This window comes from Osmia lignaria, chromosome 14, assembly GCF_051020975.1.
Source record: "Osmia lignaria lignaria isolate PbOS001 chromosome 14, iyOsmLign1, whole genome shotgun sequence".
In the NCBI taxonomy this organism is placed as follows: domain Eukaryota; kingdom Metazoa; phylum Arthropoda; class Insecta; order Hymenoptera; family Megachilidae; genus Osmia; species Osmia lignaria.
The window spans coordinates 4,390,904-4,498,124 of NC_135045.1; the positions used below are offsets into that span (position 1 = coordinate 4,390,904).

At 37.0% G+C, this 107,221-nt stretch overlaps 11 protein-coding genes and 3 long non-coding RNA genes across 22 annotated transcripts; 8 read left to right on the plus strand and 6 right to left on the minus strand.

Moving 5' to 3' along the window:
* Positions 1-767: 767 nt before the first annotated feature.
* Positions 768-2,209, plus strand: mRpL47 (mitochondrial ribosomal protein L47). Its single transcript, XM_034330975.2, has 5 exons — positions 768-983; positions 1,130-1,297; positions 1,366-1,580; positions 1,668-1,827; positions 1,925-2,209. Exons 1-5 carry the CDS (start codon positions 778-780, stop codon positions 2,064-2,066), a joined length of 891 nt encoding a protein of 296 aa, XP_034186866.2. The 5' UTR covers positions 768-777; the 3' UTR covers positions 2,067-2,209.
* Positions 2,210-3,224: 1,015 nt separating this feature from the next.
* prd1 (pleckstrin homology domain-containing protein pruning defect 1) lies at positions 3,225-9,200 on the minus strand. The gene is given in 10 exon segments (XM_034330965.2): positions 3,225-4,087; positions 4,166-4,285; positions 4,360-4,941; positions 5,023-5,247; positions 5,307-7,010; positions 7,088-7,270; positions 7,779-7,966; positions 8,027-8,222; positions 8,965-9,147; positions 9,150-9,200. Coding segments are annotated over 10 exon segments (3,534 nt in total). The 5' UTR covers positions 9,186-9,200; the 3' UTR covers positions 3,225-3,970.
* Positions 9,023-10,758, minus strand: LOC143306039 (uncharacterized). The gene is made up of 3 exons (XR_013063357.1): positions 10,627-10,758; positions 10,181-10,207; positions 9,023-10,100 (listed from the first exon to the last, which is right to left on the minus strand). It is a non-coding gene; the product is annotated as an uncharacterized LOC143306039 (long non-coding RNA).
* A 435-nt stretch (positions 10,759-11,193) lies between these two features.
* LOC117607358 (poly(ADP-ribose) glycohydrolase) lies at positions 11,194-14,343 on the plus strand. The gene is made up of 10 exons (XM_034330967.2): positions 11,194-11,300; positions 11,425-11,585; positions 11,657-11,773; positions 11,853-12,011; positions 12,091-12,344; positions 12,417-12,517; positions 12,583-12,742; positions 12,819-13,137; positions 13,208-13,442; positions 13,515-14,343. The coding sequence occupies exons 1-10, from the start codon at positions 11,198-11,200 to the stop codon at positions 14,240-14,242; spliced, it is 2,337 nt and encodes a 778-aa protein (XP_034186858.1). The 5' UTR covers positions 11,194-11,197; the 3' UTR covers positions 14,243-14,343.
* Positions 14,344-14,584: 241 nt separating this feature from the next.
* On the plus strand, positions 14,585-29,834 carry bchs (WD repeat and FYVE domain containing 3 bchs). Of its 3 annotated transcripts, none has more exons than XM_034330963.2 (45): positions 14,585-14,721; positions 15,670-15,906; positions 15,970-16,215; positions 16,280-16,438; positions 16,521-16,713; positions 16,803-16,989; positions 17,059-17,240; positions 17,327-17,678; positions 17,752-17,873; positions 17,948-18,231; positions 18,301-18,567; positions 18,649-18,939; positions 19,024-19,397; positions 19,463-19,752; positions 19,842-20,057; positions 20,105-20,524; positions 20,604-20,740; positions 20,810-20,993; positions 21,081-21,352; positions 21,430-21,659; positions 21,728-21,895; positions 21,965-22,173; positions 22,245-22,432; positions 22,531-22,679; positions 22,748-22,946; positions 23,021-23,381; positions 23,455-23,659; positions 23,752-24,172; positions 24,244-24,453; positions 24,529-24,717; positions 24,786-25,079; positions 25,151-25,386; positions 25,461-25,716; positions 25,790-26,001; positions 26,070-26,202; positions 26,273-26,426; positions 26,487-26,721; positions 26,801-27,024; positions 27,096-27,349; positions 27,415-27,642; positions 27,711-27,902; positions 27,982-28,400; positions 28,470-28,724; positions 28,808-29,005; positions 29,081-29,834. In XM_034330963.2, exons 2-45 carry the CDS (start codon positions 15,682-15,684, stop codon positions 29,193-29,195), a joined length of 10,335 nt encoding a protein of 3,444 aa, XP_034186854.1. In that variant the 5' UTR covers positions 14,585-14,721; positions 15,670-15,681; the 3' UTR covers positions 29,196-29,834. The 3 variants fall into 3 exon arrangements, with proteins under 3 accessions (XP_034186854.1, XP_034186851.1, XP_034186852.1); XM_034330960.2 differs by lacking the exon at positions 14,585-14,721 and adding an exon at positions 15,431-15,588; XM_034330961.2 differs by lacking the exon at positions 14,585-14,721 and adding an exon at positions 15,431-15,588 and having other exon boundaries at positions 20,123-20,524.
* A 50-nt stretch (positions 29,835-29,884) lies between these two features.
* Positions 29,885-66,451, minus strand: LOC117607360 (uncharacterized). Of its 4 annotated transcripts, none has more exons than XM_076692207.1 (7): positions 66,311-66,451; positions 57,039-57,310; positions 33,956-34,325; positions 33,278-33,878; positions 33,093-33,205; positions 32,866-33,013; positions 29,885-32,788 (listed from the first exon to the last, which is right to left on the minus strand). In XM_076692207.1, exons 3-7 carry the CDS (start codon positions 34,280-34,282, stop codon positions 32,658-32,660), a joined length of 1,320 nt encoding a protein of 439 aa, XP_076548322.1. In that variant the 5' UTR covers positions 34,283-34,325; positions 57,039-57,310; positions 66,311-66,451; the 3' UTR covers positions 29,885-32,657. The 4 variants fall into 4 exon arrangements, with proteins under 4 accessions (XP_076548322.1, XP_034186863.2, XP_034186864.2 ...); XM_034330972.2 differs by lacking the exons at positions 57,039-57,310; positions 66,311-66,451 and adding exons at positions 34,605-34,728; positions 34,807-35,177; XM_034330973.2 differs by lacking the exons at positions 57,039-57,310; positions 66,311-66,451 and adding exons at positions 34,605-34,719; positions 34,807-34,831.
* Positions 35,315-38,420, plus strand: LOC117607359 (uncharacterized). The gene has a single exon (XM_034330969.2). It carries the CDS (start codon positions 35,675-35,677, stop codon positions 37,385-37,387), a length of 1,713 nt encoding a protein of 570 aa, XP_034186860.1. The 5' UTR covers positions 35,315-35,674; the 3' UTR covers positions 37,388-38,420.
* On the plus strand, positions 40,552-42,690 carry LOC117607363 (uncharacterized). The gene is made up of 2 exons (XM_034330976.2): positions 40,552-40,946; positions 42,419-42,690. The coding sequence occupies exons 1-2, from the start codon at positions 40,806-40,808 to the stop codon at positions 42,620-42,622; spliced, it is 345 nt and encodes a 114-aa protein (XP_034186867.1). The 5' UTR covers positions 40,552-40,805; the 3' UTR covers positions 42,623-42,690.
* Root (ciliary rootlet coiled-coil, rootletin) lies at positions 42,844-56,944 on the plus strand. 3 transcript variants are annotated; one of them, XM_076692206.1, is made up of 25 exons: positions 42,844-43,922; positions 47,912-48,004; positions 48,075-48,434; positions 48,512-48,736; positions 48,799-49,001; positions 49,074-49,455; positions 49,525-49,677; positions 49,752-50,054; positions 50,165-50,401; positions 50,484-50,620; positions 50,689-50,849; positions 50,927-51,057; positions 51,126-51,488; positions 51,551-51,910; positions 51,977-52,169; positions 52,235-52,594; positions 52,665-52,850; positions 52,922-53,584; positions 53,646-53,758; positions 53,829-54,005; positions 54,070-54,177; positions 54,233-54,625; positions 54,690-54,995; positions 55,053-55,433; positions 55,513-56,944. In XM_076692206.1, exons 4-25 carry the CDS (start codon positions 48,536-48,538, stop codon positions 55,792-55,794), a joined length of 5,793 nt encoding a protein of 1,930 aa, XP_076548321.1. In that variant the 5' UTR covers positions 42,844-43,922; positions 47,912-48,004; positions 48,075-48,434; positions 48,512-48,535; the 3' UTR covers positions 55,795-56,944. The 3 variants fall into 3 exon arrangements, with proteins under 3 accessions (XP_076548321.1, XP_076548320.1, XP_034186980.2); XM_076692205.1 differs by lacking the exon at positions 48,075-48,434 and having other exon boundaries at positions 42,844-47,785; XM_034331089.2 differs by lacking the exon at positions 48,075-48,434.
* On the plus strand, positions 57,411-66,913 carry LOC143306071 (uncharacterized). 2 transcript variants are annotated; one of them, XM_076692204.1, is made up of 7 exons: positions 57,411-57,740; positions 57,818-58,052; positions 58,128-58,362; positions 58,425-63,279; positions 63,382-66,125; positions 66,187-66,357; positions 66,773-66,913. In XM_076692204.1, the coding sequence occupies exons 1-7, from the start codon at positions 57,587-57,589 to the stop codon at positions 66,890-66,892; spliced, it is 8,514 nt and encodes a 2,837-aa protein (XP_076548319.1). In that variant the 5' UTR covers positions 57,411-57,586; the 3' UTR covers positions 66,893-66,913. The 2 variants fall into 2 exon arrangements, with proteins under 2 accessions (XP_076548319.1, XP_076548318.1); XM_076692203.1 differs by having other exon boundaries at positions 58,425-66,125.
* Positions 66,914-67,178: 265 nt separating this feature from the next.
* On the minus strand, positions 67,179-69,173 carry ppan (Brix domain-containing protein peter pan). Its single transcript, XM_034330974.2, has 6 exons — positions 69,021-69,173; positions 68,499-68,779; positions 68,214-68,424; positions 67,806-68,132; positions 67,397-67,727; positions 67,179-67,319 (listed from the first exon to the last, which is right to left on the minus strand). Exons 1-6 carry the CDS (start codon positions 69,036-69,038, stop codon positions 67,231-67,233), a joined length of 1,257 nt encoding a protein of 418 aa, XP_034186865.2. The 5' UTR covers positions 69,039-69,173; the 3' UTR covers positions 67,179-67,230.
* A 1,590-nt stretch (positions 69,174-70,763) lies between these two features.
* Positions 70,764-72,365, minus strand: LOC117607297 (uncharacterized). Its single transcript, XM_034330841.1, has 2 exons — positions 72,001-72,365; positions 70,764-71,869 (listed from the first exon to the last, which is right to left on the minus strand). Exons 1-2 carry the CDS (start codon positions 72,256-72,258, stop codon positions 70,958-70,960), a joined length of 1,170 nt encoding a protein of 389 aa, XP_034186732.1. The 5' UTR covers positions 72,259-72,365; the 3' UTR covers positions 70,764-70,957.
* A 794-nt stretch (positions 72,366-73,159) lies between these two features.
* On the plus strand, positions 73,160-100,616 carry LOC117607153 (uncharacterized). The gene is made up of 5 exons (XR_004582138.2): positions 73,160-73,316; positions 73,393-73,513; positions 95,907-96,012; positions 96,101-96,227; positions 100,464-100,616. It is a non-coding gene; the product is annotated as an uncharacterized LOC117607153 (long non-coding RNA).
* On the minus strand, positions 96,262-98,848 carry LOC117607154 (uncharacterized). Its single transcript, XR_004582139.2, has 3 exons — positions 98,734-98,848; positions 98,218-98,600; positions 96,262-98,087 (listed from the first exon to the last, which is right to left on the minus strand). It is a non-coding gene; the product is annotated as an uncharacterized LOC117607154 (long non-coding RNA).
* Positions 100,617-107,221: the final 6,605 nt, after the last annotated feature.

The window sequence follows — 107,221 nt, forward strand, 5'->3', positions numbered from 1 at the left end:
AAGGAATGCAGGGATGTAAGGGATACTGAGATGGCCTTGGCCTATAATGAGGAGTAAAATTATATAAATAACTGGAAAAAGTAAAATAAATGAAGCAAATTAAATAAACTCTGGAAAATAATTATACTGGTTGTGCCCTCTTCATACGGACCTGATATTATCCTGGGGTGTTAGGGACCCCGCTGCGTCAATGTCGCCCTCTGCGTACCGACCTGATATCATACTGGGGTATTAAGGACCCCTGAATGCCGGCGACTACCTTTGCATACCAATAATATTGTATCGGGGTGCTAGGAACCCCGAAGCACCATTGACTATCTCTGCATACCGACATGATATCATCTTGGGGTGTCAGGAACCCCAAAGCACCGCCGACACTCTTTGCTTACCGACACCGGCTTTCGGGGTATCTGAGACCCCGAGGTACATACTGGTGACGCTGCATACCGATATAATGCCACTGGGGTGTCAGGGAACCCGAAGCAAATAGCGAAATATAAGAACGGAAAACGAACAAATCGTGAAACTCACTTGTTCGAGGTAGTGATGGGTACGACCGGATCTGTAGCGCATGCGCACTACAATTATTTATTATTAAACAAACTTGTAAATAATTAAAAAATTATTCACTCACGAATAATGAAAATGATATATCTGTAAAGTACAAAAGATTTCCAATCAATTACAGTTATCAGTTATCACAAAATCTGTTTATTATAAAAAATTACTAAAAAGTTTCGGCTCACATCATGATTGAAATAAAATTGCTAATTACAAATGAGCCAATTGGATTTAAACAGTGTTTTTATATCTGTAGTCACTGGCCGGCAACCGGTGTTTCGTTTTTGGTTCATTAACAAAATGGCAGCCCTCACCAAAGCTGTACAAGTTTCAAAAACAGTAAATAATGTAACCAAATTATTTACAACTTTGTCCTTATCTCCAATTGTTAGTCCAATTTCTAGTCCTGTATACATCAGAAGGTTTGTATAACTTATAAAAGTTGTATAATGTATCAAATTTATATTCGACTATGATATTCAGTGTTTAGTATTTCAGGTTATTATTTAATTTTAAATTGTAAGACTTCATTGTATGCAGCTACATAAAAATGTTCTTAAACATTTAGGGTGCCAACTTTTCGCTGTGCTCTCTTTCACTCTACGTCTAAACGAAATGATTTAATGGAATTTTTTGATGACAAGAAGAATTGGGGAGAGGATAAAGTACAAGTAGGACGTTCCTGGGAAATGGATGAATTAAGATTAAAAAGCAATGAAGATCTTCATAAGTTGTGGTAAAGTATAATTTATTTTTCAAACTATAATAACATTTAAATAACACTAATAGAATATATATATTAAGGTTTGTATTATTAAAAGAACGTAATATGCTTCTAACAATGGAAGAAGCATACAAGCAAGAATGGAAATATTTTCCAAATCCAGAAAGAATTGATAAAGTTGAAGATAGCATGGTTAACTTGGAGACAGTTGTTCGTGAAAGAAACAAAGCATATCATATGCTTGAAACTGGAAGAAGTGGAGAACGTCCCACAAAATTACGATATAACCCGCTTGGTAAAACATCATACCTTTAATAATTGTGTTAAGGTACAAAAGTTACATGATGAAATTCGTATTTTGATTTTACTTTTCTTTCTCAAGGCCTTCGTCACTTGTACAAAATGCGTCAATATCCTATACCAAAATTTGTAAATACGAAGTGGCATAAAACCCATAAGTTTGGTTATGGTGGAATCGCAGTACAAAAATTTTTACGGCTATACAGAGAGAAGCTATGGAACCAGAAACGTAAAATGCGGAAGTTCGTCTCATTTTTACTTTATTCAAACATATTTACAGAAAGTTTTTTATTCCAGTTATTTAATATAAAATGTTTTTTAATTCTTTTTATATTTCAGTCATCAAGATAATCAGGTAGCCGTTTTGATGCGAATTTTCCCAAACCTTGACATTGACGCTGTGAAAGAAAAGTATCCACTCGCAAATATTGAGAGATTAAAACGATCGAGAAAGTCTGATGGACATTTTGTTAAGGATTAAAATAATTCCTTTTATTACTCATGTCCAAAATTATGGAAGTTCTTTAATACAAAAAGTAAATATCCCTCAAATTGCATGTTAAACGTAAATTCATATTATACTGCTAGAAGAAATAGAAATTAAAATTCTAAAAATTTTAAGCTTTACCTAATAATTAAATAATATAGTACAATTTATTTTTGTTTAAATTATAATTATCAAAATTCGTTAAATATTCCTTCAAATTCAATGTATATAAGAAATAGATTATGAAGCAGTTGACAAAATACAGGAAATATTATATAGCATTTAATAACTGTATGTAATTATTATAGCTAAATATTTGTGCAAATAAATACTTATACGTATATACAATGTTATCAGCATATGTACTCTGTATGCTTGTACAGAACTTACAATAATAAAAAGAGTTGAATTGCGAACTATCACTGTGTTTTATTTAAGGTATAATAAAAACTTAAATGTATTAACACATATATGTTTTTTTTAGGAGAAAAAAACAACACATATTTTTACTTTTATTCTCCTGACTAGTTACAATTTTATTTATATTTCTTTCTCTCTTCCCGTTAAGTTTGATGGTCATGTACGGCGCTGTTGATATTGTGCAAAAATTCCATGACTGTAACATTTAAGAAACATGCTTATACAAAGCATGTAAAAAAGTGTAACATTTTGACTCTAAATGCGCTAAAAGCTAACATACGAAACCGATTACATTATCAATTTTTATCGTGTGACACAAATTTCATATTACAATTGCATAAATTAATAAGTCTCGTTAATGTAATTCTTAATCATTAAAATGTTTTATCACAATTATTCGTACCTATATAAAACGATGCATATATTGATTTCATTTTATTCACATTTATAAAATGCATTCGTTTTATGTAGTTTTGGTAACGTAAAGATATACGGCTTTAAATACGAAAACATAAAATTGGAAGTTCAAAAATAACAGATCAATGTGTTTGTGAAAAATAGTGCCTTTTTGGTAAACTGAATTTTTCTTCTAGTTTGAAATACGTAGTTAATTTAAAAAAAAAATAACATTTTAAATAACAGAATTCATCGCGTTATAATGTTTCTTAATAAAGAAATAAAAGATTAATTCGTCGATTAAAAATATCGTCATTAAACAAAAGCACCTTGAGATCAACGTTATATTACATTTAATGATTAACATTGATACCTGTACAATTAAAAACAATAATTAAGACCCTAAATGAGATTGACTACTTTAAAACAATAAACCTCGCGATTCCGTATATGTATATATCCATGAAAAAAAAGTTATTAAAAATAAAATTAGAAAGCTGTATCGTTATTATTACTACTATTATTATCAATGTTACTATTAGGAATGTTAATTATACGTCATACACTTATTTTAAAAGCAATTTGTAGAGTATTCCTTTATCATCGAAGCTGCGCTAAGCTTAACTGCCAATTTATCGGCATCGCTTTTAAAACTAACTAATTTAATATCAATAGTGCATTTTCAAACGTAGATAAATTCTCACAAGTGTGAATATATAGACGTCCATATAACTGATATAGTGTTTTTTTTCACACTTATCGTTATATTACAATTTTTGCGTATTATTATCAATGTCAATTTTTTTTCCTTTAAGATTTATAATATTAAAAAGATATTGCACCATTTTATTGAATTAGCACATCGATATAACATATCACTAAATTATGATTTTTCGCATTCACCAATCCCTCCAGGAACATAACGTATTGATTTTCAGGATGGTTAACTTTCTGTAATGTATTCAGTGTCACCGGATTGCATATTATGTATATTGTTTCGCCGAATATTTGTTTTATGTATTTATAGTAGCGATTATGATGATGATTAACCATATCTATTGGTTATTGGTACACCTTACTATTTAGTCAATTACCGAAGGTAATAAATATCGCCATGCAAGCTCAAGCTCTTTACTGGCATCTGAACAACGTCGATGAAGCTTATCGTCTGGTGGAAGTGTTACCATTGGAAATTCCCCCTGAAAGAATAAAGATTATTGAAAATGGCTTGACAGTAAATAACGTATATAGAATCGTTCTTTAAATAAGCTTCGTACCAAATTTGCATCAGCCCACAACGTTTCCAAGATTTCTCTGAAGGTACACAGTTCGGTATAATTAGTAAAATATATAACCCAATCGCCACTACTTTCGTGTACTTCTCGACATGCAAACTCCTACAAACGAGAAGATGATAAAAGAGACTGATATCATAGAAATATGGCATGTCGTAGTTTGTACGTCTACTTACTAGTATACACCAAGACTGCTGAGTTAAAGGTACTCTAAAGGCTGTGAGATCTTTTACAGAGGCACAAGAAAGTGTTTGTCCCCGTTGTTTACCCGGGAATACTTCTTTCATGGCAACTAAGTGTTGAGTGGTTGTAATAAGGCTACACGGTAAGGGTTCCTTCTTCTTTGAAGCGTCGAACAACCCAGAAGCACTTTGAACGAAACTTTGTAACCATTCGGAAGCAACATATTCGTCCGGAGCAGCGAATTGAAAAGCTTTATTTGGTTTTAAAAGTATTTCAAAAGTATGCGGACGATGAGAATTTGGAATTCTTCGGCATCCCTGACAGAGACCGCCTTTTAATGGAATGGCTCGTTTCGGCAACCGTTGATTTGCATCGGTGAACATATAAACAACACCGCCTTTAAGGACAAAGTATCCAGCTTCCCATGGATTAGTCGGAGCATTGGGATGAAGCTGTTGATAAGTATGCGGTCTGTACATAAGATCACCCTCTTTTGTCGGACCACACGGTGTACTAGGAGGTGACATATATTCGTCTTCCATATAAATAAGATTATAATGTTCAATCTTTTCGTCCTAAAATGTTGAATTCGTTGAAACGAAAGTATTATTAGAAATAAAGGATTTAAAACCACTTTATTCAAAATGTTTACGTACAGGATGTACTGCGGTATCGCAAAGAATTGAATGCCTCAGAATATGCATATCCTCGTAATTCAATTCTTTAACTGCTGGAAGTTTTGGTTTCGTCGGAGATCGTCTCATGGCTATTTCCAGATGGGAAATTAATTCTGAAGTAGTCTGGGAACATCCCGTAGAAAATAGATATTGCATCTCGTAATCAGCATTAGATAACAATATTGTTTGTGCATTTGGTCCAACCTACAAAGAGTAATTCTATTTAATAATTAAATTCAATTAAGATTTCAAATACAACTTACCATAATAACATCTAACTCGTTATAAGGAATAACGAATTGATTACTGTAAGTGTGGTTTATCTTCGAACCAGTTAAATACAACGTTTTGTCTGTTAACAAAGCAATCATTGGTTTGCTTTCTCCATTTGTCATATACGAACTCCTTACTTTGTAGACTTTATATAATTCTTCAGTTTTGTCCCTGTAAATGTGTTTCTTAAAAAGTTCACGTAACTTTAAACTGATTTTCTCACCGCTGAATTCCAACTTCTCTGCGGCTACGTTCTCTTGTATTTCTCTATCAAGATTATCATTGAAATCTTTGAACGAATCGTAGCTTGCTTTTACACCTTTGATGTACAAAGGATTTGCCTTTTGAGGTTTTTTAGCTTGCTTAACTTCGAATTTTCTCTCTGTAATGGATTTCAAGAATCTACTCAACAGGGAAGTTTTAGATGGCGCCTGTCTTAGAGGCGGTGCCAATAATTTGTTACTACTTTCTCCGGTTAATATCGATGTCATGTTACGCTTTTTCGACGGTGAAGCTAAATGCCTACTATTTTTACGTTCGTCCGCCTCTGACGTAGTGGTACTATCTACGTCTGACCAGTCGCTAGAGCTAGTATACTTCTTTGAATTCGATGGACAAGGCATCTCAACTTTAGATGGAGGATCTTCAACGATATTCCCGTACTGTTTCTCAACGATATAAGCTTCTTGCGCTTCGTTTTCTTCCAATTCAATTTCCATTTTTGGTCTCAATGCTTTGCCAGGATCCTCTTGACCCTCGGGCACACCGCGTTCTGAAAGTGATAATCCGCAAGCGCATTTACAATTGCTCTGACATGGTAACTGCTCGCACGTTTTTAATGACCCTTTTTTGTCACAGTCGCTATCAAATACACTCGACGACGAGGAATACGAATAATAATCCGAGTGCGCGTTCCTTGCGTTAACACTTTTCTGAACGTAAGGGGAATCTCCGTGGGCGCACCAGCTGTATCTACCCTTTTGCGCGTCTTTCTTTTGAACCGAATTCGGCGTTAAAAAACTCATGGAAAAATCGGCAAAACTTTCGTCATCGTCCAGTTTCATAGTCTTTAAAATATCTTCGTGAAAGCTGACACGCTTTTTACTTTCTCCACGTTTCTTCTTACGTTGTCTACGTTGCACTATTGCCTCCGAACTGGAAGACGACAAAATACTAGCATCGGTCATATTGATAGTGTTCAAAATACCGTACGGCGGTTCTATGTTCTCGCAATCGGAAATAGTCATGCTAAGTTCTAAGAGATTCGTATCATTGTTGATCACGTACGAATTTCGAGGATCAATGTTTCTTTTAAAACTGTAACTACCGTCGCTGTAATAAGTACTTCTTTTGTTTAATTCTTTAACCACGTTATCGTTTTTGTTATTTATCTTATCTAATTTTGACTCATCCAGACTTTTGCTGTAAAAATCGTAATCTTTTAAAGTATCCAAACTGGAACAGTTAAGCTCATTGTCGTCAAGTTTTCTGGTTAAGTTTTGGTTCGCTATGTCGCTTTTAGTCACCATTACGGTTTGAAATTTAGTTGTTACACCAGGCGATTGTGTCGGGGTTTTGCCATCTTCGCTGGAATCGCTAGAACTGAAATTCTTATTGTCCTCCATACAATTATTTATCATTGTTTTGTACCTATTATTTCGATATCTACGGGTATCTTCGAGATGAAAATCTTCCTAAAAGTAGAAATAGATTTCTTGCTTGAACAAGATGAATATTATTTTATATTATAATTTCCGTCATAAAAATATACCTCTTTATAACTGCTAGCATCTGTTTCATTTGCAACATCCATATCACTATCAAAGGCAACTCCACTGTCGCCGGGAGAAGCTAAACTTGAGGAGACGCTTGATGATCTGAGATTTAATGATAATATGGTTCCACTCATAGGCCTTTGAGGCATGTAATTGCAAGTGTCCAGATATGTCACATCCTAAGTAATAAATGCATTGAAAATAGCTTGTAACTGTTTGGTGAATAAACAACGAAAAATTGTTTTTATAGGATTTTCCATGAACATATTAAAGAAGCTGATACACGATGAATGAAAAATAGATGTACACAAATGATAACTTTTTGCCCTTTAAATTCATAAAAACAGATTCATCTAGACATACAACTCTTACTAAATGATAGACATAATTTATTACTCAGATAATTGTAACCAGGGGGTGATATTAATATCAACATAGGGGGGAAATAAAATAAAAGATACAAAACATATATAAACGCCGACGACCACACATCGATACTATCAGTGACTTTTACCGTGACTACGAAAAACAAAAAAAAGAGAACTGGCTTCTGATTACATGATATGAATATTGATATTTTGTAAAACACTTCATTACAATATGCATATAAGTATACTATAAGTATTTATGAAAATTTGCAAAATATATATAACATTTAATATCATGAAATAATGTAGTTCCACATACCAGCTGCAATGTAAAGGAGACATTTTCTAGTCCAGCGAGCAGATTAACTAGCTGATTAGTTTTATCCACATCCCGAACAAGTGCATGAGGAAAGTACTGTTTTTTTAATGTTTTTGTATCTCTTAATAAGCAGGCCAAGTAGCTTTCGAAGCTACCCTCGCTGAGAGTATGGTACAGCCATGCTCTACCTGAAAAACAAAAGTATATATTAGAATTATCTTCTTTAGATATTAATTTAAACAGTATACCTTTTCCAATGGAAGTTAAAACACTTTGAAGGGCATGAATCACAACAACAGTGTCTTGATGACTAAGTTCACGAGCAGTACCCCAATATCCATGCCTCTCTACACGTAGTCCATGACGCAGAGCTCGATCTAACCAGTAGACCAACCATGAATCCCCGTCTAAGACTACTGTACCATATAAACTTTGAGCATAAACCTAACAAAAATAGTTAAAAACATTTCGTTTAATAATTAAAACCAATAAAATTTTAGAGAAATATTATTGATTAAAAGAAAAAAAAAAACTAATAAAAACCAACAATGAAATAGAAAAAAAAATGTATCAATACCTAATTTCTTGGACGATTTTACAGAGATGCAAAGCAATTTGTAAGGTGACAAACTTAAGATTTATTAATTAGTAGGAATTTCAAAAAAACAGAAGATGGAGTGATAAATTCAGTGAGGGGTATAAGGACAAAGGGATAATGACAAACACGTCGAACAAGGGATCACAACGCAGAGGAAATTGTTGTAAATGTAAAAGAAGAAATCTTGATGACGGCAGAGAAGCACATGTACCTTTTGAACACGAGTTAACGTTAAAGAACAAGAAAGAAGATAAACTCATCTAACCATTTGACGGCTAACGCGCAACTGAATGCATTTGCGTGTTCGATTTACCGCTTCGATTTCAACTGTTCCGTCATGGTTAAGGATTTCAAGTCAATAGTTGTTCCTCGCGAAACAAAAGAGAAGGATAAACTGTTCAAGTCGAAAGACTCGCGATCATGGAACACTGCCGAATAATCCACAGAGTTGGAAGAAAGGATCACTAGATCGATGTGCATATTGAAATTTGCTTTAGAAGAATGCATATGTTGTATATACATAGATATGTAGATGACGTATGGCCTTGATATACGTCGGTCCCTATGCTCATGCAGACAGCCACTCACCAGTTTGACAGCTTTAGTCAATTCTTGAAGTATTCTTCCTTTGGACAGTACCTTGTCGGTACAAAGGTCCATATCTTCCTGGCTTGGCATTTCGATTTCTAATCTTACATGATTTTTATCGAGCGATAACACAACTTTCGTGCAAAATGAAGGGAAAAATCGAAGACACCCAAGAGAGAACACAGCTCCGATGCGTCGTTGGTGGAACCGCACTGACACATTTGCCGGTGTCTCTCATTGATTTTAGTTACGCGCAGGCCGAGCGGCAATATCAAACTCCCCTTTAATCAATCTCCCCTTTATTTTTTATTATTTCTTACGCACTTGTTGCCTTCTTCACTATCGAAACCAACACACAAGCAAAATTGGACTCACGTTCGTTTCCGATAACGATTATCGAATAATAGTAGTAAACAGATTGTTATAGGTTCGAACGAAAAAGAAGCAGGAGATATGTTAGTTTCAAAATAGTAACTTGTATTCTAAATACAAATGCATGCAAGTAAATAGTTAACGGGTCTGATGCTTTTATAAACTTTTCAAATATATTTTATATAAAGCATTCTTTCATCTGTACTTTTATCTGGTATTAAGTAACAAACATTATAATCTGTTTAAATGTGTTACATGAGCGAGGATATGTCATCGATAGGCCACTTTTAAAGTCACACAGAAGTAACAAGAGTATCGACAGATAACATCGTTTAATTATTTATCCGAATTATGAATAAGACAAATTATTATACTTAAATAAATAATTCGTAACGACCTGAGCCTATTTGAGACTATTTTTATTTCACCTACTTGAAACAAGGCTTCTGAAACTGTTCCTATCTAATTTAGCGATTACCGTTCAAAAATAAATTTTATTATTTCATAAAATTAACTCTGTATATTTTAATATTGTTAATGTAATAAATTGCATAACACCTGTTTTTGTTGACAGAAGATAGTTAATTTTGTCTGTATCACTTACGGACCGTATTATGCTGTACAGTGCTGTGGTAGATAAGCTACTGATTTAAGCGAATGAAACATTGTTGAATATAATGATAAACTGCATGATTTTAATGGATCATTTTAATGCAATCCATTGTGGAAGGTGAAAGGTCCAGCGCAGTTATCTTTTTATCATGCTATAAAATAAACTTCTTAAATATATTATATATCTTATATTGGCTTTCTGGTGTTACATTATGCTATTTTTAAAACTTACATTCGCGATAAATTTTGCATGGAAAACCTGTAATATAAAGAAAGTATAAGAGATGCAACAAAAATTATGAAACAGAGAGGATTCTGTACGAAAAAAGCTATCTTATCATAGTATTAATTTTGCATAATGTTTAAACATTTTTAAAAATTAATGGTCGGTAACCTAATTTTAAAAAATCGATCATTGCGCCATCTATACAAAAACTGCGGAAACTACTCAACAACTTACCGACCGATTTACCGACAGTAAAGTAACTGGTAGCGACATCTGTTCAAAAACAGTGAAAACTATTTGTCAACTTATCGACTGTCGGAGGATCGACAGTAGTTTCCGCCGTTTTTTAATAGAGGGCGCAGCAGTAAATTTTGGACTACTTTTTACGAATGATTGTAAAAAACATTTTAATTTGTAAACTAAGTATAAAATGTAAAAATAAACACTCTCACCTCTTCCACGTCCAAAGACAGACTGACTTGCTTTAGCGCAAAGCGGATAATTATATTCTTCGCACTTATCCTAGTGATTTTATTGAGGATGTAGTGTCGGTCGCAATAAGCTGCTCGTATACTCATATGTTTCCTCGTATTTTTGCATTGTTTGCATTGTTTATTGATTGTTTAGAACGCTGTAAAATTAATCATACTTTAATTTAAGATTATATTAGTGACATGAAAATATTATTTGCTAAAAATGATTGTTTTTGTATATTGTTATACCTAACTTTCCCACAATATGTTTGCGTCGTAAGGAATTATGGCGCCAAATAAGTGTATACCAGTGTATACGTAATTATATTTTCAATGATGATAAATGTCTGAAATAAAATTATGATGAATTAATGAGGGAAGTTATCAGTATTGTAATAACTTATTGGCACTAATAATTAACTTACTTGTGAGATATGTTATGCAATTAACATTATTTTATTTTTTTGCGTAAGAATTTTATTATTTTATTATTTATCGTTATTTTTCATCATTACTATAATTTATTTATAATTCTCTTAGTTAAAGAAGTATGTCAGATCCTGGATTGTCATTTGATGAAGAAGCACTTTCACCAGACATCTTCAGCGATGTAATAGATAACTTGACAAATAACCCCGTAAATTCTGATGATTGTAAGATACGTTACATTTACTTCTGATAATTAAGAAGTCGGAAAAATTAATATTGTGTATATACTGCATATATAATCTTTTCTTAATTTTTTTTCTAAATTTATTTTTAATTGATTTTGAAAAGCAAATTCAATGTCTGTTGATGTTAATGAACCTGAACCTGCGGATGATGTACCTGAATGGAAAGGAATGAGTATGGATGAGATTCGTAAGGGTTTAGGTGTCTATGACTGTCAAGAATTGCCACCTATATGCCCATCTTCAACTCATACAGTATTAGTATCGGTAAGAATTAGATTAAACTATTCTTTTCAATATGTACACGTGAATTTTTATTGGAAAATTTTTTTAACTAGTTACCATTACCTGCAAGAGGAACACCTAAACCATATCCTATGCATCAGGTAGACAAATGGAGTCAAGATTATGTAAGGATGCCACATTCAAAACATAGTGTATATCCAATAGATGAGGTGTGTAATAATCTATATGGTTTGATCTTATTTGTTGTATGAAATTCTACATACAATATCATTGTATTTCATATTTTAGAACGGAACTCGTCGTTATCGTAATAGGTGGGAAATAATACAGGAAGCATTGCTTCAAAATTTTGTTTCAACTCAACAATTAGAAAGTGCAATACTTTCTTATAATCACATGTATGCACAGCGTTGGGATTTCACTGCATTGCATCATTTCTTTTCTGAGGTAGTATTTTAAAGTCTGCATGCTTTTCTTCATATACATTTCAGGAATATTTCGATTATATACGGATTTCAAATTAAAGGTTGTGGACGAAGAAGAAGCAAATATTTTCTTTGAAGTATTATTTCCAAAAATGGTTCAGCTTGCTTTGCAACTCCCTGTTTTAATAACTGGTCCAGTGCCTCTTTTGAAACGTCACACTAATGGAACAATCAGCTTAAGCCAGTTACAAATAGCCTCTTTACTAGCTAATGCATTTTTCTGTACATTTCCGAGACGTAACTCGACCAATCCACAATCTGAATATGGAAGATACCCGTACATCAATTTCAATAGGTATTTTATCATGCAGTTAAAGCTTAAAATGAACGACAAATATTTAATATATTAATGTTTTCATTTACATAGATTATTTTCAGCATATAAGCAGGAAAAATGGAATAAATGTGAATCCGTTACGGAAAAAATGAAATGTATATTTCATTATTTTAGAAGAGTAACATCCAAAGGTGGGTATGTTAAAATTTCAGGAGAAATGGAATTTGAATTCTATTATAATTTTTCCATAGAGCAGCCCCAGAAGGTATGGTAACAATTCAGCGGCGTTATATTCCAAAATCAGACTGTCCAAAATGGGACGATCAAGTACAAAAACTATTACCATTACATATTACAAGCAGAGGGACTATTGAAGCAGAAGGGACTGGACTTCTTCAAGTAGATTTTGCAAATAAGTAATTTACATTTTTGAAATCGGTACTGAAATAGATTGATTTTACTTGTAATTCTGATCATTTCAAATGATTTTAGATATGTTGGCGGCGGTGTGCTTGGTTTAGGATGTGTACAAGAAGAGATAAGATTTGTAATATGTCCTGAATTAATGGTGACAATGCTGGTTACTGAAGAATTAGATGATACCGAAGCATTGATTGTGTGTGGTGTCGAAAGATACAGTAAATATAAGGGCTACAGTAGTAGCTTTAAATGGATAGGAGATTTCGTTGATGAAACTCCTAGAGATAGTAGCGGCAGGCGGCTAACATCTATTGTCGCTATCGATGCACTTTATTTTACCCACCCACAATCGCAGTTCAATATAAGTAACATAACAAGAGAACTTAATAAGGTTGAAAATCTATTGTTAAATGTGAATACGGATTTAATTACTTAGAATCTGACAATTTTGTTTTTTATAGGCATATGTTGGATTTGTTGGTTGTGAAGGTAATAAAAATAATCTTCCCCCTGTGGGTACCGGAAACTGGGGATGCGGAGCCTTCCGGGGAAATCCGAAATTAAAAGTTTTATTGCAGTTAATGGCTACAGCAGTAACAGGTCGATCTATGGTTTATTTTACTTTTGGAGATACAGCTTTACGGGATGAAATTGCCGAGATGTATATGCATTTTGTAAAACATGAGATAACTATAGGTATTGATTTTTAATTAAATATTTTTAAAACATTTAAAATTTATGGAAATGTTGATTAAATTGATTTTGTAGGTCTCATTTTTTCATTATTGAGGCAGTATCAAGAATTTGCTCCGACCGGAAATCTGGATTTTTATCGTTTTTTATATAATCGAAGTAAAATCAAACCACTGTCTCAAAATTTAAATAAAAATGTTCATACAATGTTTTCTACAACGAAGGAAGTTGTTTTAAAAAAAAATAAAAGCATTACCAATGGTGAAAAACGACCTGTTCATTTGGATATTAAGAAGTATCAAAATACAGAAGAAGAAAATATACAGACATGGTTGAGTAATATTGACGAAGAGGCCACAAATAAAAAGAAAACGGATATCCCAGTGGAAGAATATTTAGAAGTTAAAAATATCGCGGAAAAAGAACCAGTTCAGAATAAAGATAGCACAAGCAAAAAGGAACAAATCCAAGACGACGATAATACAGAGAAAAAAAGGAAACAATCATTGTGGAAAATTTTAGGTGATACAGTACAGAAAACAAATCAGGAACGTCGATTGTCTGGTCTTGAATTATTTGATGCAGAACAAGAACTTGTTTCTTGTCAGGCTGGTAATAGTTGTAGTGAATCAACGGAAAATAAAAATTGGCCGTCAGTAGTAACATTTACAGATTCGCATAGTTCACACGAATCAATTAAAATATCAGGCGAAAATCCTACGTCTTCGTGTAACCGAAACGATTCGCCGACGAAAAAAGCTGGGCAGCGAAAAATTTCAGATTTTTTTCAACGAACCAGCTGAAGATTTAAAGTTGAAGACTTCTGTTAATCAGACATACTATAATACAAGATTTTGTAATAATACATACTTTGTACATAATGTAATAATGAAAACAAATAAAGAAGTAATTTTGAGAATATCGAAGTACATATATTTTTATTATTGATGCGGCGTTATAAGATTGACCTTTCCAGAATGTTTTAAATGGCATTTTCATAGAGTTTAATATTTCATTTTATTTAAATCGATATTGAAATTATGATGTTTAAATGAACAATTTCAACACAGATTTAATCAATGTTAATACAGATTTGAAAGATGAATAGATCCACAAACTAATAGTAGTCACGTGATACTTATCGACGTATCGCGTTGCCCGTGGACCGAAGAAATCGTCGAATATGAAGATGGCTGCTGCCACTGAAATATTAAATACTCTTACTGATAAAGCAATTTTCCGAAAGAAAATGTAGGATTTCCCGGTTTGCGACGCGTTTCAGGTAATAATTGATTAACATTTAGTGGGTATAGTGCATGTCCGCGTGGCAATGTCCGGTCTTGCTCGTAATAATCGTGGGCGGTTACAAAGAGTTATCGTAACTTCACTCTAACTTGACATTTTGACAGGAAGCAGACGTAAATATTGAACTGAGCGTTCGATGAAGAATAGTGTCACTGATTGAAAGTGTAAAAATTATCATGACGTATGCCCGAAAAATTGATTGTCGTGTTTAACGAATCGAGAAACGATGTCCCGACTTGTCTTACACAACAATGTGCCATTTTCACATGTTATACGTTCTCCGATATGTTAATATTTCAAATAACAGTACGATAAACATTTAAACCGATCATACAACTGCTTTTTTACATTTATATTTTGCAGTATTTCTTTTTTTAAGTTTCTATCAGCATATTTATCATTTATTGTAATAGTAACATCAGATTGATTATTTGATAATTTTTAATATTGTTGTTGTATCACAAGTTCATTTTTAGTTTTATACGTTTATTAACAATTTTTTCTTTTTTTTTTCTTTATTGAAAATTTGTTAGAACGCGATTATAATTATGATACGATATGATAAATTTTAATTTTATTTGTTTGTAATATCACAATTGATTTTAAATGGTTATACATTAAGTTATTATGAATTTGACAAGTTGTATTATATTTTTGTCATTTTACGAATGTTTTATGTATAATACAGAGAAGAATTCTCTAAATATACTTTTATAATGTTTTTTACATTTTTTTTGTTCTATTTTATTTATATCATTAAAGTATCATAAATGTAGATTTAATTTTATGAAATATAAAATGTAAAGATACTCATTTGTGTAATACCCATCATAACATGAATGAAGTAAGTTAAAATATACATTTCATTTAATAGAATTTTAGATTCTCTATGATAGTATTAATACATGTATTCATATGTTTCCAGCAAATATTAAGTATGAACATAATGCGTAAGTTAAGAGGGGGTACTAGTGTCGGAGGCATGGGTTCCAGCAGTACTGGCAGTTTAGATGACTGTACAGGAGGTACAAATCCTCAACATACCGCTTTGGGTCTTATGCACCTTAAAAAGCTTTTCTCTGAATACACCCATCCTCCACATCCCCTCTCAGATGCTGAACGGGACGATAAACTATACAATATGTTGCCATTATTTTGCAAAGTAAGTTTTTATTTTAAAGGAGCAGTGTTTAAACATTTGTTAAATACATGAATGAATTTTTAGGTATTTGGATCTAGTCCAGCAGGAGACATGAGTGAAAAATTCTGGGATATCTTGGCATTTACACAACAAGTATCTAGATTAATGGTCTTTGAAATTAGAAAAAGGGCAAGCAATAGGAGCACCGAAACTGCAAGTTGTGCTATTGTAAAATTTTTAGAAATTGAAAACAGTGAAGAATCAAGTAACGGTTGGATGTTATTATCTGCCCTAAATTTGCTCGCAGCAGGTGACACTTCTCTGATACAGGTATGTATTTCAATGAAATTTTATTATTTTAATTAGTATCGATATAACATTTGTATCCTTGTAGGCGATGACTACTGCTTCTGTTCCATCAACATTAGTTAAATGTTTGTATCTGTTTTTTGATTTACCCGAAATGATTGACGAGGAAGCCGATATTACAGACGCGAATAGCGATTTCACACCGAAACAGCGTAGAATACTTTTACAAAAAATATTCGTTCAGGTTGATAAAAATTCTCAATTATTTTAAATCTATTCTAAAGTTCTAATGAATCTATTATTTTGAAGTATATTTTAATTTACAGTTATTGGTGAGATTATGTAGTCATCCTTATCCAGCGGAAGAACTCGCCCGTAAAGATGATCTTACCTTACTGTTCTCAGCAATAACTTGTTGGTGTCCTCATTACAATGTAATATGGCGTAAAAGCGCAGCCGAAGTATTAATGACTTTATCACGACATGGACTTACTCAAAATGTAGTAAGCTATATTCATAGTAAGCATCATTCAAAATTTTTGTATATAATTAAAATATACACAAGATTCAGTGTGATATGATTTAATGTCATCTTCTTTTAATTATAGATAAAGGATGTATAGCATTATGTGTTGATAATATGCAACGTGTACCTGAACTGGCACCATTGGAAGTTGTAGAAATGTTTGTAACAGTATTCTGTTTTTTAAAAGACTCTAGCGAGGTGTCTCAAACACTCTTGGATGATTTTCGCGCTTGTCAAGGATATATCTTTCTATCAGAATTTTTACTAAAGTAATAATTCGGTTTTGAATGTCTACATTATCGTTTATTATTAGTTTTATAAATGTTTGTGTTTTATAGACATGCTCCATCACGATTAGAACAAGATAGCAGGGCAGAGGCGCAAGATGCCATTCGGAATTTAGTGCTCATGTTAGCGTCTTTAACAATGTGTGGTCATACTGAATTAAAGCCAAGCCAAGCTAGTATGGGATCCTTATTTCAAATGCTTGGTTTTACTTTACCTCAACCAAGTAACAGAGGTACTAACGTACAAGGATTGACGTATAATTTTATTTTATCCATAACCATTAATTATTTTAAATTTAAAATATTATAATTTTTCTAGGAGGAAGCGTTCGAAATATTCAAGCATTCCAAGTATTACAATCTGTTTTTGTAAAGTCGAATTCACCTCTTTTATGTTGTACAATTCTTGATGCAATATCTAGCGTATATCACAGTGACAATGCTAATTATTTTATACTCGAAGGACAAAACACGCTATCCCAATTTGCAGAAAAAATTCACCTGAAAAATCGAGAAATACAAGAGAAATTCTTTCAGCTATTGGAATTTATAGTATTTCAACTTAATTTCGTGCCTTGTAAGGAACTTATATCTTTATCTATATTACTCAAAACAAATAATTCCACTAGCTGCAGTATCTTATGCATGGAAACACTACTTAATATCCTCAGGTACTACACAGAATTTCTTACTAATCAATTGTTTACTAACACATCTCTTACTCGTTTTAATGAATCTTTTCAGGCATAATAATATCTTTAAGGATGTATACAGAGAAGTGGGTTTGTTAGAAGTCTTTGTTACATGTCTTCATCGTTATGCAACTTTGCTTAAAGATAAACAAGGTGCACATGATCAAGGATTAGGTATTATTATTTTTATATACAATATCTTTCATCAATAAATAGATTTATCATCAATAAATACATGATTCTTTTAGAGTATAAAATCTGCCCAGAAGATGAACGATTGGGTGCCTTAATAATGGAAGCCTTGACGACGTTATTAGCAGGCAATGTTCAAAATGCTAATGTTTTTAGAGAATGTGGTGGCGCACGGTGCGCGCATAATCTAGTACCCTACATGGATTGTCGATATCAAGCACTTGGTATTGTTAGAGAATTAATACTTAGCGCAGGGGGAGATGATGACATGGCTACACTACTAGGTGTCATGCATTCAGCACCTTCTAGTGCTTTGGTTTTAAAAACGCATATATTAAAAGTTTGTTTCTGACTGTTAATATTGTCTATTAAATTTCTGAGCATTGTTGAAAAAAAATATTCTTTTTAGTCTTTACTGGCTTGCCTGCGAGAATCTCACCGAACAAGAACTGTATTTCGAAAAGTCGGAGGGTTCGTGTACGTGATGTCGGTGTTAGTGTCTTTGGAGGGTCAATTAGGCATGCAGAGATCAGAAAATACTGAACCTTGTAACGATGTAATAAAGAGAACACCACAGGAAGAAGCCCAATTGTTAGTCCTTTTACATGTGGTGTTTCACACGATAAGTACAGCTATGAGATTTGAACCAGCAAATGCAAAATTCTTCCATCACGAGGTAAACATTTGAACATTATTATAAGTAATTATAAAATACCTTTTTAACTATGTAACTTTTTTTATAATAATTGTTATATAGATATGTCAATCAAGTTTGTGCGATACATTACGGTTACTCGGATGTTTCTCGACACAAACGAAACTTACTGAAATAGATCTAATACCAAATATAAATTATCACAATGTTCTGTCATCGCTATTTACTGGAAGTGTACTAGAACCTACATTTCCAGAAGTCATGCCAAAGACATTAGCGTATGCATGTTTATTACTAAGACTTCTATACGATGTTGCACTTGACTCCTTTGATAAGCCAAATTTGGCAGGATTAGGAATGAGATCACCAAGTCACAAACAAAACAGCGTTGAGGTGATTTTCAATTTACAACTTGTAATACGCAATTACTTTAACTATTAAACATATTAAATTAAACATATTCTAATCGTCTTTTAGCAACAAAAATCATTCGATTCTCCGGGTAGCGGAAAGAGAAGCATTATAAATTCTTTAAATTTAAGTCCTCCTACCCCTGAACCAATTGTTGTTCATCCCGGCATAGTCGTTGGAATGTTACACCTGCTTCCGTCAATCTCAGAACCATCAAATCGACAGATAGCTTTAGCTTTACAATTATACGTCGCTGAAATCATTAAAAGTCTGGTGCGTTCTGAGAGAAATCAGCAGATAATGTGTGATGCCGGAATGGCAGGTGAATTGTTATCTGTAGGCAGGATTGCCTTGCAAGATGAAACGCATCCCCTGCATCAACCGTTACAGTATATCATAGAAAGACTTGCAGCACAGTCTCTGGAACCGCGTGATTTAAGGTAAGTTGTAAAATGAATTTCCAAAAACGTTAACTATATACAATACGTACATATTTTTATTTTAGAGAATTTTTACGTTTGGGTGATCCATTGTGTTGCATTTCACTCGATGATATTGAACCAAATAAACATCGAGGAGGACCTGTACCGTTAACGCGTATTAAGACTTTAGTATCAATGACAACACCGAAAGATTTTCGTGCTCACGGCTCCTGTACTTTACCACCTTTCGTAGAACTCGATATGAGCGCAGAAGGATTTGCGTGTCTATATTTACCTAGCGTTGCACCGCAAAGTACAACTCCACCTACCGTTGTAGCCGCTGATAGTAGCGTACTTGGTGGAATTGGATCAGGTAAATTTTTAATTCTTGTTAATACAAAGATACTATTAACTTTATACTAATTGTACATTGTAAGAATAAAAAAATTTGAAATTTTTTAGGCGATAGATTATTTCCTCCGCAAACTGGTTTAACTTATAGTACGTGGATATGTGTTGATAAATTTAGCGATCCTAGAACCGACCCTCACTGTGTACGATTATTGACGTTAGTACGTACTCCACAATCACCGAAAGATTTAATTTGTTTGACCGCAGTCCTTAGCGCAAGGGACAAAGCTATTATCGTATCTACACTGGAAACACCAATGCCACAAAGTAAGTGTTAAATAAAATACAGAGCATTTGAAATTTCTATTTATAAGATGTGTTATGTTATTTAGACGTTGGTGAATGGGAACCAGAAGGATCCGGTGAATGTGGTGCAAGGGTCTGGTGTCCTGATTTACTTCACGAGGGACAATGGCATCATATAGCCATCGTACTAAATCGTGCTGTCTTGAAGAATTCAAGTTTCTCATTATATTTGGATGGCCAACATATTCATAGCCAAAAGCTTCATTATATTACGCAAGTTCCTGGAGGAGGCGCAGCAAATTTGACAGTGGCATCTCCAGTGTACGGGTATATAGGTACACCACCTTGTTGGCGGCGATATTCAAGGCTTACTTGGAAACAAGGGCCATGCCATTTAGTGGAAGAAGTGTTTAACTCGCAAAGCATAGCGACGTTATTTAAATTAGGTCCACATTATATGGGTAGTCTACAAGCTCCACAACTATCAGGTACTCGCACATTATATAAAATCTATTTGATTGTCATCGCGAATGTCATTTATATGTAACCTTATTATTTTTCTTACAGTACAAGAACCTTTAATGTCACTTGTTGCAGAAGAAAAAGTTGTGTTTGGATTAAATGCCAAAGCAATGTCTCAATTAACATTAGCTAAAATTAGGAAAGTTTATAGTCGGGCTGATAATAAATCGATTGCTAAACAAGTACACATCATTTTCTCTACATTTTATGTAAAACTTTTCGTACGTTGTTAATTGATTTGTATTCAACAGCTTGGTATGTCATCACATGAAAATGCCACGCCTATCAGAGTTCTTCACAATTCAGCAGGACACCTTAGTGGACCAGCAAGAGCATTAGGAGGTGTAGTTGTTGGCTATCTTGGTGTTCGAGTCTTTAGTCCTCGACCTGTAGCTACGATGATTGATAACGTAGGAGGATGTTCAGTGTTATTAGGTAAATCTTCGAAAACAGTTCACTTCTAAATACTATATTAATCTTCATAAGTGTGACTCTTAAGACACGGTCTACTTTGCTTTGTAGGTTTGATAGCTATGGCCCAAGATGTAGAATCCTTATATGCCGCTGTTAAGGCGTTAGTTTGTGTTGTCAGATCCAATCAAACGGCCCAACAAGAAATGGATCGACGAAGAGGATATCAGACATTAGCTATGTTATTAAGAAGGAAATGTCCTCTTCTAAATAGTCATATTTTACACCTCACGTTTAGTCTTGTTGGTACAGTTGATAGTGGTAGGGAAACTAGTGCAATACCTAATGTTATGGCATTTCAAGATCTCTTATGTGATTTGCAAGTACGATTCCTCTTCATTATTGATAAGTGATATTTCACTTTGGGGATAAATATCACCAAGTATTTATTCGTTTTTAGGTTTGGCACGAAGCACCGGGAGAACTTCTAAGATCACTTTTAGAGCACTTGTACGAATTGATAGCAGAGTCAAGTGAAAAACGAACAAACTTACGTTTAATGAGAGATCTGCAATTAGTTCATAAATTGCTGCATATCTTGAGTGATGTAAAACAAAGTACTACGCGACAAATTTTGCTTGCGTTGCTTAGCATTCTATTGAGTCAACCTAGACAGGCTGACTTACTTTGGTAATTTGTTGTACTTGTACGCATTATTTTGCAGTTATTTAGCAATGCTAATATGTTATTCTTCACAGGTTTGGACAATTTATTGTAGCTACGTTACCTCAGAGTTCAGAGAAACATTTAATTCTTCGCGAAAGCGAAGGGAATAAAGAAGGTGAAGGAGAACATATACTTTTAAGAAATCGTTGCTTGCAACTTCTGCATTCTTTATTATTCAATGGCTCCAAAGTGAATGTAAAGTAAGTGAATTATATTAACTTGAGGGGAAATTTTAATTCGTTGTCATTTAAATTTAATTACGTTTTCAGTATGTGTGAAGAATTAGCTAAAGTGTTAGGTTTAGATTGGATATTATTGTTTCTTCAATCTGGCCTGCATAGTACTACAGTAATATGGGGACTACGAATTTTGGTGGCTGTTTCTTCTGTACAACCGATATTACAGAAATTTAAAGAGGGGACTAGTAACGGCGGATGGTTACGCCATACAGATCACAATAAAATGGCATTAGCGCTTGGTACATGCATAAAACATTAAATCTTAATAAATAAACCGGAGATTAAGTATATTTTACAATTTTTTTTTTAGGTTGCCATCAACAAATGTCAGGTGGTGAAAGTAAACCATCCGGACTTCATGTACCAGGATTTCAACATTTGGGGTGGTTGTTACCACAACATGTAGATCTGGTACCAGAATTGTATTTTCTCTTTATTGCACTAATGATGGGACAACCTGTCAAATTATTGCCTACCGATTCGAAGGTCATTTTAAAAGTTCAGTATATTATATAAATACTTTCATGTTGTATTTGATTCAACAAATATTTGAATTAAACATAAATGTAACGTGATTTTATGTTTTATTGTAACAGCTTGATTTAGATAACGTGTGGAACTTCTTGTTCGGCGTTCCAGCAAATCATACGCTATCATCTTTCGCGAGTAGAATTAATCTTTGCCCCGAGGCCGTGGTTACTCTGTTAGCGATGGTACGAACGATGCTGAATAATTATTCGATCAAGTAAGTTTTACTGTTTAGTGCAAAAAATACTTTAAGAAAGATTTTTGTATGTAACCATTATTTAACAGCCCTGAATCTCTACCTGAATGGTTAACTGATTATCCAGTGACAATAATACAGTTCCTGTTCTTCCTTTATCATAATTTCACCGACTTCATGCAAGTGTTCATGTCTGCAGAAGTATTGGGTGCACTAGCTGGTGCTTTATTTCCAAAACCCGCAAATTCTAGCCAAGATAGTAGCGGAGCTAGTACTCCAGCAGATGAGGTGAAACTCATGAGAAATATTTTTTCAACAGAGCATTTATACAATTTGTTATCAATGAAATTTTATTGTTTTAGCAAGAACCAGTGTTAGTAAGATCTCCATCAAAGGATGTTGGTTTAACAACTCATCCAGCAAAAAAATTTGTTATGGACTTTTTACGAGTTATTGTCGTGGATTCTCTTTCTTTACCAGTCACCGCGAAATCTCCACCAGCTATTGATTTGGTTCTGGAAGCATGGCCAGAATATGCTTCTACAGGGCAGCAGACACGTTATCAAACAGAAGTTTTATCGATTCTAATGGAACATTTATTAGCCGCGGATGTTCTAATCGGAGAACAAGCAGCTTTACCTGTTGTCCCTGGTGGATCAGTGAATAATATAACCAATAACGTATGTTACGTTGCGGCAAGAATAATAGATAAATTGTGGCAAGGTAAATTTTGAAATGTTATTAATTTTTCGCCTTTTTATAGCCAATTTAATATTTAATGTAATATAACACGTAGGTGCTCTAACAAAAGATCCGCACGAAGTGTTTGACTTTATCGTGAAATTGATTGGACAAGCGAAAAGACGACCTGGTGTCGTTAGCATGGAAGGTCTTCATCATTGTTTGAATAGAACAATTTTATTTTTGCTCTCACGACCCACAGATTCAATAGCCGATCAAATGGCGGTATTAGAAGCATTGCATAAGCTTACCACTCATAGGTGACATTAATGTTCATTAAATCTTGAAAAATTATCAAAGAATTTATCGAGATATTCTGTATTATATGTTGTGAATAACTTTATCTTTATAGATTATTAATTTTTGGCGCTGGCAATCATGAATTGGAATTTATTGGCTGCTTAACGTACTGTCTGTTACAATTAACAGCTGATATAAAAGTTATGCTGGATACTAATACGAAAACCACGTGGCACGTTAATCCACAAGTCGAGGCAAGCGATGATAGACTGACGTCTCATCAAGGTCATAATTTAATGGCTGTAGCTGCAACCAGAGTTTGGGAAGAATTATACGTATGCAAAAAGCCCGCAATAGAAGAAGTTTTTAAAATTACCCTTCCAGCACCTATAGGTAATGAGCGAGCCCCTGAATTATGCGTAGCGAGAGATCAAGTACACGAAGCTGCAACCAGGCTTTGGTTGAATTATGTCGTCATGGAAAGAAAAGCTTCGTACAGAGTTCCTTGGGAACTTCATAATCAAATACAGTCGGTGAGCATTCAATTAAAATTCTCCGCATGAATTTAGAACAGAAGCTGTGAAGACGTGTATTTATGTTGCAGAAAATTCAAAAGGTAACAGGTGGTTTAACAAGACTAGCGAGTCGAACAAAAGTTCGGAAAGAAGAATCTGTACGCGTTAGATTAAGATTACATCAGAATACTGTAGCACAGTGGACGGAACAACATATTGCATTGGTTCGTGAACTTGCTGCAGCGAAACGATTACAATATATACAAACTAATCAACATACTCAACGATATGTATATCAAGTAAGAATTACATTTAGGAAAAATGATAGAAGTAACGCGTACCAACAACTATGTTACTAATAAAATATGATGTAGGAATGGTTACAAACTGAAACTGAATTAACAAGAGAACGCGGTCTTTGGGGACCACCAACACCCACTAGGCTTGATAAATGGATGTTAGACATGACTGAAGGTCCATGTAGAATGAGGAAAAAGATGATGAAAAACGAACTCTTCTACATACATTATCCGTATCGACCCGAGTTAGAGCATCCTGATAATGTAAGTTGCTTTCTTTATTGAACAATTAGATTAATAAACAAAATGTTATTCATTTCAATTTGCTGTAGAAACAATTGAAGTACAAAGTTGCAACAAGCACTGACAGTAAGGAGTATTATTTAAAACAACTCGGTAACTCGTCTGGCATGTTCGAAAGAGAGCGTGATCCTGTTATCGATGATACCCCGTTGAATGTCAATGAAACATCTACGGAAAGTGAACCTCCTATGGTTCCATGTACATTAGAACGTCACGCCAGTGAACCGGACGAGGCACCAGAGGATATCGAGCAAGAAGAAGAAAATAATCAGACTGTTCCAGACAATCAAACTTTGATACGACTGTTGGAGGAGCACGAGAAGGTTGATATTCTTTGATACGACTATTAAAAGAGTGCTATAATAGGACTCTTTTATTTTCTCTATATTTTCAGATAAGTCACATGTTCAGGTGTGCCAGAATTCAAGGTTTAGACACAACTGAGGGTTTACTGTTATTTGGAAAAGAACATTTCTACGTAGTCGACGGATTTACATTGTTGAAATCCAGAGAAATAAGAGACATCGAAAGTTTACCCGATGCTTATGAACCAATTTTACCATCACCGGGTTCTCCTAGAAGATCCAGAGCTATGAGACAGTGCTCTAAATTCAATTATGAAGATATCAGGTTATAAATCTTTGTGCAGGGTATAATAACATTACTGAAATTTCAGTAGAATTAAATGTATTTTTTCGTTATAGAGAAGTGCATAAAAGAAGATACCTGTTACAACCAATGGCGTTAGAAGTATTTAGCGGAGATGGTAGAAATTATTTGTTAGCATTTCCACGTAAAGTAAGAAATAAAGTGTATCAAAGATTTATGACATTTGCAACGGCAATCGCTGACAGTGCACAGCAATCTGTTGCTGGCCAGAAAAGAACAGCAAACGTGGAGCAAGCTACTGGCCTGCTTTCGAATCTAATCGGTGAAACCTCAGTCACTCAACGATGGGTGGTCAGTATTTTAAATGATTTTAATTTTACATGTTCACATTGGAATTATTATCGAGGACGCTGTTTTGTTTCAGAGGGGCGAGATTTCAAACTTTCAGTATTTAATGCATCTTAATACTTTAGCCGGTCGCAGCTATAACGATTTAATGCAATATCCGATATTCCCGTGGATCTTGGCTGACTATGATAGTGAAGAACTGGATCTCACTGATCCAGATACGTTCAGAGATTTCAGTAAACCTATGGGTGCACAGAGTCCAGAACGATTATTACAGTTCAAGAAAAGGTATGTGAAATTCACTGTGCTACAGTGAAAATGATAAAAGAAATATTTTAAATATTAATTGAATTTAGATACAAAGAATGGGATGACCCACATGGAGAAACGCCTCCTTATCATTATGGAACTCATTATTCCTCTGCAATGATAGTATGTTCCTATTTGGTGAGGATGGAACCGTTTACGCAACATTTTCTTCGGTTACAGGTTCGTAAAAACGGATCACGCAATAATTGAAGATATCGATTATAATGTTAATTCCTAAATTATTGTTTAGGGTGGACATTTTGATCTGGCCGATAGGATGTTTAATAGTATAAAGGAAGCGTGGCTTTCTGCATCTAAACACAATATGGCTGATGTTAAAGAACTTATACCAGAATTTTTTTATCTTCCAGAGTTTCTTGTAAATTCAAATCACTTTGATTTAGGTAAATATTATTTAATTTATTAAGTACTTACATATATTTAATTCTATATTGTATTTTTAGGCTCTAAACAAAGCGGTGTACAATTGGGAGATATTGTACTTCCACCCTGGGCAAAGCAGGATCCTCGAGAATTTATACGCGTACATCGCCTTGCTTTAGAATGCGATTATGTGTCGCAACATCTTCATCAATGGATTGACTTAATATTTGGTTGCAAACAGAACGGACCTGCTGCAGTTGAAGCAGTCAATGTATTTCATCATTTATTCTACGAGGGCAATGTGGATATTTATAAGTAAGCTTAGTTACAGATGACTATTTTATAATAACACTTCAGTGGTTTAATTTTTATGATTTTAACTATGATCTCTTAGTATTGATGACCCTTTGAAAAAGAATGCTACTATTGGGTTCATTAATAATTTCGGTCAGATACCAAAACAATTATTTAAGAAACCACATCCAGCTAAAAAAATGACTCAAAGAACCAGTGTTATCGACCCGGGGCCCATCACTCCTGGTTTAAGTATCACTACATCCGACAAATTGTTCTTCCATAATCTTGATAACTTGAAACCCTCGCTTCAACCTATTAAAGGTTTGCTGTGTTTTTATGCATTTATTCAATCCTTATATTTTAATACAACTGACTAATTTATTTTACTTTAGAACTGAAAGGTCCTGTTGGACAAATACTTCATATTGACAAAGCAGTATTAGCTGTCGAACAAAACAAAACGCTTATTCCTCCGGCATACAACAAGTATGTTGCATGGGGTTTTGCAGATCATTCGCTCAGAATAGGAAACTATGACAGCGATAAAGCAATATTTGTCTGTGAAGCTATGATACAAAGTAGCGGAGAAATAGTAGCTTGCGTTTGTCCGTCTTCCAAATCAATAGTAACTGCTGGAACAAGCTCGGTAAGTTATTTCATTAATTTCATTTTTATTGACTGCTTTCTTTAAGACACAATTAATTTTTCCAGGTTGTCACCGTTTGGGAATACACAAAGAGGCAACTTTCCATTAAACAATGTTTGTACGGTCATACCGATGCTGTGACATGTTTATCATCGAGTCCTGCGTACAATGTGATTGTATCAGGATCTCGAGATGGCACAGCAATCATATGGGATTTGTCTCGATGCTTGTTTGTCCGTCAGCTTCGAGGGCATGCAGGACCAGTGGCAGCAGTAGCCATAAACGAATTAACAGTACGTTTGATTAAATAGAAGAAAAATGTAAGTTCGTAGAATATTTAAATTTGATGTAATTTCATCAGGGAGACATAGCAACGTGTGCAGCTACATGGCTACACGTATGGAGCATCAATGGCGAAGAATTGGCAAGTGTCAATACGTGTGTCGGTCGTGCAGATAGAATGCAGCAAATTTTATGCGTTGCTTTTAGTCAAACCCACGAATGGGATTCGCAGAATGTTATTATGACAGGATCCACGGACGGTGTAGCTCGTGTAAGAACAATATTGTTCATTTAACGAATATGTAAAACTTAAGGAAACAAGCGTGAAATAATTGTAAAATATTTTATAGATGTGGTCGATGGATTATGTACAAGTGCCTGCAGAAGAAGAGAAACCAGAGGAAGTTTCTGTTACCAAAGAGAAAAATACCAAGATAAATACAAACGAAGATCAAAGTGAAGATACAAAGAAACGAGTGCATGAATTAGTTAAACAAATGAGTATTTCTGCCGAAGGTTCAAGTATGCTCGCGAAAAGCGGCTCTGAAAGTAGTCTTTCGGAAGCGGAAAATTCGAAGGAAGCGTCAAGATTGCACGAAGAGAAAGAAGAATGCTCGGATAACGAATCGAGCAACGGTTCCAGTAACAAACCCTCGCCACAGAATAATAACACGCCTACGGTTGTACTTCGAAGGAAAAGTCGTGGAAACCCAATGTTTCGAAAAAGCGAAGGTGGTGGACGTGCGGATAGCGAGGGTACACAAACAAGGTACCATAACTGATTATATAAAGTCTTCTCCACTTTCCCTTTGCTAACAATAATGAAATTATTTTATAGTGAGATATCCAGCAATGCTGGAGATTCCGAAGGAGCTCTGCGAGCTAGTAAAAGTGATACTAGTTTAACCGACAGCTTCGTTATGGTTACTGAAGCTGATACGAAACCTAAAAAAATTAATCCACAGAATATTTTAAGGGATGGTTTTAAGTGGCAACGGCAATTAGTGTTTAGAAGCAAATTAACAATGCACACTGCATATGATCGCAAAGATAATGCAGAACCAGCATCTATAACGGCCCTCGCGGTGTCAAGGTAGAATTTTTTGTGACTGTACCAAGTGGGTATGACGTTTCAAAATCTGAACACGAAATAATATAAAATTAATCAAATTGCAGGGATCATAGGACAGTATATGTGGGAGACACAAGAGGAAGAGTTTTTTCGTGGAGCGTATGCGAACAACCAGGGCGCACAGTGGCTGACCACTGGTTGAAAGATGAAGGAGCAGATTGTTGTGTTGGTTGCGGTGTTAGATTTAATCTTTATGAAAGGAGACACCACTGTCGCAATTGTGGACAAGTGTTCTGTTCAAAGTAAGCGATACCATAATGATCACATTAAATTTCATACTGCTTTGTCATTTATATTTTTTATACTTTCATGTACAGATGCAGCCGATTCGAATCGAAAATATCGAGGCTTGGAATTTTCAAACCTGTTAGAGTTTGTCAAGGTTGTTATTCGTCATTGCGCTCTCAGCATTCTGTCGAGAGTAGCACTTAAATGTAGCAGTTTGTCGTACGGTTTCATGTAAGTTATCGGTTCTAGAAGAGGTACAGCGAGAATGTACATAATCACGAGTACCTCTTTATGTCTCTGTTTCGAATCTTTGTGCAAGAGAAACGAAATCGTGCCCTACAATTTTATTTGTTCGTATCTTGTGTTGCGCGATACTCTTGCATTTCTATGAGAAAGGCAGGAAAACTGATCGCTGCATTTCAATTTTTCCATAGAGTTGAAATCAACTAAAATTCTTTCAGTCTTTTTTTCTTTTAAATTGAATATAAACGTTTACCCTTACAATACATTCCTGTCGAACTTAACGTTGCATATGTATACTTTTTACTATTCTAATAATCTAGGATGTTTCCTAGCGAGAGTCGGCCTGGTTTAATTCATCGACAGATTTGTATTGGAAGGATGTTAAAAATCAGTATCTAAAAATTGACGTGACAATGAAAGTCTACGAAGCACACATTGCAAAACACAAACATGTTCTTAGTTTTGGATTTCAATCATTTCTGATACTTTTCTATATCGTGTGTGTTTGTACTTTATACTTGTCGATGAACAACGTGTACAGTCACAATTTTATGTTATACATATATTTAATTTATATGCTGCGATTACTTTTTTTTTTTTTTAAATGAAATCATGTATAATATGGATATTTATGTGCATGATCTGTGATCTTCTTTTTTCCTATTTTTATTTAATGAATTTATGATGAATAAATTTCGAACGTTATTATTAATAGTTACATAAAATACTATATACTATTTATGCGATTGATTTCCCTGTCACAAAGCTTACATCGTTTCTTGTACTTGGCTGTATTAAATAATTATTTAAAATTATTAGTAGAAAAATGATACCAGATGTCAATATTGTTAATGGAAAAATATAAGATTTAATATCCCTCAAATTTACCAAAAATTATAGCTACACCGAGTATTATTCATACTGCTTTCTTCTGTTCTATATTTTGTCTGTAATTACTAATTACTATTTAATGAAATATTAATTTATTTGTTTCTTTATAATGCGGTAATAATACCCGGTGTAATCTATTATAAGAATTGTCAATGATATATAATTTATTATTGTACCCATGAAAAGCAGGTCTTTTATTTTTCCATTGCATAGAATTGAAATATTTATAGTCTTGAAATCCAAGAATATATGTGTTATGATCTAAAGAAAAAGAAAAAAAGAGATATGCAATTGCAATGCACCCTTTGTGACCGCTGCCTCTACAGGTATATACATATATATATAAATATATATAATAACTCATAACTTTATAATAGACAATACCATAATTATGTAAAAGTGTTATTAACTGTAAGATGGTTAAATGAAACCATAGACTCTAAAACCAGCAGTAATGTTATAAGCAATGTCATAAATGTGGAATACGCTCGTTTGTTCACAAATTATATATCGTGATCGTATCTGTAAAATTGATAGTAACACAACCGAGGTAAATTAAAAACGTGTTCTTGGATAAGCGTTTTATAGAATTTTGAAATGGTATAGAATTGTGAAAACAACATATTTCCGGAGAAAAAAAATTAAGTTTATCTAAAGGCTAGCAAGAGAATCCATGAACAGGCGGGGTATACAAGAATTTGTATAAATAAGACAACCGCAATATTTAAAAAAGAAAAGTGTTGTCTTCTTGTATGAATAACGAATTCTACCATTTGTATTCTATCGACGATACACTTCCATTTTTCTAAAGGCACAAATTTTATAAGGAACAAGAATAAGAGATAGCGCGACGATTAAATATTGAGAATGAAGGAGGACACAACTTAAATATGTCAAATATTGTTTCAACATGATACGATAGAGTACTATCATGACTAGTCAAATATAATACAAGCACAATGTTAATGAGCATTCTTTGAAAAAGGATGCATTTGGTACGAGGGTCAGAAATAGATGCTGGAAACAATGTGCATGAGCTTTAACACTTGAAACTCTTAATTATGCAATCACATAAAAAGAGTTATCACGTATCTTATGCAAATAATATCTGTGTGTCATTATTAAATGCCAGTTCTAATAAAACATTGCCATTTATCTTTACTTTTGTACTCCTACTTATATATACACGAAACAAAACTTATACTTATTTCTTCAATGGAATTGGAAAGGCTTGCAATTAATTCTAATCAACACTGTAGATGCTACTTTCGAAAAGTATTTTTCATTGTTACTTATTTTTCCAAGACAAAGTGATATGCAAACATGTTTTCAAAAACTTTAGGATGAATCTAACTGTAAAAGAATATATTATTTTGTTAAGAAGAAGTTACACGGCAGATAATTACGTATAAATAGAAGAAAGTGATCATTTTATTGTATAGAGTAATAAGTATGATTTCTAGTCGTGTTCATATTGGATATTTTTTGTTTTCATTGATTCTGAACAATTTTATTTTATAATTTCAAGCAGTATTATTTGTAATCGTATTACGATGCGTTGGTGTCTGTATACCACATGTATTATAAAATAGATCTTTACATACAATGCATTGTGTATTTTATTACAAAATATTTAAGCGATAGTTTATTTTAAAATGTATATTAAATTGTGTCGTTATCACGGTATACAAGATCTAAAGAAAAAGATGGACTACATTTATATAATGTGTGTTTATATACTATGATTCATACTATATAAAAACAAAACTAACTTCATTCTTGGCACTACTGTCATTTTTCTCATGTGTGTATGTACAATAATTTTATTTTTTACGGCTGCAACTGTGCTCGGTTTTTTTCGATACCATCAGCATTTTATGGAAGAACATGCTACTTCAATGGATAACTAATTATAATAATTATGTAACTTCCCAAGAGACTGTCAGAAGACATCATTTCGTTACGATACACCAGATTATATTTTCTTAAGCATTAGAAGAAAAAATCAGCAGTTTTTAATTTTGCGACATCACAATATCAGTATATGTGTAACTCCAATAGATCCGTAAAATATGTATACATTTATATAATTTGTCCCCAAATTGTACATACATAGAAGTGTAAAAAAAAATATTAAAGAATGTTAGTTATATAGAGATGTATAATAAGTAAGACTTAGAAAACAATACACGAAATATTCTAATAATCAGTGTTGAATACGGGTACGTATGCGTTTTGAACGTGTGTGGTTCTGTGTACATGTGCGTTATCTTTTCGATTCGCACATAAGAATTACATACATGTATAAATACCAATCATTATATACGTATATACTGTATGTAGGTAGTTCTATTGTACTGTTAGCTAGTATTTGAGAAATATTGTATAGTAGATTCTGATGATATAATTATATTGAATGGGCCAAAGTTGTAACTAATTTATTTTATTATTAATCCCGTCTAATTAGCCATCAATTTAGTAAAAATTGTTATTCATCATCAATGATATTGAAAACGATCGAAACACTCGATATTAGTGACTCCGACCTTTACAACAGAATTCGTGCTTTTTAATTCTAAGTGGATGGAATTTTCTTTTGCACTTTGCACACGGTACGAGCTGGGACTGATATTCCTCCCAATCTACTTGAGGTTGGCTGAATTCTGGTGTAACAAAACTCACATCGATTATTTTCTTAACAAATTAAACTATTAAAGATTATGAACACACTGTGATTTACCTTCAGGAAGCTGGCGATTTTCATCTATTACGGTACCACACAACGACATTGATATATCAGAATTATCACGAGACACTGATGATCCGTGAATGGGTGTTCTAGATAATTCATGTTTAGGTTTCATCGGATTAACATCATCATTAATGTTCTAAATGTAAAAAATAACAAAACTTGTCAGTACATATTCAAGTAAATTATTCGAAATTTGATTTAAATGAATTTAGAACCTCGTTTCTAATAGGGGTCGGATTTACATCTAAAGTTCCTTTTTGTTGAAACGATTTAGAACTGTTATTAATTCCACCTTGTGGGACTTCTTTCTCGGAAATAGAATTATCATCTATAATTTTTTTAAATTGAATGATTATTAGTACGATTATTTAAATTTTAAATCTTTAATTTAATTTCTCACCGTTTGAATCTGAATCGCTAATAATATTGTTTCCTTTTGGTTTATTGACCGAGACTTGCTTTGATCCTTTCTGAGCATGCCTTAATGATACCATACCATTGGCTATGTTCTTCATATAATTATTTGTTCGTTTATCTATTTCTTTAATTTTCTTATTTATTTTAGTATCTGTTTCATTATATCTCTCCATTACTTGTTTTTCCGTTTTCTTACTATTCTGTCTTTCCTCTTTTTTACTAGAAGTACTTTCGATGTTTTCCACTTGTTTGGTACTATGTGATTTAGGGCTGATTTTTTTGGATTTGCTTCTTGTTGCAAGTATATTTTTCTGGTCTTTTTTATCATGTTCTTTTGATTCCTTACTATTTTTACTACTTTTACTGATTACTATTTTTGCTTCCTTCTTTTCTTTCTCTTCTTCTTTATCTGATGCAAAAGTTAACTGTTTAGGACTCCCAAAATATAAAGATGAAGTTCTTAATTGTTCCACATTAAGATTTATATCATCTTTTATAACATCTGGACTAAATATACTCTTGGATACTGTTGCATACTCTTGCATTTCCAAATTTTCTTTGTTTTGTTCCATATTTTTTTGTACCTATTAAGTTGATTTCCAATTTACATATTATATAATTTGTGTACCGATTTAAGTATTAAAACAGAGGAACTACTTACCTGATTTTTACAGGCATCATTATTACATTTACATAATTGTCCACATAAAATGTGCTTTTTTACGCACCCACATATTTTAGAGATACATGTACCTTTACAGGTACAACCTCGCATTGGTATTTTATTCTTCTCATTTGTAGTTGAAGTATCTAACTTCTTTCGTAATGATCTTGGATGTTTTGGAGTTTGATCAACTCCATCAGTTGGAGTTGTAGGTGTTGTAGGTTTCAAACTATTTCGTGGTTCCTCAATAATATATTTCCTCAAATGCTCATTTTCAATCGTCAGTAGCTTGACTTGTTCCTGCAAGGAAGCTATTTCTAACATATTATTCGTATCACTTGTTTGTGTTCCTGCATTTTTCTTTTGCCTGAAAGAAATAGATAATCCTATTAATTGTAAGTTCCTGTTTAAATTTTGTTTAAGGTAGAGACAAAAGAAATATTAAATTTTATAGGTTCAAACTTGAATTTAACCCCTACATGATAAAAGAGCAAAAAATATATTCATACTCTCATACTGAAATCACATTTAGAAATGTAAAATGTAATCATGAATGAAAATGGAATACACAAAATAGATGATATCTGGAGAGAATTTATATTTTGAATATTCATTAAAGAATTGTTGAGCTGAATATCTTACGTACGTTCTAGTTTTGGACATTTTATGCGGCGTATAAACTCTGCCTGACACGATACTTTGATGGCGGTTGACAGTTGCTTTAAGTTTGAATTTCGATCATGGACGAAGTGGAGCGCTACCTATCTTACCTTTGTTATTATAGATTTGTTTCGTATAATTTATGAAATGTGAAACAACAAAAAAAAAGATTCAAATCAGACCTTTACCTTATGACATTATCCGGTAAACAAGATTCTATATATCTATAATACGACAGTAACTAATATAAATATAGAAAACAAAATACAAAATAATAATAATAATAAAAATATCGTAAAAAAGTATGATGTCTTCAATTTGAATAAATTCATAAAATCAGAAACACCGGTCAATTAAGGTTTCTCGTAAAATAGCAAAAAAGAAAAAAAAATAATTATTAGACACACGTATGATGCATCTGCATTTAATGTTCCTCATTCAAAATTACGTTCGAGAATTCTCTGTGTCACGACATTCGACAATGCGTGATTCTATTTACTTAATTAATCCGACGAGTTTTCTAGCAGAATAAAAGAAAAAAAGAGAGAAGAAAAAATACGACGAGACGTTGATCACAACGAGGACCCGATTCCTTCTTTCTTTCAATCACGGTGTCTGAGGCTGCACGATTAGATAAGAGGCCGGTTCATAGTGCGTCCGAGATGCAGAACGCATAAGAGACCAAGAGACCGGAGGACCGGCCTCAGTTAAAGCTGCGTGTGCATACCGGCAAATTCGTTGGTAAATCGCGAGCAAAAGGTTTCCTTTCTAGCTGCTGTAGCAGCGTGTCTTCAGCGAGTGGAGTATACACGTGTGCCCTCGTCTTATTTTACAACCAGACTCTGTGGAAAGTCTGTCTTCATCGGAGCGGCTAGCCTATCTGAAATCTTCTTGTTCAAAAATTTCGTCTGAAACGTTCGTTTTAAGATCGAGCTATGAATCCGTGGTTCGAGAGAAGATCTATTCACCAGACAGGCTCGGTTTGATCGCGATTCATCGACGACCCTTTCGACAAATTGTTGGGAAAAAAGAAAAAGGAAAGAAGAAAATTCGAAAATGCCAGCCTGCACCAGTGAAAACGTCTCGAGGTTCTGGTCCTCGAGTCCATCGATCTCCAGAAGCAACAGCGTGTCACCACCCATGCCCAGTTCACCTCTGTCTACGTCGCCACCCTTCGTATCGCCGATATCAACTTTGAAGCGATCGATATCGAATATTTCCAATTCTTCAAACGCATCGAACGTCTCTTACTCGTCGAACAACTCGATCGCCCCTACCGTGATCTTTTCACCGAGACGTCAGCAACAGCAACAGCAGCAGAGGATACAATTAAACTACGAGGCACAATCGACACAAGGACAGAATCACAACCGAAACGATTCGTTCCTGTTCAAGGTACTGATCGCATACGTCGGTGTGGCGTTTGGACTACTCCAAGGTATCATCACCGGTATAAGCTATGCGTTTTGGGCACCGGTGCTATGGGCGTCCATCTGGATCTACATGCTCTGGGTACTTTTCCAATTTCCCGTAGCTGCGCTCAAGTGGTTCCTAACCATACTCTACACACCGGCGTCGGAAAGAATCCGAAACAAACGGTGCGTACTGATCAGCGGTGGTAGTACCGTGCAAGCGGTCCACCTGGCCCGTAATTTCTACAAAGCCGGGGCCAGGGTGGTGGTCTGCGAACTGGACGGTCTGTTCGGTCTAGCGAAATTCTCGACCGCTTGCTCCAAGTTCTACACGATACCGAAACCCGGCCCGGGTAACGCGATCAAGTACATAAAAGCGTTAAAGGACATCGTGCAGAAGGAGAAGGCGGTATACTACATCCCGGTGAGCGCCAGCAATACAGCCTACTACGACGCCCTAGCGAAACCCTATCTGGAGGTGATGGGCTGTGAGTGTTTCGTGCCAAGTGCCAGTGAAGTGACAGCCTTGGACGATCCCCTGGAACTTCTACGGAGATGTCGCGCCTTGGCTCTACCTACCCCTTATCATTACGTCCTGCGCTCGATGCAGGACGTGGCAAGATTGTACGAGCAGAACGCGTTCACCACCGGTAGATACTTAATGTTGTCCGCTGGTCCAGCGGGAATGAGCGACCGAGGTAAGGTGGTACTGCCACCGACCGCGAGGGAGTTCCGTAACCAGCAACACGAGATCACCGAGAACAAACCCTGGGTGGTGGTTCGAGACCCGAACGGTAAACACTACATCACCTGCACCACCGTTAAGGAATCGAGGGTGGTGGCGAACGTGACCTGTCTGGTGGACGAGGATCGAGGCCTGATCCCCGAGGAGAGACCGGAAGTGGTGCAGTGGCTCGAACGATTCTTTGCCCGTTCCTTTGGCTCAAAGATCAACGGTCACCTGAGTTTCCGGCTGGCTATAGCGGAGGACGGAGAACTAGTACCTATAGGCTGTCGCGTTGGCGTCAGTCTACCTTACATCTGCCACACCGGCATACACCCACGACTAGTCTGGCGACCGTGCAGGCATTTCTCCAGACAGAATTCCGGCGTCTTTTTCACCGCGGAAAGAAACTCGCTTCCCGATGCGGTCGCCTGTGCATTGAAACGACCCACGGGAGAAACGGTGCCCCATTTGTTGGGCACCGTACTCGACAAACGGGAAGCTCTGTTCACTTATTGGGACCCGTTGCCCTACTGCGCTTACTATCACCTCCAGCTACCGTTCAGGCGGCTAGCCGGTATGATCAGGGCGCAACCTGTGCAGCACAATCCACCACTGGGTGTAGTGCACTAGTTTCAAAACTAGATCGAACATCGAGAAGGATACATTTCTAAACGATGATCAGAGGCTAGGATTGTACATACAGTTCGAGACGCGAGGTTCGAAGGGATTCGAACGATTTCACGTGAACAGCCAGTATTGGGTAGACGAGGAAGAAACGAAGGAGAGAATGGAACGAGAAACTGTAAGATTCGAGTGGGGAAAACGTGAGGACTTGATGAGGTCAAGTTCGCCTCTATCGACGATAAGTAGATTCTGAAATCGCGACTGAAGCGGATGCAAAGCGAAGAAAAAGAAAAAAAAAAAAAAAAAAAAAAAGAAAAAAACTGTAATGAAAAGACAAGACACGTTTGAATCACGTGCTAATCGTTGTTGGATGAACGACGATTTTGCGCGCCCCGATTAACCTAGGTTCCTATCTTTGTAGACTGCTATAGTGATGTGCGAGAACGAGAGAGCGTTAAGTTGAAATTTTCTAAAGCATCGCTGAGCGTGAAAATTGTATCGCGTCTCGTCGCGTGTAAATAGTAACGTTTAATCGTACCTAATGTGTAATACTATGTAACAGGCATTTATTTCTCGTCGAATTTTCTACTTTTACTATTTTTCTTTACTTTCGCGTCGACGATTCGACTTTGAACCCCCGGCTACGATAGATAAGCTAACAAACGTGTACCAGTATACGTATACACGTATAAGATGAAACGATTTTATACTTTATAATAATATTTTATATTTAATTCGATGCAATTCGTTATGAGTTTCCTAGCGGCTAAGTTGTAAATAACGTTAAGTAAGCTATAATTATTATGACAGTACATTGATAAGCTTGAGTGCGGATAGATTTAAAAATTAATGGAAACATTTCAGCTGATTCGTGTGTGCAATAACGAGGCGTTCGCAGGATTTCTGTATTTATAGTATTTGATATTTTTATAAGACGCCGGACAGATGATAACATTCGTGTAAATACTCGTGAGGATATTATAATGATAGCGTAAATCATTAATAAAACCTATTCGGAATGAAATTTTTTTTAATATAATCGTTTATTTTATTTTTTACTTGACCGTGTATGTACCCTACTTTAACCATCCCATTCTAAATCGTTTACAATTATTACTAATTTATTATTAATCATTCGGTTATGCAATATTTGTGATGTAGGTCGCGGCGATCGACGCAACAGTCGACTTGTTCAGAGATCATCTCGAGCCAACCCCTTTATCGAATCAATGCAGAAAATCCCGTATCTGATGTAACATTAGCAACAAACAACTTCTGAAATAGACACAGAAACGTGTGTATTTAATCGGTTCGCTCGATTGTACGGGTGGAAGTGTAAATAATGTTACAGAGATGAGAGGATGACCCGGGGGCAGCACAGCTTGAACGGACTTTGAGAGGCTGGGGTCGCCAGTTCGAGAGATGCTGTCGGTATTATCGCGCATCTGCTTTTCTCCTTTCCTCTCACGCTTCTTTTTTATTTTTTTTATTTTATTTTTATTTACCCCCTTCCTTCGTTCTCCTCGTCAGCTGCTAACTCAACGAATATATGAGATTGTTGCTAATTGCTCACCGATCTCCTCTTTCGTCAGCGTTTAGTCATCTGATCGAAATCAGCCTGTAATCTTTCGCCGTTTCGTTTCATTTTACCAGAGTTATCGATACGATAGAATGACAGGTGAAATATAGGCTCCTTTCGCGAGAAACGATGATGGAAAAAGTGGAAATTCAAAGACACGTGAAACAAGTGTGTAACGCAATCTTATCATGCGATAATATTGAAATGCAGTTCCTTGACGACGGCTGCTGAAATAAATCAATACGCAGCTTACTATATATATATATATATATATATATTTTTTTACATTTCATCCGTGGGAGACACGCAACAGAAATTGTTTCTTCGCCAAGAATCGATTAAAAAGAGTACTAAATTAAAAAAAGCTTGGTAATGGCTTATTTTCATCATGGATCGTCGAGTTTTCGTGTTTGCCGACCCTTGTTATCGAATCAGAGACCCCGTTAGATAATCACGATTCGTTTTCTTTCGTTTTATAACAGCGTTATCAATTTATCAATTATACACTTCGTTGCGTTTTTCGAACCTATCTCTTGAAAAATTCATCAAGCGCCTTCGATTTCTCGGAATTCGTGCTTGCGATTAATTTTTGTTTACCGTTTACTTTCAATTTTAATTTACGAAGTATAACACTGCACGTAAGTAGATTAAGTTGTCGAAGAAAAAACGAAAAGAAATCGAAAGAATCGTTCGTTTTACATCGAAAGGTTCACCAAAGATTGGTACTATTTCCCATGGAACGTTGTTAAAATGTTTCATTGTGGTTTTGAGCTATTAGTTAAAAGCTCTTAACTCGGTTTGTTTGCCAGTAACAAGATGGAAAGTCATTTTCTTGGGCAACTCGTGCCACGTGGTTCCAGGTACGATTACTGTGAGAACGGATTCACCTGACTGGCATACCAATGGTCTGCTTTTACTGCCAATTTGTTTGCGGTGAAAACGTTTAACGCACTGTTGGGATCATTGCGCTGGAAATAGTTAATTATTTCTATGGAATCATATCTTTTAGGAAAAATTCTTCAAAAATCGTATTTTACTCTTTTGATTTAGATGAAACTGAGATATATAGTAGTATAAATCGATGTTTATTCTAAATTCTATAGATTGTTAAAAAATCTTCGACCGATTCCGTAGAGCAGGTTAAAACGGTTGCAGCGCCAGGGTGCACTATCTACTTATGCCCGATCATTGCAAGTTTATACTACTTGCAGCGCGCAGCCTCGCCGGTTTGCCTAATCTTCCAGCGCTTCTACTGAATCGTAGAAACATCGGGTGATCAGATCTCACGACACATCGAACCCCTATCGATCTTCGAAATTGCTAAGAATATTTTAGCAAATTTTAAGCAAATCGATACATCCATTCTTTGTCCTCCACAAATTAATAACGAAAGTAGAAAAGATTCGAAACTGGAATCTCTATCACCTGGAAATCACGAAAGTTACTCGAATCGCGAGAAGAAAGTTTGATAGCCTGTCGGTCGAAATAACAGAAACAAGATACCAGGCGTTGTATCTAATCTCGACTAAGAAGAAACGTCCGTCAGAGTGCAACGAGAGTAAATATTACAGCAGAGCTGGGGGGAACTTTCGGTGTATCGATGATGGTCGACTATTAATACTGCCCAGTTGTTAGCTGTAACACGCAGCATCGTGTCTGTTCGATAAATAAACGGTGTTTTCCATTTGATCGGCTTTTCCTGTTCGCCAATTCGACCAATCAACGATACGATTCTGTGTCTGTGTTGTGCGCTCTTCTTTTTCTTTCCTTCATCTCAATATTATATTCGGTGATCTTGAAAAAACCCGGCCTTCGTGCGTTAAACGAAAGGCATTCGACAAAAGGATGGGCCTGTTCCTGTTGTTTCTCGCGTTGAACGTTCTGTTCGCGACTGCATACAAGAACGAATATTGCCAGAGACGAACGGACGATCAAGTTATCTGGGAGTACGATGTGAGGAGATCGTATAGGATCGGTGCATATCAAGTGCGTGCAAGATACAATTCCACTCATTAATCACTAATCATATGCATAGGTCAATCCAAGAGATACGATTAGGAATGAAAAGTAGAGAAATAATATAACATACTTTCAATGTCAACTAAGAAATATTCCATTATTCTTATATTCTGATATATTCTGATAGTAAGTTGAATAAATTAAAAGTGTTAGCAGTATATAGTATTGTGTACTGTACTATTCGTGAAGAGCACACGAGGTGTTAACGTCCTCTAATCTAGTCACAGAGATAAAGGGAAACGGTCTACAGTATATGTCATGTACGTACATTATTGGTCAAAAGTATCGGGCCATCCCTCTCGATTAAAAAAATCCTTGAAAATAATTGCATTGTAAAAATTAAAATAAATTGTTACAAATTTAATGAATATTTGTATTTCTCTTGGAACCCCTAAACGATGAATTTGTCAGGGGCCTAACGAATCTCTCGACAGCCCTGAATGAAAATTTCCAGCATGGATAACATAATTATGGTTGATTGTATATCATGAACTTTAGAGTGGAAACGAGAAATCGCTGTAATGAAAGTAATCGCTAATTGAACGTCCTCGAATGAGAACAGCGTGCTTTCGAAGATTATGATTTTTTTTACATTCGTTGAAAATAGTATATAACATTCATCGAAATCGTTCTACGAGCGTTTTTTTACTATCATCATCGAGGTTATTTTTATAAGAAAGATGGAGTAATCAAGTACTCTTTCGTGTCAGTTGATGTTTATTAAACATCACCTTTTAATCGCTCGATATGTAAAACAAACAAGACATCTCGAACGTTATCTATCGCGTTTCTCGTTGCTAAAGGTTTTTCTACTTCTTCAAACTAGCAATCATTTTTTAAACGTCTCAAAAATTCTTTAATACATCGATAACGCGATGGTAGAAAAATGAACGTTTAATCGAATCGCTTTGGATTTTTCGAAACTCACCGTCCACCGTTTGATTAATTCGGTCCACGTTATCTAAAATTCCTAAGTTCACTCTCCCCGAAGAAATTATGTCAAATTGCATTATATTTAGCATGTTTCAATGTTATCGCCGTCTCAGATCCGGTTCTTCTTCCGTGGCGTTTTGTTATTTCGCCTTCCTGTTATCTTCCCTGAGACGAGTTCGAAGTCGAAACGATTTAAGCGAACGCGAAAAGTGTGAATAATGACTGGCATTCAATGATATCTCGCAAATGTTCGAGTAATTTAATGACTGTGTAGACTTTCGAATCGCTTCGATGCTTGTTGCAAGTTAAAAAGGTTGAGAGATTTTACACTTAATTTGATTTAAACTTAAAGTCACCACGAATCGCGCTCCAACAATTTATTAATACTAATACTGTTACTATTAATAGTAAAACTACTGTCGCTATTTAAGTATCGCAAATGATAACTGAACGGGATGAATGAACCAGAAAATATTAACACTGATTAGATTTTGATTTTGTTACAGGAAGTCGAGGCAGAGTACGGGCCCACGAGTGCAACGATCACGTGCATAGGAGTCGATTCGTTATCAGACGAGAACAACGGAGCCATGTGGGTTACTTCCGGCGGTATAGGATACAATTTTATCAAAATTAAGTTCAGGTCGAAATACTCCAGAGGACTTCATTACCGAGTCTACGTTTATGGGAAACCACATTTGAAAATATGATCTTTAATTTACACGCATCTTTGTAATTATCATTATTTATGATTTACATATAACATTTTGAAAATTTATCTTGAAATTATTGTCTCGCATTCTTTAAAAAAGAAGAAAAAAAATGAAATTGCACTTTTGAAATTATTTGGAAGAGGCAATTAAATTTTCTGCATGTTATTCGCGCTTCAGATCATCCGGTCAATGATGTATTGTAAGTCAAGGTAAAATTGATGGTACAAAGTCCCCTCTGATAACGTTTCTCCCTCTTAAATTGATACGTAACTTGAAATTCACGATGACTAGAAATTTCCCGTGAAAACAGGAAGCTTTGTGTTAACAATAGATGTTTCCAGGAGAATCTTCATTATTTCATCGTGCGTATCGATTACACAGAAAATCCAATTTATTCCGTCTACTAATCAATTTGTTAGTGTTTATTAACTCTACCGTGCGTCACTTGTTATTGCGGTAATATGTTATGACTACCGTGAGTAGTAATACCGATAAAACGTCACGAGTGTTCCTAATATTTCTATTAAACCTTTGATCGTAAATCGACGAATTGTGTCACGATTCATGCATTCCGTGACTCGAATGATTCGGATGGTTAAAAGTTTTCTGTAAAAGTACCGAGAGATCGGGAAACCATTACGCCAGGGGTACCAGGCCGCAGATGACCTCCCTCCCCCGGAAGAATAATGAATCGGAAGAAATATTTTCCTTCCTTCGTGCACGAAACAATCCTCCTACGGGCCATGCAAACTTTCTACTTAAATAATTGGAAGTAAAGAACCGGAAGTTTGGTTGAAATATCATACCATCCTTTCTTTTATTAAGAATATCGTTCAACTTTTTATATTCGCAAATTCAACGCGACAATTCCTCGTTAGCGTAAAAGCTCGCCTCTCGTAAATTACATCGCGTACGATGTTAACGGGCGTCGTTATAATCAACGAAACGGAGTTTACGAGGCTTCAGTGAAAATAACGGTGGTATCCGATCCGAAGCGAACAACCCCCTTTAGGGATCCATGGATCGTGGCCAGGCCCATGGAGTTCGCGTGGACACGCGATCGCGAGGAACGGTCGAGACGCCGACGCCGTAGGGGTACGACGACGCCGGCGCCTTCAGTGAAAGCTAGACGCCGAGTTAGTCCGGTTCGAACGCGGTCGAACCCTCGTTGTCTGTCCCCAGGCCCTGAAGAAACTGCATCGCCGCCGACCCATCATCCATCATCGTACTCCATTCTCCACAAATCATCGATAATTCTTGTCGTTTTTCTTACGATAAATCCTTCGAGATGTCACGGGTGAGTTGTCGCGGGGAAAATAATCACGATTACAATGGGACTCTGCTCGCTCTAAAGTACCATGTTGATTGGGAGGGCTGTTTACGAGTGTTTTTGTTTTTCTTTTAACAAGTTTTATAGTAGATTGTTGCAGATGACACAGCTGATTCATTCATAAAACTTCCAGTTATCATTTACTTCGAAGGAATATTTAGTAATATTTTTATTTTAATTATAGCTTATTTTAATTAAAGTTTACTAATAGTAGTTATAATAATATAGTAATGAACTATTTGAAAATGAAATTGATTTTGTAACCGCACTTAATCAATAGAATCTTCGATCGTTCCAAGAGATCTCCAGGCTCGAACAAACTCGCCTCGGAGAAATTAGATAATTGCCACTACTAGTTAACTAGTTTCGTTAGGGTCAGGATTGATTGACTCCTTCCATTAACTTGCACCCCGGTGCGAAACCGGCTTACCACGTAGAATCGAGTAAACGAACCCGACACCGGTACTCTCGTGTTTCCATCATTTCTCGGATAATGATCTCTCTCACCAACAGTTGTCTATCATTAAACTTAGCTGCGATTACCGAGCCAATCATGCACGCACCAATTATTCATCTTGATCCAACAACAATCTACGCCAACGATGATTTTGCAAACTTTTCTTCTTTTTCTTTTACTGAATACGCGTTTTCGCGTTGCCTTTTTCCCATAAGTTTCATTGATTTTCACCCACGTGGGCTGATTAAAAGTCGTGTTTCCGGTAGTACTTGGGGGGCTGGTAAGTAGATTGACCAGTGGCCAGTTTCACAGAGACATGACGCATATTCGAAGGGGATAATACGTGTTCGAACATAGTCATTTGGCCGGGCTTCGCGGTTAGGGTTGATTCTGTCACGTGGATAGAAAAGCACCCCACGTGTCGGCTAACCGATCGACCAACTTTCCTGACCTCCGGATCGCCTAACTGGGTCGGTTATAGACGATACATAGAGGTAAAATTCTTTGGTAACAGTATCAGGAAATAAGTTTTTCGTTTCCTGCATCGTGTGCCATAAAAAGGAAGCGAAACGTGCGTAACTGAAGCACGCAATCAGCGACACATATGTCGCTCTTGTAACCGATCGATACTGCTTAACCCTCTATGTATTCGTGTAACTTTTACGTAACATATGAAATTCAATTCGATTCCTGAGAATGGAAGGTGTTAACGCAATTACCGTATTATATCCCCTTCCACCAGATACATCCTATCAAACTATTATAGATAAATTGAAGAAGAATCACAAAGAAAAGAAAAAAAGCTGAAGCGTAAGAAACGCTAATTTGTAGCCACTCGTTATCGAGAGAAAAGAGTTTTTACAACGTGTCTCGCACGAACCAAGATACGCTCCCTATTTAATACAATAATTATATCATTAACAGCTCTTTTTTAGTTCTATAAGATTCTACTGAAAGAAGAAAAAAAGAATGACTAATCAATTCGCGCCACGACTAATAGCACACGCATGGTTTCTCATCTTTTCATGGTTTCGTGTCTCTTGTAATCGTTCCTCCGAGTTGCGTGATGTTGTATCAGTAGACACGTGAACCGGGCGAACGATGGACATTGACCGTGGTAATTTCCCCGTTTCTGCGAGACGTTCTTTTCGTCACGTCTTACTGTTCTCATTAATTAATACGCAAATTAAAATAATTTCTTTCCAGACCTTGACGCTACGTGACGATGATTCACGAGAAAGAATCATGAACGATTGCACGAAACTTTGTAGACTTTCGAAATTGCCAAAAATAATAGATAGAATATATTTTTTGATGACCGGCATCACAAATTAAATATAAAAAATTCCTCCAGTTTCTGGAACTTCTCTTCGTCTCACATGATTAAAAATTAAAAATTAAAAAATTAAAATTGAACGCGAGGGTAAAAGATGAAGAGAAGCGCCAGTCTTTGATCCTTAGAATGATGGAACGGGTAAATATAATAGAAGATAATCAGAGGCGCCGTCGATAGATGAATTTCCGAATAGAGTCTTGTATCTAACTGGACATTGACCGTTGTTTATTTCCGTGGACGATTTAATCACCCATAATGATGTGCTGATGTAATCGTGTTTTGTAACCATTTCGCAGAACATTAATAGATTCGAGGGGGTAATTGAAATACGTACATATAAGTTCAGATAATAATATAAAATATTAAATTGATCCTTCTTGTTCTTTAGTAAAATAACTTGAACACCTCTTGGTGTACGAAGGGTGCTCAAGTTATCCGATAAGTGCATCGAAATGGTGTAGCGTGAGAGAATTCGGGCCTCGTTGCACGAGAATTCACGGTCACATAGTTTCGCAAAAGGGACGCCTTGGCTCGTCCTTGACCATGGTAGAATGAGGTTCGATTAAATGCTTCGAATACCGAATCGATTCATGCTTCTACCGTGGTCGTTGAAACTTTCGCTATTTCCTATTAACAGGGCGTCTAACCCTAGAAATTTTTTAGGGACGGACACCCTCTAATTTACTCTGATTAACATTATTAACATTATAAACTAGCTAGAGTGATATCGAAATGGTGGGACAATAGTAAGAGAAATCGTAGAGAAATAGTAAAAAGCACACGTACAATATGCCAGTGTCGCTATCACCGAGGGGATAACGTGAGAAAAGAGGGAGAAATAACGAGAGAAGAGGTGAAATCTCAATGACCCACGGAACCACTGTCTACAAAAACTCGTTCAGATAAATGGGTATGCGGTTCGATCTGGTTCGCTCGTTTCCCTCGTTGCTTTGACACGGTTCAAATTCCACGATCGCTTACTGATCACCGATTTGGCAATTTGTCCGGAGACTTTACGAGCCTTTGTCGAATCAACGACGATTTTCTGAATTTGTTTAAAATAAGTTGGCCGAATTCGATGAATTGTTCCCTGACATAGCGCAATTACGAGGCACCGAGTTTCAAACTCGATATCGTTTCGAACGGGACACGTGATCGAAAACGAGCCATAAATTTTCAGACTTCAACAACTTTTAAACGCGCTAATTGTTATTGCTATCCGCGGGGGAGATCGAACGCGATCCCTGCTGGTTTATCTTGTCGCGATTATTAGTACAGCTGCGAGATTCTCAGGGAGTTACCCGGAACGATACCCACCCACGTTCGCGCCTCGAACTTTGTACTAAATTTTTCAATAAAAATTTTTCCAAATTGCTCGACCACGTTGCATTATCGAAATGAATTCGTTATGAAAGGGTTAAGGGATTCCGATGCTGGTCACTTAGAATATTTGTAACGATTCGAAAGTAGTGTGTAGGAAGTAATAGAAAAGTTGGATGAACGTATTCGAGGGGTGATATCCTGGTGAGGAGGAGCAGCCAGTTTGGCTATACACATATCGATTGGTGCCATTCGGTACCTGGCAGAGGGTTGTGCTTCTTCTACTTCCATTTGCGCAGATACCGGATACGACAAAGCTTTGGCAAAAGAAGAAACTCGAGGAGCACGACCATGCTCCACTCGTCCCGTTGGCAATTCGTTTTCCCTGGCAATTAGGATGTCCAATAACAGTGATGGGTATTCGGTAATACCTCTTACTCGAATGTTCCAACGATTCAACCACGACAGCTTATCAAATTACTTTGACATGAATTTTTAGAATTTAAGGGATAATGCCACCCTTAAGAGTTACCATTTTCTGATTCTAATTCCAAATGTTTCAAAACCCCCGCTGAAGAAAAATGAAGATCGAGGAAAATGAGGAACCAGGAAAATGTGTCTGACTAACTCGTGTCGATAATGGCACTTTTTGTAATTGCTTTGATTATTGCACTCGTGTAGATTAAGCTGACCTAGTGTAACCATAACTGGATTGAAGTACGTGCCGTGGAACATGAGTCAAATGTTATAAAAATCATCTCTCATTCTTATCGTTTCCTTTCCTCATTTTTATTGTCTAAGAAAACGAAAGTATTTGATGCATTTTAAAAAAATGTGTTTTAGCCATTGTCTAAGGGTTTCTCACAATTTTCGGCGAAAGGACAGATGGAAAGGCGGCGAGCACCGTTTCTCAGAGGCCCCAATAAAATGAGAGAGGTATTTCGATGCATTTAGTACTGAAAATGTTTTTAGACACAGCCATTGTATCCATGAATTTTTGTTACAGGAAAATATTTTGATTGTTACCTTGCCAAAAAGATAGTACATTTTCTTCTTTTTTAAATATTTTTTATTCGATTTCGCGCCCCTTAACTACTCCACCAGTGCAACCAACTTAAAGTATCAAAAAAACGAATAGGGATCGCATGATCCCTACACAATTTCCTAAGCAACCGTAAACAATAAACAAAAACATAACCTAAATGATGAATATCTGACTTTATGCTTCACACCGTTTTATCCCAATGCGGCAAAATGCTAACTGTATTAACAAACAACACCACAATAAATATTTTTCAATATTTGTACATAGTTGTTTTTAATTTTTAATATAATGTAATATAAGAAATTTTTTGACCTTTACAAGGTATCAAATCGTATAAATACTAATAAGTCTTTGTTATTTTTGTATTAAAAAAATCATTATTATTATCATTATTGTAGGGAGACAGAAACAGAGGTACTAAAATGGACTCTACTGGCAGTATAACAGGTGGCACAGAAGACCGTGTAAGTGATGAAGATCTCTCACCTGATGTATTGGTCAGACAAAATTATGAACTACGCCATAGACTTGAAGAAGAAACAACAAACTATAAAAGACGTTTGGATACATATCGCCAAGCACAGCAACACCAGGCTGCTCTTGTTTCCCGTTTACAAGCTAAAGTAAAGCTTACATTTGCCTAGGATTAAATCTTTAAACATGTAGTACTAATTCATGTGTTTAGGTTTTACAGTATAAGCAAAGATGTTCAGAACTTGAAAATCAAATGGCTGAATCTGTTACATATGACACTAACAAAATTTCAAGCTCTATACCCCCTGCAAACTCTGCTCTAGATGCAGCTCAACAGACACTGAGGGAAATACGTGAAGAACAAATTCATGATTTAGATACTGCTTTAAGAAAACTTGCAGATGAACGTAGAAGGTAATATTTTTCTACTTGAATAAAAGCCATTAAATGTATGGTATGATTATTTAAATATCATTTTTCATTCAGGTGTGAAAAATTATTACAATTAAACACAACTTTGAAGGATCAATTAGAAGAATCTCATCATACAAATGAAGCACTTACAAATGACCTGCAGAAACTAAGTAACGATTGGGATATTCTGAGAGAAGAATTGGCTGTAAAAGAAGAAGAATGGAGAGAAGAGGAACAGGCTTTTAACGAATATTATACTTCTGAGCACAACAGGCTATTAAATCTTTGGCGCGATGTTGTTTCCGTAAAACGATTATTTGCAGAGATAAAATCTAATACAGAAAGAGATCTATTGAAGATGAAAAACAGTATCATTTCAACCTTTAACGACGTTTCATCGGCTTGTAACAATACAGGATTCGCTATGCGAATGCATGCGGCTATGCAACCAGTGGTACATAATTTTATTAATAAATTCTGTTGCATCATATATTGTTTACATTTCAATTTTATTGTGTTTCAGATATCGCAGCACATTCAACAAGCACAAGAGCAGGAGGTAAATGAATTAAAAACAGAATTAACAGCAGTTAAGCAGCGATACGATGTTGCTCAAAACGAGATTCGCGCAAAAGAAGAAAGAATTAATCAACTTGTTCGCGACGTTCATAATTTGGTAAACATTTAAATTAAAACGATGTCAACTAGAAGTGAAATAGCTGATGTACAGTAATTATATTCCATGTTTAGGAAGAAAAGTTTGGGGAGGCAGAAGCAGAAATGCATCGCAACGTGCGCATACAAGACGACATAGAAATTCTTCAATCTGCGTTAAAAGATATAGCGCATATTGTGATCCAAGATGCAGAAAGTCAGGATATTGAAAATACTCAACCGCCTCCTCATCTTCATTTATCCCCCACTGGGCCAATCCCTCAAAAATCACCGAAAAGAGGTACAAGAAGCAACACCATTCCAGCTTTTGCTGAAAGTACTATCAGTGCTGTACAATCAGCTCTACACAAATATCAGTTAACTATACACGAGCTTCAGGTGTGAAGATTTTGTATTGTATGTTTTGGTAAATTATGAGAGCACAAATTCATCCTATTGTGTGCTTACTATATTTTCTAATATCATATTTAAACGAGTTATTATATCAGGTTAAATTGCAAACGAACAAAGAGCAATTGCTAACGAGTCGCAAACAGTGTGAGAACGCGGAAGAGAATGTTAAAAGTTTAGAGAAAAAAGTAGAGGAATTGGTCACTGAATTGGACGCGACGAGATCACAATGTTCGCAGCTTGTTCAAGAGAAAGACATGTTACAGAAAGGTCTTGATATTGTAAGATTAGAGAAAAATGCACTGGATAAAAGTAGAGTGGAAATTAACAGCATGGTAAGCTGTATTCTTTTTTAAACTTTTTCGTAGATAATGTACGGCTTATCATTCATTATTGACATAAAGTAAGTATTTTTAGATGGAGAACTTAAACAGCGATTGTGAGAAGTTACAAAAAGCTAACAACAGATTGCAAAAGCTATGTGATAATCTGGAAGATGAAAAATTATATCTTCAAAATGAAGTCAATAGATTATCCAAGGACATCGAATTAAGGTATGATGAATAACAACTCTGTTAACGCGTACCACTGTTGATTAACAAAATGTAAATTAAATTATCAGAGAATTAAATCTTCGATCGGAAGAAGACAGATGCAGCAAAATGAGGGAAGAATTATTAACTTTACGCGAAGAATTGAATAAAGCATATCTTGCGAAAGATATGCTCGAGCAGCAAAAATTAGAAACTGATGGATTAATTTCTCAAATTGAAAAAAATAAGGGTGAATTTAATTGTAAAAAACGTACCTTATTTTTCGCAAATGTTTTGTTTAATATAAATTGATTAATTATCATCCAGGCGACTTGGAATTGGAATTGGAACGAGTATTGTTAGAAAAATCAGATATGCAAGAAGTTTTAATGAAATTAGAGACTGTCTGCAGCAACCACGAGCAAGAAAAGCAACGACTGGAAGAAGAACTAAAAAAAGTAACGATTCTAAGTCACTCTGAATTTACTTAATTATATAAATCATCGATGATATTTTTTCAATTCAGGTAACAGAAGAAAAAAATAAATTGGCAAGTCAATGCACTGATCAGCAAGGTGATTTGGGTTCGTTGAGAAAAGAATTACTTCAAGCAGAACAAACTAGGCTCGATTTAGAATCAGAAAAAGTAACATTGAACGAGAAAGTGAAGTTCCTGGAAATTGAAAAAGAAAAGATCGAAATGGAATTAGCACAAGTTACGCGCGAGCGTGGGGATTTGAGTAATCAATTATCAGTTTTAGCACGAAAGAAGGAAACGTTGAACGAGGAATTAATGAGACTTAGGCAAAGATTAGAACAGGCGAATGAAATGAACGGAAGAATCAATCGAAATTTGGAAGATCTTGTAAAAGACAACGAAGAGAAACAAGTAAATATTTTATACACCATTGCAAATTATATTGTAAATTTATTTGTATTGTTTCGTTGCAGGTACTTTTAGAAACTAATGAAAAAGAAGTTCAGAGATTACAGGAACAGCTTGCATCAATGCGTAGCGAAAAAGAAACCTTGGAAGGTGTCTTATTCGACACGCAAAGCAATTTAGAAAATATGCACGTGAAGAAAACACAATTAGAAAAAGAACAGAAGGAATTGTTGATAAAACAAGAAAATTTGAAAGGTCAAGTGGAAAGGCTGGTGAAGGAGTTAGAAAACAGTGAAAAACGGGCACAGGAAGTAAAACAAGCTTTAACCCAACAAAGTGGCGATCAAGAAGCTGAATTTCATCAAATCATTTCTAACATGAAGAAGCATAGCGAAGAGAGTATTAAAAAATTGAACGAAGAAAAAGTATTGTGTTTATAAACGTAATCACCAGAAATATCGTACAAGGATATTAATTGAATTCATTTACAGGAACAGATAAAAATGGGTTTGGAAAAGCGACTTCAACAATCTCTGTTACAGCTTGGAGAAGAGAAAGATAATGAGATAAATCAGCTGCACCAAAAGATTGATGAAATGCAACAGCATATGGAAAATCTGTGCCAGCAACATGAAGAGGTTCTTCTTAGAGCAGAAAATGATAAACAGCAAGCTCTTCTTATAGGTAATAAACGTACATGTAAAATGCGAGGATTCAATGCAAATTTCAATAAGTAATCATTTTTACAGCTCATCACGATCAACAAGCGTTAGTGGAAAAACTTGAAGGAGTATTGCGTGAAATGGAAGAGGAAAAAAGTAACGTAGAACGAGTTAAAAGGGAAGCCGCATCGCGTGCCGAACAAGAGCGTAACAATACAAATCAGTTGCGCGATGAATTGAGTCGTCTTAAGACAAAATTAGACGAAACCAAGTTAAAAGCCGATGAAGAGAAGATCAAACTCGAGTTAAAAGTTGAAGAGTTATGGAAAGAACGAGAATCAGCGCAAAGGGAATCCGAAGAGTTGCAAGTTCAATTACACATGACTGAAGACAGAGTTGATAGTTTGCAAAATCAATTACAGGAAACGATTAGAAAGCTTAAAGATGGTACATTTTATATTTACTTTTCATATTGATATTGCTTATTGCTCCTACTTTAATTACCGTGCATTTATAGCTGAAAATCTAAATGAAACTTTACGGAAAGAATTAATGGATGTCAGAAGACAATTGGGTGATTCCACGTATGAGAAAGAAAAATACAACAGCAGTAACAAAGAGCTACGCGAACATGTGAAACGTATTGAGAGTGAGAAAAGAGAACAGAATAGAACGTTGGAAGAAGCTTATCAAAAGATTGCAGGTAATATATTTTATAATGATCACTTATAGTATCATTGCACGTTATTTATTTATATTTTGTACATGCAAAAGCATTGGAAGATACGAAAGTAAATATAGATGCGGAGAGATCTCGCCTTCAAACACAGCTTCGCGACGTGGAAAGAGAAATGTTACAACTTCAGAAACAGCTTCGTTTTACCCAGGATGAATTACAAAAATCTCATAACAGTAACGCACAAGCGCAGAATGATGAAAAGGAATTGCATGCTCGATTGACGAACGAAACCGAAGAGAGGGAACGTTTGCAACTCCAGTTGCATCAATTGAAGAAGCAATTAGTAGACGTGGATAATAGTTTGAAAGTAACCAGACAAGAACTGGGAAGATTACGTTCACGTTCTGACGAAGAGAATGAAAGGTGGAGAACCAGGGAACAAGAGCTGGTGGTTCGACTCGAGGACAGTCGATGTCGCGAAAGAAAATTGGAGGATCAAAAGCACAATCTGGAGGTTTGTCTGGCTGATGCTTCTCAACAAATTCAAGAACTCAAAGCACGTCTTGGAGGATCCGAGGGACGGGTTCGAGCTTTAGATGCACAGTTATCGCAATTAGAAATGGCGAAGAAGGAGGTGGAGCAAAAATTGAGTAGCGTTGGCTCTACTTTACGTCGTATCGCGGGTATTCAAATGGATGGTAGCGTTAATATACCTTTTAAAGTAATGAGCCCTTCGAGAAGATGGAGTCCAGCGAGGGGTACGTAATAAACAGATCATTCTAAATAATGCCAAGTTAATGTATTTTTATTACGATTTAGTGCAAGATCATATTGACTCTAGTAGAGATATGATACTTGACGTTGATCCAGAAGTTATCAGAAAGGGTGTACGTTCTCTAATGCAACAAGTAGCTCAAATTGAACGTGAAAGGGTAATCATACATATTGTCTTTGTAATTCGTAGACTATTAATTTTACATTGCACATTTATTTAAATTCCAGGATGACTACAAAACAGAATTGTGTAATTTGCAAAAGCAATTGGCAGAGACTCAGGAAGTACAAAACAGATCAGATGCTCAAATAAATCATTTACTAACGAACATAAGAATGTTGCAAGATGAAAAGAACTCGTTGGAAGTGAAACTTTCGCAGAAACAGAGCGGTTACGAAATGCAGGTACGTTTTGCTTACAACGTTACAATGGTAATATATATTTGGTTATTTGATAAGTGTATTTCAGTTAAACGCTTTGCAACAAAAAACAGAGGAGTGTGAACAGTTGCGTGAAAAAATGACGAATCTTGAATTGATGATTAACAGTAGTTCTGAAGAAAAGTCACAATATGAGGTAAGAATATAATTTTTTTATCAACGAAACAGGGGTAAAATAAAAAATATTGTAGGACAAGCTGGACAAACTGAAGCAAGCCTTGAATAAAGTAGAAAATGAAAAACGTAATCTACAAGAGGAGCTGAGTAGAAGTGAATCCCGCGCTACAAAGTTAGAATTGCAAAGGATGTCGTTAGAAGGTGATCTTCAAAGATTGCAAATGATGTACCAAGAAAAGGAAGCAAATATTCAGAAGCTGCAAGAACGCAATGACATTCAAAATCGAGCCATGGCAAGTTTAGAAGAACGTTGTGCTTCGTTGAAGTCTACAACAGAACAGCTAAATCTTGCGCTGGAGAAAGCATCTAATACGGAGAGCGAATTGAAAACTGAAATTAATTCATTGCAACACCATGTTATGGAATTAACAGCTTCCTTACAGACTTCTAATGAAAAGACCAAACAGGTATCAACCATCAGTGATTTGTCTCTTGAAAATTTCAAACAGTTTTCCCTATTTTCTATTTCAGTTACAGAAACAACTTTCGAATGCTGAAAACGAACGCAGAGTTCTATCAGAACGCGCGGAATCTCTGCAACAGTCTTTAAGCGATTTAAAACATACAAACCAAACGTTAACAGATCAAATCACTCGTCTGCAGAATGAATTGGCGAATAACGAAGTACAACGCTGTGCCTTAGAATCACAGTTGAGACTAGTTACTTATCCACAAGAAGAAAGTACGAACAGAGATGAAGAATTGTTGAGACAGTTGCAAACAGCTCAGAGGGAGAGAAGTGAGATAAGAGGAAAAGCAGAAGCTCTAAATGAGAAGGTAACATTTACGACAAAAAGATAATCACAGGGGTAAGAAACATTTCTTTTCTTTTAGGTGAAATTATTGGAAGCTGATAAACGTAACTTAGAACGTCAGTTATCTTTGTATAAATCAACCAGTCGTAGTAAAAGTTACGAACGTCCTGAAAAAGCACACGCAGAATTGCTGGGTACAAGTTTTGATTTTGATCACTTCGAACAAGAGAACAGAGAATTGAGATTAAAAGTGCGCAGATTGGAGACTCAACTTGCAGAAAAGGAAGCTGAACTTATAAGAGTGAAATCGAGTTACGTTCACACGCATTCGATATACGATTACAGCCGAGACAGAATGGGAGAAATAGAAAGACTTAGAGCGGCTCAATTGCAAGCAGAAAAATTGTTGGAGGCAAGGGAGCAAAGCCATCGTCAACAGGTGTTACGTCTGGAAAATCAGGTATACTAATATCTACTCAATTTTTAATTTCTCTTGCTCTCTTGATGAATATTTGTTATGTGATTAAATCTATGAACAGATACAATTGTTACGCGAACAACTGAACCAAGAAATAAAACGTCGACAATTGTACGTGCTGAGAAGTTCAAGAGCTGGTCGTGAAATGCAACAATTGAGACAAGCTTTGGGTGACTCTTTGAGAACAGTGTCGCAAGATCCATCATTAGATGCAGTATTGTTAGAACACGAAGCTAGAAAATTGGATTCCACACTAACAAGTACTACCAGTTTACCCCCGTCATTAGCTGTACCTCCATCATCATCTTACGATAGATCTTCCACGCCAGCACAGCTCAAATGAATTCCAACACTGTTTCAGACTGAATCGGATAAGAAAACTGCCAACATGCGTTCAGATATTTACACGAAGAATAGTATATAATAATTCTTCCATATATGGGAACATGATTTGACATATCTCATACTAGTCACAAATGCATTTAAAATTATTACCATAGATCATTCAAAGATTAGGCCATTTTGATAATAGTATTATACATTTTTTATACATTTTTTAGAATCAATCAACTGCAGACTTATTCAGTATTTAAAAATTTAATATCTATACCATCTCATGAGAAAGCTCTTCCTTTTTTGTTTTATATATGTTTACATACTATGCTATTTTTATCATCTATAACATTTGAAAAATTTTTAGAATGAAATTTCGCAATATAATACTTAGACCCAATCCGTCCATGTAAGTTAGAATAATTTTAATCTTTTACTATAGATTTTAAAACTAAGTTATTAATTAAGTTTTGTGTTCTGATTATCAAGCGTATGCTTATGATCCGTATAATGGAAAGCACTTTGGCAAGAATAATGCTATCTCTAGTCTCGTCTTGAGACCATAGAGAATCACCAAACAAAAGCATTGTAGGGATATGCTTCTGATTATTTGATAGATGAGTCACTGAAGTCTAGCACAGCATAGAATGTAGAGAACGGTATACTGTTATAAGAAAGTACCAAAGATAACACACAGTTGGCAAACAGTGGATTGTGTCTATTCTTTATTATTAAGAATATAGACATCTAATCCAATCAAAATACATAGCTGGCTCGGTTGAGCTGTCCTGTTTGCGGATCATAGAAAACTGAAGTGTCTTGAAATCATTATTTATTACATATTATATAAAAATGAAATGTTCAACTATGTTTGCATGTTAGCGATAAATCTTGAATTGTTTAATAGATCAGTTAATGAAATCATAAGTCATTTTAATGTTATAATATGTAACATTTTCTCTTAAATTTGTGGTTTAGAAAACATGAGTTACCATTATTTATTATCATTACAAGTGAAGTAATGAAATGAAAAATTAGTCTACTGGAACTGATAAACAAATTATACTAAAAGAAGGAGCTTATATGATGCTAGTCATAAAAAATGTTATTATGTCTAATATTATATATATAATTATATAATATGTTAATTGGTGTTCACTTTTGTAGAGATACATATACATATACAATATGTAATAAAATATTGCAAATTTGAAATGCATGATTTTCTTAAAGTGTTATATAAATATTACTCACGTGAGTAGCAGCAAAGTTGGTGATGATTTCGTAGTTCTTTTGGAACGTTAAAAAATAGTAACACAATAATTTTTTAAAAACTTTAAATTTTGAAACGCGCCGAACAAACCTCGCATCACTCGTCAAATGCACAACTGTAACGTGATTGGTCGTATCAAAAAGTTAGGTTAAGTACTTTCGAATACGATAACCAATCATAAACCAGTACTACTTTGGCGCGAAGCTTTTATTTGAATGCTACTGGCTCTTGTTCCACACCATTTTACCGCCATCTGTAAAAAAAGATAAACTTCAAAATGCCTGTTCATGAAATGTTCACTGTCTTACCAATCTTATCTACATTAAATACATGCTTTAATATACCAATCAGATTACAGAAAGTTCAAATTTAAACGGGAAGGACTCCCTGTTTCAAATGGCAGTTATGCTATACTAATGTGTCAGTGTCGTACGATATAAGTAAACTATGTAAAGTTTTTCTAAAAGTAAATTGGTATTAAGATAATGTGAATTGTTTGACGATTAAACTAAAACAGCATTAAGTAAAAATGTCGGACAGTATAAAAGTAGCTGTTAAAGTAAGACCCTTAATTAAACGGGAAAAGGATGATAATCTGCCGATACAATGGACAGTTCAAGGGAATTCTATTATTTCCACGGATCCAGAAATGAAAAAACGTGGCGATGGAGGATTTTGCTTTGGTATATACCAATCACTTATACACTATTTAAAAACTATTACTGTGTTAGTGTATTAATTTCAAACATTATGTTTTCAGATCATATATTTGATATGAACATATCTAATTTAGATGTATTTAACGCTATTGTAAAACCTATTGTTAATGCAGCAGTAAATGGCTTCAATGGAACAGTATTTGCTTACGGTCAGACAAGTTCGGGTAAAACTTATACCATGATGGGTACTCTGGAAGAACCTGGTATTATACCGCTTGCTATTGAACACATGTTTGATGCCATTGCTAATAGTGCTGGACGTGAATTTTTATTAAGGTTTGTATATGTACATCTCTATCAACAAAAGGATAACAATATCATCTACTAATTCCAGTGTATTTTATTTTTTAGAGTATCATATTTAGAAATATACAATGAAAGAGTTAATGATCTTTTGAACAAAACTGGTATTGATTTAAAATTAAAAGAAGATGGAACTGGACAAGTAGTTGTACAGTGTAAAGAGGAAATCACAAATAGTCCTGAAAATGTGTTGGTCATAATGAAGAAGGGAGACAAAAATAGAAGAATAGGAGAGACTAATATGAATGAGCGTAGCAGTAGAAGTCATACCATATTTAGAATTGTAAGTTTATTACTAATCAGTGTGTTTTAGACATAACATATAAACATAAATTCTGTGTTTAGACAATTGAAAGCAGAGAAGCTGGGGGAAGTTCAGATGGTGCTATCCAAGTATCCCAACTGAATTTAGTAGATCTTGCTGGTTCTGAAAGAGCACGACAAACAGGAGCAACTGGTGAAAGATTCAAAGAGGGGAGGCACATCAATTTATCTCTTTCCACATTAGGTTTAGTAATTATGCAATTAAGTGAATCACAGGACGGTCAAAAGCACGTTAATTTCCGCGATAGTAAACTAACAAGATTATTGCAGACTTCGTTGGGCGGCAATGCTATGACAGCTATAATTTGTGCCATAACACCTGCCGCTTTGGAAGAGACTCAATGTACTTTATCTTTTGCATCTCGTGCTAAAAGTGTAAAGAATAAACCACAAGTTAACGAAGTTATGTCCGACGCAGCACTTTTAAAACGATATGCAAAGCAGTTGGCTAAACTTCAAGCAGAATTAGAAAAAATAAAAACTGGACATCGGTCTGCAGAAATGGAAGAAATGGAATCAAAGTTACAAGAAAAGGATCGTATTAATCAATTGTTAGAAGAGCGTATCGAATTATTAAAAACTCGCATTGTTTCCGGGGATATTTCGGATCCAGAAGAATCATTCAAGTGCAGATCTAAAAGAAGACAGACATGGGGTGGTCCTGCAATGTTTAATCAACATTTACCTGCTTTTCAGCCTAAAACTGGTTTACCGACTATAAAAGAAGTATCGTTTGAAAAGCCGGAAAGAAAAAATGTCCTTCAGTCTATAGAGATGATGAATCAAACATTTCAAACAGAGTTTGCTGATTTTGAATTAGAATTATTTGAAAGTGAAAGAAATCGAGAATCTAAAGGGGATGGTAGCGACAGCGAAGAAGTACCTTACATCACAAAACGTAAACATCGTGTTACATTTAACGATGATATACATACGATTAAGGAGAAGAATAGTTTTGATACAACACCAGAAAAGTGTAATATATCAACTCAAACCGGTTTCCATATTTCCCCATCTACGCCAAAACAAACTTTACGTCAACGTATCACTGATTTAACCAAAGAATTTGTGGAACTTCGCGAGTTTACAACACTAGAAAAACAATTAATGTGTCAAGAAAATTGTTTTCTACGCGAAGAAGCACAAATTCTTCCAGTGGTACGAACTCGGTTGAAATATGACTTGGAAGAAATTGAAGAAACAAAAGTAGCCACAGCCAGCTACGACACAGAATGTATTTCGGAAGTGAAGAAACGACTTACAGATCTCAATCTTGCTGAAGAAAAAGATGTAAACCGTGTAATTATTGAACTGTGCGTTAAATTAAACGAAGTTGAGAAGCAACATTCTTTAGAAATAGATGAACATCGTAAAAAAACGAAACAGTATTCAGAATTGAAGAAACAAATTGAAAATACTACCTCAGAGAGAAACGAATTTGAATATATCAGTCGTGAACTGCGCGCAGAACTGAAGAAAAAGACCGTGGAATTAGAATTGAAAAACATGTCGGAGGAAAATATAAAGCAGCAAGAAATGAACAAAATTTCAGAGTTAGAGAAGAAGATTGAAAGTATCACTTTTGAAAAAAATCAGTTTGAACGTAGTAATGTTGAATTAAGTGTTGAATTATCGAAGAAGACCACAGAATTGCAAAAACAAATTGAAGATATTACTTCTGAAAGAAATGAATTCGAGCACATACGTCGCGAATTGCGTAAGGAATTGAATAAAAAATCTTTAGAATTAGAAAGGCTGAGGAATGATTCAATCGTTGCGAATACAGAAACATATAGAATTGTAGAATTAGAAAAAGAAATTGAAAGCATCAGGTTTGAAAGAAATAAATTTGAACATGCGAATACAGAATTGGAATCTGCTGTTAACTCAGAACGAACTGAAAAACAAAAGGCAATTGAAAAGGTTTCTGAGTTAGAAAAACAGATTGAAGAAGTGGTTTCAAATAAAAACCAAGCTGAAGAGAAAATTACTGATTTAGAATCGAAACTTCTATCAGAGCGAACTATTAATCAGGAAGTAACGAGCAAAATTTCCGAATTGGAAAAACAAATGGAACGGGTTATTTTCGAGAAAAAGGAGCTTGAACAGACTAACGCTGATTTAAACAACAATGTTTCTGAACTTAAGTCAGCAATTGAATTACAACAAACCGAACATCAACAGGCGATTGAGAAGATTTCTAACTTAGAGAAAAAAGTTGAAACCACAATATCTGAGAAAAGTAAAGTCGAATGCATCAATACTAAATTACAGTCTGAACTTGATCAAAAAATTTCTGAACTTGAAACAGAAGCAATATCACAGCAACCTGGAAATCAAAGAACAGTGGAACTAGAGAAACAAATTGAAAATTTAACATTCCAGAACACAGAACATGAACGTGTTAATAATGAAATACGCGATGAATTGAATCAGAAAAATGCTGAAGTTGAAGACAATAGAATGTTACAAGAAATAGAAAATCGCAAAGCGATTGAAAAAATCGCTGAATTTGAAGTACAAATTGAAAGTATATCATCTAGGAATAATGAATTGGAACGTATCGTTGCTGAGCTGAATGCAAACATAATATCAGAAAAAACTGAGAATCAAAAAGCAATGGAAACGATCTCTGAATTAAATAAACAAATTGAAAGCATCACACTTGAAAGAAATAAATTGAATATCGAATTAAAAGAGAGAATTTCTGAATTTAATCATGCTGCGTATAAATCATTTGAAGAATCAAGTAAAAATATTTCGGAATTGGAATCAAAAAGCGAATATGATTATATAAGCGAAAATAATGATCTGAAAAATTGCGTAAAAAATTTACAAGAAACTTTAACAAACGTACAAACAGAAAATCAAGATTTGAAAGATCAATTAACAAATCAATCTATCTTGCAAAGTTCAAAAGTTAATGAAAGCAATGCAGACCTTTCAACTTTGATTATAAATATAGAAACAGAAAAGAGCGAATTGGAAGAAGTTCTTCAATTAAAAAGTCGGGAGTTGGAAGACATAAAAAATGATGTTCGTGGGCTTAAAACAGACATACAAAATTTACAAGACACTATTTATTTGTTAACGACTGAAAATATGGAGATGGCTAATAAATTAACCACTGAACAAGAGAATGCAAAACAAACAGAGCTTAATCTTCAGAAAACAATCGATGAACTTTACATGCGGATTTCTGAAGTTACAAACGAGAAAATTAATTTGGAAAGCGATTTGGAAACTTTAAAAGATCAGCTGGAATCCATACGTTCTAAGATACCGGAAACAAGCAATGAAGATTCATTGTTTGCAACGTATCAAATTAAAATCGACAAATTAACAGCAGAAAACATTGAATTATCAACTTCCATTGCAGAAAAAAATAAGGAACTTGAGAGTATCAAAGAAAGTAAGTCACTATTGTTTGATCACGAATGTATTTATAAAGAAAGAATGGCTATTCTTGAAAAAAACAATAAATGTCTAGTAGCGGAAAATAACGAGCTCTCGACTGATTTAATAGATAAAATAGAAGAAAACGACAAGTTGAAGGAAGAATGCGATATATTAAAAAGTAAAACAAAACAATTGTTGACAATAAATGAAAATTTTGCTGAAAATGAAGTAGAACAGTTAAAGGTAGAAAATAATACATTGTTAGCAGAAGTTGCAGAATTAAAGACTAAAGTAACAATACTGTCTGATGAGAATGCAAAGTTTTCAAATAATTTATTAAAGACTCTAGAAGATCTTGATTCTTCCTGTAATGAAAAATCATATAATAATACCTTACACTTATCAACGATATTTCAAAACAGTACAACAGAGATTGGTGAAGATCAGGATGAAGAGAATCCTGAGGTGTTGAAAAATAAAGTTATAATGCTACAGAACAAGATAGACCACGTAGTACGTTTAAATAAAAAATTAAGCGATTTGAAATTAACTTCTTGCAGTCAGTGCGCGCACTTAAGAAATGTAAGTGAAAGTCGCCGAGCTCTTAAACTGGAAGCAAAAGTTCTGAATCAAAAGCTGCAAGATTTACAAAGAAAGTTTGATCGTAAGTGCGCGGACACTGAGATCCTGAAACAGAAAGTTAATCAAGACCTAAATGTGAGTGAAATTAATACTCCTTTAAATGTTAGCTTTGTAAATGAAATGGATATTAGCTTTGTCGAAGGGAAAATTCAGAGCTTAAATGACGAACTGGAAACTTTAAAAACCGATCATGAGAAATTATCAATTTTATATGAAGATAAGTGTAATGAATTTAAAAAGCTTCAAGGCGGTATGATTGCAAATACGACGAATGCTACTGATAACTTAACACTAAAGAAGGATTCGAATAAAGGCGAAAACAGAGTACGTCAAATGCAGAATTACATTGATCAGTTGAAGGATGACGTGGACGAGATGAAGAAGAACAGCACAAATTTTACTGTTATGTTTAATCAGTTTAAAGTTGAAAAAGCAGAACTGCTAGATGAAATTAATATGTTGAAAGAACTGAATGAGGAGTTGCAACAAAAGGGGGCAAACAACGAATGCATAGCGATAAATAAGGTACAAATTCTTGAAAATGATTTAGAGAACATGAGCAAGGAAATTGAACACTTTTCTAAGCGAGAAAAAGAATTCGAAAGTCAAAGGCTGATGTTAGAAGTAGCGCTAGAAAATTTAAAAGTTGAAGAAGAAAATAAAAATGTACTAATTACTCAATTAAATGAACGTATTTTTTGTTTAAGCAGTGAATTGGATAAAATGAGAAATCAGAAAAATGAATTAATTGATACGAATATAATTCAAGATAAAGAAGAAGAATTAGAATGTCTGAAGAAACGATGCGAAGGAATGCAAAAAGAAAATATGCAAAGTAAGGAATTGGAACAGTACAATGCATCAAAAATCAAAGACATGGAAGCGCATATAAATAATTTACAAACAGACATAATGAATAAAGAATCTTTATTTGCAGAACTTCAGAAGAGAACGTTTAATTTGGAACAGCTTTTGCAAGAAAATGAACAAGCAAAACATTTTCTTGCCGAAAAATTACAAGCAGCTGAAACTGAAGTAATTGAATTCAAAAATAATCTAGAAATGAAATATAAAAATGAATTTGATTCAATGTCACTGCAGTATCAACAGTGTCTAGAAGAATCTCAAAACAGTGTACAACAATTAAATGATACGTTAAATAAATATGTTGATGAAAATTTGAAGTTAACAGGAGAACTAAGTAGTTTACAAAGCATTAAACAAAAGTACAATGAAATGATGAATGAAAAAGAACAAGTACTCAGTAGGAAAAATATATTAGACAGTGATTATGAAAAACTGAAAAAAGAATTAGATGATATTAAAACATGTATGATTAAAGAATTAACATCGCTCAAATGTAACATAAATTCAACAGATATTTCAAGTAAATCTATAAACGAAATCTTTATAGTTTTGTTGCACGCGCTTGTATCTAAAGAAAAAGAAGTAATTAAAAATATACGTGAAACTTGTGAAAAAGAGAAACGGAAATTAGAAGATGAGAAACAGCAGTGTATAGATATGGAGAAACGTACGACGATATGGGCTAAAGAATTGGAAGCAGAAATTGAGAAACTTCATTCGGATATCATGGAACGAGAACATGCCCAGAAGGAGTACAAAAATAAAGTTTCTCAGTTCGAACATCTTTTGAAAGAGAGCACTCGTGAAAACGAGATTCTTAAACAACAAGTCGAAACATTAGAAGCGGACTTCAACAATGTACAAACTGAATTTAATAAACAGTGTGGAATTGATAATCAACAAGAAAGAGCGATACTTGTTGCTCAAAAACGAGAAAAGGAAGTACAGAAAATTTTTGAATGTAAGGAAATGGAGTTACATTCGAAGATGAAAACCGAGAAGGACATGTATGAAAAGAAAATAAGCGAGCTACTGTACACCATTGAATCATACAAAACAAAGAATTTGGAATTAAATAGTAACATCGAAGGACTAGAGGCTAATGAAAAGCAGCTGAAGAATATTTTAGAAGCAAATTCAATTGAAATGAAGAAGAATAATCAAAATATAGATAACATGAATGCAGAACTCGAACAATTTACACTGGCTTATAATAAATTGACTGAGGAGATGGATCAAAAGAATTCTCATATCGAAGAAATCACTGGAATCTTAAAAAGCAAATGTGATACTCTTTCTGAGTATGAAGCCAGACTGGAAACACTTTTATTAGAATATGATATGTTAAAAGAACATGTTAAAGATCAGACATCAGTCATTCAGCAACATAAAGAAGAAATAGAGAAAATAAAAAAGGAGAGAGAAGAACAATTGGAAATTATCAAAGGTAAATTAAATTCAGAGGAAATAAAGAATGCTGGATTAACCAAGCAACTAAATGAATTGAACAATAAAAATATCTCTTTGATAGAGGAGCTAAACGACTTAAAAGAAAAGTATGAAGAACTTCAAGAAGTAAATGCAAAATTAGAAAGAAAGATTAGAAATAGTACCAGTAAAATTAAAGCACAGACAGAAATAGAAGAATTGAAAGAATTAAATAAAACATTGCAGAATAATTTAGAAGGTGCGAGGAATCGTGTGATAGAACTTCAAGAAGCAAAGAGTCAGACTTTGAAGGAGTTAGTTGACCTGAAAGGTAAATATGAACTTACATTGCAAGAAAATGCAAAAATAAAAACAACATCATCATCATATAAGTCTAAATACTCTACTTCAAGTTCAACAATAGACGAAAGCAAGTATGATGCGCTTCTTTTAGAGAAAAATAAAATTGCATTAGAATTGGAAGGTAATAAATTAATATTAAATCGAAAAGTTGAGGAACTTAAGATATCTGTAAGTCAAGTACAACAATTAACTAAGGAAAATAAAGAACTAGATAAAGAGTTGGATGAATATGCAGCAGTAATTCAGGAAAAAAATGCTGAAATTTCAAAATTAGAGACCGAATTGTACGAGGTAGAACAGAAATTGGAAGGATGTAGGGAGGAAAATAAAAAACTTCAAGGTCAAGTGGGAACATCTAAATTGACATCACAAACAGAGATGGAAATGGAGATCGAGACAGAGGATGAGATTAGTGTTAATGCATTGAAAGGAGAGAATTTAGAATTACAAGCCAAAGTAGATAACTATAAAAAAGAATTAGACACACAAAAATCATTATTACGCCAAAAAGAGAAGGAATTTATGGAATACATGCTTAAGATACAAGATTTAACAACAAGAAACAGAGAGCTCCATAATGAATTGTATAAATGCGCAGTAGGTATTCGTGATCGTGATGCTATAATTTCAAAATTAGAGAATACTTTGCGTTTACATTCAGCAGAGAAGAGTATGGTTAATACTTTAAAAGAAAATCTAGAAACCTTCAAGACAGAAAATAAAAAACTTAAAAGTGAAGTTGAAGAACTTGAAATGAAATTAAGAATGTATTCAAACAATGAAGGAGTCACGCTAAGAAGAGATAGTTCAAAACAAAAATTACAAACTACATTTGATCAAAATCTTGGTGAACAGGAGGATAAGTGTCAACAACTGAAGAATAAGATTCGTGATTTAGAACTTGACATAGTGTCGCAGAACGGGAAAATTGCAACATTAGAAATTCAAATCCAAAGTGAAAACTTTCCCTATCAGAAAAAATGTAAAGAATTAGAGGAAGTCGTCCTTGCGTTTCGTAATAAGGTACGTTTGAAAAATTATCGAAAATTGTGCAAATTTTAAATGTATTGTTTTATTTGTGCAGAATGCTAAGTTAAATTCTGAAATAAGGAAACTACAAAAAACTATGAACGATGTCAATGCGTGGGAATGCGATATCTGCAGGCGATGGCAAGTTAATAGAAAAGATCAAGCTTGTCAAACGATACCTGATAACGCAATACGTTTCTGCAGCAGCAATAGCGGAGTTGTTGAGGTAAGCTGGACTGAGATGTTCGGCTGCGGTGACTATCCTTTGGGAGGATGATTTTTAACTGTTCACTTCACCAAAATAACTCGTTAAGGCTTAGTTTTTAAATTATTAATGAAAAACACCGCGCGATCGGAGCGCGCATAGTGCGCAGACGCGGCCGTGGCAGTGTCAGAAACGAGAACCGCATTCAACCATGATCGTGAACAAACTGCGCGGCATGCCGGTTCGCAGCCGACACTCTCGTGGCTGCGCCTGCGCACTATGCGCGCTCTGATTGCGCGGTACTTTCCATTAATAATTTAAAATGCCTTAACGAGGATTTTGGTGAAATGAATAATTAAAAATCATAGTGGATGTATGTACATTAATTTCCATTGAATTTATAATATATATATACTGAACTATAATTTTTTAATAGGACTATACAAAAATGCAAAAATTATTGAACGAAAAACAAATGATGAAAGACTTATGCCGCTCCCGAGCAAGACTAATAAAAGAATTACAAAATAGAATAAAGGAACTAGAACAAATATAGGGTTTTCTTGTTTCAACAATGACTTGACGCAATTGGTAAGACATCACTTCGAACTAAATATCGGACAATTTTTACTTTCTCTGTATCACGTCTCCTGTTTTTATGTGTGCAACGCATACAACAATTATTTATTTATATATATATAGATGTGTGTATAATATTGTGTAATGTATACATATTTTAAAAGAGCAACAGTTACAGGTATCAAAAAATGTAAATAACCAATGTTAAATCGACACTGATATATATCTTACCATTAAATCTGTGATTCGAAAAATAATTTTACTATGAAATTATGGACTTAGTTATATGATGTATAAATAATGACAAAAAATATTTCAAGACTCCTGAAGTTTTTGTTTCTTTGCCTTGTACTTTGGGGTGAACTTTTTAGGTCTTTTTTCACCAACTTTCTTTTCAAAAAGATCTATAACAAAAATATTAATTAAATAATTACAAAATAGTGATATATTTATTAATGTTGGTGTAGAAAACTGTAGTTACCGTCATCAGGTTCTTCTCCTACTTCCTCGCGATAATATTGCGCATCATCATCTTCTATATTATTTCCTTCAACTGATTCTTTCGCAATCTTTTGCATTAATACTTCACTTTCTTTCTTTTTCACCATTCCCTTTAATGATTTTTCTTTGTGCTCTTGTTTTTGAAGTTCTTTTCGTTTTTTATTTTCATCTTGTACCTTTTTCCTTTTCTCCTTTAACTTTTTCTTCTCTTCTCGTTTTTTCTTTATTAATAATTTTTCTTCCTCCGATTTTTGAACATACTTATGGTAAAGTACTTCACCATCCAAGAGTCCATCCTCAACTTTTAGTAACTAAAAATATTATTTTAAAAAATTCTGGTAATTATATTCAAATCTTAATGATCAAAAAATAAGCAGAATATTTTTAACCTCTAATGTCAATCTGGGACCTAATTCGGAAAGTCTAATTGCACTTTTGCTATTTGCGTGATTACCACGCGACGACAATTTTTGTGGCAAAGTAACGTGACTTGCAGGGTCATCTTCAGCTTCACTTTCAGAAACTGTTTCCTTTTTCAAGAAATCGGAAAAATCCTCACATTTGGACAGATTTGGTACCTTAGCTTGAACTAATTTTTTAACACCTTTTGACAAACCAACAGGCACAACTCTAATAGCGTAATGTCGGACATCAATTGTTTCTGACGTGGAATTATAATTTAAACATAAACACCGACGAATTGTACTTAAATTAACCTGAAATAAATAAAAATATTTTCATAAGCACAGGACTGCAAGTTTAAAATATCATTACTTGAACTCAATTTTTATACTTACTGAAGTCAAATTTATTGTGGGAAACATATTTTGAAACATGGAAGCAATAAGCTTCAATTGCATACCTTCTCCACTAAAATTATTTAATATTACTAATGGAGAATTCTTAAACAACTCTTCATATATCATTTGCTTTTTTAATATAGATATTACATTCCTTGCTAAACAGAAGCTATGCATTTTAAAAGTAAGTGTTGGTCCTCTTGGTAGCCTATGATACGTTTATTATTTAATAATATTTATAATAATTAACAAAAATATCAATAATACGACTAAGTCTAGTACCTGCAAAGTTTAAAATACATTCCCTGTTCTGTTCTTGTAAACATACACATATGTGTAACGTGAAGGATGCTAGCAATGGATACAAAATCTTTAATCGTATTTTTCTTTCTTTCCTTTAAAGAAATTGCAGTGAATGGTTCCATGATTTTCCGAAAATCTCTAGTCAGTTCGGCAATATGTTCTCCAGGTAATCCACGGTGAATAACAAATGAATGGGGTGCATTCACTATATTCGGATTTTCTTCTGTATTAAGTTGTTTATTCCTTTTTACACAACGGCCCTGTATAATTGTTATTTATGATTATTTATTGCATTGAAAATTCCTTCAAATCCATTATTAGAAAGGTAAATTCAACAACGGTTCTGTATAACCATAAAACATCTCGCAAAAACTGTTTAAACTTATACAGAGATACTTGATGATTATCATTGTATTTATTTGTTTCATAAGTGTTATAAGATTCTTTGAATTAATAATTACAAAAAAACAATAACTATTTGAAATTAAAGTAAATAATAACCTTTTTATGGCGCCCCATAACTTTTGTTTTATTTTAAGGTTATATTCAGCGTCACGTGTATACAACACGCCAATATAAGGTTGTCACTACTGCGAAACAGGGTGAGCACAACACAGGATTTGTGCTGAACTTCATGATACATAAAAAAAGCGCCATCTTGGACAAAGCCCAAGTCAAAATGAATAAATGAATGAAGAATACATAAATGAAATGATTCTTTCTATAATATTAGCATTATCCAAACAAATGATAGCCCAAAATTCAGTTCTACAACCTACTATTAATTGATCTTTTTCTATCACTAAGATATAAATCATTACAGACAAAGACTTAAGAACTAGACAGTGTCTTTAATTTTCATATGACATTTAAAATTTATTCCACTTGTTCAAATACGTAATTAAAGATCCTTTTTTCTTATTTCTTTTCCACATTTGATTGTTTGTGTCTCGTTCAGGTCTTAGTCCATAGAAAGTACAATGAAAGATCGTGAAACTGTCTGATTTCCCTTCTCATTCCATTATGAATCCTGGTAATGACTACAGTTGTTCACCGCGTGGAAGGATTCATTGTCTGGAAGCGCGGGAACTTCGGTGCGACTTGTTAAGCGAAGAAAACTGTTCTCACGGTGCAAAGTTCACGGCTAACGCGTTGATCTTTATCTATGTAGCCATGTCCGTGGACCCCTTAAGTCGTTACATGCTAAAATTACGTCGTCAATAACGAGGATGTAAAATCTTCGAAAATAATCTTGTTACCACGTCCTTGCCTTTCTTCAACCTGTAATTTTCTCAATACGGTTATACCCTGTTATCGATTACGTATCTTTTATTTATAACTATAACATTAGCTACTATATGCATTGGAGAACGAACTACTCTTATTAAATTTATTTATATTTCTGGTACATATATATATCTTGATTCTGGCATCATAAAATTACATTCTACAGTTTACTGTGTTCTAATACTTTATCGATACACGCATGTACGTACAATTTGTTCTCTCTGCGTTCCACATCCTTGATTTCGCATGTACTTTTAGTACAGAATGAAAACGCTAGACCGTGTTAACCGAATTTAACAACAATAATAGAATGAACGATTAATTACTGTAATGCTTCAGTTATGATACCAAGTGAATGGGTAAGAATCCACTTGGCCTTTATTTTCCACAGACCAGAAGCTTCCAAGTAAAGGGACGATAGTTCTTTATCGTAGTTCCGGCTTTATCCTTTGACAGTTACGCTTTGAGCGCAGTGATTCGTCAACGGCGACCGCGGATAATAGTCGCGGTACGCTGCACCGGCTGCGTCGAGGTAACGTCTGCCATATGCCAAGCTGGAAACCGGCCGTGATTTTTGCCAGGATCGCTGCCGTCAAGAAATCGAAAAACAGAAATAGAAGCCTGTTCTTCTGCTATTTAACAAACAGTCAAGTTATGTATCTTTATAGCAACATTCATTTGAAACAAGGATCCTTTACGAGCAACACTATCCAATCGCACAAATTTTAATATAATGACTTGAAAGAGTATGTCAATAGAAAATGAAGAGAACATGTTTCTGATAAAACTTTTGTTTATGCAATTTTCTTCTGATTTATTTCATACGTGATAGAAACAAATATAAAATTGAGACATTTTTCTGTATTTTCTTCGATTCAATAATTAACATATTCTTAATGTTATCAATTAAATAATTAACTAAAAAAATATTATACTTGTATTCAAGAAAAATTCGGTAAATGTATACCTTCCAGTGCCATGCACTGTTGCCCTCTGTTGGCTCTCTTTGGTTCTACAATTGTAAACGGGGGTGAAGTATAAAATATAAATAAAACAAAGTAAAAACGCAGATTTCATACTTTAGGCACTTATCATTTTGTTAAGAAATATTGTATAAAATATTTATACATATTTGTTATGTACTCTTTCCTTTAATGTTTAGAAGTTTTACTTGTAGTGGATGATGAACTGCAACAACTGCAAGTACAACTGCAACTGGAACTAGAACTGGAATTAGAACTACTGCTCGAACTTGATTTGCTAGACAAATTCGCAACGTATGAATCGATATTGAAAAGTTTCGAATTATTCCAAACAGATCTGACATTTTCTTCTTCGCTACTACTGTCACTAAGATTTCTTTTTCTCACACCAGGTGGAAGTTCCGGCTCGACCGGATCGTAACTAATAGTTGTCGTACCGTACATTTCACGAACAATTTTAACTTCTTGTAATTTTTTCTCTTGTAACGGTATCCGTTTCTTCGCTACCTTTTTTCTCTTCGCGTTTTTAAAACTCTTTTTTAACAAACACAGAGGTTTTATTTTTTTTAAACGGGGCACAATATAATTTTCACGCATGTTGTTCTCTTTCTTCTCTTCGTCGGAACTGGAAGTTGAATAAATGATAGGTTTTTCTATAAGTGATATGTTGTCCTCGTTGGATGGTTCAATATTTTCTTTAATATTCAATGCATCTTCCGACACCGATAATTCTACGTCGAGAAAATTAGATATAATGATCGGCGAGTTCTCGAGTGCACTTTTATCGCAAACCGTTTCTTCTTCCGCAACTTCGTGAGAACCTTGTGAATCTTTATTGCTTAGATTCTCGACAAAATAATTAAAATAATCATGAAAATATAGCGTTTCATCATTGTTGGAAAATTGGTTTAGTTTCGTACCGTAATATAATCGTGCAAGAATTTCCGAATTTTTATAAATTTCTTTATTGCTTTGATTATTTTCTTCGTTATCAATATACTCCCAATCATCTTTTTCACTTTCTGACGATAAAATCAACGGAATTTCTTTTTCAGGTGTCGAATTATCATCGAAGATTTTCTGTGGAAAAATATTCTAAATGTTGCAACACTTAGCGACTGATCCGGTTCATGCAATAGGTACTTATAACGCTAAAGAAATGAGACAGGACAGTGAAGAGAAAAATTAATTGAAATAAACAATATACTTACAGATTTCCGACTGAAACGTTGAAGTTGCACGTGTCTTGATACCGGTCGAATCCACGTGGTATTTTGTGTTCTCAAGTTAAAAAAATATGGTTTCCCCGGGAATTGCATGGATTCGCATTCGACCCAATTGTAAGTTTCTTCATACTTACCAAATTCGCTTTTTTGGTCTACATTCACAGATTTCTTGGCATTGTCAGTTTTGTCAAAAACTGATAACTTATCGCTAGATTTGAAACTGTACGAATCGCACGAGGACATGGTTGAACGGAAAACAAAAGTGTCATTAGACAAAAGGTACTGTAACCGAAACTATTCTATCTCTTTCTTTCTTTTATTAATACGCGATTGGGGCCCCACTCGGGTCCATACGCAGCAACTGTTCTATCTCCCGTAATAAAACTGCGAGGCGCCATCTCAACGTTGGCCAAATAAGAATAATATTCCTATATAAAAAATGAACAACACTGTGACGACGCGACGTTATCGACGCTATTCGAGGAATAGTTCGATTCGGCCCTTAGCGTCACGTGGATCGTAACGGAGGGATCTGATAGAAAGTAAATGGTTTCGGTGTCAGTTTCAAAAAAGTAATACTGTCGTATAGTTATAAAAAAGTCTCGTGTATCGAGTGTGTATATTTTTTGTGCATCGCGTACTATCATTTGTTGTTTGCGCCCGTTGTTCCGTTTTGAATTTGTCCAACGCGTATCGTCGAAGCATGGACATTAACATACTTTGTTAATTTGGATTGCAAATCTCGGATTGTGTCAAACAGACCGTACGGAAGTTCAACGGGGATACAGGTAGGTGTGTATAGTGTTTGAACGATATTTCCGTTCGATTCTGTTCGTGAAAAAAGGAACAAACAAGATTCGAATCTTGTCGTGTTCGTCCATGACAGTTGAGTTGTCTGGATTCTAAATTCTCTACGCAATAGCAACAATAAGGGGATTCGTTATTAAAATTTGTTTTAAGACTGCAGTAATTATATTTATAAAAAAGTTTGAAGGGTTAGTGTTAAATTTTCAGTCATAAATAGTTCATTGTTTTATATGTATAGAGCCTCGAAAGGCAACATCCGTTACTGCCAAGATATCGATATTTTTCTACAGTACTTGTATCGAATCAAAACCTTCGATGCTGCGACAAGATTCGATATATCGTTGTTAAAACTGATTTATATCAGTTCGACGTTTCGTGCAAGTCGGTGGAATGCAAGTTTACCATTCGTTGATTCAAGAACCGACGTGTAACTAATGCGTCGGAAGTGATTATCATAATGAGAAGATCGCGTTAACCATAATTTGTCTGCTAGAGTAAGTACGTTATACATACATATATGCGTCTACGTTGGAAATTAATTCGAAGCGTAATAGAAGCGTGGCGGTACAGGTTAGCTGTTCGAGGAATACGGGCTTGTTTACAAACGAGCTTCGAAGCTATCGGTGTTTGGATTTGACATCCGATCCGAGTAATACGAAAATTCAAAGTATCTGCACGTAGATGCTATAAGGTATCGTGAAACGGGCCACGAGGACGGGTCAGCCACGAATAAAAATCGCTCCTGAAAAAAGGAATTTTTTTGTTCCTCTACCTTTTCCCGGAAGAAACGTTGACCGAATGTGTAATGCTGCACTCGTGCATCTTTCGTTAACGTGCATGCTCGAGAGACTGGCAAGGTGAATTACCTTGGAAATCCATCTGATTTTTTCCCATCCCTCAATCTCTTTGTGGATTCGATCTTTATTCGTGATGCAGCTGAAATGTTCTTTATGGGCCAACTATTATTTTATGCTGGTTACTTTTTTTTTTTAACGTAACATTATACGGTTGAAGCCTAATTAACCGTATTAATGGGGGGAAGCATGAATATAGATAGGATCCTTACGGTTATCATTTTATATTTTAGAGCAGATAACTACTGATAACGAATAATGTAATTAACAATTTTTTTACACCGAGTTCCCAAGATGGATTCGAATTTTTTAATACTATAAGCGTGTTCTGGGAAAACAGACGCGTTCAGGCTGGATTAATGAAATTCGTTGGAAATATAATGCACATACAATTAGCATAGAATGTAAACGAATCCAGCAATCAATTACGGTTTCTATTATGAAGTTTATAAATTCGTCCGATCGTAATCATAAATTATGATGCATTTTTCTGCGTGCGAATTAAAGAGGAATCGTTAAAAAATCTGTTAAAGTAGATAACGTGTGATTGATAATGAAGTACCTTAACGGAATACGTTAAAAAAAAAAAAAGATGAATCAGTAACTTTTAATCGTTTTACATCTATCTTTCTCACCGGTTTAGAGTTTTCCATAAAACAAATCCATTCGTTTTTTGAGATATCAGCTGCTGCCGCAAAGTAATCTGATATTTTCTTCTCGTAATTTGGCATGCACAAATACTTTGTACGCGCTTACCGTGAGAGTTAGATAATCAATAGATGGCCACGGATTCATTGTGCAGGTAGAATAAATTGGTGCACCACCTACGGTGCGAGCAACGATGAATTCTTTAGCGTAGATAATCTCTTTGGAAGTTTTCAAGGATGCCTGTAATTTACAGGCAGACAGCCCTCTTTCTCCTCCCTTTCCATTGCACCATAGTCTTTGGACTTCTCTTTGTGCGAGATGAACCGTGATGGAAAAGTGTAACGGACGTGTCCTTGCACGAAATAACGTGCACTTACTCGGATATTAAAGTCTTTCTAATCTAAAAAAGTGCCAGGGAGATTTTTCATATTTTATCTGCCGGGCTAGGCCCCCAATCATCTTCCGTGATGCAAATTTGAACCTATGCAATGTCACAAATCGGATGACTGCATCCGTCATAATCGCAACAGCGAAAACGCATATCGTGGCCTCGGCCTTAGGGTTAATAAGAAACGGCAACAAATAAATAAGACTCTGACAAGCGATTCGTTGGCGAGGTTAAACCTGACGGTATATCCAACTTCGTAGCAACCGAGTGATAGGGTACATTTGGTATATGCAACTTGTCAGATGCAAGGTAGAGGAGAAAGAGCAAGGAAAAGAAGCGAAAGGAGACGGTAGAAAAGAAGTCTGATGGGATGCCCCACAGGAAGACCCATGGATTCTCACCGGTCTCCTCCTAGAACACTGTCTTGCGGTTCTTTTGCGGCCTGAACAAAAAACCATGCGTTTTTTTGCCACCTAGACCAGCTACCATTGATAATAGTACAGAAGGTATAGTGGGAGGAGCGGAAAATGTAACTCGAGAATTTTCCCAATCTCCGATCTCCTTTATTTGGGTCTTGTATACCTTGGATTCTATGCTCACAGGATGTATCGTTGCTCTTTCTCACAATTATTAAAAATTTCTTATTTCTCGTCGTACAATCTTGTATGGATAGTTTTCATTAATTCAAACTTCATCTCGAAAGAAATCTAAAATTTCGAACGATACTTGATACCAATGGTAATGACGATGATTAATAACGATTACAAGCTCATCATTACCCATTACCACATTCCTATTCAGTTGTTGGTCGAAGGCGCATCCTCGCCGCGGCTTACCCGGATGCGTTGAAATGCATCTTACATTATGTTAAGCTTCGGTGTACACGATTGCCATTGAAAAGAAATAAGTACCGTTATTAATTTCTGTCTTATCCTTCCTTTTTCCTCCTGCTCACGATCAATCGTACGCATGAGAATTCTTCCGCGAGGATTTCCGAAGGATCAAGACCCATGCGATATCCAACAAACCTGAGACATATACCTAGCCACCTCCTCGTGGATCCTATTCAATATCCACGAATAATAAACTTTGATACGTTCTCATGATTGCAACAATCTAACGTATCTGATCAAATTAATTACATCCATCAATCTATACGGCGAATATTTTTACACGTAACAGGAGTAACGATGTTCCGAGTCTTCCAAGTTTATTAAGACTATTAAGTTCCTCGGACGCTTCGAGAATTCCAAGAATTTTTCCTTTTGGTTAAATTTCTGAAAACGATTTCGATGTTCCGCGAAATGATTGAAATGCTTGAAAATTTGCAAGACAGAGTAATCGTTAAATGTAAACGAAGGATCGAATCAAGGAAGATGAATAACGACAACCGAAGTGGCCGTAACGATATATTACATTAATAACTCAATTTTAGCTATTAGCCTCGTACCAGTTCCCATAGCTATCCGTTTACATCTATATTTTGTACCTGGTACCTTAGCTGTAGCAATGGGTAGAAACTGAAAAACAAAATAATGATATTTAACAATCAGTAGAGAAAATCAACGTCCATCGTCCACATTTCTCAAACGTAATCAAAACGTCGATCGATCGATCAGGGATTTGAAAGAAGGATTCGCAAACGTTCGTTGTGTGTGCAACGTTGTGAAAACGTCACAACGAAGAGTAGAGAAAAACAAGGTGGAAAGAAGTGGAAGAGAGGAGGCGAAGGAGGTGGAGGATGATGAGGACCATCGAAGTTGATGGTAGCAACGGTGGTGGTGGTTTGGACCGTTAGTTGGCCCCAGCTCCACGGGAGCGTTGTCCGGGCATTCCGCGTTACTATTCACCGTCTTTCTCTTTTCCTTCTCTCCTTCCTCTCTCCTTCTTTCTTTTTCTTTATTTTTTTTTTTTTTACTTTTGTCCCACTCCCGTCCGTTTCTTCGTTCGTTCCAGCGCACCGGCATTCTCGGCTACGCCATCGTCGTTGCTCTCCTCTGTTGGCTTTGCCGGAGGACCCTGTTATCCCTTTTGCATCCCTGTGCTAACGAACGCGAATCACAACCTATGGATTCTACTTCGACGAATTTGCAATTCTTCTTCTTCGAATGATTTTTAGCCCTGTTTGCCTTCCTCTTCTACAGAAGAGGTCTTCCTCGACATTCAAGGATCAACTTATCAAAGTTTCATTCTCATTATGCAATTAGTTTAAAAATAGCGTGGGTAATTTTGAACACGAGTTATCTCGAAGATTTATGGATCTGCTGATCGACGCTGTTAAAAAAAGGATTTGAATGCGTTTTAAAATGCAAATGATGTTTCGTAAATAGCTTTTCATTACCATTTCGATTAGAATACTAAACGGGACAATATTAGATCTATATAGCATGATTCGAACGGTAATTGTTCGCTGTTTGTACACGTGTCGAATACCGCGTTAATGAAAGCTTCTAATTACATCGTGGAATTTTAATCGAGCTTCATGCTCGTTAAGTTCTTTAAACTCGATTTTTCATCTATAACATTCTATTCACAAAGAATCGGGATGATCGTTGGTATCGACGCGGTCGGATCGGCTGAAGATCCGATCACGCGGTATCGCGGGAACCGTCTTGTTTCCAAGCGCAAAGAATTCTCTAAACGCGGTTACCGAGGCAACGAGTTAATGGTTTATGCTCCGATTGGTAATAACACGATCGATCGGGAATGCAAAAGTTTCTCGGTCAGTTGGCGAGCTTTCGTTGCGAGAGCGGAGTTGATCGCTGGGCCAGTGGGTCTTCTCATCAGTTCCTCGCGAAGGATAACAGTTCAGCTGGGTACCGTTCGCGCTAACGTTATCCTCGCTGTTTCAACTTTGAATCCCGGCCATCATCGCGACGATCGCGAAAGTGAGAAAGTGAACGGTCGAACGATGAAAGTATCGAACGAGGAAGACGATTAAAAACATTATCGAGTTGGTGTTTTATTTTTTTTTTATTTTTGATGAATTCATCCGAGAGTTATTATTTCTCAGGGAAATTAATTAGAAATTGGGAATCGTGGTTGGCCATTTTCCGTCGGTTTCGTTGGATTCGTATTCATAGATGACTATGACCTCGTATCGAAGAAGAAGAGTTAAAGTGTGATCCACGGCCATGGCAAATGCGTCGGGAGGGAGGCGGACGGATGGTTCTTCTCGCCGACGAAAGTAGGATTACGCTTGATTTTCACTCTCTGTGTTTTCGATTACGTAAGCAGCTGACCGAAGACGCAGCTTACGGTTTAATAAAACAGTTATGTACGTCTACCCGATGCGATGGTTCATTGTAATCGACGATAACGGAGAACGCGTGGTTCCGGCGAATCAGCTCGACGCTTTACCGAAAGTCCCGGCGAGGAAACAGTTTTATTTTAAAGTATACACTTGTGTTTCGTTCTTCGTAAGGAAAACTCGAGTTACTTTTCTCGAGATGCAATCGTAATTAGTAACGTAATTAGTAATTATTCGAACTTTCGCCTACCATGAACGACTGATACTCTGGTTGTCGGTCAAACGATTGCGTCACCGTATGCGTAATGCACGGTACACGCCATTATATGACCCGTTAGCCCGTTAGAGTGACCCTACTGACTCGATTCGCCATTATAGAACGCACGAACGCGACCAGTTTGGCTCGAAGAGAAACGGATTCTCGCGTACGACACACTGCATTTGTATGTTCAAGAACGTTCTCTGGTTCGCTATTTCGAACGATGCAGTCATTCATTAATAACTAGAGGTGTGCGAGTACTCGTAACTTACAAGCCTAGCTGAACTCGCTTCGATTGTTCGAGCCGAGTCGAGCGGTTGAATTTACCGAATTACACGAAATTCGAGTAAAATGGCCATCTTGCCAACTGAAACGTTATTTCTAAATCTTACTCCGCGAGATCCGAACTCCAAAATTCAAGAAGCGTGGAAATAGGGATGTCATTGGCAAGCCTGATCGAATGGAAAATTATTTATTTAAAAAATTAACCAAAGATTCGTGAAGATGGAGAGTTCAGTGGGTCAAGGTTGTGTGTCCTGACAAAACTCGATGCAAGAAAGAAAGAAAGAAAGAAAGAAAGAGGAGAAAGATGGTAGCGAAGGAGGAGGGAAGCGTTTTGGGTCGTTGGTAGGGGCACAGGATGAAGAGAGGTATTCATTCTACCGGCGTAACACTTTTACGGATTACGTTTTCGTGTTGCACAAGCCGGGGGGGGGATTGCGCAACCGGCGTTAGATAATCGCCGAATCGTTTTAGGCAAACCTCGAAAGACCGTTAGAAACTTACGGACAGGTTGGTTGCGCTAGACAAACGGTCACCGTCTAAACACACGATCCGAGGAGGATCCCCTCGGAACCGGTACGCACGACACTCGCAGTCCACTTTTCTGTCGTCTAGGAAGCGAGCTCGCTTGCAAATATTTGCTCGAAAGTAGAACGCGGTGTTCGAACTTCTGCCGGAAATTCTCAGAACTATTCTATTTCTTCGAGAAGAATCAATATTTTACGAGTGTCCTACGGGCATCGGTCTGTCTTTAAATAGTGTCATCCAACTATACACATATACTTTCGAAAGGATTCCAAAAAATTTTCGGTTTCTTCAGATTTTTCAATTTGCTATTCAAACTTGGAACTTTCCCCGTGAAAAATATCGAAAATTGAACCTGAGATATTTTATACTATTTTAACTTTGAAGAATGTAATTCTGTGAATTCCAAAATTCTTTCTCTTTTTTTCGTAAATAATATATGTTTTTGGTTTGCCATTTCGAGTCTGTTCTTCGTGCAGAATTATTGAATAAAAATCGCGCATAGCCGGTGGTTATTTGAACGCATAAATTGCTTGCTAATTATCGCTTCTCTATACCCGCGTTGATAATATGAGACGGACAGTCGCGAAGACAAATATATGTTTCTAAAATTATGACTGTAAGGAAGGTGGACAAACAACGTTATCGGGATTTTTAACACCTCCGATTGATTTAGACGGAAACGTCCCGAGTTCGTTGATACTTCGTTCGCGTATGTTACATCGCGTATCCACCTACCGAGAGTTATAAAGTGTCGGAGAGAAAATCGTATTACCGATATTATCTAACGATCGAAAGTAGCGCAAGGTCGCTTTCTTCTTACTCAACAACCGACTATTACACCTGTGAACGTTGTAACACGCTGAAGACGACGGGGGCTACTCTTTCTCTTTTCGAAGAGTCGCTTGTCCACGGAAGCGAGAAATTAATGCGGTCGTCGAAGAATCGTCTCTTTCTCCTCGACGAGAGAGACGGAGTACGAGAAAGAGGCGATGGAATCAACGTGGAAAAGTGACTTTTCACTCTCAGGAGAGTGTTTCACGATTGCACAACGAAATTTCGCCTGTCGGACGTCTTTCAACGATTTATGTATCTTCGATCGACCATGTTCGAAGCGAAGTAACGTTGATTAGAATTACAAGATGTACCGTAATCATGACGCGATTACGATTCTCGGATACCGAAGCCGGTTTCCGAACGTGAGATTGCTGTTTTTAAACGTCTGCATACGTCTTTGAGTAATCACTTTTCGCTGCGTTACCTGCCTGTTCCTTTTCCTTTTTTAAATATTTGTAACGCAGGCTGATCTCGGTGTTCAAATTTATCCAGTTAGATAGCAACGAACGTAATTAACACTAGATTGCCGGATTCACATCCGTCAAAATAGGTATAGCACATATGGATTTTTAGAACTAAGGAGCGGAATTTCATAATTCTATTAAAAACCAACACTATTCTATTTTGAACAGTGTCTACTGATTTTTGACTCTCAGTGTACATAGCAATAAAATCGTAAATGAGTCAAATTGACTCGCTCCGGTAATCTAGTGTTAATTTCATTTACTAGCAAAATGGAGTTGAGGAAAGAAAATAACTTCGAATCGTTGCAGCTAGGTTAACGTTACTTGCCCGGTCGATTTTGCACGCACAAAGGACCCGGTCCTCATGCGTATTCCATCCGCGACTCTTCCTCGTTGGCTAGAAGCCCGTGGCATTCACGAGCGCGTCCGTGAATAAGGAAAATCTAAGGTCAACGCGTCGACACGATCGAAAATTTCCATAAAAGGTCGCGCGAAAACACGCAAAACCCGTCCAACGGCTCTCTGCTTTCCATTTGCATTCTCAATTCGCGCGTTACGCGTGTCTCGTTCAACAGTTAACGTCAATCCTCGTTTTTCCGAGAACAGTTTACTTGCACCTATTTTCCTCGACGCGACGTTTACGAAAACAGAAAGAAATAAAAATTATCGGGACAACGCCATCGTCGTAAAAGATTAACCTACTTTATCGCGTTATGCTAATAAGAGTCATAGAAAATTTCACGTAATTACTTCGCGGTTAAATGATAATTCGCGTATCCGGAAGATTCGGATTCAATTTCACGCTGTTTTATGTCATCTCGACTTTACTTGGTACCGTGAAAATTTCATCTACCCCCTGTATGGTTGACGAAGTGCAAGGCAAAGTCCTAAGGCGTTTCTTCGGACGAGGTTGTGCGTGAACGCGCGTGAATGCCCGTGCATAAGTAGGTCGGTCGGTTTGGTTGCTTGTCCCGTTACCAAGGAGGGACACGTGTAATAACAAGACATTACGCGCTTCTTCGTATTCTCTTCCCGCTACCTACAGTTTTTCTCCATTTCGCACAGTACGTCGAGGAAAATTATCATTTTCCACTGGGAATTTTAAGTTCCTTGTAGTATACGAAATACGTGTATGTACGTTCCCATGATTTATATAGATGGAAGGTGAATACAAACGTTTCTATATGTCGTTCATTAACATAAATAAAAGACGTGTGTATATATATATATATATAAATTATTTTTGAAACACTCGGTATATCCGAAGCAATTACCAGGATCATCATGATCATCTTACCGGAATTTCACGCATCGCGGTAAGATTTCAGATTGAAATGCGGTTTTGAAAGAAGCTATGGTTGTGTGTCTTCCTTTTTTTATTGAATTTTTTTTTTTGAAATAACTTTATAGCAAGGTCAGTGCACTGGCCTAGTCGTCGAGATTTACGATCGTAGACTCGCTTGAGATACTTGGGAGAATATCCAGAATGGCCGACAGGTACGCGAAGGAATTTTGTAATTTGCTGAACCGGCAACCTAGCGACTAACAAGAGCGCAGTTTTACCACGTTCCCCGCCTCGGATAGTAATTCGCTTCTTCGGATCGAAAGCAAAACAAAACGTGGAACGATCGATACTCGAAGAATTTATATTGTCCTGAATCCTATCTGACCGATCGACACCAATTAATTGTTTCCACGATTTTCTACCAATCTGGCAAATCCTTTCAACCATCTCGATCTTCTATAATGCTTTTCGTTATTTCATATTCACCAATTTTTATTTTTTTTTTTTATTTTTTAATTAAAGCATGTAGGTTTCAAGAGACATTCCGTGAGTCTCGTGCCCCTTCTCTTCCCGGAGGAAAAGTTCGTCGACTTCGGTAGTAAATTTTGGTAGCAGGTTTTCGTTTCGTAATCCTGCCACGTGATTTGAACGCGTGGTCTGTCGTGTCTGTTCACAGACGCACAGTCACGCGTGTATACGTGGGCTGGCTAAACGTATTACACGCTCCTGGCGTATCCGTCTTGCCCGTGCATTCAAATCTCCCACGGTATTTTCAGTGCCACGGTTCTTATCCCTCTCTTGCACCATCGGTCTAATGGTTTCTGTTCCTGAACCGCGAAGAAAATTCTACCTTCTCCTTTCAAATATTAATTCAGATTTGTAATATTTCAATTTAGTTTCCTCTTCGACTACAAATTATCACGATTTTACGGCTTTGTACAGACCATCCAAGGAACTTATTCTTGCGAATCTCCTGTGATGCGGTAGCTTGAAAGCAAAATCGTGTAATTCTATGGTGCACCGTTTCACCGGGTTCTACTTACCTACGATTACGTTCGCAATAGCTTTGTACTATTTATTACGTTTCCTACATTTCGAAGTGGCACGATATTTCTTTGGGCATCAGCTCGGACGGCATAACGAAAAGTAAAATAATTCCATCGTAAAGGATGTTAACCGTGTGAGAAAAACCGAAACAACCCGGCGTGCTGGTGTTCTCTTTATGGATGTTATCGAAGAGGATCTCGCTTGGAAATCCGTGGAACGAAAGAGACATTCCAGTCGCCGTTCTGGCGTACACCGTACCGTCTATGGCGCTGTTCAGGACCTTCACCGTGAAGATCTTGAACCGTAGTTGACGCACCGACCGGTACCAACATGGCGGCCATGGCCGACGAGCGGACAAGCGAGCCCAACGATTGTGTAATGGCGGCCGAAGCCGAGTCTTGCTAACTCCATAGAGGAAAGGTGAATGTCCTACGTGTCTCCTCCTCCTCCTCCTTTTTCTTCCTTCTTCATTCCTCTTTCAGTATCGTCTCTTCGTCTTCACCGTTTCCCTTCTCTTCTCCCGTGAAATTCTTTCTCCTCTTCCAATCGACACGATTTTAAACTACGTTTCTTTCTTCACCTTGGCCTTTCTGCTGGAATACCAGCCTAGCGAAGGCTACGACTTCGTTGCCAGCACGAACAAACTTGACTCGACTTCGGATTGGCTAAGCTCGCTTATGTGGAACCTCGTTTCGGACACCAGTGTCATCGGCCTCTTCTCACTCGAACCGACCATCCTCGTGTTTCCTTCTTCCTAATTCTCTTCTTTCTTCTCTTCTTCCTGTATCGCTGGATACACGGTTTCCTTCTTCCTGTGTAGACACTGGTCGAGAAGTTTCTAGGTTGCTCGAGATTCCTTGGAGAACGCTTCGATTAATTCTTTTTTTTATTATTCTTTTATTCTTCAATGCCGAATCAAGATTCGTCTTTCGGTTCGTTTGTCGTTAAGCGAAATAAGCTCTGAGGTAGAAAAATTTTCTAATTTACTCGTGTTTACTTGCTATTCAGGCTTGATTTAATGGACACCTTCGTAACGAGCGTGTTCTCTTTTTCCATCTTTGGAATGTTTAATTCGTAATTTACATTTCCCGTTGAAAACTGTTTACCATGATAAACGAACAGTGACTGTTAACAGCAGGTAGGGGAACGGTAATGTTTTTCCCATTCGAAAATATTCTACGTTTTCCTTCGTGCCAATGACGTTTCATTATTTATTGGCCGCCGTAAATAGCAACGAAATAAATTAGAATTACATGAGTTTTCTTCGGGCACGCGCATACCGCTTGTTGTTAAGCCAAAGAAGAAGAAAAAGAAAAATAAGATTGTTAGACAACTCGCGTCATAAATATTCAATTTTCGTCAACGATAAATATGCATGATCAATAACGAGCCTTTAGAGTAAATTTTCTCGATTTCGTGATGATATGATGAAATCGTGGACGTAAATTTAATCATTTTACCTGGAACTCTGATATCAAGTTTCCATAAGAGTCTCTGATTCCTTGTTTTGTATTAAGAATTTTGCAAAGTAATGGTCGAGATATATTTTTCTTTTAAAATCTTAGCATCGGGTCACGTTTTCAGCCCCAGCATCCGTAAAGACACGGAACGTAGTAAGATTTCAGCGAGAAACTAATTACGGCATCGTAGGAAATGAAAATACAATCGGTGTCTGTTTGTAATTAGCGGTCGTCGAGTTTCCTAGTCGCACGATGAGAGTGGAGGAGGGAAAGGAGGACTCGACCAGGTAACGAAAGAGTTAAAGGGTGGGAGTAAAAGAGGGGAAGAGAAGGGGCAGACAGGAGAGGGCCACTGTCACTGCCAGGGCTACGGTGAGGTAATATCAGATTCCATGCCACGAGGCACACCGCCGCCATCTTGGTGTACGATGTTCTCCAACCGTGGCTCTAGCGTTCTTCCACCTAGATTCCTTTCCATTCCCTCGTCGTGATTCGAATTACACAATTCTGCATTACTTATTTTCATCTTACAACTATCTAAAGGGTACTATCTACCTATCAATCGATTAACTGTACATTTACTTCTCTAATATTATCTTACATTAATGATGTAATACTACCTTATTTACACTATTAGAGTAATATTACCATACTTGCATTATTACAGTATCATTACCCTATTTAAGTTATTAGTGTACCGTCAATTTTCTTATTTACCATTCAATCAGCTGTTAGATCGGTAGGTTGAATGAAAAAATTAGATACGATGATCGAATTAATTTTCAATCACGACACATTGCATCGAGAAACTGATTGAACCGAGGACGTATATGATACCGAAGGAATTCGAACGGTCGAGTCAGTGAATCAGAAGTGTGTCGCGCGTGAACCGCAAACCTGATGAAATAATCGGCTCATCCATATTTAAAAGTAATTCTTATTGCGAAAATTGTGTCGTGCACCATCGCGCCGCGTTGTTACGCGGCTGGAAGATTAATATTACATAATTCTAACGTCTTCTATCGTACTTATCGATCTTATCAAACTTTAGATACGCGACTGCAATTATTATTTCAAAATACAAATGACAGGAATGAAAAAAAAAAAATTGTTATCTTTCCTTAATAATTTGTAGGCTCGATAAACAAAGGAAACTACTTACTAAGATCAGACAGGTTTTATCGTGCTTAATTAACAGGGACAGTTGATCGTGTATTCGTACTTCCTCGTCGATGACGAAACGGCAGACTTGATTTCCGTTCAGGTTTTATTTCCGGTTGGAGACCGAATAAAGTATCGTTGATATTTAGTATGATCATCGTGAAGCGACAGACGCAATTGTCGGAAGACGTAGCGATTTAAAAGTGTTATAAAGAGTTGATCTTCGACGTCGTCTAATCACGATTGAAATCATTTGATAAAAAAAAAAAAATTAACACTATGTGCCACGTCGTAATGTATTCAATTAAGAATTCTCGTAATGTATCTGTAATCGATAAGTTTGTTAACGTTGATCTCGTAGAGAGTGTTAGATCATTTCTCAGTGTCATTGGCCTCTAGGTAACGTGGCCTCCTAAGCGAAGTAGGCGTCATTCATTTTTGGTCGACGCGACGTTCGACATCTTAACATCTTTGACGATCGATGTCACGTATCCGTGGCTTTGTTACGTGTCTTCTCGCGTGATCATTAGCACGTTAGGATGATTAGAATTAACATTATTTTTACATCTAATTAAATCGAGTGAATTTTACCGCCAATAATTATAATGAAATTCGGGAGTGTTGAATCTCAATTGAAGCCGGTATAATCAGTTAAAATCGTGATGAATAAAATAGAAATTCTGAAGGAAAATCCAAGGCAACCGCGATGAAACATCCTAGACAGATTCCCGCGTTCCTTCAGCTGGTCGGGTGTTCCAGCTCAACGAACCGGAAACCCCGACTTTTATCATCTCCAGCGGCAAGAACGTGGCGTGTCGTTTTATTTTTCTCGTTTGAAAAACAATCGTTCCCGATCGAACGAATAAAACCGAGGCGTCTCTCGACGTAGGATCCGGCTGAATAGAATCGTGTTCGGAGGATGGTTAAGAAACGAGTGGAAAGAAAAATAAGCGATATCGAAGAAACAAGGACTTTCGGCGGGAAGAAAACGGGATCGGAAGGTCGAACCGAGTACTTGTTCGTTCTTTCTTCGTCCTTCTTGGTAATCTTGGCTCGTTAAGATCGTAGCCGTTGAAGCTGTGTTCCTTCCATGTCAGACTCGACTTCTTATATACCCGTCTCTCTTCATCCACGTCCGTTTCGCTCGTTTTCTCATTCTTTCGTTGCTCGTTTTTGATCCAACCTCTGGTTGGACGCATACGGATCCAAGCGGTGCGTTCCTCTTGGTCCGCTCGGGCACACGGTGTCCGGTAGGTGGGTGTGTAGGACATAGCGGACTTGTGCAGTCAAGGACACGTTCCGCTTGCTCACACAATCGCAAGTCGCTTCATCGTCTAGTGATGGGTTGCGACAGAGATAGTACTGTACCGAGCATCTATAGTTTCCTTAGGGAAAATGATGACATTAGAGCATTAACAAAATTTTCTTGCGTATAGACTCCCTAGATTCTTAGTCAAAGGGAACGTTAGTTTCGTGTAGTCTTTCTTAGGGAAAATGGTGATATAGGGGAAGGATGTCTTACCATTACAGAATTAACAAAACTTTGATGCGAACTGGAATAGGCTCCCTAGATTCTTAGTCAAAGGGAACGTTAGTTTCGTGTAGTATTTCCTAGGGAAAATAGTGATATAGGAGAAGGATGTCTGACCATTACAGAATTAACAAAATTTTGATGCGAACGAGAATAGGCTCCCTAGATTCTTAGTCAAAGGGAACGTTAGTTTCGTGTAGTCTTTCCTAGGGAAAATGGTGATATAGGAGAAGGATGTCTGACCATTACAGAATTAACAAAATTTTGATGCGAACTGGAATAGGCTTCCTAGATTCTTAGTCAAAGGGAACGTTGCCCTCGTGTAGTCTTCCCTAGGGATAATGGTGATATAGGGAAAGGATGTCTTACCATTACAGAATTAACAAAATTTTGATGCGAACTGGAATAGGCTCCCTAGATTCTTAGTTAAGGGGAACGTTGCCCTCGTGTAGTCTTCCCTAGGGATAATGGTGATATAGGGGAAGAATGTCTTACCATTACAGAATTAACAAAATTTTGATGCGAACTGGAATAGGCTCCCTAGATTCTTAGTTAAGGGGAACGTTGCCCTCGTGTAGTCTTCCCTAGGGATAATGGTGATATAGGGGAAGAATGTCTTACCATTACAGAATTAACAAAATTTTGATGCGAACTGGAATAGGCTCCCTAGATTCTTAGTTGCCCTCGTGTAGTCTTCCCTAGGGAAAATGGTGATATAGGGGAAGAATGGCTGACCATTACGGAATTAACAAAATTTTGATGCGAACGAGAATAAGCTCCCTAGATTCTTAGTTAAAGGGAACGTTGCCCTCGTGTATACTTCAGATATATTTTGTTATTAATAGTCAGTGGTTTCTCGTTCGTCACGAATCTCACTGAATCGCTTGATTAACAAAAGCATCGATGGTTAGTCGCGAGATAAGGATCGTGTGGTTTGCGCTCGAACAAAAAACCGTAGCTCCCGGTATGACCAAGCAGATGCTATCGTTGGTAATTAATTATCGGGACGCGTATCGCAGACTCGAACCGATTATACACGCGACATAGAGTTCAAAGCCCTGCTTGCAATATTACGGAAAACGTGTATCATCGAAGAACGAGAAGGCTCGTCTCTTTTTATTTGATTAACCCTTTGTAACTAGAATTTATTTTCGAAAAATTATAATTAACTTGAATCGTAATACGAGTATCTTCGTTGGGATATCGGTTAGTAAAGACGGTGGTTTGATATTTTATTGCGCAGCGAATGCGAAAACGGCCCTACGGTACGTTTCAGTACCGCTCGTACCGCAAACTCGCCGCCAAAGATGGCAGTCGCACTCAAGGACACATTTATCCTTTATCCTGTTAGCGAACAGGAATGCCCAGTTCTCGTTGCAAGATTCCCAACAGGCTCGCTAAGCCGGCTCTCCAACTTTGTCGATCCATTAAAACCAGTCGCTTGCAAATTCTTAACAGAAACTCTTCAGAGTATTAACGCGCCATTCCTGTTCTTTTTTTTTCTTTATTCTAAAAATATGCCCGTATATTTGTCAATTAACTTATATACATTGATCAAATAATCCTGAGGTACAGAGTGATAGATGATAGTGAATAGTTCTTCTAAAATCATCCGATATTTTGGTCAACCGTGTACAGATATTTGAAATGATTATTAGTCCATCACTAATTGCACCGTCTCGCGAGAAGGATCTGTCGAAGCGAAAGACAGAAAAAACGGAGAGCAAAGCGAAGGAGGAGGATAAGGAGGAGGTGGAACGGACAGGTAAGAAAGAACGAAAGGGGAGAAAGGATGAAGAGAAGTATGGAGAGGAAAGGGAGGAAGTGAAGTGAATTAGCGAAGGTATACGACCGAAAAGGAGGCCACGATCGTTCGAGTAAACAAGTGTCGTGGCCGTGGCTCGACCAGTTCCACCTTTCTCATCTTGTTCCGACGTTCTGTCGCCATGGCCTTTAACGTGCATACACAACCGTGTTCTGCCTCGAAATTACTGACGTCACCCCATCGATGATCCACCGTTTTCGAAGATCGATCTATACCCTGTCACTCGACTCCGGCTTACCTGCATCACTTTTTTACTCTTCCTGCTTCTCCTATTACGCACGAGGGATTCGTTGTTGCATAACTGGCGTCGATTTTGTAATTCATCGGGATAGAATATTCCTCTTCCAAATTTCTGGACAAAAGATGAAAGGGTTATCTTTATCTGGTCCAAGTGCGGTTAGTCGTCGTCGGTTCGATTCAGCATCGTTATCTGAAATATCCGTGGAATTTGAAAGTTTCAGTGAAAAGAATCTTTAATAGGATGGCTGTGTAGATGTCCCCAATAAACACCTAAACTCTTTAACTAATCTGGACCAAATTCTGCTTAGTCACTCTTAACGACCACTTAGGTCCTCTTCCTGATTCGATAATTAAAATTTTGAAACATTATCTAAAAAGTGTTTCTCCCCATCCATTAATTCAAAAAAACGTAATCACACGTCTCCGATGCTATCAATCGCTCGAGTTATACCCGATCTCCTCTCGGTCGCTTTTTCTGCCGTTTTTCCTCCGTGTTTATCCCCTTCAAGATCAAGGTCCCGTGGTATTAACATGATTGCTGCAGAAGAAAACAATCTAGGTTAGCACGAGCATAGACACGCATAATCTCTTGTGCACAGGGTGAGTCACTAATCTGTTGCTATCTGGAATAACGTTCTTTTGACATATATGTGTTCTAATTTCAATTAGGGACAATCTTTAGGTGTGGAATTAAATGAAAAAGAAAAATAGTGGTTTGAAAATTTATAGAATTCGCAAATAGACTTAGTTGGAAGGTTATAGAGCGTAAAGGAACGAGGTAGAGCAAAAGCAGTCCGGTTAAATCGACTAACTTGATCCGAGGCGTGCATGTGAGTCAGTAAGACGTTTGCACCGTGTGCCACACCCCGAAATGCATTTTGCATTCCGTAGCGAGCCGCAATAGCGAACACAAACCACGCATTCCACCTTCGAGGACCTGCGCCGGCTTTCGCTGCAAGGTGAAACACTTCCGTCTGATACCGGCGTTACCATTATTCTTCCATTCGAGAATCCGTTCTTTTGCATCAGCAAAATTCATTATCTCCCGTCGTAAGTTGCATAGTACATATACAGAGTGTCCGAAAAATTTTCCACGTGGAATAATAATTTTCTTGAAAATTGCACGTTCGACTTCCGGGGGAAATATAATGAAATTGGTATTATCCGAACGATGTAGACGTGGTCTACGTTTACTCGAAGCTTGTAAACTTACAGGACTTCTGCCAGCTATTTACCTTGCAATGAGTCATTCTATTCACCTTCCTTATTTCCAGACGGCTAAGGTTCTCTGTAAAGTTATTCGAGCCTAAAGTTGGTATCGTAACGACGGTGAACGGTGATCTTGATCGCGAGTACGTACGGTTGCTCTCTCGTTCGTGTATTCTTCCCAGTTTATACAGGGTGCCCGTTGAATTATCAATCATTCTTGCCACGAATTCCTCGTTTTCATGCGAGACACGTGGGTTCCTTGATACTCCGTCGATTGTAGATTTGATGTAATTTTCAGCAAATCACAGTTCCGATTGAGGATGCTCGAGGCAGAGAATGATATCGTGACTGACGATTCCTGGAGCACCCTGTATGAACGCGTGTAACTGTTGGTGTCACACACGGAGAAAACGGTCAAGGCCATCGTACGTGTGGATGCTCCGTGGAGCAGACTAGAAAGCAGTGTAACAGAGGCAACGGTGACCGGCTGCCTTTTCCGATCTCCTTCTTACGAACTTTTCTGCACCCCGATAATTTCCTTCAGTTTTCAAAAATTCGAACAGCAATCGAAGCGATTCGAAGCTCTCTAATCTAATAAACGGTACAAAATATGGGGTGGGCATCGATAGCCGTATATTATCCAACTTTTCTAGAAGTCGAATGTTTTCGATGCCCTTCGAACAATCGTTGCCGTTCGCGGGTCCGATGCAACAAAGAAATTGCACGATCGTATTTTATCGAGGCTAAACGAGGGACACGAGTTCGTGCCATCGAAAGTGGATCGCGGATTACCTCGAACGGATCGTAAACGTAGGTAAAGACGCGGAGAAAAGGAACTCCTTCGAAGGATTTTCGGTCTCGCAAGCCGCAACTTTGACCCTATTTAAACGATCGGACTGACCGAAATGTAGACCAACGGTTATCAAACGTTTTACGACACGGTTGTAACATTTATTTCCCTAGTTCTCCTTCGAAATAGCCATTGCGAATAATCGGGTCGCAAATAACTCTGCTTCCAAGAAATTGCACTTTCACCCTTCGCGCTCGAGCAAAAGGTGAAAAGGGTCCTGTCGCGTGAAACAATGGAGGCATACCTCCTGCGGAGGATTGCCGTTTCCGTTTCGGCCGTTTTCACCGAAGGTCTGGTGTAAAAGTCGAGAAAGTAAAGCTCGTTATTTGGGGTTTATTGATAGTGATTTATAATCAGGTCGTTTGAAAAATGTTTGCGTATTTTTTCAACCCTACCGTCAGGTAACCGACGATTCTATCGAGCTTCCTGTTCGGTTTTCGCGAGGGAAAAAGAAGATAGTAATGTTGGAAAGGCGATTAATAAAGTCGTCCCTGAGATATCCCGTGTTGGCTAGTGATTTTTCGAAAGGAAACCGAAAGAAGGATGAAGAGAAAGAAGAGAAGAGATGGCGAGGAGTCGGAGCGGCTGTCCTTGGATGCTCGCGGATCGGTGGCCAACAGCAGTCAATGACCTAACAACGCCTCTTGTATCCACGTAGCTTGTTCACTCGCTTCGGTTCGCCTCGGCTCGCTTCAGCTCGCCTCGCTCGGCTCTGCAAGCTCACCTTCGAGTTTGCCTCGACAAAGACAGAAGATAACCAGCAGGTTTTCTCTTCAGCCTCGAAGGGCCCCGGCACTTCGAGGCTCATTACCTTTTCTTACCGATATTTCTGACCGACTGTGCCTCTTCGATTCCACTCCCATACCGCGTGTCCTCGCTTCTCCGCTTAAGGGATGGCATTAACTTTAATATCTACACTTGACGTCGAATCAGGCTTCCTCGTACGTATCCCGAGGGAAGGGCGGAATTCGAGACAATTCGAATACACTTCGTACCCCCCCTGGGGTGGTTGATGAATAGAAACAGAAGAAGCGCGGATGGTACGCCGAAAAACCATGAAAACGGAAATGCGTGTAGCACGAACGTACGACGGCCACGGAATCACCGTAACCCTGCTCGTTGCTGTTCTTCCCATGACCCGAATTGCATTGTGCAAACGCGCTTCTATTCATGTTCCTTCATTCTTCTCAATCAATACCCGCGTAAAAGGCACATGTTATTTTTGTAAATTGTAGGATACGTGACTACCGAAACAGTCACGTGTGTCACGTTCATTCTTTCGATCGGAAGTAACTTCGAAATTAGAGAAAAAAAAAAAATTCTTATCGGATTCGATTTTCATAGTTAATTCGATTTTCCACCCTCCTCGCGGCAGATGCGTGCCTCTTTCGGGACAGGAAAATCTGGGTCGTCATAATAACGCTGTTCACGCCAGGAACTTGGCTGAAAGGGGTTCGAGGTATATTTCAACGGCGGAAAAAAAGGGGATCGTGAATATTGAATGGGTTCGTTTTCTATGAACCCACGAGTTTTCAATGGGCACCAGAACCGTATCCGCGGCTACGAGAAATGGATCAGTTTCGTGAGAAAGAAAAATCTCGATCGTTCGAAAACACTGAATTAACGATGAAACGGAAACGAGCATATATTTCATGCGACTTATTTTCATCCTCGCTAGATGAATCGAATACAATCCCAATATTTGTCTACTCGTTTCTATAGTAAGAAAGAAGTTTGCCAACTCTTTCTTAGCTTTTAACTAGCGGATTATTCCACGATCATTGGGACACTAATGGTGGTGTTTGTGGGTACTTGAAGCTGGACGTTCAGCATTGAAATACAATCGGGATTACGATGCCCGGATTAAGATGGGGTTAACCGAGCTTCCAATAGTGACTTCGCATAATTTACAATAGGAATTCGTTGAAGAGGTTATTTAGAAAAATTAGCGGTCGAACAGGAGTTAAATGGGAGCTGCTGTTTGGGACTCAACCCTTTAGAGGTTGCTTTATCTTCTCCATCGAGCAATAGCGCGCCCTTTAAGAGGGACCAGTCGTCGATGCATTGCAACCTGACATCCTTTGCTATTCGAACTTTCAATGAGAACTCCTCTTCTTCATTTTCCCTGTCAATGAACGCTTGTTTTCAATGGGACAGGTTGGTCCTGATGTATTGAACTGTTTTGGGTATATTAGTTCTTTGTAATAAAAAAGAAAAATTTGCAACCATAATGGCGTTAATGGGTTAATAGAAAATGGAAGACGAATGGTGCAGAAGGGTTAACGACACGTTGTTCGGACGACATCCAGGTGTTAGGCTAATTATCCTAAAATCACGTCGAAAAGTTGCACGATAGTTCTGGAAAGTTACGTCACATCCAGAAGGTACCTTTCTGGAATTTATAACGGAACTCGATTTCGTCATTCAGGATTCCGTGGTCGCTCGTACGTGCCAGGTTTATTTATAGAAATACGGTTACGATCATCTTTTCCACTGGACATCACTGGCACAGATGATCCTTCCCTAAAACGGTGATAATTACCTACAAAAAAAATTGTAGGCTCCTCAGTTGGAAATTTACCTACTTTTATTGATTTCTTTCAAGACGAAGTTAAACGAAAGTTTTTGCCAGCGTGAAATTAATAAGGCTCCCGAGAAGCCTAATAGCCCTATTCAGCTAAGAAAATCACCGCGTTACAAATTAACAAAAGGATAATTGCGACCTCGAAAATTAGCCGTTCGTTAACCGGTTTGTTAATGATAATGGAAGGGACTGGATATTGTACGTTCTCGTAAAAAATATTGATGTAATAATAGACGGTTCGAGATGATGGTTGTATACAACAGTTTAAACAAAAGAGAAAAGTTTTACAATAATGATTGCAAAAAATAAAATAGACGATTTACTCAACACCTGTTTTTAAAATCAAAGAATTAAATCAGTTGCATTTCAGGTGCATAGTTGCACTTACGAAAAAATTGCAATTTAAAATTTTGTTGAGATGAAATGAAGAAGATATGTATCGTGTAAAGTTTCGTATGCAAAAATGTCGATTTCCCAGCAACGGATACCCATTGGATCGGTCGAAACCGATCGTTCCCTTTTTCCGTACCGTCGATCGGTCTAGGACGAAGCTTTCCCACAAGGTGTGTCTATGGGATGTGGAAGAGAAATATCGAATATACGGTAAGGTGCTACTGAACAGCGAAGCATAACTCGAACCACCTGTCCCTCTCTCCCACGCTTCTATTTCGATGGACCCATAGATGGATGGATGGGTTCTAATACGAGAGCCTTGCTCTACGATCCTCGAGGTAGGGCACGGGAAAAATAGATCTACCCTCCTTTACTCCCCCACCTGTGTCCTTTCTTTTCCATTAATCTAGGACAAAGGAAGGAAACTACGTTGGAAGGAAGTCGGTTATTCCTTCTAGCCTTTCTTCGACAACACTCGATTGAATTTCCATCTAAATTCGTTTCGTGAACAATGTTCTTTGGGGTGGAAAAGGGGAGGTATAGGTTTAGTTGCGAATCAAGCGTTCTAGTTTTGAAAAATTTCCCTTCGAGCAATCGTATACCTGCCTGTTTCTCATCGACGCTTCCGTAAACCTGGTAATATATATAGAGGGTAATAAAACAGTATTTTCTGAGGCAACCCTATACAAGAACGTAAAAGAAGGGAACGAATGGACGATGGTGTCCCGTCGACAATTTTTAAGCCTTGCCTACTGTCGAATAACGGAATCGGTGGTTTTTTTTTTTTCTTTCTGACAATATAGTTTTCGTGGTCCTAGGAAATCCTCAATACTTTATGGGGGTCAATATTCTTCAGTGGCCAACGTTGGCGGAAAGAAAATTGCCCTAATGTAAAAGTTTTATTGCCCTGTTTGTTCGTGTCCAGCGGTTTTCAATTTATATTTCCAGGAAGTGTTAGGCCCTCCCTGTCTCCTCGTTGGGAGTTTATAAAAATTTACAAAATTTTGATAATTGCACAATACAAAATACGTCACAGTGGATAATGTAACGAGTTACGTAGGTTAATGAGAATAATTATCTTTCGGTGCCATTAGTGGACTGGATGATTATCGTCTGTGAATCAGTCTACTTTCGAAATGCCAAGTACAATTAGTCAAGTACAATCACGGCAAATAGTATTACTCAACTTACCTGAGTATTTTATTTCGATTATCTACATAAGAATTAATTAGCCCTACTTATAATTTCACAAACAAAAAAAAAGGAGTCCCCTTTAAAGAGGCGTTCAACCGGCTTAAGTTTAAACAAAAAATTGACTTCGCTTATGGGGTGCTTAACTTTTGGTTTCCGCGTAGCAGAAAAACCACGTTCTTCGTAACGAGCTTTGATCTGAACATCGGAAAAGGAATTTGAAAAAAATCGTGACCAGCAATGGACATCGTAGCGACGTGGCTGAAAAAAGCTGCGAAAAAAAAGTTGACTCCGGCTTGCAAACACGAAAGGATTAACTCGAAGCAGGTAATTCACCGTGAAGGGTGGTTTACGACGTGTTCGAAGGGTTAAGAATCCAAGAAATTGTGGATTACCCTTTGAAATCCGCGACCCTGCCCATCCTTTTTTCCAAATGCAACGAAACTCGAGGATTAGCCAGGAATCCTAGGAGGAGTCGATGCATTCTGTAAATATTTGAGGAGACAGTAATTTCCGGGTTGTTCGTAAACAATATCGTAAAATAAGGATTTCGTAAACGCAAACGTTCGTTGTAATATTTCCATGGAATTTAATATCCGCTCTATGAATAATGAACAAAATTATTTTATGGAATTACAAGTGTATGGAAAGATTGAAATTTCCATGATTTCATTGGAATCTCTTGGAATTATTTTCACGATATGGAAGAATATTTAAAAGATTCTAGAATTGCCCAGTCACGATTTACGATGGAAAAAAAGGCATAAAAATACCTAAAGTATGTTATATTTCTTTTTTCAGACGGTGCGAACGAAGGGGTTTATGGCATCGTTCAGAAGTCGAAGATAAAAAAGAAAAATGTTCAATACATTTTCCAACGGTATGCTGAAAATTCTCGTCATTAAAGGTAAGCAAAAAAAAAAGAAGGGTGAAAGTACGAGGGACTAAAGGATTAAGTCGATTATCGTGTCTTTAAGGAGGGTCGTGTTTTTTAGTGTTATAGAGGGAAGAAGGAAGGGTTGTTTCTGCAAGCAATAAGTCCACAAACGTTGATTTACCTATGATGACCAAAAGGACGGTACCTTTCCAACGAATTCGTCGAATCCCTTAAACTGAACAAAGGTAAGTGTTGTAAAATCACTTCGATCCTGATTTTGCATAATTTATTTAACCGACACCCTATATGTTTATGCAAAACGAGCGTCTGGAAATTATGTAAACCCAGAATGGGAACAATGACTTTACTCTATTCAATTCTGCAAGATCGTTCAATTATAATTAACTTTTAAACAATACGAGGGACGATAGGGTTAACATACGTCTTCGACGAGGCACAATGATATAATGCTTTCGACAGAATAACAATTAGTGGTTAATGCAGCGTGGACGGTATGCAGAATACGGTGGCGTCGTTTGTCCCATTAGACGCTAAATTGACCTGGCCATATTTTACGATGAAAACATAATTGCTAGATAGTACAATTGTAAAACAATTTCTTCGATAAGCCGGCACTATTTATAAACTAAAATTTTCTCGAAAATACGAAATCATCTGCTACCGTTTTATTTGATTAATCGAATGAACCGTCGCATCGCGCGAGGTGTCGATGATTCAGCAGTTGTAGAGAAAAATAGTTACGCTAGCGGTGACTTCATAGTGTTAAGGAGTTGGAATAAAAAAAAAAAAAGATTGATGAACGGTTCTGAAAGAAAGGAAGACCGCAAAGTCTGGCGATTGTCAGACGGTACAGAATGTATCCTTGGATCGTTGCTGCTCGTTCGTCGTCCTGTTGGTCGGTTCACTGACACCGGTCTACCGTCAAGGAGTCCGCCACTGTCAAGGTCCGCCGGTTCTCTCCTCTGTCACGCAATTTACCTACGGTAATCGACACTCTTTACCGCGAAGGACGCTCCTATTTTCCTAATCTCTCGATCGTTTCGATCATTCCCCTCACGCGGATACATAATTATCAAAATATTTAATTAGGTACCAGACACTGTCGTATCCTGACCATGGCCTTTTATCTAAATTCTTCTTCTAATTCCTTGACCATTATCTCGTCGACCGTTTAAATTTCCAGATGGAACTTTGATAAAAAAAGATTTAATTTGCATACTTCCAGTTCACAGCGTTTTTACAATACCGTCATGGTGTACAAAGTGAATCTGTGTGAAAGGAATTCAGCAATCTCATTCGGTAGCGTAAGAAGTGGCGTTTCGACAGAAAACGACGAAGCATCTGTAAGGAACATATGTTACAACCCGGAAATCAAAGCCTCAGAGTATGCTTTTTCATCCAAATTCATCTTCTGCATTCTCTCGACGTCTGTGCTTTAAACACACCCCCGATGGAGCCCTTTTTTTCCGAGCTCCTTTTATAATTACCCCCGTCCGAGATAAGATGGTCGAACTACTTTTGAAAATCCACCGCCTTTCACCTTCGTCTTCCATATGGTCCAACCCTTTTGAAAATAATTAGTAATATCGTCTAATTAACACGCTTCAAATTGAATAATATTTCCAAAGATCTCAGATAGTAGAGCTTGAAAGCGTTTCTCGAAGAATCTTGCATCAGGTAGCAAAAGTCACGGTTCGAAGTCCGATCGAAAGAAGGATCGTTCGCTCGCACTTTCTTTAAACATCCCTTCCGTGTATATTCGAGGCAGCGACAATGGCGAGCTTTAAATCGTCCCACACGTAGAGTATACATATACAATCGGTACCGCAAGTTCCAGAGACACGACTTACTTGGTTCACTTTTGCTGGTTAACGGTAAGCCCGTTGAGGAGTCAGTGAGTCAACGAGTCATCCGGGGCGAACACTGGTCCCCACGCACTCGCTCGATCGCTCGAGAATCGATCTTCTTATGTGCGCATGCACTTCGATACCTGTACGCATCTTTCTCTTCATTTTTCTTTCTTCACCCTCTGCTACGGTCGTCCTTAGGTGTCCGAGGAGTTTACGATAGAAAAATTATGACACCTTTCAAAGTGAAGGGGTTAAATTATTTTCCGCTGACACGCAAAGTTAATTAAAGCCCAAACAAGGCTGGAGAATAATAGCAGGAAATTTGAAAAGAAGACCGGCTAACCTGACCGTAGCAAGAACTCACCGAGCAAAGGATAACTGTATTCTACCTCCACTGGGTTTTGTCCTTCTCCCTTCCCTTACGTTTTATCAAACTTTATCTCTCGAAATTACGTACAGTTCTCGTTTAAGACATAATCGTATCGGTGGACGTCGCGAGAAGTAATCGGGATGGAGGAAAGAGAAACGTAACTGGACACTCGTCTGGCCAATGTGAAATTAACGGCGAATGACGTAAACGATAGGACTCACAGATGAGAGAAGGTCTGGCGTTTTCCATTTCATCGGTGCTGTTCGTACAGTTTTCCTTCCTAGATTGTTCACTTTTCACCTCGGTCAACGATTACATTACATCTTCTGTTGACGCTATCGAGTATCAGTGGATCCTCTAATCTTTGATGATGCTTCCTGTAAAGCAGGAACCTTTTCATTCGTCGAAGGCTTTCGAATTATAAGAAGCAAGGTGCAAGAAAAGTTGAAACGAAGCGGATAGTTGATTAACGTCCATCAAGCTCGATCGACCCAATTTCCGGATACTAACCCTACCCCTCCCTGAACGATGACGCAACCTGTCGGTGTGTCCAGGCTTCCTCCTCGTCCCCGACGTCCCCGTCTCTGGTTCGGAGCGAAGAAAAACCACGATCGAAGCATCGAAGTGACTCGAATGCCGTTCACGTTGTAACACGGCACGCAGGGGCTATAACCATACACACCTATTCAACTGGTAATAATTCGATGACAAGGCTCGAACCGTGTTCCTCGTTCGCTTCGTCGGCCATCTTGCTTACCTTCATCTTTCTTCCTCTTTCGATTCGCGTCCATCCGCGTGGTTGGTCGCGAACAACGCACACGCGTACGCTATGAACACACCGATGAAAGAGGTGGTGTTCTGTTGAACAGGCAAGACAAGCCACGGCGAGGCTGAGAGTGGGTTCATCGGACGCCAGCGGCCGCGGATTTACCGTTACCTTACGTCTTCTTGGCGAAACCCAGAGTCCACGGGTATTTCACTTCTTCTTCCTCCTCGACACCGGCACGCTCTTCTCTTCCTTATTCCTCTTTCGTTCCCTACGTTTCTGACTGCACGGCTGAATTCCAACGGTCAGCGAGCCGCGAGCCACCGGGAGAACCGGAAACGACACTGTCACCGACTAACAGATACGGGCAAGTTGCGAGAGTGTTGATTTTCCGGGTCACCAAACCACTCGTTCTTGCACCCCCTTCGTGCGTCGAGTGGATCATCGATTTTGATAACTGGACCCCCGTATGCGACACCGGCTAATTTGTTTCTTTGGTTCTGTGACTAAAATTCAGACCGATTCGAATCTTGTCGCAAACGCGATGTTTCGAAAAGGACTGATCTAAAAGTTTAGAATCCGAGTTCCATGAAATTTAAACCTCAAGGTATTCCCCGTGTCAAGGTTTCTTCGTCTCCTTAGTGACCTCCTTACGTCTCTTTAAGCTTTCATGGGTATCTTTCGTACGCGTTGATGGGGTCATCCCGATGTAAGATTCTAAGAAGGTTCGAGTATCTTTTTCCAAACGTTCTTTAGAGTGAGTTTAAAAAATTGCTCAAAAATACCCGGAATCGGCTCAGCGTAAATGGATAACCTTCGGGGCTATCAAATGTTAAGTTATTCGGAGAAAAATGACCAGTAGGAAGATGGCAACGAGGAAAGTCACGGATTTGTAGAAATCGGAGGTCGTTGTCCCCTCTGTTCAAGGTTCTTTCAGTCACGCGTAAGATTCTGTGCTCTGGCCATGTTGAAATCAATTTGACTTGGAGCGTGGCTGAAATAATCTGAAATTTTATTGGCGACAACGTCCGTAAATTCTTATCGTTTCTTTACGTCATTCATTACCGAGGGTGATTATAGCCGAAAAATCTTTTTCTAGCTGTTACGGTTTTCAACGTAAGATATGCTGGTTCATCCTGTACGAAGAAGCAGCAATTAACACATTCGCAGCCGCTGACGTAGTACTGCATCCTTTCATAAACCGTAACTGTTTGCTACTAAAGTTGCCATAAAATTTTGTAAATTTTACATTCGAAATATTCAAAACTAGTTTTAGCTTAAAGTTCGCATAAATTTGTTAATGTATTTTTAGCACAGAATTTATAAGAATTAAAATGAATTCTAAAAAGACACAGAAACTGCGAAAGTTGCAAAAATTGAAGAAATCAATATAATACACTAAATCTGATTAATACAAATAATAATTTTATTATAAATGTATATGTATACCTAGTACGTTACACCCGTATCGAAGGTTAAAGAACGATGTTAGAAGAGGAAAAAGTAAACTGGTGTTGTCAAGATTTTGTCGATGTGTATAGTGGATGACTGGACACGTGGAAAAGCAAGTCCAGCTTGTAAATTTATGCAATCCGGTCGATGCGTGGAAAAAAAAGGATTGGACCGAACGACGATTTACGTCAGCATCGACAAATAGTTGTTTCGTGTGTATTAAGAAGATATTTCTTCTGGGAACGGTGATGCTGGATGATCAGGTACATAGTGGACACGTAAGTGGCCGACAATTTTATAACACCTTGATCACCAGCAACTAACGCGACGAATTCAATTTACAATGCCATATATAAAATTCAAGTATTGATTCAAAAAATTAATTTTTTTTTTTTTTTGTAAAAAGAAACGTAACTACGTTTACACGAATTACCTTTTAGAGGATTCGGAGAATCGACTGAAGAACATCCGCGGTTGTTCGTCGGATGAACGAGTTTCTGAGACGCGTTCTTCTCGGTAGAGAAGGCTAAGGCCACCTGTGCAGGGCCCCCAGCCTTTCTGCTTTACTTTCTTCGCGGTTCCGTTAAATACCCGACACCGAACGCGATCGCAAATCCAGGTGCGGAGGTCAACTTGCGTCAGGTTAGGGTACTCGTTTCCTCTGTTTCTCCCCGTTATCCTTACTTCTTTGTCACGCGTGCTTCGCTTCGACCAACAGGTGTCTCTATACATATCATTTTGATTCACCTTGAATATCGCACGAAATTTCAAAGCTTTGCAAATTTTTTCAAGTAGATAGTAGAATAGTTGCATAATAGGGTATTCGAATAACAGAATACTTGCATAATATTAAAATTATTTCTTTAACGTCGATGACTTGCGCTCGTTAAATAACAGAAAAAAAAGAAACCTCAAGCGATAAGGTAATTGTAAGGCAAGTGTTTATCGAGGTTCGTGTAGGTTCCGTCGGTGTTTCTCGAGCAATACAAGCAGATGGACACCTTGAAGAACCGTTTCTCGCGCACTCGATACCGCTTGTTCGAGAGTGAAACCAGTTGTTCCGATTTCGATCAGACTTTCCTAAGATATCTTCATCTTCTCGTGTATTCTTCCTTTCATTTTTCATCACTTTTCCATCTTTACCGATGATATAATAACGAATCAAATCTGAGACAAGTTATCCTCACGATTACACTGAATATAGAACTTACAGTGAATTAATTTAATTCGATATTTTGTATCAAATTTTCTTTTGAATTTCCATGGAATTTCACGAACTATACCTTTCGTTCTAATCTGTTTCCTCGCGATCGAAATGGCGCACGAAGGAAACGTTTCGCGCAAATAAAACGCGAAACGGAGTCGTCGTAAATCCATAGCGACGAGGGTGAAGAAGAAACGAAACTGTTCTCGGAACGGCGGAAGGGAAGGCGTAGGTTCTCGCGAAAAAATTATGAGAATTTCAGCGACTTTTACGATCGAGTGCAACGGGAAGGCAAATTCGATGTCGTCATGCTGGTACCCGCTGCCTTCCTAGACACTTTATCTATATGCTGGCTCGAGAGCACGATAAACCGATCGATTCAACGAAACGGGTCAACGTGCATCGCTTCCGGTACTGTTCTTTCTATCGAGACACTTTGATACGAGGGTTACGCTGAAAGTTTTGAGAATTTACCGATAAAATGAAATATTACGTACAACAGTATCAAAGTGATCCATATATCGGTTCAGCTTTCAATTAACAGGTACAAGTTATTAATAAAAACAGATTCATTGGTGTAACGAAATAGCAACAGTTCTTATCGGCCAATCAAGAACATATGGTTCGCTGTTATCGCAAATGAGAAACGATTCCTTTCCTGGATAGTTACGATCGAGTTTCTTCCATTTCAACCTTAATTGCCTTAATTGCCAGCAGTTTTCCATTACTAATTACCTGTCCGGTTGATAATATTTTATGAAAGACGTTGCACGTTTCGATTCGGTTGTAATCATTCTTTGGTAATGAAAATTCATTGTTACCACCCTTTCTATTGTTACCTATTTATCATTTATACACTTGTTCGTTGTAAAAGCGTATTTTCGTGTTCCACGTAGTACGAAAAGGTATCGGTATGTAATGGTGGAGCATGCGAGTACTCGCTAGGTATGCGCTCTGTTCGGTCGCGCGCGCGTGAACGTCGATGTGCCGCTTACATTAAATAAATTACAGTGGCCGCGGACCGGTAACACGGGAACGCTGTTACCTGGTCTCCTCTCCGCTCGTACACGCAAGCGAGCGAAGCTTGCTGGCAACAGCAAAACCCCTTTGGCTGCGAGAAGCGTTACACCAGGCTTACTCGTTTCTTCAGCTAGCTTCCATGGAGGAAGTCCTTTTAGTGGTCTCTTCCCATGACCGTGGCTTCATCCACGGAACGATTTTCCTGTCGTCGGAAAAATTATTACCACCACACGATGCGAATCATCGCCAGTTCTCTCGGTCCTATTGTTCAAACGGCATATTCTCTTCCATCATACTTTTTCCTTTCTTTTCTTTTCCTTACGAATACTTGGTACCGTATGAAAGATAACCCGTGCACTGTTTAGATCATTATGTGAATTTTCTACAATTTTCAGTTTTTCACGACTGAAAAATCGAAATATAATACTTTTCTGTGACTCTGTTGAAATGTTCGTTTTCACGCATCAGAGACCACGCTGCCTCATTCCTAAGACTGATTTCTACCATTTCGAAGGAACATACCTCGAGAAAGTATCAGGTTCCAGAAATTTACACGGCCGTCCCCGTCTGAAAAGTCGATAGAAAAAGACAAATCGAAGATAGCAAGTAGGAATACGGTGCGAGTACATTGAATCCGTGCCTCTCCACCACCTCTTTCCACCTTTTTCCTCGTCTTCTTTTTCTGGAGTTGTTGAGGTCAGAACCGTGATCGTGCCTCACCTTCCTTCCCGTTGGTCGGGCATTCATTGGCCTCGCCTCCACAGATCTTCTCGAGGTTACGGCGTTCCCCAGCGAAGCCACGCGATAACTTCGACCTTCTCCGATAACGTTCCGATTCCCACTATATATACACCAGCTCGCCTCTTTCCAAGAAACTATACTCGCTAGTCGTGTTCACGGTTTACTTTTAACCCTTCGAACTACCACGACTACTTTTATTACCTTTACCTCAAGTTTGAATTTTGATTAAAAAAAAAAGAGGCAAAAAGGCCATGAGCAAGACGTAATAATATTTCAGGTGTAGGTAACCGCGACAGGATAACGCGTGCGTGCAGTTCGTAACACGCAAGCGCGACAAAGACACGTCTTTAGGTCCCGTACACTTCCCGCAGTAGCGTGCCAGCTTGACCAATTAAGGGCCTCTTCCGTCGAGAGCTCTGTTAATGGTGGATGTGTTGGTTGCGTTTGCGCGAGCCTGCGCAATTCATCGTACTCGTTCCACCTCCTATCAACCTGATCCCATTTTTCATTAACGCGATCCCTTGATTTAAGCTGAACCTTGTTACGCTTCTGCCTTTTATTACGCGAAACGATAGAGTCTTTACGAGATAAGCGTGAGAAGGAAACGCGGCGACAAAATGGGCGGAGGAAGGGCGACAGGTAGCGTAAAAGAATGATCCGCGTCTCGGTGATTATGTAACGCCAGTCACGGTGTGACCTGTCAGAACGAAAGGGACGCAAGTGACAAGCAACGACCGGAACTCTGAAAGAAGACGGTGGCAGTGAACTTGAAGAGAAAGAGAAGACCGCGAGACAATGGTGAAAGACGAGCAAACGAAAAGACTGATGTTGAAACTAGTTTGATAAACTTTCCTACGAGGGAAGTTTCTTCTGTTAAAGAAGTTAGGGTCACCGCATCTAGGGAATTCGTATGTTGACGAGTTGAGCCTTGTTGAGACGGTTTCCAAGTAGTTGCGTCGCAAGTTGTTATACCGTTAACGCGACTCGGATAATGAAAACTAGCCGGAAAAGGAACGATTATACTTTTCGTAACAATTGTATTCGTTTACAATCCTCTGTGAAAAATAGGGACTACCAGCTTCTAAAACAGACCACCTACTAGCGTTTCTTCGCTCCACGGAAAAGTTGGAAAAGCGCTCGTTACGAGGTAGAAGAAGGTCGTAACGAGGCGCGTCCGTCCTGTAATTAGGGTAGGGAGCGTACCGATGGGAGGACGCGTCGGAGTCGTCGATTCGAAGACGACTCTGTTCACGATTGTTTCGTAATCCCTGTAAAATTTATTGGCACGTTTAATCCTCTGGTTGTTCCTGGGTCGGCACCACGCTGAGCAGACGCGAACAAAAGCGGCTACGTTCGTCGAATGGCCATTGTTCGCGCGAGTGGACGCGAGAGATCCGTTCGTTACAATGAAAACCATCCCCGAAGGTGGACGCGGTTACGCCCTCGACAATTGGGTCGATAGTGGTCTTCTTCTGTCTTTAAGAAAATCCCTGGCAATGTGACCTCAGGTATATGTGTCCTGGACTCGTGGTTCCCTTTCGGAACTGGCTTCTGCCTTTGGCCACGCAACAGGTATACACGCGAACTTTTACCTGCGATTGTTTTCTCTATCCAACACGATAATAACCCGTTGGATGCGTTCGACAGAACGAAACTTACAACTCTATTCCTTATTTTATATTTCTCCTTTATGGAAACTGGGATTCTCGATTAAATAATGCATGCCGATGGACACGGTAGATACAGTATCGAAGGACGGTGCAATTCATGCGTTAAGAGTATTCGATTACCACGGACTGGTTAAACTCGAATAATATTTTCATATGACACTAGTAATACTACTTAGAATTCTCTTCAGTTTCCTTCAGTTCTTGATATCTAATATTAATTTTTTTCTTCGTTGTTGAAAAACCAACGAGGAAGAAATTTGATGAAAATAAATCGGAATATAAGAGTGGCCGCATGGAACAATAAGGTTTATTAACGTTCGTTCCGTTGGTCGAGTTGCGTCTCGGAGTTTTCCCGAGAATACGTAACAGTTCTTTCATACCTGTTTGGCTGCATAGCCGGTCACCGTGCTGCAACCATCTCTCCTTCCCTTGCCGCCATCACCGTTTACCTTCTGGACGTTGCGGCACGGTAGGCAAGCAGAGTTGCATAAGTGTTTCTCTCGCCTCGATCTCGACCTTGACTTTGACTCTTGATTACGACCACGATCACGATCACGACCACGACCAAGTAACGACGCCAACCAACGACCAACGGTTTCGCAAGCCGTCTATATACCAGGTGTTTATAACATGCATAGAACTGAATTGTTCTATGAGAATCGTCATCGTAACTGGAGATATCTAAAAGTACATTTTTCCCGACTCTAAATGGTCAGTTCGGCCCCAGCGCGACACTCTACAGAATATTATTACATAATACATATTCGTGTAATTATTATTTCATGATAATAATTTCATCGAAGAATTCGCAGGCAAACGCGTTCCTCGTTTACGTACAATTAAATTGGTGTATAATTACATTATTAAGCACGCTCGTTAACCGCCTATTAAATAACTCAAACAAATTTTCGCAGCTTCGGTCTTGCTGTGCCTTCGGTTTTTTTTTGTTTTTTTTTTGTTTTTTGCATCGGAAACCTGTATCAGTTCCAGTAATTTCACGCTAACGAGTGCTCTATGTCCTGTTCGTAATAAGAAAAAAAGATATAAACGGCCGAGAAAAATCCTTTCATCTTTGGATGGATTATTAATTCCAGGTGGCCTGACGATCAAACCGAGACTGATGGATATCATTTTATAACACCTTTGCATTTTACATAATGCCGTTTGCTCTTAAAAGGAAATATGAATCAGTCGCTAGAAGAAAAAAGTAGAGATTATTACCTCGGATGATTTAAAAGAAAAAAGGAATTAAAAAAATATAATATCGATGCTTGTGTAATAATATATTACACAATTTCTCCTTTTTTTTTCTTCACCAAATTCGAGAGAAGAAAATGAGCGATTTGTTTCTGGATTTATTGCGTTTAACGCGAGGCTCCGCAATCGGAGTGAAAATCTTCGAAAGTTCTCGGGAAGTGTCCAAGATTTCATCTCGTGTCCCCCGTGAAGAGGTCGTAAACGAATTTCGAACCTTTTGCCGGATTTTTCGGACGATCTCGAGTTTTCCCATACGAGATCCATCGAGATTAGAGGCTACCTGCCGAATTCGTGCTGCGGCCGAGGACATAATTCAACGTCGTCGCATCTTGGCCCAAATTCGAACAAGTGCTGCGTGTAGAATGCCTGGAAAAGTTTCTTCGAAGATGTTTCAGATCGAAAAGATTTCCCTCTTCTCTTAAAACTTTGCATTGTCTTCGTTTCATCAAGTAGATACGAAAATCAAACGATCGTCCATCGAAATGATTGCAATTGGGAAGATAAGATTGGATCTTTCGGATAACTTTTGAAATGTTCCGTAGAAACGCATAGTTACACGGTCGTGGTTTAACAACACGGTTCGAAGTTAGCCTCACTACGAGTATACCGCTTGACAACATAACCGACCTAGTGGTTAGATACAAGAACCTAGCCTTAACCGTGACTTCGCGTCCATCATAAACCAGTACGTGGACACGTAGATACCAAGCCGCGCTTATTGGAGAACCGTGCGTGCAATTGCGCCGGGTCGCACAGGTGGTACAGGCTCGAGGAAGTTGTGCATTTTCTTTCGTGCACATGTTTCATAGCTCGAAACGTTTGCCCGACTCGTTTCACGGAAATGCTGCAACTCGTAAATCCAACGAGAAACTCTCCCAATATATTTTA

Bases quoted from the DNA above. Each gene is read 5' to 3' on its own strand.
- LOC143306071 (XM_076692203.1), top strand. From the start codon at position 57,587: ATGTCGGACAGTATAAAAGTAGCTGTTAAAGTAAGACCCTTAATTAAA. The intron at 58,363-58,424 runs GTAAGTTTATTA...TTCTGTGTTTAG, and splicing joins GTCATACCATATTTAGAATT to ACAATTGAAAGCAGAGAAGC. The intron at 66,358-66,772 runs GTAAGCTGGACT...ATTTTTTAATAG, and splicing joins GCAATAGCGGAGTTGTTGAG to GACTATACAAAAATGCAAAA.
- LOC117607359 (XM_034330969.2), top strand. From the start codon at position 35,675: ATGCCAGCCTGCACCAGTGAAAACGTCTCGAGGTTCTGGTCCTCGAGT.
- LOC117607363 (XM_034330976.2), top strand. From the start codon at position 40,806: ATGGGCCTGTTCCTGTTGTTTCTCGCGTTGAACGTTCTGTTCGCGACT. The intron at 40,947-42,418 runs GTGCGTGCAAGA...ATTTTGTTACAG, and splicing joins ATAGGATCGGTGCATATCAA to GAAGTCGAGGCAGAGTACGG.
- LOC117607360 (XM_034330972.2), bottom strand. The intron at 33,879-33,955 runs GTAAGTAGTTCC...TCAACTTAATAG, and splicing joins ATGATGCCTGTAAAAATCAG to GTACAAAAAAATATGGAACA. The intron at 33,014-33,092 runs GTTCTAAATTCA...TTTTACATTTAG, and splicing joins CGACCCCTATTAGAAACGAG to AACATTAATGATGATGTTAA.
- LOC117607297 (XM_034330841.1), bottom strand. From the start codon at position 72,258: ATGTCCTCGTGCGATTCGTACAGTTTCAAATCTAGCGATAAGTTATCA. The intron at 71,870-72,000 runs GTAAGTATATTG...ATTTTTCCACAG, and splicing joins AACGTTTCAGTCGGAAATCT to AAAATCTTCGATGATAATTC.
- LOC117607358 (XM_034330967.2), top strand. From the start codon at position 11,198: ATGTCAGATCCTGGATTGTCATTTGATGAAGAAGCACTTTCACCAGAC. The intron at 11,586-11,656 runs GTAAGAATTAGA...TTTTTTAACTAG, and splicing joins CTCATACAGTATTAGTATCG to TTACCATTACCTGCAAGAGG. The intron at 12,345-12,416 runs GTATTTTATCAT...TCATTTACATAG, and splicing joins CCGTACATCAATTTCAATAG to ATTATTTTCAGCATATAAGC.
- ppan (XM_034330974.2), bottom strand. The intron at 68,133-68,213 runs GTAAGTATAAAA...TATTTATTTCAG, and splicing joins CCACAATAAATTTGACTTCA to GTTAATTTAAGTACAATTCG. The intron at 67,728-67,805 runs GTTAAAAATATT...TAATATTTTTAG, and splicing joins GTCCCAGATTGACATTAGAG to TTACTAAAAGTTGAGGATGG.
- mRpL47 (XM_034330975.2), top strand. From the start codon at position 778: ATGAGCCAATTGGATTTAAACAGTGTTTTTATATCTGTAGTCACTGGC. The intron at 984-1,129 runs GTTTGTATAACT...TTAAACATTTAG, and splicing joins AGTCCTGTATACATCAGAAG to GGTGCCAACTTTTCGCTGTG. The intron at 1,581-1,667 runs GTAAAACATCAT...TTCTTTCTCAAG, and splicing joins ATTACGATATAACCCGCTTG to GCCTTCGTCACTTGTACAAA.
- bchs (XM_034330960.2), top strand. The intron at 16,216-16,279 runs GTATGTATTTCA...GTATCCTTGTAG, and splicing joins GTGACACTTCTCTGATACAG to GCGATGACTACTGCTTCTGT. The intron at 26,002-26,069 runs GTATGTGAAATT...AATTGAATTTAG, and splicing joins TTATTACAGTTCAAGAAAAG to ATACAAAGAATGGGATGACC.
- Root (XM_034331089.2), top strand. The intron at 52,595-52,664 runs GTACATTTTATA...GTGCATTTATAG, and splicing joins GATTAGAAAGCTTAAAGATG to CTGAAAATCTAAATGAAACT. The intron at 55,434-55,512 runs GTATACTAATAT...ATCTATGAACAG, and splicing joins TGTTACGTCTGGAAAATCAG to ATACAATTGTTACGCGAACA.